The 126,065-nt window shown below is 45.1% G+C and overlaps 1 protein-coding gene across 1 annotated transcript; it reads right to left on the bottom strand.

Moving 5' to 3' along the window:
- Nucleotides 1–21,069: 21,069 nt before the first annotated feature.
- On the bottom strand, nt 21,070–124,115 carry LOC141098819 (vomeronasal type-2 receptor 26-like). The gene is made up of 3 exons (XM_073586792.1): nt 124,109–124,115; nt 122,620–123,531; nt 21,070–21,542 (listed from the first exon to the last, which is right to left on the bottom strand). The coding sequence occupies exons 1-3, from the start codon at nt 124,113–124,115 to the stop codon at nt 21,070–21,072; spliced, it is 1,392 nt and encodes a 463-aa protein (XP_073442893.1).
- Between the last annotated feature and the right edge of the window lie 1,950 nt (nt 124,116–126,065).

The raw sequence follows: 126,065 nt of genomic DNA, 5'->3' as shown, positions 1-126,065 counted from the left end.
ATGAAAAGCAAAAAATGCTGTGCACATGCTTCGGATTTTTCCTCGCGGATTTGCTGTGGATTACAATCCACAGCATGTCAATTGTTTGTGCGGAATCTGCAGCTGTTTCACACCTTCATCATTGTAGAGGTGTGAAACCGCAGGGCTAAACCGCAGGCTAATCCGCAGATATACCGCAGGTCTTTTGACTTGCGGATTTGCCTGCGGATGTTTCTAAATCCGCGTGGAAAAATCCACAGCCAAATCCGCAATATGTGCACATAGCCTAACAGAGTTTTCCCCAAGACAGCAGTGAGGCACACAGTGTGCATCGCAGCTCTAAACTTCTAACCTCTGGCACGTCAATTTGTCAATGCCAAAACAGTAGCCTAAGCAGCAGTAGTGTAAGTGGCAGAATCAATTTATGTGAGTCCTTTAGACAGAATTGTGCACCAGCACAACAGAGTTCATGTTTGACATGCCATGCCATGGAGATTTTATCATGCCCGGCAGCCAGCGTTCTCTCAGAACGTGTCTTCAGCGCAGCTGGTGATGTCCTGATGGATAAACACAACTGGCGGTCCTCTCAAAGTGTAGACCGCCTAAATTTCATCAAGATGAACAAGTCATGGATCGCCAAGAACTTTTGCACCCCAATCGCAGACTGTGCAGACTAGGGAATAGCTATTAGTGTGCTGCATTATTCTTGCGTAATTTCAGTCTCTGATATATTTACTGTGGCTTCTGTGCCTGCTGTTGCTGCTGCTGCAGATGTTAACACAAGTTTGTAGAAATGTGAACAGTCAAGGTTTGTCATCATTTGCTGGGTTGGCTTTAGTGGAAGACGTGTTGGTCCCTATTATACTATTTTTCCTCTCGTTAAATTGATGCCACTTCAGTGGACTCAGAACATCATTTTTTGAAATTTGAAATCTCATTGTTTGGTGTACATCTACTGAGTTGGCAATAGTGAAAGATGTGTTTTTTGGGAACGTTTGAAGATGTTCTGCATGCTGTTTTTCTTGCCTCCAATTGAATCAAATGGCGTTCGGCTGTGTTAGAAAAAATGTAAGGAAATGTGAACAGTCATCTGCTGGGTTGGGTGTAGTGGAAGATGTGTCGGTCCCTATAATACTATTTCTACTCTAATGAAATTCATGCCACTTTGGTGGTGTCTCCCACTAATTGTTTGATTTGTGAACAGTCCTTGTTTGTCTCCATCTGCTGGGTTGACAGTAGTGGAAGACGAGTCTTTTGGGAACATTTGAAGGTTTTGTGTAGGGGTTTTTTCTTGCCTCCTGTTGACTCAAATGGCGTTCAGCTGTGTTTGGCAAAATTTGTGGAAATGTGAACAGTCATCTGCTGGGTTGGCTGTAGTGGAAGATGTGTTGGTCCCTATTATACTTTTTCTTCTCTCATGAAATTTATACCACTTTGGTGGAGTCATGCCCTCATTTTTTGAAATTTGAAGACTCGCTGCATTGGCTGTAGTGGAAGATGTGTCGGTCACTATTATACTATTTCTACTCTTGTGAAATTGATGCCACTTCAGTGATGTCAGACCCTAATTTTTGGAAATGTAAACACTCCTGGTAGATTGTCCATGTGATGGGTTGGCTGTAGTGGAAGAGATGTCGATCCCCATTATACTATTTCTACTCTAGTGAAATTCATGCCACTTTGGTGGTGTCTGCCACTAATTGTTTGACTTGTGAACAGTCCTGGTTGGTCTCCATCTGCTGGATTGGATGTAGTGGAATACGTGTCTTTGGGGAACATTTGAAGGTGTTGTGTATGCATTTTTTCTTGCCTCCTATTGACTCAAATGGCATTCAGCTGTGTTTGGTGAATATTTGATGAATAAGTCAGTGTATATTCAACAAATATGGGGGGAAGGGTACAGACTGAAGGTGGATTCAGGAGCTAAGGCAAGGTACATGGCCCTGGCATCTTGGCCATCAGAAGTAATCCAGGGAAAAGAGCAAGCTAGGGTGTGCCTAGCGTTCGTGACACAGAAGGAGCCCCTAGTCCCGGGACACCTGACAACAAAGTTGTGAGAGTAAACCTGAGACTTCTGTAAACATTACATTGGATACACTAAGACTGCTCAATACATCACATGAGATACTCTGATAATGGACTATATGCATCATACAAGATACAGTGAGACTGTTGTTTACATCACATACAAGTAGCGTGGCTACCAGAGGGGCAGAGGGGGCCATCACCCCAGGCCCCATGCTCTGAGGGGGCCAACCAGGAGCTACGCTACTGTAACTGTATCAGCATGCTTTTCCACTGAAATCACACCAAGATAGTATGCCAAGCCTCAGGGTTTTCTATCTTGCCCCATTCAGATCTGCTCTTCTGTGCAGGGCTACACACAAGTCACCATCCTGAGATTTGCTATTAATAGCTGTTTGCTACACTTGCAAGCCACATATCATGGACCTGCATGCCACATGTGGCTCTCGAGCTACAGGTTGGGGACCCCTGCTTTAGAGTCTGCCTATGGGGGTGCATTATGTTAATAGCGGCATTATACTATAGAAGCTGCCTATGGGAAGTGCATTATAATATAGAGTCTGCCTATGGGGAGAGAATTATACTGTAGATTTTACCTTTTGGGGCTGCATTATACTATAGAGACTGCTTATGGGGCTGACTTATACTATAGAGTCTGCCTTTTGTGGCTGCATTGTACTATAGATCTGCCTATGGGGGTGCATTATACTATATAGAGTCTGCCTATGAAGAGTGCATTATACAATACAGAGGCCTATGGGGAGTGAAATATACTATATTGAGGACTATCTGGTGCATTATACTATATGGAGGCTATCTAGGGGGCCATCATGCAGTGTGGAGATTAGTGTTAGAGCTATCACTATCAATCAGTTTGGAGTTTGGGGCATATGAAGGGGTCAGTATATATACAGTGAGGGGGCATTAGATTGTGTATAAGAGAGCATCATATTGCATAGATGGGATCTATAAAGGGGAAGACTCGGGACATTATTATATGGAAAATGGGCACTATTGTTATAGGGGAGCTCACGTTACTGTGACTGTCAAAGGGGCACACAGAGGGCATTATTAATTTCTAGGGGACCAAATGTGGGCACTGTTTTCTAGGGCACTTGCACCCAGAATTACTATATTCTAGAGGGTTGCTTTATAATTTAGAGAGCAGAGTGAACCACATAGTAGGTGCAGTAATAGGGACACATACAGCAGCGGCTCAGTATTGGGGTATCAGCAGGATGAGGAGTTTGTGCAGGTTGAGAATAGTCCTATTGGGGACAGTGCAGGAAATGTGAGAAGTAAAATGTGTCTTTGTTGTTATATCTGCAGTCGAATCCTGGCTGGAGGAGTCGTCATGTTGGTCTGGGCCAGATGGAAAAAATGTAAAAAGTGAACGATTCCATCAGAAAGAACGTTAGCAGTAAGTCATTATATGTAACTGTACTGTGATCTCTTATATGTTCTGTAGGACTGAGATCTACCACTGACCATATGGCGGTAATATCAATGTTGGTCTTTATATAGAGATTATTTTCAGAAACAGCGCGGTCACCTGCTGAGGTTCTCCTCCACTATTAGTGTGCATCACTGAGTTGTAATCAAGGTCACCTGTTTAGGGGCTCACTGAGAAGTTTCGCCCCCCCTGAACCAAAACCCTAGCTACGCCTCTGTCACATACACTATACATAGGATAGGCTGCAAATAATTTGTACACCACATAGGATACACTTACTGCTTTATACATGACACAGGATGCACTGAGACTGATGTGTATACATCACATTCAAGACACTGAAACTGATATAGATACATCACGTAGGAAACGCTGAGACTGCTGTATAATTCACAGAGGATACCTGACCCTACTCTATATAAATACATAAAAACACAATGTGACTGCTGTGACGTTCATTTGCATTCAGCAGATAAAGTCTGATGCCACTAAATGAAATCCTTAGTGACCCATTGCCTCCAGAAGTAAACTATTTAGCAAATTGAGACCACCTGTGCATAATTTATTCTCAGTATAAAGGCTGCTGTTCCTCAAAGGTTTTTTTGATAACATTAGGGATCAAACAGTATCATGAAAACATAGGAATACACCAGACAAGTTAAGGGTAAAATTGTGGAGAAGAGTAAAAGAGTATTAAAAATAGCCCAAGCTTTTCAAATAACACTGTTCAATCTAGCATCCAAAAATAGAAGATGTACCGTATGTGACAAACTTAAACCTACCATGACATGGCCGTCCATCTAAACTGACATCCCATGCAAGGAGAGCAGAGAGGCAGCAAAGAAGCCCCTGGTCAACCTGGGGGAGCTGCAGAGATCCAAAGCTCAGGTGGGAGAATCTGTCCACAGGACAACTTTTAGTAATATACTTCCCAAATCTGGTCTTTACAGAAGAGTTGCAACAAGAAAGTCATTTTTAATAACATCCTGTTTGCAAAACACCATGTATGGGACACAAATGCCATGAGGAATAAGGTGCTCTGGTCAGATGAAACCAAAGTAGAACTTATTGCCCCAAATGCAAAATAGTATGTGTTTTGTAAAACTAACACTGCCCATCACCCTGAAAACACCATCCCCACCATCAAACATGCTGGTGGCAACATCATATTGTTGGAATGCTTTTCTTTAGTAAGTACTGGGAAGTTGGTCAGAGTTGATGATAAGACGGATGGTGCTAAATACAGGGCAATCCTTTAGGAAAACCTGTTAGAGACTGCTAAAGACTTGAGACTGAGGAATAAGTGCATCTTGCAGCATGTAAGATGGCCGCTGGCTGAATCCTGGAGGGGAGATATGTGTCATTGCAGTTATTAGCTACGGTTATGTGAGCTCGAAAGTATGCCCCAGCACACATAGTGCTGAGAAAGTTGTTTGGGCTGCTCCAGGTCCAGGTTTTACAATTGGTCATAAGAGATGGGTGGAAATGACCGCTCACATATTCCCACCCCAGAGGCATGGTTTGGATAATAAAATGGAGGCCAATTGCCTCATTCGGTGTCTGTGGCTGGAGGTGTGTAGACCTCCCGTGTGTTTGCTAAAGACACTGACCAGAGCGGGTGGACCAGCATTATTATATGGACTGTGTATTTGTTCCTGTTTGCTTTTCACCTTGTGCCAGAAAAGGCTGTTCATTTGTTTTGAGTATCATATGCAACAAGAATGATCTATTATTTCAGATTAGTTTTTTTTCCTCCACATCTAAATCAGTGTCAGGTAAGGTTTATAAGCTGCTGCTAGCTGTCATCTCTCCCCGGTGCTGGGGATCTGTGGAGAACAAACACAGTGAGAGATCTTCATATTTACAATGTCTGATTTACCAGGTGAATTTCTCTATGTAATATTTTATGTAAGTGCCGCAGCTCAGTACAGTCTAAGGTTGGGTTCACATTGCGCTAGGGCAGTCCGTCTAACGGACATGTTTTTAAGCAGTCAAACCGCAATGTAACGCATCCATAAACTTTCATTAATGTAACGCATCGTAACGCATGTCAAAATTGACATGGGTTTGCAACATTCCTTTTTTTGTGACGCACCTTCCAACGCAGCCTGCAGCATTTTTGGGTCTGGCACAGTGAACGCACGGGTAAGGCTACTTTCACACTTGCTTTTTTTTGCAGCGCGTTTTTCCCGCAAAAAACGCATTGAAAAAATGCATACAAACGCATACAAATGCTGCGTTTTTTTCAAGCATTTTTATGAGCATGCATGAAAAAAACGCAGTGTTTTTATACGTTTGTATGCGTTTTTAGTGCGTTTTTACCGCGTTTGCGGTTTTTTCCAACATTAGGTGGCCCCTCACACTAACCCAAACCATGACTTTACTAACCCTAACCCTGACCCTAACCCTAACCCTTAACCAAACCATACCCTGATCCTAACCCTAACCCTAACCCTGACCCTAACCCTAACCCTTAACCAAACCATACTAACCCTAACCCTTAACCAAACCCTACTAACCCTAACCCAAACCCTAACCCTAACCCTAAACCCTAGCTAACCCTAACCCAAACTCTGACCCTAACCCTGACCCTAACCCTAACCCTAAACCCCCTTAACTAGCCCTAACTCTAACCCAAACCCCTAAATTCCATTGTCTAATGGTAAAAAAAACACATGCGCAAAAAAACGCATACATAAGCATGCCAATGCGCACATATGCGCACCCATAGACTTATAATGGGTGTCTTGCTGTAAAAAAACGCATTGCGCGTGCATGCGTTTTTTTGAGGCAAGTCGAATGCCCAAAAAATGCAACAGGATGCATTTTGTGCACCCGAGCGCATACCGCAAAAAAACGCATGCGCGGAAAAACGCATACAAACGCATGTGTATGCGCACATAAGCGCATCCCATGCAAAATATAGGGGGAAAAACGCATGCGTTTTTTAGCGCTAAAATCCAGCGCAAAAAAACGCAAATGTGAAACCAGCCTAACGGAAGCGTTATTTCTGCCATTGAAGTCTATTGCAAACGCAGCCAGACGCAAATCAAGCAAAATGTCTAAATGAAACTATGCATTGGATTGCATTAATGAGGCTTTTCCATGTGGTCATGTGACAGGAAATTTTATTTAAGCCATTTTGGAGCATACTCTCTGCAGACACACTCTTCAGAGCGCCAACAGCACAGGGTGTCTAGTGTGTGAGCGACCTGAGGCAATGCAAGTACAATAGATACATCCTATGAATGTGTAGTCGCCGTCCGATGTATATGAACTAAATGTATGGTTTTGTATGTGCACAGATGACGGATAGCGAGGGATCGAGCCGCAGCATGTGTCTGCCATCTCCTCATCGGAATCAGTAAAGTCATCCCATTTATAAAAAGCCCTAAAAAATGTTGTGTGGCACTCTAGTGTATTGAGGGGAATCATATGTAATGTTTTTATTGCAAATTATAGGAATCTTCGGATCCGAATCCGACCAGGCCACCCTCCAAAAACAGTCTAAGGCCCTGTGCACACGGTGCGGATTCTGCAGCAGATCCGCAGCGGATTTGCCACTGCGGATCTGCAGCAGAACTGCAGGTGATGTACAGTACCATTAAAGCCTATGTAAAAAAAACCCGCTGTGCACATGCTGCGTTTTTTTGTGCGGAAATAAAAAGCTGCATGTAACTTCTTTTGTGTGGTTTCGCTGCAGCTTTCCACCTGCTCCATTCTACAAATCCACAGGTGGAAAACCGCAGTGGAAAACCACACAAAAACCACAGTAAAACCGCGAAAAAACAGGAAGAAATCCGCAGGAAAAATGCAGGTCATTTGACCTGCGGATTTAGTAAAAATCCGTGGGAGGATCCACACTGTGTGCACATAGCATAAAGCGGCCAAAAAGGTACATGCCAGAACAAATGTTCTTTTTTCAACATAAATTGCAACATGAATCGCAAAACTCCTTGTAGGTTATTTCGTGCTTCATCACCTCACCTTGAAGTGGTAATTATCACACAAAGTATGCATTTTTAACCAACCCAATTTAAAGGTTTTTTTTTGTTTCAACAAATCATTTTAGATACAATACTTACAAAACACATGAAACACCACAATTTAACTACGTTTAAAACGCTTTTTTAAAAAAAAAATGCAATCGTTTCATAACATTAACCAAAACAACCAAACATGGACACCCAACAAACATATTACTATAAACGAATAACATTACAATTTATATTTTTAGAAACTGAAAGTGTAAAAAATTTACAAATTGCTGAAAAGGAGGTTGAAAATTATTGTTATGTGGGGATGTGATAAACGTATTGTGAACAAATACACTTAAAAATGTTGATAAAAAACTTTGTGTTTACATAGTCCAAGCAGCCATAAAAAAAGGCACACTGAGGTTGATGAAGAGCCCTTGGACATCGAAAATGAGACACTGTGTCACAATTGGGCGGGCGAGTAAACTGGGACCAGGGGCACCTTTTCCAGGCCCTGACACTAGGGGGCACCCTAACTCACCCTGTTCCCCGGGATACCTCAGATGGTGAAGATGCCGGGGCCTCCGCCCTAGCCCTGTTTCCTAGCTTTAGCCCTGCATCTGTCCCCTTCCCCCCTCCTGAGGAAGAGAGGCGCTACGGTGTACAGAAGTACACCAACCCCACAGACAGGGGATGAGACAAGGGTAAAAGAAAATTCCACTCACAAATAATGCTCTCTCAAGCAACTGAGGTATACACCAGGGTGTGAAGGACTGGGGAAGAAAGCAAGGCAGGAATGGATGAGGAATCTCCAAGCGTACAAACCAAGCAACAGTCGCACAATAAACTCCTCCAGCACTCCAAACACCAACTGCTCTCTCTCTCTCCAGATCCTTGTAGCAAATGCTATCTCAGACAATGATCTGGCCTTCAGACCTAGTTTTTATAGGAAAGAGAAGTGGTTACCCAAGCACTGCAGAAAGCTGGGATTTCCACATGGCGGATTAACCCCTGTTCTGCTGAAAGAAAACAAACACCCTTAATACAGCGCAGAAGTGCTTCTTCTTAGTGACAAAGCAGGAGCCATCAGACAATGTGGTCTTCTGGCTCTGTTCTGTCGCTGCAACCCCGTGACACACTGATAACATTGGTGCAGGTGAATCCGTCCATATGGGACCAAAGAGACAGTTAGCACAATGATCTTATTAAAATCCGGAGGTTGTGGGAAAAGATAATTTGCGAGTTGGTCCCTCGGTATCTGATGAAGTCCCCCTCCTCTGGAAAAAAAAATTGGTAATTAACAGTCAACTTAAATTTTTTAAATGTTCTTTATGATTGTTAAGAAAAATAATTTTTTTGGGTTTTGTATTTTTCGTTTTAGCCGATGCAGTCCATACCCGGTGGAGATCAGTAAGATATAGATTTGTCCGTGACTACCGGAACAGTCAAATACCCCCAGTGGATCTTCAGAAAAAGGAGTCACCCCATATGTTCATTACGAGCAATTGATGTTTCTACGAAAAACGTTGTCCCAGCGATCGTAAGTAAACATTATGTTATTGTTTGTGTTGGTAAAATGTGTGAGAGCAACAAGTGTTTATGAAAATCAATATTTTTTTATTTTGGTAGAACGATCTGCAGTACAGCTGCGCCTCGAGAGGCAGAGGCATCAGACCCATCTCGACAGGAAACAAGCCAACAGACGAGCACTGAAGATGTGTCTGTCCTGAGCGAGCCACGATCAATGGACAGTGGTACCGTGGCTCCTGTTTTCAGTGCCCGTTTGCAAGCACAGCGTGGACACAAGCGATCATCTGCCAAAGATGAAGTCGATGCAATAATTGTCGATGGCCTGCAACGGTTAGAGGATCTGTGTTGCAGCGAACACAGAGTTATAAGGTGGGAAATTAAGGAATTGCAATCACGAGAATCAGTGAATGCAGCCAATGAGTGGAAGCTCCTGTTTCTATTGTATGTCCCCATAGCCCAAAAGGTACCACCGCACAGATATTTTCTGTTTAGACAAAGATTTCATGATCTATTCGATGAATTTTGGCCCCTCAGGAACCCACTTCCTCTAGACCAAAAACAAGTGCAGGCCATTGTACCATGGATAGTGTTGAGCTTTCCGATACCGCAAGTATCGGGTATCGGCCGATATTTGCCGTATCGGAATTCCGATACCGAGTACCGATACTTTTTTCGTATCGGATACCAGAATCGGAAGTCCAAAATGCAATGAGCCACTTTTGTGGCTCTGATTGGCTGCTGAAATGACGTCTTCATGATGCGCCATCAGTTCGGGCCTTCGGGGTGTCTGTGCCGACTGTCCGGGGGTCTGTACCGACTGCCGGTGGTCTGTGCAGGCTCCGGGGGTCTACCGGCCTGCCGGGGGGCTGTGCCGGCCTGCCGGTGGTCTGTGCAGGCTCCGGGGGTCTGTGCCGACTGCCCGGGGGTCTGTGCCGGCCTGCCGGGGGGCTGTGCCGGCCTGCCGGTGGTCTGTGCAGGCTCCGGGGTCTGTGCAGGCATCGTCCGATGGGACTACAAGTCCCATCGGGCGATGCCTGCTACCATGACAGTGATTGACACATTAGCCAATGATGGGACAGTAGTAGTCCCATCATCCGGCTAATGTGTTGAATGTAAAAAAAAAAAAAAAAAAATTACATGCTACATACATACAACATGCATACTACATATATACTACATGTAACATACATACCACATACATGCTACATACTACATACATGCTACATACTACATACATACTACATATATACTACATGCATGCAACATACATACAACATATATACTACATGCATGCAACATACATACTACATATATACTATATATACTACATGTAACATACATACTACATATATACTAAATGCTGCATACATGCAACATACATACTACATACATGCTACATACATACAACATATATACTACATGCATGAAACATGCATAATGCATATATACCACATATATGCTACATGCATGCAACATGCATACTACATATATACTATATATACTACATGTAACATACATACTACTTATATACTACATGCTACATACATGCAACATACACACTACATGCTACATACATGCAACATACATGCTACATACATACTACATACATACACTACATGCATGCAACATACATACTACATATATACCACATGCATGCAACATGCATACTACATATATACTACATGCATGCAACATACATATATACTACATACAATTAGTGTTGAGCGATACCATCCGATACCCTAAAATATCGGATCGGATGGTATTGGCCCAATACGAAAAAAGTATCGGGTATCGCCGATTCCGATACCGGAAGTCCCATCCAAGTCTATGGGACTTCCGGTATCGGAATAAGAAAAACCCTTTTCTCTCCTTGTACAGCCTCTCGGGGGGGTGTACGGACCTTCCGGAGGTCTGTGCCGACTACCCGGGGGTCTGTGCGGACTGCCGGGGCTCTGTACCGACTGCCCGGGTGTCTGTACCGGCCTGCCGGGGGGCTGTGCCGGCCTGCGGGTGGTCTGTACTGACTGCCGGGGGGCTGTGCCGGCCTGCGGGTGGTCTGTTCCGACTGCCCGGGTGTCTGTGCGGACTGCCGGGGGGCTGTGCCGGCCTGCCGGTCGTCTGTGCCGACTGTCCGGGGGTCTGAGCAGACTGCGGGGGTCTGTGCAGGATCGTCCGATGGGACTACAAGTCCCATCGGGCGATGCCTGCTACCATGACGGTGATTGACACATTAGCCAATGATGGGACAGTAGTACATGCTACATACATACATACTGCATATATACCACATGCGTGCAACATACATACATACTGCATATATACCACATGCATGCAACATGCATACTACATATATACCACATATATACTACATGCATGCAACATGCATACTACATATATACCGGGGGTCTGTGCCGACTGTCCGAGGGTCTGTACCGGCCTGCCGGGGGGGCTGTGCTGGCCTGCCGGTGGTCTGTACCGACTGTCCGGGAGTCTGTGCAGGCTGCGGGGGTCTGTACCGGCCTGCCGGGGGGCTGTGCCGGCCTGCCGGTGGTCTGTACCAACTGTCCGGGGGTCTGAGCGGCCTGCCGGGGGTCTGTACCGGCCTGCCGGGGGGCTGTGCCGGCCTGCCGGTGGTCTGTGCCGACTGTCTGGGGGTCTGAGCGGACTGCCGGGGGTCTGTACCAGCCTGCCGCGGGGCTGTGCCGACTGTCCGGGGGTCTGTGCCGACTGCCCGGGGGTCTGTGTGGACTGCTGGGGGTCTGTACCGGCCTGCCAGGGGGCTGCGCTGGCCTGCCGGAGGTCTGTGCCGACTGCCCGGGGGTCTGTGTCGACTGCCGGGAGGCTGTGCTGGCCTGCCAGGGGTCTGTGCCGACTGCCCGGGGGTCTGTGCGGACTGCCGTGGGTCTGCACCTGCCTGCGAGGGGGCTGTACCGGCCTGCCTGGGGGCTGTGCCGACTGCCCGGGGGTCTGTACCGGCCTTCCGGGGGGCTGTGTCGGCCTGCCGGTGGTCTGTGCCGACTGCCCGGGGGTCTGTGCGGACTGCCGTGGGTCTGTACCGGCCTGCCGGGGGTCTGTGCTGGCCTGCCGGGGGTCTGTGCCGACTGCCCGGGGGTCTGTGCCGACTGCCCGGGGGTCTGTGCCGACTGCCCGGGGGTCTGTGTCGACTGCCCGGGGGTCTTTGCGGACTGCCGTGGGTCTGTACCGGCCTGCCGGGGGGCTGTGCTGGCCTGCCGGTGGTCTGTACCGACTGTCCGGGGGTCTGAGCGGCCTGCGGTGGTCTGTACTGGCCTGCCGGGGGTCTGTACCAGCCTGCCGGGGGTGTGTGCAGGCTGCGGGGGTCTGTGCAGGATCGTCCGATGGGACTACAAGTCCCATCGGGCGATGCCTGCTACCGTGACTGTGATTGACACATTAGCCAATGATGGGACAGTAGTCCCATCATCCGGCCTATGTGTTGAATGTAAAAAAAAATAAAAATACATACTACATACATACTACATGCTACATACATACTACATACATGCAACATGCATACTACATGCATGCAACATACATATATACTGCATATATACTACATGCAAAATGCATACTACATATATACCACATATATACTACATGCATGCAACATACATACATACAACATATATACTGCATGCATGCAACATGCATACCACATATATACTACATGCATGCAACATACATATATACTACATGCAACATGCATACTACATGCATGCAACATACATACTACATATATACCACATGCATGCAACATGTATACTATATATACCACATATATACTACATGCATGCAACATACATATATACTACATATATACCACATATATACAACATGCATGCAACATATACAGTCATATGTAAAAGTTTGGGCACCCCTATTAATGTTAACCTTTTTTCTTAATAGCAATTTTGGTTTTTGCAACAGGTATTTCAGTTTCATATATCTAATAACTGATGGACTCCGTTATATTTCTGGATTCAAATGAGGTTTATTGTACTAACAGAAAATATGCAATCTGCATTTAAACAAAATTTGACCGGTGCAAAAGTATGGGCACACTTATCATTTTCTTGATTTGAACACTCCTAACTACTTTTTACTGACTTCCTGAAGCACTAAATTGGTTTTGTAACCTCATTGAGCTTTGAACTTCATAGCCAGGTGTATCAAATCATGAGAAAAGGTATTTAAAGTGGCCACTTGCAAGTAGTTCTCCTATTTGATTCTCCTATGAAGAGTGGCATCATGGGCTCCTCAAAACAACTCTCAAATGATCTGAAAACAAAGATTATTCAACATAGCTTTTCAGGGGAAGGATACAAAAAGTTGTCTCAGAGATTTAACCTGTCAGTTTCCACTGTGGGGAACATAGTAAGGAAATGGAAGAACACAGGTACAGTTCTTGTTAAGCCCAGAAGTGGCAGGCCAAGAAAAATATCAGAAAGGCAGAGAAGAAGAATGGTGAGAACAGTCAAGGACAATCCACAGACCACCTCCAAAGACCGGCAGCATCATCTTGCTGCAGATGGTGTCACTGTGCATCGGTCAACAATACAGCGCACTTTGCACAAGGAGAAGCTGTATGGGAGAGTGATGCGAAAGAAGCCGTTTCTGCAAGCACGCCACAAACAGAGTCGCCTGAGGTCTGCAAAAGCACATTTGGACAAGCCAGTTACATTTTGGAAGAAGGTCCTGTGGACTGATGAAACAAAGATTGAGTTGTTTGGTCATACAAAAAGGCGTTATGCATGCGCTGTATTGTTGACCGATGCACAGTGACACCATCTGCAGCAAGATGATGCTGCAGGTCTTTGGAGGTGGTCTGTGGATTGTCCTTGACTGTTCTCACCATTCTTCTTCTCTGTCTTTCTGATATTTTTCTCGGCCTGCCACTTCTGGGCTTAACAAGAACTGTACCTGTGTTCTTCCATTTCCTTACTATGTTCCTCACAGTGGAAACTGACAGGTTAAATCTCTGAGACAACTTTTTGTATCCTTCCCCTGAAAAGCTATGTTGAATAATCTTTGTTTTCAGATCATTTGAGAGTTGTTTTGAGGAGCCCATGATGCCACTCTTCATAGGAGAATCAAATAGGAGAACTACTTGCAAGTGGCCACTTTAAATACCTTTTCTCATGATTTGATACACCTGGCTATGAAGTTCAAAGCTCAATGAGGTTACAAAACCAATTTAGTGCTTCAGGAAGTCAGTAAAAAGTAGTTAGGAGTGTTCAAATCAAGAAAATGATAAGGGTGCCCATACTTTTGCACCGGTCAAATTTTGTTTAAATGCAGATTGCACATTTTCTGTTAGTACAATAAACCTCATTTGAATCCAGAAATATAACTGAGTCCATCAGTTATTAGATATATGAAACTGAAATAGCTGTTGCAAAAACCAAAATTGTTATAAAGAAAAATGGTTAACATTAATAGGGGTGCCCAAACTTTTACATATGACTGTATATAATACATATATACTACATGCAACATACATACTACAATCATACTACATATATACCACATGCATGCAACATGCATACTACATATATACTACATATATACTACATGCATGAAATATATATAATACATATATACTACATGCAACATACATACTACATATATACCACATGCATGCAACATGCATACTACATATATACTACATGCATGCAACATATGTATAATACATATATACTACATGCAACATACATACATACATACTACATATGTACCACATGCATGCAACATGCATACTATATATATATATACCACATATATACTACATGCATGCAACATACAAATATACTACATATATACCACATGCATACAACATGCATACTACATATATACTATATATATATACTGCATGCATGCAACATACATATATACTACATACAATACATTCATACAATACATACATATAGACATATAGTATATATAACATACAGTACATACTCATCATCACTTGTCACTTTGATCCCCGAAGCCATTGTCGTCTATGGAATAAAGATTAAAATAACAAAGCACAAATATACTCACCCCTGATCCGCAGAAGTCCACGGGTGTCCCACAATGATCTTGCGTGGAGAACAGCAGCATCAGCTGATGCTACCGTTCTCTACGGGGCCCAGGAAACCAGTGTCGGGAGGTAGGTATCCTTCCGCCCTGTATTCCTCCGCCAGTGTAAAAAAAAAAAAAAAGTCCCTAGTCTCACTTTATGGCAAAAGCTGCATGGGAAATTTTTCACACAGCAATGCCATGAAATGAGACTAGGGACTTTTTTTTTCTTTACAGTGGCGGAGGAATATAGGGCGGAAGGATACCTACCTCCCAACATTGGTTTCCTGGAGCCCATAGAGAACGGTAGCATCAGCTGATGCTGCTGTTCTCCACGCAAGATCGTTGTGGGACACCCGTGGACTTCTGCGGATCAGGGGTGAGTATATTTGTGCTTTGTTATTTTAATCTTTATTCCATAGACGACAATGGCTTCGGGGATCAAAGTGACAAGTGACGGTGAGTATGTACTCTATGTTATATGTACTGTATGTCTATGTGTATGTATTGTATGAATGTATTGTATGTAGTATATATGTATGTTGCATGCATGCAGTATATATGTAGTATGCACGTTGTATGCATGTGGTATATATGTAGTATATTTGTATGTTGCATGCATGTAGTATATATGTGGTATATATATATAGTATGCATGTTGCATGCATGTGGTACATATGTAGTATGTATGTATGTTGCATGTAGTATATATGTATTATATATATATATATATATATGTGTTGCATGCATGTAGTATATATGTAGTATGCATGTTGCATGCATGTGGTATATATGTAGTATGTATGTTGCATGTAGTATATATTAGAGTTGAGCGACTTTTGGTTTTTTAGGGTCGCGTTTCGTTTCGTGAAACCCGACTTTTCCAAAAGTCGGGTCGAGCAAGATCGTCCGATTATAGGGAAAAGTCGGGGTCGTCCCGAAACACGAAACCCAATGTAAGTCAATGGGGAATAAAAGTCGGCAGTGAGAGGAGGACAGGAAACACACCTACAGTGCCCATTTGAATGCAAAAAGCATCAATTCTTCTTACTTAAGCTTGTCAACCTTAATTAACTTCATAATACAAGTTACGCACTGAAAAATGGAGGTTATTTGGCTAAAGTTGTGGGGGGGAGGGCTGGCTGCAGGTTTTCATGTGCCCTGGGCGAAAGAGCGCCCCTTTAACACATACCACAACTCATCATGCTCCGATACGGCAGAGAAATAGCGGTATAGTACAATGAAAAATACCTCACTTTTTACATCTCATGACGAGGCCCATCTATTTCTCCATACAGAATCATTGGTCCCATATAATGTTTGAAACAGTATATGATGAGCTCCACATAATGCTACAGTATATGTTGGTCCCCATGGATGAAGCTCCACTGTCTTATGGGCCCAAATAATGCTCCAAACATAATGGGCCCCATTTCTAATGCTCTAGTGTATAATGGGCCCTGTAAATGCTGCTCCAGTGTCTGATGTCCACCTTTGGAATGTTCCAGTGTATGGTGGGCCCCATCTATCATTCTCCAGAGTATAGTGCTCCCCAAAAATTGCTGTCCCAACATTGAAAACAATCAAATAAGTCTCCTCGCTAGGGAATCCCTGTACTTGTCTGGACAGGTGCTGTAGCTTGCTTAACAGCTCGCCAGCCGTTCTCACGCCCAGTATGGATTGCACGTGATTGCACAAAGGTTAGAAAGGGTACCGTATCCCTGGATAACATGTATGGATAGTGTACACATTCAAAATATATGTCTCAGGAGGCAGGCTCAGACGGTGTCAGGCCCAGTATGGATTGCACGTGATTGCACAAAGGTTAGAAAGGGTACCGTATCCCTGGATAACATGTATGGATAGCGTACACATTCAAAATATATGTCTCAGGAGGCAGGCTCAGACGGTGTCAGGCACAGTATGGATTGCACGTGATTGCACAAAGGTTAGAAAGGGTACCGTATCCCCGGATAACATGTATGGATAGCGTACACATTCAAAATATATAGTACACACAGGGAAAAACGGAGCAGAGAACACCATCCAATAAAAAACAATAATTTATTGATTCAAGTAAATGACAATACAAAAGTATACATATCAATAATGACTTAATAATAAAAGGGAAAAGGAGGGATACAAAGGCCAAAAAACAAAGGTACACATGGTGGTCCTGTGACCAAGAGTTATAAGATGTATAAAGCGACAATATAATATAATAAATCCCGGGCAAAAACCCATACAGAGTATAATTAATATTGTCCAGAGCATTTAAACAAGTCAAATGCCCCTCAGTATTTAAATAGTGTCACTTACTCATGATCGCCAGTATGCCAAAGTGCGCCTCTGTGACCCCCTGACGCGCGTTTCGCGTTGAATGCTTTCTCAAAAGGGGTACATATAAATGCCATATCCTTGATGCTTATATAGTGTCATCAATCAGTGCCGGAGTATTTGGGCGCACGCGCCAATGACGTCACCCGCCAAGAACGTTACCTCCCACCCCCGTGGCCGTCACTAGACGGCGCGCATGTAGGTGGAACTCCACCTGCTGACGTCATACACATGCGCGCCAAGCTAATACAGATAGCCACGGGGGAAGGTGGGAGGGGCGTGAGGCAAAGCGCGCGTGCGCACCATAGCCGCCATTTTGCTGAAGACCAGGGCGGCAGCCATATTGGAGAGGGTGAGAATCAGCCCAAATACACAGAAAAAAAGAAAGAAAATTAGAATGATCCAATGCTGAAATAGACCGCAAGGGGGTAGTGCACGTATCAGCGCGACATTAGTGGTATTCAAGAGAATAATATAAAGTGCAAATGTGCATCTTCAGAATGACAAAGTGCAAATCTATATTTACATCATAAAATATTATGATACTAATATATACAAAAAATAGTGACAAAAAAATGATAAGGATGATACAAACACAAAAAATACACATATAATTTATATATACATAGAAAATAAACAATATGTGTGTATATAGGCAAAAAACTGAAATAACAAGAAACAAAAAAATCTTCTCATCCAATTAGACGGAATCCCTTGGTTTGTATTCGATATTCGATAGTGTCCCACATCCAGGAATTAACCCAAAATGGGATAATGGGGCATCATAACCAACATAGGTTCCGAAGAAATAAAATCCGGCAAGGCAAAAACTATAAAGGGAAAAACTAAAAGACAAAAAGACATGACAAAATTAAAATGCGATATTAAAACATGGGACGGTGGTGCAAATTCATTTTTAAGGGCATAAATTACATGCATACAAATGCACACACATGTATATATGTATAAGCATAGATACATGAACGGACGCTGCCGCAGAGACTAAGACAAAGATGGGTAGAAAGGCAAAAAAAGGGGGGGGGGGAGTTTATTTCTAAAGAAAAGGGACGAAGGTAAGTTTTTCATTAAGTCCCTTAGGTGTAATAGTGTCAAGAGTCACTATCCACCTACACTCACGTTGTGCCAGAAGGCGGACCAAATTGCCACCCCTGACCCCACCGTGAACCCTATCAATGCCTCTCACCCTAAGGCCACTGGGATCAGAACCATGGCATAACAAAAAATGTCTCGGTAGAGTCTTGAGTAAAGTGGGATCCACAGCGTCCCTTGCGGCAGCGATGTCACGGACATGCTCGCGCGTCCGTACTTTTAACTCCCTCGAAGTGAGACCTACATAAATCAGGGGGCAGGGGCATGTTGCGTAGTATATTACGTGAGTTGTGTTACATGAAATATATTCACGTATTCTGTACTCCCTGCTCCCATCAGATGTACTGAAGGTCCCACTACTAAGGATATTGGGGCACGCGACACACGTGCCGCAGGGGTAACATCCGACCCTAGGATTACTCATATTGAAAATGAATTGTGACTTAGTTGTGTAGTGACTTTTGACCAAATGGTCTTTCAGGTTCCTCCCCCTACGCTGGACCATCAAAGGACGCTGTGGTAAATTCCCAGCCAAGGTCTTGTCCGTATGTAGGACTGACCAGTGTTTAGTTAATACATCACGAATCAGATCCCAACGACAGTTAGAAGTTGAAATAAATCTCACCTCCTTAGAATCAGTCAAGAGCTTCCTAGGTGAAGATACAAGAAGTTCTTCCCTTTTAGTACGCTTAGCACGTCTGTAACCCTCTCTAATGCAGCGATTACTGTAACCTCTATCACAAAACCGTTCAGTGAGGCAAGCAGATTGCTGTTCAAAGCGGGCCATAGTCGAGCAGGTCCGCCTGTTTCTTAGAAATTGTCCAACTGGGATGGCTTTAATCACAGAAAAATTGTGTGCCGAAGAGGCATGTAAAAGAGAATTCACCGCCGTTTCCTTACGATGTAAATCGGTCTCAATAGACCCATTGTCTGGCACACACAATTTAATATCCAAAAAATCAATACATTTCGCATGATGAGTAAATGTAAATCTAAGGTTGAATGAATTCACACTAAGGGACTGCATAAATTTGGATAGGCTGGTCTCGTCACCCCTCCATATCATCAATACATCATCGATGTAACGAAACCAGCCCACCACCTGGTCCGCGGCGTGTGCCCCGTCCCCATAGAAAACCTGCCTCTCCCAAAAACCAAGAAACAGGTTTGCATAGGCCGGGGCACACGCCGCACCCATTGCAGTCCCCTGTAACTGTAAATAAAATTTGTCTTTGAAAACAAAAAAATTTTAGGTCAAAGCAAACTCCAATAAATCCAGAATAAAATCAGAAAAATGGCCATCCCAGTTGGCAGTCTCAAGAAAGAAGCGGACCGCCCGAAGGCCATCGCTATGTCTAATAGAGGTATAAAGTGACTCTATGTCAATAGTTACTAAGAGCATATCTACCTCTAAGAACAACCCATCGACTTTGGTTAGGACATCAGTGGTATCTCTGACATAGGAGGGGAGCGTCTCAACCAAAGGTTTCAGATGGTGGTCAATAAATTTACAGATGTTTTCGCTCAACCCCCCTATGCCAGAGACGATGGGTCTTCCGGGAGGATTTCGGATATCCTTGTGCACCTTTGGAAGTAAGTAAAAGGTAGGTACCTTTGGATATTTGGGCACAAGGGCATCCAAAATCCTCCTCGGTACAATACCTGACTCATCAGCATGATCTAAGATGGCCCTCAATTCCAAAGAGAAAAGTACAGTGGGGTTGCCAGGCAGAATGCGATAGGTTTGTTTGTCCCTAAGTTGGCGAAATGCCTCCCTTTCGTACTTTTCTGTCGGCCAGATCACCACGTTTCTCCCTTGTCAGCAGGTTTTATGACCACAGAATCAAGGGATTGCAGCTCTCTCAGAGCCTGTCTCTGCAACGCTGTAAGATTATCCCTACATACACTCCCTGATATCCTTCGCAGGTCCTCAGTGACCAATTTACAAAAGATATCCACCTGTGGGCATAATGACAAGGGAGGGAACGCGAGTGAACGTGGCATAATTGAACGTGGTACAATACCAATACCTACACTGTCAGATTGTTGTTCTTTCAAAAGATCCTCCAAATCAGCAACTGCTTGTTGTTCCACTGCATTAAAATCACCTTCCACACGGTGGTGTAATTTTCGTAGGATCAATTTGCGACAGAATAAGTGTAAGTCTTTCAAGACTGTAAAAAAGTCAAAGCCATTATTAGGGACAAAATTCAAGCCCAATTGTAACACCTCCAACTGTGTCTCAGAAAGGATATGTGAAGATAAATTTATTACCTGTAATCTAGAGTTTTTAACCCTACGTTCGTGAGTGGGCGATATGTATTGCCTCCGTTTATTGGCATGACGCCCTCTGGTAACTCTGGTGGATATTGTTGTCCTAGCATTATCAGTCCCAGAAGTCTTTGTCTGGTCAGATTTGACACTAGCTTCATCAGCGGAAGTAAAAGATGATAATGAACCAGAGCGTGATTGAGGAACAGATTTCGCCCTGGTTATCCTATTCTTCCATCTATATACTTTGTTTTCCATAGAGTCTGAATAATCTCTCTGTAATTTTTTGGACTTGACAGCACATATTTACTGTTCGCATTTTGTCAGGTCCTTCTCAAGGTCTCCATTTAGTTTGTCCAAAGCGTCAACAGTTAAAGTCTCTTTTAGAGAGATTTGAATCACATCAATCTCTTTTTCCAGTTCTCCCAGTTTTCTTTCATCCAACCTAACTAACAATTCCATAAAGCCCTGAGAGCACTTATTAGCAGTCTCCTCCCATTCTTTTTTAAAAGTAAGGTCCTCAACAGAAAATGCAGGAAAAATTTGCACCCGTAAACCTCTTGGAATTAAAGAGCGGGTGAGATATTGCCCCAAAGAAGCCTTGTTCCACCACAATCTCGTCCGTCTGTGCAACAGCGTCCTAAGTTTAGAAATTTGTTCCTTTGCACCACCACCATTCGTATTAAAAATACCAACAGTATCCTCCTTAAAAACCTCCTGAAGTTGAGACAACCACGTTTGGTCTCGAGCACGGTAATCCATTTGCTTATGACTAGTAGCTGTGAATACACAGAAATCACATATGAAAACAAGAAATAGTCAAAAATAAGCATATATAAATTATAATAAATACTGAAGAAAATAACTTCAATCCAAAAAAATAAGGCCAAAGCCTAAAGGTAATCAGAAGAGGAAATGGTCCCATTGAGAGTACACACAGGGAAAAACGGAGCAGAGAACACCATCCAATAAAAAACAATAATTTATTGATTCAAGTAAATGACAATACAAAAGTATACATATCAATAATGACTTAATAATAAAAGGGAAAAGGAGGGATACAAAGGCCAAAAAACAAAGGTACACATGGTGGTCCTGTGACCAAGAGTTATAAGATGTATAAAGCGACAATATAATATAATAAATCCCAGGCAAAAACCCATACAGAGTATAATTAATATTGTCCAGAGCATTTAAACAAGTCAAATGCCCCTCAGTATTTAAATAGTGTCACTTACTCATGATCGCGGGTGACGTCATTGGCGCGTGCGCCCAAATACTCCGGCACTGATTGATGACACTATATAAGCATCAAGGATATGGCATTTATATGTACCCCTTTTGAGAAAGCATTCAACGCGAAACGCGCGTCAGGGGGTCACAGAGGCGCACTTTGGCATACTGGCGATCATGTGTAAGTGACACTATTTAAATACTGAGGGGCATTTGACTTGTTTAAATGCTCTGGACAATATTAATTATACTCTGTATGGGTTTTTGCCCGGGATTTATTATATTATATTGTCGCTTTATACATCTTATAACTCTTGGTCACAGGACCACCATGTGTACCTTTGTTTTTTGGCCTTTGTATGCCTCCTTTTCCCTTTTATTATTAAGTCATTATTGATATGTTTACTTTTGTATTGTCATTTACTTGAATCAATAAATTATTGTTTTTTATTGGATGGCGTTCTCTGCTCCGTTTTTCCCTGTGTGTACTCTCAATGGGAGCATTTCCTCTTCTGATTACCTTTAGGCTTTGGCCTTATTTTTTTGGATTGAAGTTATTTTCTTCAGTATTTATTATAATTTATATATGCTTATTTTTGACTATTTCTTGTTTTCACATTCAAAATATATGTCTCAGGAGGCAGGCTCAGACGGTGTTAGGCCCAGTATGGATTGCACGTGATTGCACAAAGGTTAGAAAGAGTACCGTATCCCCGGATAACATGTATGGATAGCGTACACATTCAAAATATATGTCTCAGGAGGCAGGCTCAGACGGTGTTAGGCCCAGTATGGATTGCACGTGATTGCACAAAGGTTAGAAAGGGTACCGTATCCCTGGATAACATGTATGGATAGCGTACACATTCAAAATATATGTCTCAGGAGGCAGGCTCAGACGGTGTCAGGCACAGTATGGATTGCACGTGATTGCACAAAGGTTAGAAAGGGTACCGTATCCCTGGATAACATGTATGGATAGCGTACACATTCAAAATATGTCTCAGGAGGCAGGCTCAGATGGTGTCAGGCCCAGTATGGATTGCACGTGATTGCACAAAGGTTAGAAAGGGTACCGTATCCCTGGATAACATGTATGGATAGCGTACACATTCAAAATATATGTCTCAGGAGGCAGGCTCAGACGGTGTCAGGCACAGTATGGATTGCACGTGATTGCACAAAGGTTAGAAAGGGTACCGTATCCCCGGATAACATGTATGGATAGCGTACACATTCAAAATATATGTCTCAGGAGGCAGGCTCAGACGGTGTTAGGCCCAGTATGGATTGCACGTGATTGCACAAAGGTTAGAAAGGGTACCGTATCCCCGGATAACATGTATGGATAGCGTACACATTCAAAATATATGTCTCAGGAGGCAGGCTCAGACGGTGTCAGGCCCAGTAAGGATTGCACGTGATTGCACAAAGGTTAGAATGGGTACCGTATCCCTGGATAACATGTATGGATAGCGTACACATTCAAAATATATGTCTCAGGAGGCAGGATCAGACGGTGTCAGGCACAGTATGGATTGCATGTGATTGCACAAAGGTTAGAAAGGGTACCGTATTCCCGGATAACATGTATGGATAGCGTACACATTCAAAATATATGTCTCAGGAGGCAGGCTCAGACGGTGTCAGGCACAGTATGGATTTGACGGCCCAGATTACACAGCGGAGGAGCAGGGAGAGGTAAAGATTGCAAATGCTGGGGCCCTGCCCAAGCAAGGGGGGCCCACTCGTGGGCGTCGGTACTGGCACTGGGCCCCTCATAGTACAGCGGTGTGTCTGACGGCGGGTGTGCACCACCACCGTCAGAGACACTTGATTGCACTATGAGGGACCCTGTGCCAGTGCCCGTGCCCAAGAGTCGGCCTACCCACCTGTCCAGGGCAACGGCACTCGCACGGTGTCGTGCGGTAGGTGGTGACCCCGGCCATGGGGGGGAGGCAGCACAGTTAGGGAGTTTTAGAAAGTGGCATATGTTGATGTTGGACATTCAGCTGATGCAAAAGGCGAAATAGGTGAAGTACCAGGAAGAGGTGGACCAAAGCAAGCCATTTTTCTGTCACCCTATGTGTCATCAGGGGAAGGTGGGACAAAATCCTTGGAAACCCATGCGTGGTTCATTTTAATGAAGGTTAGATCATCCACATTTTGGGTTGACAGACGGGTCCTTTTTTCTGTCAGGATTGATCCAGCTGCACTGAAGACTCTTTCCGATAGCACACTTGCAGCTGGGCAAGCGAGCTCCTGTAAGGCATATTGGGCCAATTCAGGCCAGGTGTCCAGTTTAGCGGCCCAATAGTCAAAGGGGAATGACCTGTGTGGGAGAACATCGATATGGGAGGAAAAGTAGTTTGTAACCATAGTTGACAACTGCTGTCTCCTGTCACTTTCCATCGATGCAGTATTACCAGTTGTGTGAGCGGTATTTGAAAAATCAGTCCACAACATTGTCATGAAACCCCTGTCTCCAACGCCACTTCTGCTGTGTGCACCACGAACACCTCTGCCAAGCTGCCCCCGGCCCGTACGGCTCGTGTGAAAACCATCACCGCTGCTGTGTGCTGGGAATGCCTCAAGCAACCGATTTACCAGAGTTGCTTGTTTATTAGCCAATATTAGGTCAAGGTTCTCCTGTGGCATGATGTTTTGTAATTTGCCTTTATAGCGTGGATCCAGGATGCTGGCAAACCAGAAGTCGTCATCGTTCATCATTTTGGCAATGCGGGGGTCCCTTTTTAGGATCCGCAAGGCATAATCTGACATGTGGGCCAATGTTCCCGGTGTCAATGATGCACTGCGAGTGCTGGGTGGAGGAGCACTTTCTGGCAAATCCACATCCCTCCAGTCACGCACAAACCCTGTACCAGACCTTGCCACGCCAACATTTTCACTTGCCCCACGAGATGCAGCCTCCTCCCCTAAGTAATCATCCCCATCATCCTCCTCCTCCTCCTCTTCTTCCTCCACCTCGTCCAGGAGAGGTCCCTGAGCAGACAATGGCTGAATGTCATCAAGGATTCCCTCCTTCTCTTCCTCCTCATCAACATTGGCTGCAGACGCCTGCTCCTTAAGGTGCGTCAAAGTTTGCATGAGCAGACGCATAAGTGGGATGCTCATGCTTAGGATGGCGTCGTCTGCGCTTACCAGCCGTGTGCATTCCTCAAAACACTGAAGGACTTTACAAAGGTCTTTCAGCTTCGAACACTGCACGCCTGTCAACTCCATGTCTGCTCTCAAAGTGCCTGGCCGTGTATCCTCCCACAAATGCATTATGGCCTGCCTCTGCTCGCACAGCCGCTCCACCATGTGCAGGGTGGAGTTCCACCTTGTTGCAATGTCGATAATGAGGCGGTGGTTGGGAAGGTGGAGCAATCGCTGCAGCTTCTGCATACGAACGGAGTGTACAGGCGACCGGCGGATGTGCGCGCACAGTCTTCGCACCTTCTGGAGCAGGGCTGTTAACTCCGGATAATTTTTGAGGAAGCACTGCACCACCAGGTTCAAGGTGTGAGCCAAGCAAGGTATGTGGCTGAGTTTTGAAAGGGCTATGGCTGCCACAAAATTACGGCTGTTATCACTAACTACCTTGCCTGCCTCAAGATGTACACTGCCCAGCCATGACTCAGTTTGTCGCTTCAAGTACTCGGCCAGCACCTCGGCGGTGTGTCTGTCGCCCAAACACATCATCTGCAACACAGCCTGCTGACGCTTTCCACTAGCTGCTCGATAGGGGGACACATCGTGTGCAACAGTGGCAGCTGCAGATGGAGTGCTCGTACGACTACGCTCTGTGGACGAGCTTTCGCTTCTGGAGGAGGAGGAGGAGGAGGGTCGAACGCCTACAGCCAACTGTTTCCTATACCGTGGGCTAGGCAGCACTGTCCCACCACCGCTGTCCCCTGTGGACCCTGCATCCACCACAATAACCCAGTGCGCAGTGATGGACACGTAACGGCTCTGGCCATGCCGACTGGACCATGCATCAGTTGTGAGGTGCACCTTTCCGCTCACTGACTGCTTGAGTGCATGGACAATGCGGTCTTTCACATGATGGTGGAGGGCTGGGATGGCTTTGCGAGTGAAGTGGCGACTGGGTAGGTCATAGCGTGGTACTGCATAGGCCATGAGTTCGTGGAAAGCTGTGCTTTCCACCAACCGAAAGGGCATCATCTCAAACGAGATTAGTTTGGCAATGTGGGCGTTCAAACCCAGTGTATGCGGATGAGAGACTGAGTACTTTCTTGACCTACTCATAGTGTCTGGGAGGGTGAGCTGGACTTGAGAGCTGCATATGGTGGAAGTAGCGGTGGACAGGGCGGACTGAGAGAGGGTTGATGATGGTGATGGAGTTGGTGTTCTTTCTGATGGCCTAGAATCAGTCTTTCGTTGATATAACAGTGGGATTCCCTGACTGCTGTGGTCTTGCAACGACACCTCAACATTTGCTGCTGTGCTAACCGGTGGGCTTACAGTGGGGGAAACAATGTAGCATTGCTGACTACCTTCGTTTTGATCAGTTGCACATGTGGCACTTGAGGTTTGGTGTTGTGTCCACGCTTGCAAGTGCATGCTGGTTAAATGTCTAAGCATGCAACTGGTATTCAAATTTTTCAGATTTTTCCCTCGGCTAAAGGTCTTTGCGCACTTCTTACAGATAACCTTGGCCTGATCATGAGGATTTTGTTCAAAAAAGTGCCACACTGCACTCTTCCTACTTTGGCAGACATTTTGCGGCCTAGCACGCTTTGATCTTTTGACCCTCTGGACAAGCTGTCCAGCAACTCTTTTGATGTTTGGAACCTGTCTTTGGAGTGCTCCGGGCCTGCCAGATAACAGCTGTTGCGATGTCGATGTCTGCTGTGGATGCTCCTCATCTGAGCTATTGGAAGCAGCACCCTCTTCCCCCAATGGATGCCAATCTGGGTCAACAACTGGGTCATCCATCACCTCCTCTTCTATGTCATGTGCACCTTTCTCTGTGTCACCGTGTATGGTGGTATAGTGTGCGGGAAGGGGCACCTGAGTCTCATCAGGGTCAAAATCTGGCTCTGTACACTGCGAGGACAATGTAGTGCTCTGAGTGAATGTACCAGCAGAATCATCCATCAGCGGCTGAGCATCAGTGCACTCCATGTACAGATTCATCTTGGCCTGGGTAATTCACCATTTCACTTGATAATCCAGGCATGGTATGTGAAAACAGCTCCATGGAGTAATCAGTAGTATGGCCTGCGTCATCCTTCAATCTTGGTTGGGGTGAAGGACACAAGGAAAGGTGTGGTTCATGAACATGAGCCTCCAATGACGACTCAGTGCTTTTACTTTTTACAACTGAAGAAGAGGAGGCGATAGAGCTGGAGGCTGAGTCAGCAATGTAAGACAAAACTTTTTCCTGATGCTCTGCCTTTAAAAGCGGTTTGCCAACTCCTAGAAAACTAAGCGTTCGAGGCCTTATGTAGCCAGACGATGACGCAGGGTCAGCACCTCCTGCATTCGGTCCTATTTTGCTCTTGCCACTACCATCAGATCCACCACCAACACCATCATTACCAGCTGCCAACCCCCGCCCAATTCCACGGCCTCTTCCACCAGCCTTCCTCATTTTTGGTAGAAATGTAGACAAAATCCAACAAACTATATAGTAATGTAAAACAAGGTACAAGGTGTCTATAGGACAGGGGAGATTTAGAATTTCTGCACACACTTGTGGACAGTGGACACTTTTGGATTGTGTGAGGCCCACTGATATCTGAGCGCTATGTGACAGGCTCGATGGCACAGCTGCCTGTGACCAAAGTGACGAGAGGATAATGGAGATTTTGAATCTCTGCGCACACTTTTGGACACTGGACACTTGTGGATTGTGTGAGGCCCACTGATATCTGAGCGCTATGTGACAGGCTCGATGGCACAGCTGCCTGTGACCAAAGTGACGAGAGGATAATGGAGATTTTGAATCTCTGCGCACTTTTGGACACTGGACACTTGTGGATTGTGTGAGGCCCACTGATATCTGAGCGCTATGTGACAGGCTCGATGGCACAGCTGTGACCAAAGTGACGAGAGGATAATGGAGATTTTGAATCTCTGTGCACACTTTTGGACACTGGACCCTTGTGGATTGTGTGAGGCCCACTGATATCTGAGCGCTATGTGACAGGCTCGATGGCACAGCTGCCTGTGACAAAAGTGACGAGAGGATAATGGAGATTTTGAATCTCTGCGCACACTTTTGGACACTGGACACTTGTGGATTGTGTGAGGCCCACTGATATCTGAGCGCTATGTGACAGGCTCGATGGCACAGCTGTGACCAAAGTGACGAGAGGATAATGGAGATTTTGAATCTCTGCGCACACTTTTGGACACTGGACACTTGTGGATTGTGTGAGGCCCACTGATATCTGAGCGCTATGTGACACGCTCGATGGCACAGCTGCCTGTGACCAAAGTGACGAGAGGATAATGGAGATTTTGAATCTCTGCGCACACTTTTGGACACTGGACACTTGTGGATTGTGTGAGGCCCACTGATATCTGAGCGCTATGTGACACGCTTGATGGCACAGCTGCCTGTGACCAAAGTGACGAGAGGATAATGGAGATTTTGAATCTCTGCGCACACTTTTGGACACTGGACACTTGTGGATTGTATGAGGCCCACTGATGTCTGAGCGCTATGTGACAGGCTCGATGGCACAGCTGTGACAAAAGTGACTAGAGGATAAGGGAGATTGGATTGCTTTTAAAAAAGCAGTTTGCGGAGCAGTGGGTAAACAGCAATGCCAGCGTGTCAGGAAGCCTTAAAAGGCAGCCCAACAACCAACACCACTGATACACCACAATATAGCCTCCCCTTGCACTGCACACACAGTGACTTGTGTGTTGTGCAGGCCAAATCGCTAGCAGCAGAAGCAGTTTTTTTGTCTTCTTCCCTGCCTAACGCTCTCCCTACAGAATCAGCAGCAACCTCTCCCTATACTAAGATCGGCAGAAGTAAGATGGCGGTCGGCGTGCACGCCATTTTATACCCCCTGTGACGCCCACCAAAGCAAGCCAATCACTTGCATGCCTTTCTGAAAGATGGTGGTGACCCGTGCCTAGGTCATCACGTTGCCCACAGTGTCTGTGGATCCTGATTGGCTGAAAAAGAGCGCAAAACAAACTTTTGAAACGCGACTTTGGCGCGTAAGTCGCCGACCTCATCCTAGGGTCGGGTTTCGTTTCATGAAACCCGACTTTGCCAAAAGTCGGCGACTTTTGAATTTTTTCGACCCGTTTCGCTCAACTCTAGTATATATGTATTATATAAATGTTGCATGCATGTAGTATATATGTGGTATATATATAGTATGCATGTGGTATGCATATGGTATATATGTAGTATATATGTATGTTGCATGCATGTAGTATATATGTGGTGTATATATATAGTATGCATGTTGCATGCATGTGGTATATATGTAGTATGTATGTTGCATGTAGTATATATGTATTTTTTATATATATATATATATATATATATATATATATATATATATATATACATATATATATATGTTGCATGCATGTGGTATATATGTAATATGTTTGTTGCATGTAGTATATATGTATTATATATATATGTTGCATGCATGTAGTATATATGCAGTATGCATGTTGCATGCATGTTGTATATATGTAGTATGTATGTAGTATGAATGTTGCATGTAGTATATATCTATTATATATATATATATATATATATATATATATATATGTTGCATGCATGTAGTATATATGTGGTATATATATAGTATGCATGTTGCATGCATGTGGTATATATGTAGTATGTATGTTGCATGCATGTAGTATGCATGTTGCATGTAGTATATATGTATGTTGCATGCATGAAGTATATATGTAGTATGCATGTTGCATGCATGTAGTATATATGTAGTATGCATGTTGCATGTAATATATATGTTGCATGCATGTAGTATATATGTAGTATGCATGTTGCATGTAGTATATATGTATGTTGCATGCATGTAGTATATATGTGATATATATGTAGCATGCATGTTGCATGCATGTGGTAGACATGTTGCTTGTAGTATGTATGTATGTTGCATGCATGTGGTATATGTAGTATGTATGTTGCATGTAGTATATATGTGGTATATATATAGTATGCATGTTGCATGCATGTGGTATATATGTAGTATATGTGTATGTTGCATGCATGTAGTATATATGTGGTGTATATATATAGTATGTATGTTGCATGCATGAAGTATATATGTGGTATATATGTAGTATGCATGTTGCATGCATGTAGTGTATATATATGTAAGTTGCATGCATGTAGTATATATGTAGTATGCATGTTGCATGTTGTATATATGTATGTTGCATGCATGTAGTATATATGTGGTATATATGTAGTATGCATGTTGCATGCATGTAGTATATATATGTAAGTTGCATGCATGTAGTATATATGTAGTATGCATGTTGCATGTAGTATATATGTATGTTGCATGCATGTAGTATATATGTGGTATATATGTAGCATGCATGTTGCTTGTAGTATGCATGTATGTTGCATGCATGTGGTATATTTATTATTTATGTATGTTGCATGTAGTATATATGTAGTATGTATGTAGTATGTATGTTGCATGTAGTATATATGTATTATATATGTTGCATGCATGTAGTATATATGTAGTATGCATGTGGTATATATGTAGTATGTATGTAGTATGTATGTTGCATGTAGTATATATGTATATATATATGTTGCATGCATGTTGTATATATGTGGTATATATGTAGTAAATATGTATGTTGCATGCATGTAGTATATATGTGGTATATATATAGTATGCATGTTGCATGCATGTGGTATATGTAGTATGTATGTTGCATGCATGTAGTATGCATGGTGCATGTAGTATATATGTATGTTGCATGCATGTAGTATATATGTGGTATATATGTAATATGCATGTTGCATGCATGTGGTATATATGTAGTATGTATGTAGCATGTAGTATGTATGTAGTATGTATGTTGCATGTAGTATGTATGTATTATATATATGTTGCATGCATGTAGTATATATGCAGTATGCATGTTGCATGCATGTGGTATATATGTAGTATGTATGTAGTATGTATGTTGCATGTAGTATATATGTATTATATATATGTTGCATGCATGTAGTATATATATATATATATATAGAGAGAGAGAGAGAGAGAGAGAGTATGCATGTTGCATGCATGTGGTATAGATGTAGTATATATGTATGTTGCATGCATGTAGCATACATGTGGTATATATAGTATGCATGTTGCATGCATGTGGTATACATGTAGTATGTATGTTGCATGTAGTATATATGTATTATATATATGTTGCATGCATGTAGTATATATGTAGTATGCATGTTGCATGCATGTAGTATGTATCTTGCATGTAGTATATATGTATTATATATATGTTGCATGCATGTAGTATATATGTGGTATATATATTGTATGTATGTTGCATGCATGTAGTATATATCTAGTATATATGTAGTATGCATGTTGCATGCATGTGGTATATATGTATTATGTATGTTGCATGTAGTATATATGTATTATATATATGTTGCATGCATGTAGTATATATGTGGTATATATATATAGTATGCATGTGGTATGCATGTGGTATATATGTAGTATATATGTATGTTGCATGTAGTATATATGTATTATATATATGTTGCATGCATGTAGTATATATGTGGTATATATAGTATGCATGTTGCATGCATGTGGTATATATGTAGTATGTATGTTGCATGCATGTAGTATGCATGTTGCATGTAGTATATATGTATGTTGCATGCATGAAGTATATGTAGCATGCATGTTGCATGCATGTGGTATATATGTAGTATGTATGTTGCATGCATGTAGTATGCATGTTGCATGTAGTGTATATATATATATATATATATGTTGCATGCATGTAGTATATATGTAGTATGCATGTTGCATGTAGTATATATGTATGTTGCATGCATGTAGTATATATGTGATATATATGTAGCATGCATGTTGCATGCATGTGGTAGGCATGTTGCTTGTAGTATGTATGTTGCATGCATGTGGTATATATGTAGTATGTATGTTGCATGTAGTATATATGTGGTGTATATGTAGTATGCATGTTGCTTGCATGTAGTATATATGTGGTATATATGTAGTATGCAGGTTGCATGCATGTAGTATATATGTAGTATATATGTATGTTGCATGCATGTAGTATGCATGTTGCATGCAGTATGTATGTTGCATGCATGTAGTATGTATGTAGCATGTAGTATGTATGTAGTATGTATTTTTTTTTTTTACATTCAATACTACTGTCCCATCATTGGCTAATGTGTCAATCACCGTCATGGTAGCAGGCATCGCCCGATGGGACAATGCCTGCACAGACCCCCGCAACCTGTACAGCCCCCCAGCAGGCTGGTACAGACCACCAGCGGGCCGGTACAGACCCCCGGCAGGCCGCTCAGGCCCACGGACAGTCAGTACAGACCACCGGCAGGCCGGTACAGACCCATGGCAGTCGGCACAGCCCCCCGGGCAGTCGGCACAGCCCCCCGGCAGGCCAGCACAGCCCCCCGGCAGGCCGGTACAGACACCCGGCTGTCGGCTCAGACCCGCGGACAGTCGGTACAGACCACCGGCAGGCCGGCACAGCCCCCCGGCAGGCCGGTACAGACCCCCGCAGCCTGCACAGATCGCCGGACAGTCGGCACAGCCCCCCGGCAGGCCGGTACAGACCCACGGCAGTCCGCACAGACCCCCGTGCAGTCGGCACAGACCACCGGCAGGCCGGCACAGCCCCCCGGAAGGCCGGCACAGACCCCCGGGCAGTTGGCACAGCCCCCCGGCAGGCTGGTACAGCCCCCCGGCAGGCCGGTACAGACCCACGGCAGTCGGCACAGCCCCCGGCAGGCCGGTACAGACCCGGCAGCCTGCACAGACCCCCGGACAGTTGGTACAGACCACCGGCAGGCCGGCACAGCCCCCCGGCAGGCCGGTACAGACCCTCGGACAGTCGGCACAGACCCCAGGTATATATGTAGTATGCATGTTGCATGCATGTAGTATATATGTGGTATATATGTAGTATGCATGTTGCATGCATGTGGTATATATGCAGTATGTATGTATGTTGCATGTATGTAGCATGTATGTAGCATGTAGTATGTATGTAGCATGTATGTAGCATGTAGTATGTATGTAGCATGTATGTAGTAGGGATTTTTTTTTTTTTGTACATTCAACACATTAGCCGGATGATGGGACTACTACTGTCCCATCATTGGCTAATGTGTCAATCACCGTCATGGTAGCAGGCATCGCCCGATGGGACTTGTAGTCCCATCGGACGATCCTGCACAGACCCCTGTAGTCTGCTCAGACCCCCGGACAGTCGGTACAGACCACCGGCAGGCCGGCACAGCCCCCCGGCAGTCCGCACAGACACCCGGGCAGTCGGAACAGACCGCCCGCAGGCCGGCACAGCCCCCCGGCAGTCGGTACAGACCACCCGCAGGCCGGCACAGCCCCCGGCAGGCCGGTACAGACCCCCAGGCAGTCGGCACAGACCACCGGGAGGCCGGTACGGACCCCCGGCAGTCCGCTCAGACCCCCAGGCAGTCGGCACAGACCCTCGGCAGGCTGGTACAGAATCCCGGGCAGTCGGCATAAACCCCCCCTCCGGAAGGCCCGAACTGACGGCGCATCATGATGCGCACAGACTGCGCATCATGATGACGTCATTTCGGCAGCCAATCAGAGCCACAGCAGTGGCTCTTTGCGTTATGGGAACTTCCGATTCCGATATCCGATATTGTAAAAATATCGGTACTCGGTATCGGAATTCCGATACAGCGAATATCGGCCGATACCCGATATTTGCAGTATCGGAATGCTCAACACTACATACAATACATACATATAGACATACAGTACATATAACATAGAGTACATACTCACCGTCACTAGTCACTTTGATCCCCGAAGCCATTGTCGCCTGAGGAATAAATATCAAAATAAAAAAACACCAATATACTTACCCCAATCCACAGAAGTCCATGAGGGTCCCACGTCGATCTTGCGTGGAGAACAGCAGCATCAGCTGATGCTACCGTTCTCTACCAGCTCCAGGAATACAATGATGGAAGGAGGTATCTTTCTGCACTGTATTCCTCCACCACTGAAAAAAAAAGTCCTTAGTCTCACTTTATGGCAAAAGCTGCATGGGAACTTTCTCACACAGCAATGGCATAAAGTGAGACTAGGGACTTTTTTTTACAGTTGTGGAGGAATACAGTGCGGAAGGATACCTACCTTCCGTCATTGTATTCCTGGAGCTGGTAGAGAACGGTAGCATCAGCTGATACTGCTGTTCTCCACGCAAGATCGACGTGGGACCCTCGTGGACTTCTGCGGATCGGGGTAAGTATATTGGTGTTTTTTTATTTTGATATTTATTCCTCAGGCGACAATGGCTTCGGGGATCAAAGTGACAAGTGACGGTGAGTATGTACTCTATGTTATATGTACTGTATGTCTATGTATGTATTGTATGTAGTATATATGTATGTTGCATGCATGTAGTATATATGTTGTATGTATGTTGCATGCATGTAGTATATATGTAGTATGTATGTAGTATGCATGTAGTATGTAGCATGTATGTAGTATGTATGTTGCATGTATGTAGCATGTAGTATATATGTAGTATGTATGTTGCATGCATGTAGTATATATGTTGTATGTATGTTGCATGCATGTAGTATATGTATTATGTATGTAGCATGTATGTAGTATGTAGCATGTATGTAGCATGTATGTTGCATGTAGTATATATGTAGTATGTATGTTACATGTAGTATATATGTAGTATGCATGTTGCATGCATGTAGTATATATGTTGTATATCTGTTGCATGCATGTAGTATATGTATTATGTATTATGTATGTAGCATGTAGTATGCATGTAGCATGTATGTAGTATGTATGTTACATGTAGTATATATGTAGTATGCATGTTGCATGCATGTATTATATATGTTGTATGTATGTTGCATGCATGTAGTATATATGTAGTATGTATGTAGCATGTATGTAGCATGTAATTTTTTTTTTTTTTTTTACATTCAACACATTATCCGGATGATGGGACTACTACTGTCCCATCATTGGCTAATGTGTCAATCACTGTCATGGTAGCAGGCATCGCCCAATGGGACCTGTAGTCCCATCGGACGATGCCTGCACAGACCCCCGGAGCCTGCACAGACCACCGGCAGGCCGGCACAGCCCCCCAGGCAATCGGCACAGACCCCCCCGGCAGGCCGCACAGACCCCCGGAGCCTGCACAGACCACCGGCAAGCTGGCACAGCACCCCGAAAGGCCCGTACAGACCCCAGAGAGGCTGTACAAGGCAAAAATAGGGTTTTTCTTATTCCGATACCGGAAGTCCCATAGACTTGAATGGGACTTCCGATATCGGAATCGGCGATACCCGATATTTTTTTTAGATCGGCCGATCCATTCCGATCCGATACTTTTAAGTATCGGACGGTATCGCTCAACACTAACCATGGACATACCGCCATACCAAGCATCAACACAATTCAGAGGTCATGGTGAATATGGTATGGAAATGCACAGGCAATGTAGCAGTCCAGCATTCAGCTGTGACCCAACAATACGCCTGCGCAATACCACAATCTTTAATTATGTAAAAAAAATTACATAATTTGATAGCTTGGACAGGTTGTGTTGAACCCAAATTAAATTTGAATATTTTTGTACATCCCTATGGGACCGTTGTCTTCCAGATTTTGTATTAAACTTTTCTATTACTAAAAATGTAATAAGATTTTGTAAATTATAAATTTTATATATTTAATAAGGTATCACAAATGAAGAACCCCCAAAAAAATAATAGCCACACACATTTCACATATACCAATAAATAACAGAATAACAGCTTTTAAAAGTATCACACATGGATGTTTTGCCATGGAACCAGAACTTCATTGATGAAATAATTAGCAAATTGATCATGAATCTGCATAATCTCAGCTGGCGAACGAACAATAGTCAAATCAATGCTCATGAGGTTCGAATCACAGTCATCGGGGTCAACCAGCAGGGGTTCATGTCTGGACACAAAATTGTGCAGGCAGATGCAAGCTTTCACTACGCGGTCAACATTTTCAGGTTGTAGTTGCATGAAAGTTAGTAAGATCTGTAGTTTTGAGGTCAAAAGACCAAGTGTACATTCCACGTATCGTCTTGCTCGGCTCAAGCGATAATTGAAAATGCATCTTGTTTAGTTTAGACCACGGCATGAGTATGGCTTTAAGAGATTTCTTCCGAGTTGGAATGCCTCATCCCCAACTAAATCATAGGGCAAACTTGGGCCTTCGGTGCCCGGAAGAGGTCATGCTGAGGGTATGTTGAAGCAGTTGCTGTACAAACATTTCCCAGTGTTGGACTCTTTGAAGACTCTGGAATCGTTCGTCTATCCATATGCACCGATATCCACTGCAATAAACCAGTATCTAGCATCCGCAATAGCCATTAATACAATGGAAATGTATTTTTTGTAATTGTAGTACAGAGATCCACTATGCATGGGTTTCTGAATCCGAATGTGCTTCCTGCCCACGGCACCAATGCAATTTGGAAAATTAGCCACGACCTCAAAATTTTGGGAAATCGATAGCCACATTTCAGGTGTCGGGGTCGGTAGTACAAGTGGTTGTAAGTTGTTCCAGTTGGCATCACAAGTTTCACAAACTGGTTGGCAAATAGTCGATTTCCCCAGCCAAAATTTAAAGTGCAGTGACGCAAAAGTTTCTCCCGGTATCAATCGATAAAAAAAATTAGGACTCCGGACATATGGTACAGATTTCGTCAGACAACAAACAGGCACCTGAAAATGGTCTAGGACAATGGGCTACGTGCAAATAATAAAAAGACATGCACAATGATAAATTACATCCTGTCTTTGCCACTAGCACACTTTAAAGAAAAGGAAAATTACCTCAGAGTCACCACTAAACATTCTTTCACAGAAATACTTTCCCGGAAAGTGCTATGTTGATGATGTATCTCATCCTTCACATGCGAGAGCAGAATATCAAACGTTTCCATGGACATCCAAAGATAACACTGAAATTTAAAGGGATGATCCCGTCGCTAAACATACAGGGTGTGAAAGGCACCATATGCAGGGCCGCACCTATAATGAGGCGATTTGCTCCAGCTGCTCAAGCGGCAGGGAGCAGGGGGCAGCATTATGCGCTCCTCTATGCGCAGCACCTACAATTTAGCCTCTGCACACTGATGCTGCGGTTGTGCAAGAGGCTGTAATTGATGCAGTCACAGGAGGGAAGGTGTCAGGGCCCCCTGATAATGTGACCCATGACTTCTCCCCTCCTGTGACCTCATCACAGGTCCTGTGCGCATCATTCCTTGGTTTATGCAGAACTGCTGTCTGTTATCGTGAGTGAGCTATTTGCATGTGTGAGCTGTGTGTGATACATGTGTGTGATACTTGTGAGCTGTGTGATACATGTGTGTGTGATACTTGTGAGCTGTGTGATACATGTGTGTGTGATACTTGTGAGCTGTGTGTGAGTTGTGTGATACATGTGTGTGTGATACTTGTGATCTGCGTGTGAGCTGTGTGATACGTGTGTGTAAGTTACTTGTGTGAGCATGAGCTGTGTGAGCTACTTGTGTGTGAGCTGTGATAGAGTGTGTGATACATGTGAGCTGTGTGTGTGTGATATGTGTGAGCTGTGTGTGATACGCGTGAGCTTGGTGTGTGACACGTGTGAGCTGGGTGTGTGATATGTGTGAGCTGTGTGTGTGTGATACATGTGAGCTGTGTGTGTGATACGTGTGAGTTGGGTGTGTGTGTGTGATACGTGTGAGCTGGGTGTGTGATACATGTGAGCTGTGTGTGTGATACATGTGAGCTGTGTGTGTGTGATACGCGTGAGCTGAGTATGTGATACGTGTGAGCTGTGTGTGTGTGATATGTGTGAGCTGTGTGTGTGTGCGATACATGTGAGCTGTGTGTGTGTGATACGTGTGAGCTGGGTGTGTGTGTGATACATGTGAGCTGTGTGTGTGATACGTGTGAGCTGGGTGTGTGAGCTGTGTGTGTGATACGTGTGAGCTGTGCGTGTGTGTGCGATACGTGTGAGCTGTGTGTTTGCGATACGTGTGAGCTGTGTGTGTGCGATACATGTGAGCTGTGTGTGTGTGCGTGCGATATGTGTGAGCTGTGTGTGTGATATGTGTGAGCTGGATGTGTGATACGTGTGAGCTGTGTGTGATACGTGTGAGCTGGATGTGTGTGTGCGATACGTGTGAGCTGTGTGTGTGCGTTACGTATGAGCTGTGTGTGCGATATGTGTGAGCTTGTGTGTGCCTAATACGTGTGAGCTGTGTGTGTGATACGTGTGAGCTGTGTGTGTGTGATACGCGTGTGCTGTGTGTGCGTGATACATGTGAGCTGTGTGTGTGTGATACGTGTGAGCTGTGTGTGTGTGATACATGTGAGCTGTGTGTGTGATACGTGTGAGTTGTGTGTGCGTGATACGTGTGAGCTGTGTGTGTGTGATACGTGTGAGCTGTGTGTGTAATACCTGTGAGCTGTGTGTGTGATACGTGTGAGCTGTGTGTGTGCGCGATACGTGTAAGGTGTGGGCTGTGTGTGTGATATGTGTGAGCTGTTTGTGATACGTGTGAGCTGTGTGCGCAATATGTGTGAGCTGTGTGTGTGTGTGATACGTGTGAGTTGGGTGTGTGATACGTGCGAGCTGCGTGTGTGATACTTGTGAGCTGTGTGTGTGATACGTGTGAGCTGTGTGTGTGATCCATGTGAGCTGTGTGTGTGCGATACATGTGAGCTGTGAGCTGTGTGTGTGATACGTGTGAGCTGTGTGATACGTGTGAGCTTTGTGTGTTTGTGATACGTGTGAGCTGTGCGTGATACATGTGAGTTGTGTGCAATACGTGTGAGCTGTGTGTGTATGCGAGATACGTGTGAGCGGTGTGAGCTATGTGTGAGGTGTGTGTGATACATGTGAACTGTGTGTGAGCTACTTGTGTGAGCTGTGTGATACGTGTGTGTGTGTGAGCTAAAGCAAAAGTTGGCACAACCTGCCAGTGTTCTACGATTTGGGTGAAGACATTCATTGTATGTGGGCTGGTGAATTTTTTTTGTGTCAGGGCTGCTTTTTGGTCTCAGCCCGGCCCTGTGTAAGGAGCAGAGCCGCGTGTGTACGAGGTGTACGGAGCGGAGACGTGTGTGTGCGAGGTGTAAGGAGCAGAGCTGCGTGTGTACGAGGTGTACTGAGCGGAGCCATGCGTGTGTATGGAGCGGAGCCATGCGTGTGTACGAGGTGTACGGAGTGGAGCCGTGTGTACGGAGTGGAGCCATGCGTGTGTACGAGGTGTATGGAGCGGAGCCGTGTGTGTGTACGAGGTGTATGGAGCGGAGCCGTGCATGTGTATGAGGTGCACGGAGCGCAGCCCTGCGTGTGTACGAGGTGCAAGGAGTGGAGCTGCACGAGTACGAGGTGCATGGAGTGGAGCCGCACGTGTACAGAGCAGAGATGAGTACGGAGCTGAGCAGCGCGTGTGCGAGGTGTAAGGAGCAGAGCCGCACATGTACATGGTGTACCGAGCAGAGTCGCACATGTGTGAGGTGTATGGAGCCGTGTGTGTGCGAGGTGTGCGGAGCGGAACTGCGAGTGTACAAGGTCTATGTAGCAAAGCAGCATGTGTACAAGGTTTACGGAGTGGAGCCATTTGTGTAAAAGGTTTACAGAGTGTGGCCATGTGTGTACAAGGTGTATGGAGCAGAGCCGCATGTGTACGAGGTTTACGGAGTGGAGCCATGTGTGTACTGAGTGGAGCCATGTGTGTGCGAGGTGCACAGAGCAGAGGTGTGTGTGCGAGGCATAAAAAGCAGAACCGTGTGTTTATGATGTGTGCAGAGCCATACATGTACAAGGTGTATGGTGGGGAGCATTCATACTTCCCAGCGGGACAGTCCCGATTTTGAGAGAGATTCTGTCCCACTGCCCCGGCTGGGAGCTTTCTTTTCCCACGGATACAGGAGTACAGGGCGGACCCCCGCGGAGTACTTTAAAATTCACACGTGACGTTCTTCCGGAAGTGATGTGCTAGAAGCTGAACGGACATTAGGTAATTTCGGGAGGAGATTGTGACGGAACCATGGAAGCACTTCAGGGAATGTTTCAGATCCATCACCGTGTCCTCCTCGAACAGCGCAGAAAGCAGGATCGCCTTGGACATGGGGTTGCTAGCCATGTAAGCGGATCATGATATGTCCTGCATCGGGAGGCTCAGGTGGGCACTACAGTGGGAGCCGGGCTGCTATAGTATCTTTATAGAATCTTTCTCTCTCTGTTTCTTTATCTCTCTAATCTTTCTTTTTTTCTCTCTCCTGGTTCTTTCTTTCTCTCTCTGTTTCTTTCCTTCTTTCTTCCTTCTTTCTTTCTTTCTTTCTTTCCCTTCTTTCTCTCTCTCGTCTTTCTTTCTTTCCCCTTTTTCTTTCTCTCTTTGTTCTTTCTTTCTTTCTCTCTCTGTTCTTTCTTTCTTTTCCTCAGTACCAGTAGAATAAGAGGGGTAGGAAACTAGGTGGCACTGGTCATATTGAGCCTCTCATACTTTTTACTGGTGTATAATCATATGCCCTGCGCACCCCCATAAAGTGGGCCAGTCCCAGACAGCAGAGTACAAACAAATCACTATTACTATCAGTCCAAGTGGACAATTATATGCGTAAAGTTAATGATGTCCCTGTGCCAAGCAGTGCGGAGGATCAGAATAAACAGAGACCAGAGCAGCGGGGTTTGGGAAGAAGAATTATATGGGGCCCATTATACTGTATGAAGTAATATATGGTGCCCATTATACTGTATGAAGTTATATATGGTGCCCATTATATTGTAGGAAGAAATATATGGTGCCCATTGTACTGTATGAATATATGGTCCCATTATACTGTATGAAGTAATATATGGTGCCCATTATACTGTACGAAGTAATATATGGTGCCCATTATACTGTATGAAGTAATACATGGTGCCCATTATACTTTATGAAGTAATATATGGTGCCCATTATTCTGTATGCATTAATATATGGGGTCCAATATACTGTATGAAGTAATATATGGTGCCCATTATACTGTATGCAGTAACATATGGTGCCCATTATGCTGTATGAAGTAATATATGGGGCCCATTATACTGTATGAAGTAATGTATGGGGCCCATTATACTGCATGAAGTAATATATGGTGCCCATTATACTGTATGAAGTAATATATGGGACCCATTTTACTGTATGAAGTTATGTATGGTGCCCATTATATTGTAGGAAGTAATATATGGTGCCCATTATACTGTACGAAGTAATATATGGTGCCCATTATGCTGTACGAAGTAATATATGGTGCCCATAATACTGTAGGAAGTAATATATGGTGCCCATTATACTGTATGAAGTCATATATGGTGCCCATTATACTGTATGAAGTCATATATGGTGCCTATTATACTGTAGGAAGTAATATATGGTGCCTATTATACTGTAGGAAGTAATATATGGTGCCCATTATGCTGTACGAAGTAATATATGGTGCCTATTATGCTGTATGAAGTAATATATGGGGCCCATTATACTATATGAAGTAATATATGGTGCCCATTATACTGTATGAAGTAATATATGGTGCCCATTATACTGTATGAAGTAATATATGGTGCCCTTTATACTGTATGAAATAATATATGGGGCCCATTATACTGTAGGCAGTAATATATGGTGCCCATTATACTGTATGAAGTAATATATGGTGCCCATTATACTGTATTAAGTAATATATGGTGCCCATTATACTGTATGAAGTAATATATTTGGGCCCATTATGCTGTACGAAGTAATATATGGGGCACATAATACTCTATGGAGCATTATGTGAGGATAGGGGATGACTTTCTGTTTGTTGTGGATCTGACCGCTGGGACCTCCATGATCCTGGGAAACATAGCTTTGAAGATCACCATGTAAATGGAGCTGTGGTCAATCATACGCACTGTGGTGCAAATCACATGTGGCTCTTCAAATAACTCCTTAAAGAGAGTCATGAGGGGACAATAAAGTATAGCAAAAATTCACTGATCGGGGTGAGGAGTGTTATAGTTTGTGGGCTGGTGTGATTTGTGTGGCATGGCTGCTTTTTTGTCCTAGTCCGGCCCTGTGCCAGGCCTACCATTGCCATTAATGACACTTGTTCTGGATACTTCTGTGTTGTTCTTGTATGTGCGTGTGATGCTGCTGACATCCTTGTGTTTTTTTCTATTTATCTAAATCAAAATGTCCACTACTGTACTCAGTTTTACAGGATAGATATGAGAATTTACTTTGTGTGTGGGGGAGGGCGTCACTTTGCTGTTCGCCTCAGGCAGCAGAGAGGCTAGGTTCACCCCTGACCATATGTATTCCGGAAAAAATTCACTTCAGGAATCCAATATCTCCTTTGGGAAATGCGCCTTCTCTGATGACGTTGTAGCTGCATCAAGCGAAATCTAACAAGCTGAGACACAAACATCTTGCTTGCAGCAGAAGTTCACTCAATGCTTCCAAAATGGAGAATGTGTGTCCACCCACACACATCGCTGACAAAAGGCAAAAAAAGAACAACTTTATTGACAGTGCCTGAAAGCAGACAAACGGATGCTTCAGGTATGGGCACCAAAGCATAAAGCAGTCACATGCCTTAACGCGAGGGCAAATTTAGACCAAATTTGGCTCTTTTCAGCACATCCGTTTAACGGATCCGTTAAACGGATTCTGCAAAATTCAATGTGAACCTAGTCTAAGACCACAGACATGTCTGCTGGAATATGAATACTGGAGGGAGATATCATCATTGGAGGACTGATTGCTGCTCATGTCTCTCAATGCTAATGAAACTTTCTCAAATGTTTTTCTGCTTGGAGTAAGTCTGTATATTATCACGCTGAGTTGTAATTTTATTGCTGACTACACATATTTCAGGTGACATTTTTTGTACATAGTTTTAGTGTGAATTTGAGAAAAAACAACAACAAATCTAATCCTCCAGTCTGTTCTTTCTATATGATGTATTCCAGTGTATGATAAGATGTTTTTGTTCCCAGCGGAGAAGTGAATATTAGTCTAAACAATGCCATGTGGGCTGAACAGCCTGAACAACAGATGGTGCCATGATAAAATGCGACAGATTTACAGCTTTATTTGTAGAGAGAGTTCTTACGCCCTTCTTGTCCGACATGTCAATGTTTTTTAGAAAATGAGTAAAGCATGGATGGTAGAGGTTGAGGTCAATTCAAAAGCTGTGGCAGAAAATAAGGCTGAAATCTACTCTGGTTTTTAGCTGGAAATTATGTCTTGTGGTGGCATATGGCAGCTGAAAGTTGCAGGCAGTAAAGGGCCCCAGGCAGCACATGGGGCCACAGGCAGCACAACGGGCCACAGGCAGCACACAGGAGCCCCAGGCAGTGCACGGGCCCCAGGCAGCACGGAGGGGGCCGAGACAGCAAACATGTTCCCAGGCAGTCCAAAGGGTCGCAGGCAGCACACAGGAGCCCCAGGCAGAGCACATGGGCCCCAGGCAGCACATGGGGCCCCAGGAAGTGCACAGTGCCCCAAGCAGCACACGGGGGGCACAGGCAGCGCATGGGGCCCCAGGCAGTGCACGGGGCACCAGGAAGCACAGGGGGCCCCAGGCAGCGCACAGGGGGGCCCCAGGAAGCACACGGGTCCCAGGCAGCACACAGGAGCCCCTGGTAGCGCACGGGGCCCCAGGCAGCAGATGGGGCAGAGAGCGAACGGGGTCCCAGGCAGCATATGGGTGCCCCCAGCAGTGCACAGGGCCCCAGGCAGCACCCAGGAGCCCCAGGCAGTGCCCAGGAGCCTCAGGCAGCACACAGGGCCACAGGCAGTGCACAGGCACCCCAGGCAGCACACGTGCCCCAGGCAGCACACAGGGGCCCCTGACAATGCACAGGGCCCCCTGGCAGCACACGGTGCAGAGACAGCGAACTAGGTCCCAAGCAGCGCATAGGGCCCTAGGCAAAACACAGTGGCCAGAGACAGCACACAAGGGCCCCAGGCAGCACACGAGGGCCCCAGACATCACACGTGGGCCCCAGGCAGCGCACAGGGACCCAAGCAGTGCACAGGGGCCCCAGGCAGTGTACGGGGCCCCAGCCAGCACGTGGGGGACCCAGGCAGTGGACAGGGCCCCAGGCATCGCACAGAAGCCCCAGATATCGCACAGGATTGAGTGATATACTCAAGAACGGGGCCCCAGACATCACACAGGAGGTCCCAGACAGTGCACAGGGGTCCCAGACAGCACAGAGGGGGCAGAAGCAGGCCTCTTGCATGCTGTCTCTGCCCCCCTGTGCACTGTCTCTGCCCCCTGTGCATTGCCTGGGGCCCCTATGTTTTGTCAGTGGCCCCTGTATGCTGCCTTGGGCTCTGGGCACTGCCAGGGGCTGTGTGCACTGCTTGGGGCCCTGTGTACTTCCTGGAGACCCTGTGTGATGCCTGGGGCTCCTTTGTACTGCCTGGGGCTACTGTGCACTGCCTGGGTCCCTGTGTGCTGTCTGGGGACCCGTGTGCTGACTGGGGCCCTGTGCGCTGCCTGGGACCCCGATCCCTGTCTCTGCCTCTGTATGCTGCCAGGAGCCCCTGTGCTCTGCCTGGGGCCTTTGTGTGCTGCCTGGGGCCCCATGTGCTGCCTGGGCTCCCATGTGCTGCCTGGGGCCCCTATGCTCTGCCTGGGGCCCCGTGTGCTGCCTTGTACCCCGATTGCTGTCTCTGCCCCCAGAGTGCAGCATGGGGCCCCTGTGCACTGCCTGGGGCCCTGTGCTCTGCCTGGGGCCCTCATATACTGCCTGGGGCCCTGTGTGCTGCCTGGGAACCCGTTTGCTGTCTCTGGCCCCTGTGTGCTGCCTGGGGCCCCTGTGTGCTGCCTGGGCCCTATGCGCTTAAAAACCAAGAACATACAGGAAAGATGTTAAAGAGGTATTAACTGAGCATGCTCAACATCAGCAAAATATAAATACATGATCATAGAATTAAATGCTCAGAATAAAGTCATACATATCACAAAATCCTGAAAAAAGATAGAGGCTCATGATAATTTCAAAAATAATGCAAAATGTATTAGTATAAATATTGTGACAAACAGAGTGTCTGGGTATGCACACACAAAAGGCAGGGAAAAGGGGAAAGGGGAATGAGAAAATGTCCGGGATAAAGATGCAAGGTAACAAAATCACAGCGAAAGTATGGTATCCAGAATAATAAAGTTACATATAAGTTAATATTGTCATTTAAGCCAACAACCAGTGAGAAACACATTAACGGATATTCATGAAAGACAATAGAAACCTTCTCAACTTTTGAAAAAAACAAATTAAAGTCCAGGTTTTATGGTGATCATAAAAATTCCATCCGCAAAAAAGTGCATATAATGAGCAGACACAGAGTCTGAAAACTCAAATAAAGTGCATAGGAGATGTAATAAGATCATAAATACCCGTGATCAATGGCTCAATGCATCTCCAGCTCCCTCCAACGTACGATTCGCCTACCGTGGCTTTCTCAAGGAGTGAGGTAATGGTGCAACAGGGGAAGTATTTATGTGTAACCCAAACCAATAGAAACTCTTGGTTCCCATATACAAGTAATCAAAAGAATAAATAGAAATAATAGTGATAAAACCCCGTATTCAATGTAATATCTCCCAACCTAATCGCATATATCAGAGATCAAAAAGAAAAAATAACTACTTGGGATAATTGCCATGTGCGTTCCAACCTGGAACGCATGCCGCAGCCGCCATAAAATGGCCGGAAATGCAGCAAATAATGCGCCCAATAATGGAGTGTGTACTGCCGACAAGACGCCGGATCAGGAAGTGACGCATCCGGACCCGACCGCTCAGATAGATCAACAGAGCGGAGATAACTACACCCCTTCAGCAGGGAACAACGCGTCACTATCCACGTGCTACAGCACCAAATGTAAACAATGATAAGTCCTCCCCTACAAAGGGAGGGGGAGTGAGATGTCACAGAAGCACACTCCAGCATGGCAAATGCAGCATTACCTCACTCCTTGAGAAAGCCACGGAAGGCGAAACGTACGTTGGAGGGAGCTGGAGACGCATTGAGCCATTGATCACGGGTATTTATGATCTTATTACATCTCCTATGCACTTTATTTGAGTTTTCAGACTCTGTGTCTGCTCATTATATGCACTTTTTTGCGGATGGAATTTTTATGATCACCATATTTACTCATGGCTTATGTGTTCACTATGTAACTACCTTCTTACATTATGACACTTTATGGTATTGTATTATGTCCTATTTGTCTGGTTTTTCTTTTATTGTGTAATTAATAAAAACTTTTTAAGTCTTTATAACCTGGACTTTAATTTGGTTTATTCATAAGTTGAGAAGGTTTCTAATATAGTCATTTAGTTATACCTTCATGTGAACTGATAAATTATAAATATAAACCGGACATACAAAAATTAAAAGAAAGCAGTCATCTGAGCTCCAAAATAGAAACACACCACGACCATGCAGGATTTAGTAATAATACTGTTCTAATGAATCAGAATCCATTTCTATTAAGCCACCCATATCTCAATGAGGGCATATGTGGCTGCATACAGGTTCGCATAATAGGAGGCAAAGTACTAATATAAATATCACATTTTGTGTGTGAATGTATTACCTTCAGACATGGTATGACGTGAGCGTGGAGCGACAGGTAGGTGGCGCTTCCAAGTGCCTCGACGCACGTTTCACCACCCTTGTGGTTTCATCAGGAGTGATATTTATATTAGTACTTTGCCTCCTATTATGCGGACCTGTATGCAGCCACATATGCCCTCATTGAGATATGGGTGGCTTAATAGAAATGGATTCTGATTCATTAGATCAGTATTATTACTAAATCCTGCATGGTCGTGGTGTGTTTCTATTTAGGAGCTCAGATGACTGCTTTCTCTTAAATTATAAATATAAACCGGACATACAAAAATTAAGAGAAAGCAGTCATCTGAGCTCCTAAATAGAAACACACCACGACCATGCAGGATTTAGTAATAATACTGATCTAATGAATCAGAATCCATTTCTATTAAGCCACCCATATCTCAATGAGGGCATATGTGGCTGCATACAGGTTCGCATAATAGGAGGCAAAGTACTAATATAAATATCACATTTTGTGTGTGAATGTATTACCTTCAGACATGGTATGACGTGAGCGTGGAGCGACAGGTAGGTGGCGCTTCCAAGTGCCTCGACGCACGTTTCACCACCCTTGTGGTTTCATCAGGAGTGATATTTATATTAGTACTTTGCCTCCTATTATGCGGACCTGTATGCAGCCACATATGCCCTCATTGAGAATATGGGTGGCTTAATAGAAATGGATTCTGATTCATTAGATCAGTATTATTACTAAATCCTGCATGGTCGTGGTGTGTTTCTATTTAGGAGCTCAGATGACTGCTTTCTCTTAATTTTTGTATGTCCGGTTTATATTTATAATTTATCAGTTCACATGAAGGTATAACTAAATGACTATATTAACTTATATGTAACTTTATTATTCTGGATACCATACTTTCGCCGTGATTTTGTTACCTTGCATCTTTATGCCGGACATTTTCTCCTTCCCCCTTTCCCCTTTTCCCTGCCTTTTGTGTGTGCATACCCAGACACTCTGTTTGTCACAATATTTATACTAATAAATTTTGCATTATTTTTGAATTATCATGAGCCTCTATCTTTTTTCTGGATTTTGTGATATGTATGACTTTATTCTGAGCATTTAATTCTATGATCATATATTTAGATTTTGCTGATGTTGAGCATGCTCAGTTAATACCTCTTTAACATTTTTCCTGTATTTTCTTGTTTTTTTGGTTTAATTAATTGGTCTAGAGGGTTTTCCACCTGACTATGTGGAATAGTTTTTTTGTTTAATTGGGCCCTATGCGCTGCTTGGCTCCCTTTGCACTGCCTGGGGCTGTGTGCGCTGCCTGGGTACCCTGTGTGCTGCCTGGGGTTCCTGTGTGCTGCCTGGGGCCCCATTTGCTGCCTAGAGCCCCATGTGCTGCCTGGGGCCCAGTGTGCTGCCTGGGACCCTGTTCACTGTCTCTGCCCCCTGTGTGCTGCCTGGGGCACTGTGTGCTGCCTGGCACCTCGTTTGCTGTCTCTGCCCCCCCGTGTGCTGCCTGGGGCCCCATTTTTGATGGTTCTCAAAAGCGTGAAAAATCTGATCTACAGCAGCTGTGGTATATTCAGGCCCAGAGGGGTATAAACTGGCCTAGGCCAATTTATACCCTGGGGTATAATCTGGCATAGGCCATTTTACCCCAGGTCTATTCTGGGTGGGGGGTTAATCTGGCCTGTTACAACGGGAGTGCTTGTGCTGCAATAAATCGAAAACGACCAATGCTATCCAGAAATTTCTGGTGAAATTCTCTATACGATTGACATATCACACACATGGGGAAAGACGTTTTAAACCCCCCACCCCCAATGTCAAAATGGCTGATGTTTTCATCTTTTTGCTGGATAGCTCTGTAGCCTAAGCTCATAGCCGCAAGCCATTTTGGGGGGTGAAAACCCAGGGAATTCCCAAGATTTTAAAACCCGTTTTGACTGGCTGTGACTAACGGTTTTAGATAGATGAGGCCACAACCGTGAGCTCCCCTTCAATGCCAACAGTCATGTTGAGAGTTCTTCCTGCTGCTGACAACCTGCCCTGGGCTCTTCCAGCCTCTGACAGCCTGCCCCCAGGCTCTGTCAGCATCTTACAATCTGCCCCAGGCTCTGATGGGCTCCTATGGGCAGTTAGCCAGTTCTGGAGGAACCCTAAAGAGATTAGTCTGGAACTGGTTAACCACCTACCTAACTGTATGGGCCGTTAGCCAGTTATAGAGAAACACCTTTTTTGAGCAATATCGTTGCGCGGTGGTTATAAACGTGCGTGTAGATACAGTCCTGTTCGCTACAGTGTGCTCAGTTTTACGCTCAATGGGTGATTTGCGGTGTAAAACAAGTAAACTTTACTGTTGTGGTGCACTCTTTCTTTGCGCGGTTGACATACACTCACTGGCCACTTTATTAGGTACACCATGCTAGTAACGGGTTGGACCCCCTTTTGCCTTCAGAACTGCCTCAATTCTTCGTGGCAGAGATTCAACAAGGTGCTGGAAGCATTCCTCAGAGATTTTGGACCATATTGACATGATGGCATCACACAGTTGGCGCAGATTTGTCGGCTGCACATCCCTGATGCGAATCTCCCGTTCCACCACATCCCAAAGATGCTCTATTGGATTGAGATCTGGTGACTGAGGAGGCCATTTGAGTACAGTGAACTCATTGTCATGTTCAAGAAACCAATCTGAGATGATTCGAGCTTTATGACATGGCGCATTATCCTGCTGAAAGTAGCCATCAGATGTTGGGTACATTGTGGTCATAAAGGGATGGACATGGTCAGCAACAATACTCAGGTAGGCTGTGGCGTTGCAACGATGCTCAATTGGTACCAAGGGGCCCAAAGAGTGCCAAGAAAAAATTTCCCACACCATGACACCACCACCACCAGCCTGAACCGTTGATACAAGGCAGGATGGATCCATGCTTTCATGTTGTTTACGCCAAATTCTGACCCTACCATCCGAATGTCGCAGCAGAAATCGAGACTCATCAGACCAGGCAACGTTTTTCCAATCTTCTACTGTCCAATTTCGATGAGCTTGTGCAAATTGTAGCCTCAGTTTCCTGTTCTTAGCTGAGAGGAGTGGTACCCGGTGTGGTCTTCTGCTGCTGTAGCCCATCTGCCTCAAAGTTCGACGCACTGTGCGTTCAGAGATGCTCTTCTGCCTACCTTGGTTGTAACGGGTGGCAATTTGAGTCACTGTTGCCTTTCTATCAGCTCGAACCAGTCTGCCCATTTTCCTCTGACCTCTGGCATCAACAAGGCATTTCCGGCCACAGAACTGCCGCTCACTGGATTTTTTTTCTTTTTCGGACCATTCTCTGTAAACCCTAGAGATGGTTGTGCGTGAAAATCCCAGTAGATCAGCAGTTTCTGTAATACTCAGACCAGCCCTTCTGGCACCAACAATCATGCCACGTTCAAAGGCACTCAAATCACCTTTCTTCCCCATACTGATGCTCGGTTTGAACTGCAGGAGATTGTCTTGACCATGTCTACATGCCTAAATGCACTGAGTTGCCGCCATGTGATTGGCTGATTAGAAATTAAGTCTTAACACACAGTTGGACAGGTGTACCTAATAAAGTGGCCAGTGAGTGTATATATAACCATACACTTGCAGACGCAGTCCCGTCACCACAGCATCTGTATTCATGCTCGTTCATTACCGGGCCCTTGACCTTGCAATTTCCATGGAACCAGAGGTGCTTGTGCTGCAATAAATCGAAAAAGATTAATGCTATGCAGAAAAAAAGCATGCCATTGTTTTTCTGGTGAAATTCTCTATACGATTGACATATCACACACTTGGGGAAAGACCTTTTATACCCCACACACAATGTCAAAATGGCCGACATTTTCATATTGAGTGTCGGGAAAGAAATTGGCCCTCGACCCTGCAATTTGAATGGAACCAGGAGTGCTTGTGCTGCAATAAATCGAAAACGAGTAATGCTATGCAGAAAAAAAAGCCATTGTTTTACCGAAGAAATTCTCTATACGATTGACATATCACACACGTGGGGAAAGACATTTTATACACCCCACCCTCAATGTCAAAATGGCCGATATTTTCATCTTTTTGCTGGATAGTTCTGTAGCCTAAGCTAACAGCCGCAAGCCATTTTGTTGGGTGAAAACCCAGGGAATTCCCCAGATTTTAAGACCCGTTTTGCCTGGCTGCGACTTGCGGTTTCAGATAGATGAGGCCGTGACCATAAGCTCCCCTTCAATGCCAATTGTCATGTTGAGAGTTCTTCTAGCTGCTGACAACCTGCCCTGGGCTCTTCTAGCCTCTGACAGCCTGCCCTTAGTCTCTGACAGCATCTGACAACATGCCCCAGGCTCTGACAGCCTCTGACAATCTGCCTACAGGCTCCGACAGCCTCTGACAACCTTCCCTGGGCTCTTCCAGCCTCTGAAAACCGACCTCCAGGCTCTGAGAGCCTCTGTCAACCTGCCACCAGGCTTTTTTTCCCCACTAAACCGTACACTTAACCCAAAAGAAGGGAGTCTAGTATTGGCTAATGACCAACTATAAGTACACCGCATTAGCCAGTTCTGGATGAAACCTAAAGAGAGGTGTCTAGAACTGGTTAACCACCTACCTAACTGTGTGGGCCGTTAGCCAGTTATAGAGAAACACCTTTTTTGAGCAATATCGTTGCGTGGTGGTAATAACCGTGCGTGTAGATACAGTCCTGTTCGCTACAGTGTGCTCAGTTTTATGCTCAATGGGTGATTTGCGGTGTAAAAAATGTAAACTTTACTGTTGTGGTGCACTCTTTCTTTGCGCGGTTGACATATATATATAACCATACACTTGCAGACGCAGTCCCGTCACCGCAGCATCTGTATTCATGCTCATTCATTACCGGGCCCTTGACCTTGCAATTTCCATGGAACCAGAGGTGCTTGTGCTGCAATAAATCGAAAAAGATTAATGCTATGCTGAAAAAAGCATGCCATTGTTTTTCTGGTGAAATTCTCTATATGATTGACATATCACACACTTGGGAAAATACATTTTATACCCCACACACAATGTCAAAATGGCCGACATTTTCATATTGAGTGTCGGGAAAGAAATTGGCCCTCGACCCTGCAATTTGAATGGAACCGGGAGTGCTTGTGCTGCAATAAATCGAAAACGAGTAATGCTATGCAGAAAAAAAGCCATTGTTTTACTGAAGAAATTCTCTATACGATTGACATATCACACACGTGGGGAAAGACATTTTATACACCCCACCCTCAATGTCAAAATGGCCGATATTTTCATGTTTTTGCTGGATAGTTCTGTAGCCTAAGCTAACAGCCGCAAGCCATTTTGTTGGGTGAAAACCCAGGGAATTCCCCAGATTTTAAGACCCGTTTTGCCTGGCTGCGACTTGCGGTTTCAGATAGATGAGGCCGTGACCATAAGCTCCCCTTCAATGCCAATTGTCATGTTGAGAGTTCTTCCAGCTGCTGACAACCTGCCCTGGGCTCTTCTAGCCTCTGACAGCCTGCCCTTAGTCTCTGACAGCATCTGACAACATGCCCCAGGCTCTGACAGCCTCTGACAATCTGCCTACAGGCTCCGACAGCCTCTGACAACCTTCCCTGGGCTCTTCCAGCCTCTGAAAACTGACCTCCAGGCTCTGAGAGCCTCTGTCAACCTGCCACCAGGCTTTTTTTCCCCACTAAACTGTACACTTAACCCAAAAGAAGGGAGTCTAGAACTGGCTAATGACCAACTATAAGTATACTGCATTAGCCAGTTCTGGAGGAACCCTAGAGAGGGGAGACTAGAATTGGCTAACGACCCACCTATAATTATACCCTGTTAGCCATTTCTCTAGGAACCCTATAGAGGGGGAGTCTAGAACTAGCTAGCAACCAACCTAAATATATGGGGCGTTAGGCAGTTATAGAGAAACACCTTTTTTGAGCGATATCATTGCATGGTGGTAATAACCGTGCGTGCGGATACACTCCTGTTCCCTGCAGCACGCCCGATTTTGTGCTCACTGTGTGATTTACGGTGTAAAAAATGTAAACTTTACTTTTTGGGCGCAATCTTTCTTTGCACGGTCAATATACATACATATAATTGTACACTTGCGGACGCAATCTCGTCACCGCAGCATCCGTTTTCACGCTCCTTAGGTAATTTGCGTCGTCAAAATGTAAACTATTATACATATGTTCTGGAGAAATTAACGAAACTTTGTGCTGGTTCTGTGCCTGCTTCTCTTGAACCACATGTCCCAGTAACCGAGTTTTGGTGTCAGTTTGTAGAGGAGAATCTCAGCAGTCCGATAGCAGTTCAATTGCTTCAGTGTACTAGTGTGTATATATAGTGCATATAACACGGTGGTGAAAGCACTTGGGTATAGTGGATATGCAGTCTATTTATAGAGGTTATATACTATAAAGACATACTGATTGGGAGCCCTGATGGGGACAGTGTTGCTGATATACGTACAGCGCTGTGGAATTAATGGTGAAAAATAAATTTTATTTCACTTATAACACCATTAATCCGATAGCAATGTACATACATTAACACAGTGATGAGGGCCCAATGCCATTACATCGGGCAGGTTCTGTGGCGCTGGCCACCTCGACCCCCCCAAGGGCCATTTCTCTCTCCCTCCCTTCCTCCTTGTGGGTCATCTCTAACACCTCTATGGTATGCAAAGATAGCAGCAGAGTGAGTAAGTGTGCGTGCATACTTATAGATCAGCAGTGGGGGTGTAGCATTTGTTTGTGTCAATTTTGGCACCACTGTCAGTACTGCACAATGGGATAGTACTGAGAGCGAGCGCCATAGTTGTCCAGCTGAAACAAAGGAGGCGGCATACAGGAAACTTTGAGCTCCTGTTAGCAGGGCGGAGACAGCCACACAAGCATCGCTGCTTCCGGTGTGTGGTAAAGTGTATCCCAGATATCCCTTCAAAATCCTGGATGCTAAATTGCAGCATCAGCGTTCAGGATAGCGCATCTTCCTAGCAAGGCATCTTGGAGGCAGCTGCTGCCACATGCATTTATTATCAGTGATAACAGATATATTCAGATGCTGAATATGGCCAAATGCAATATATTCGATAAACACGACACCCCATTACTATACTAGAGAGGCAAACAAAATCAAACTTTTACAACATTTCATTTGTGGAAAAAGTGATGAGGCCTAGGCAAAATACATTTAAAATAAAAACAAAATAAAGGAAAAAAAACAGCAAAGATTGGCACTGGTTATATTTTGAAGCATTCAAACTGGAGAGAGAAAAAAAAACAAATTAAAAAAAATTGCACAATGCAGTATAATATAGAGGTAAATAGTGTGTGTTCAGGTATATAGCACAGAAAGGTGATTGCATCGGTGTGATAATGTGTATTTCTCGGCATGCTTAGCATGTTATTCTCCTCAAGGAGAAATTATACTTCTTGGCTATCGGTCAGACGCCTCACACAGCCAAACCAGATCTCACACTTTGCACTGAGGAGTGGCAGTAACCCGAAACACTGTGTCTGCAAATAGAGATTCTGGCTTGGCTTTTATCCTAAGTTATGTAACAAGGCTCTTTAAAGGGTCGACATTGACTTTTAGGATTGCTACTTCCAATAGGTGGCACTAGAGTTCTAGTCCTCTTCCTCTCTGAATAGACAGTTTGCATAATTAGCATATTTCCCAGAGAAGCATTGCAGCTTTAAGTCTCCTCATCTCAGCATGCTTAGGATGTCATTCTCCGCAAGGAGAAATTATATTTCTTCGATATCGGTCTGACGCCGCTCTCACAGCCAAACCAGATTTCACATTTTGCATTGACGAGGGGCAGTATCCCGAAAAACAGTGTCTGCAAAGTGAGATTCTGGCTTGGCTTTTATCCTAAGTCATGTAACAAGGCTCGTTAAAGGGTCGACATTGACTTTTAGGATTACTATTTCCAATAGGTGGCACTAGAGTTCTAGTCCTCTTCCTTTCTGAAGAGACAATTTGCATAATTTTCTAGTGTGCATTATGTATAGATAGTGTGTATAATACGGAGGGGTGAACGCACCGGTGCAATGGCGCATATGTAGTCTATATATTAATTGTTTATCTAATATATAAAGCTCAATGTTTGTGTGTATGTTTGCATGTACTGCATGTATGTGTGTATGTCCGGGATTGGCATCTGCACCATCGCAGCTACAGCCACAAAATTTTGCACAGTCACACGTCTGGACCCCGAGAGCTGTGAAAAATGAGGATGAATGAACTCATGGAGATCAACATTCATGAGTTCATTCATCCTCATTTTTTACAGTCTTTTACTAGGCATTGCTCCTACTAGCCAGTTTCCTACTCTACACTGATGAGGGGCAATACCTCGAAACAGCTGTCTGTGGATGGATACCATGTTTTGGCATAGGTGGTTTCCTTCATTGGAGACTGCCCTTCCCATGGTTGTTCCTTCCTGGGGAAAGACCTGGTTAGTCATTGCTTGCCTTGAGAAACATGTGATGGTGTCTCCGCAGCTTGTGTTTTGCATGGACCCCGAGAGCGTCATAGGCCTTGTTGTGAGGCGAAAATTTAACCCCGCGCATTCCAATTCACCAAATAATTTTGCCTATTATTCTTATCATTTCTATGGTATTATCGTCCTTCTGTAAAGCTGGAAATAACACAGTTTATTACCGTGCCAACACAGACCACCCTCTGACACAGACTGCAGGGGGAGCCCAGTATCACAAAGGATAGGATTAGAAACACGGCTCAGCAGTCAGTATCACACTGGATAGGATTAAATACACAGCTCAGCAGTCAGTATCACACAGGAGAGGATTAAATACACAGTTCAGCAGTCACTATCACACATGATAGGAATAGATACATTGCTCAGCAGACAGTATCACACAGGATAGGATTAGATACCCAGCTCAGCACACAGTATCACACAGAATAGGATTAGATAGATGGTTCAGCAGACAGTATCACACAAAATAGGATTAGATACACGGCTCAGCAGTCAGTATCACACAGGATAGTATGAGATGCATAGCTCAGCACACAGTATCACATAGGATAGTATTAGATAGATGGCTCAGCAGACAGTATCACACAGAATAGGATTAGATACACGGCTCCGCAGTCAGTATCACACAGGATAGGATTAGATACACGGCTGAACAGTCAGTAACACACATGATAGGATTAGGTGCACAGCTCAGCAGTCAGTATCACACAGGATAGGGTTAGACACACTGCTCAGCAGATAGTATCACACATGATAGGATTAGAAACACAGCTCAGAAACAGAATGTGCCAAAGGAGAGGACATTCCAAGAATTCCACTCATTCCTTCTGATTTGTTTTTTGATTTTAAACGCCTCCAGTTTCCAGTTCAACTGCTATTTGCAATGTCCATTAACAATGCTCAGGGACAGTCCATGAAAGTAGTAGGGATCGATTTGCAATCTTCATGCTTTTCTCATGATCAACTTTACGTGGTCTGTTCAAGAGTTGGAACTGCCAAAAATCCTGTTCATCTTTGCACCGCAAAGAAAAACCAAAAATGTTGTTTATCAAAAGGCTCTTGAATGAGTTGAAAATAAAATATTATCAATACTTGGGTAATCGTTTAGTTAATTTATGTTGCAAATCTGTAGTGTTGAATAGTTGAATATATGATTTGAAATGTTTTTATGTGCAATATAATCATTATAATTTGTTATAACTGACCACAGTTGGCTACTATGCCCAGGCAATGCCAGGCTCTTCAGCTAGTATATTATAAAGACACACTGATGGGGACCTTAGATTGTGAGTCCCAAGGGGGACAGTGTTGCAGATGTATGTAAAGCGCAATGGAATTAATGCGCTATACAAGTGAATAAATATTGTATTAACACACATTGTATTTTTTTTAAATCAGTGTACACTCATGGGAGCCTATGTCCTGTACATTTTAATCTAAGGAAAATATAGGCTGTGCAATATATTGTATGAAGGACTAAGGAGGACCATGGAGTGCATTACAATATATGGAGGACTATTGGGGTGCAGTATAATGTATGGAGGACTATGGGGAGCCATTTCTACAATATGGAAGGCTATGTAGAAAGCATGATAATGTTTGGATTCCTTTATACTTTATGGAGGGCTGTGTTGAGGGCGTTCATACAGTGCAAAGTGGTGTGGGGGCCTGTTAGGAATGGGTCACCGAGGAGGAAAACAAGACCAAGCTAAGCTACAGAAAACCAGAGAGGTTGGTAACTACGCGGATTGCAGACCCCTGATCCTAACCACACAACTAACAGCAGCCATGAAGCGTACCTATGATGATTCTAGACGCCTCGTCACAGCCGGAGGACTAAATAAGCCTAAAGCAAGGAAAGGGAAATCTAAACTGCTCCAGAGCAGACCCCAAAGCCCCACACATGTGTTGACGGTGAGACAAGATGAATGCACAAACACAGGTAGGAAAATAGGCTGAGCAAACGATGGGGCCCACACTGACTAGAAAGGACAGGAAAGGAAAGATACTGCCTGCAATCACGCCAAAAACCCCGCAAAAATGTCCATCACTTCTGATAGCAAAAAATACCCTGACTTCTCCCACTATATCAGCACTCTGGCATATTCTGAGAACAGAGCAAAAAGAGGCCAATCTAATAAGGGACAAAAAGCAAACTAGCACATAAAATGACATAAGAGTGGAAATTCAGCACAGCCCCAGCCGGGGCTGGCTGACCACACAAAAAACTGAATAGACCAAACCAAATCAAATGTGAACATTAGCACAGAACAACTTAGCTTGATAAGGCAGGAAGTGAGCTGGAAACAAAGTCCTCAGGAGGCAGGAAAAAATCACCAGCATGGGAATAGGGAGTCGGCTGTATTAAATTCTGTCTGAGACTCCAGATGTCCAATCCTCTTCCTCATTATCAGGTGGCAGATCTCTGTTAATTAGATCAGCTTCACTAACTCCTGCCACCACCAGAGGGAGCCCGGAAAGAGAACTCACAACTCCTCTGTCAGCACAACCAGCTCCCTCACCAGAAGCCAGAGGCAGACCAGAAAATGAGTTCACAACAGGGGCCATTATACTGCATGTGTCATGTCCGCCATGTTTGTCATGTCTGCCATGTCTGTTTTGTCTCGAGAACTCCTGGAGCGATGTGCATATCTTGTCTGCTGTCCTGCATGTTTGCTAGAGCAGTGTGCACACTCACCTCATGTCTGAGCTGCGGGATGCCTGCGTTTCTGCTCTGCCTTCTGTGATCTTCTCGTCTTGTCTAGAGTCCCTGATCATGTGTTCCTGCCTGGATCCTGCATTGTCTGGTGCTGCAATCATCTCGTTATGTCTGGAACGATGATCATGTGACGTTTCCTAAAGATCCTGCACTGTCTGGTTCAGTAATCATCTCATCATGTCTGGAACTCTGATCATGTGACCTGTCTAGGTTTCAGCACTGATTCTGCAGTCATGTCTAGAACTATGATCATGTGACCTGTCTAGGTTTCAGCACTGATTCTGCAGTCGTCTCGTCATGCCTGGATCTCCGATCATGTGACTACGCTCTGCTATCCTGTGGATCTGAACCCGGAAGTGCTCCCCTGATCCTGACCTGGAAGAGGAGGTGCTATGCCCTATATCAGGCCGCCCCTTCCTATGCTCTGGGCCTGAGTATTGTGTGGTGTCCCTGCATGGCTGCTTGGTCTGTGGGGCACTCCCTCTATTCTGTGCCCTTGCACTCTGCCCTGTCGTGCGTCTCTGCACACGCTCCGTGCTCGTACTCCATCTCTTGTCCCGTGCCTTGTCTTATGTTTGTCTGTTGTGCCATGTTCGTCTTTGTCCTGCTTGTACTTGTAGTCCTTCTGTTTCTCTGCCTTGCCTGTTTTCGCTATGCCTTGTTCCGTACCTTGCCTTGCTCTGCCTTGTTCCTCCCTATGGTCTTTGCTTGCTCTGCCTCGCTCTCTCCTATGGTGCTCTGTTGTGCTCCCTGGCACACGCACCCTTCCTCCTTTCATTTCCATGTCTAGTCCTAAGGTTCCAAGGTTCTCCCTTGGCCCGGCTCTGGGCTTCGCCTACGCTCCGCTGCTAGACTCTTTCCTATTATGCTCTCTTACACGTTTCTAGGCTAGTCCCAAGGTTCTCCCTTGGCCCGGCTCTGGGCTTCGGCCTACGCTCTGCTGCTAGCTCTGTTCTTGCTCTGATCTGCTTCCGTTCCTGGTTCTTTGCTCTGCCTAAGCTCTGCCTTGTTTCTCGTCTTGTCTTCCCTTGCTCTGTTTCTTTGTGTGCCCTTTGCATACGCCTGGCCTTCCTAGACTCCTGTTTGTGCCTCAGCCATGCCCGCCCTAGCCGAGCCCGCCTGCTTGTGCCTCAGCTGTGCTCGTCGGTCAGTGACAGCTGTGTCACCTGCCATGCCTCAGCCAGGTTCGCTGGAGTCTTGCCCGTCTGTCAGTGCCGCAGCCCGATCAGCTGGCCAGTGCCCCAGCCATGCCTTCCGTGCTCCCTTGCACTTCATGCTGTTTCCGCACTGTGCTCTGCGTGCTCTCTAAAGCATGCCCAGGCCCTCGCCTGCCCATGGCATACCTCCCCGTGCTTCTATAATAGTACGCGCAGGTTTGGCCATGTACCCTGTCGTGCCCTCATGCATGCACAGGTCCTAACCTGGTCCTTGAACCCTGTCCCTGGCGTGCCTCTCTGCACGCGCAGGACTCTGCCTCGCCTGATCCTGGTGTGCCTCTCTGCACGCGCAGGACTCTGCTTGTGACCTTGTGCCTTGGCGTGTCTCTACACGCACCCTGTCTTGTACCGTGTGCCTTGGTGTGTCTCTACACGCACTCTGTCTCGTACCTTGTGCCTTGGCGTGTCTCCACACACGCACCCTGTCTTGTTTTGTGAACCCTGGCGTGTCCCCTACACACGCACCTAGTCTTGAACTCTGGTGTGTCCCCTACACACGCACTTTGCCTTGCACCTAGCCTTGAACCCTGGCGTGTCCCCTACACACGCACCTAGCCTCGGACCTCGGCGTATTCCCTAACACGCACCATGCCCGGATATCTGTCGTGCCTCCTTGCCTGTAACCTGGTTTGCCTGCCGGATGTCCGGAACCTGCCGATCGCTGCCAGAGATCATGAGCTGGATGACTGCGGCCTGACGTCCGGAGCTGAAGTCCGCAGCCTGATGCCTTGATGATGTCGATCATTGCCAGCAGTCCGGAGTCCGATGCCATCGTGCCGTTACCTGTACCTAGGCATGCCACCTGGCATGTACCATGCTATGGACCTTGGCGTGCCCACGCATGCACCTTTCCGTGTTTGCTTTCTCACGTTTTTGCACTGTATGAATCATAGAATCATAGAATCATAGAATCGTAGAGTTGGAAGTGACCTCCTGGGCCATCTGGTCCAACCCCCTGCTCAAAGCAGGATTCGCTAAATCATCCCAGTCAGATGTCTGTCCAGCCTCTGTTTGAAGACTTCCATTGAAGGAGAACTCACCACTTCTCGTGGCAGCCTGTTCCACTCATTGATCACTCTAACTGTCAAAAAGTTTTTTCTAATATCTAATCTGTGTCTCCTCCCATTCAGTTTCATCCCATTGCTTCTAGTCTTTCCTTGTGCAAATGAGAATAAAGTTGATCCTTCTGCAATGTGACAGCCCTTTAGATATTTGTAGACAGCTATTAAGTATGTGATCCTGAGTTATCCTAATGAAGATACCTTGCACCTACGTCTTGTCTTGTCTTGCTTCCTGCTCATCTTTGTAGTCAGACACTTGCACTTAGTGTCCCCCTGAGCCGGCTGTCTGGTTCCAGCAGTCGTGGTGGCTCACCCCCTTGGTCTTGCCCCTGACACTCCCTGTATAGGGGGTGGATTCTCACAAGGTAAGCTCGTCCTCGGTGGGTGGGTGCCATGACCCAGAGGGTCCACTCTAAAAAGGAAAATGGGCTCAGCAGGAGCTGAGTCCGTCACAGCATGAATGACTGTGTGTGTGTCCCAGGTGTACTGGGGTCACCATACAATGCCAAAGTAGTTGAGGCTGGTACAGTGGGGTCACAGTGTGTGGAGGGTACTGTGGAGGTATTAATTATGGCGGATCATAGTGTATGAGGGGCACTTTTGTTGGCTTCATGCTTTATGGGTGCAAAGAAAGGGGAAGCTAGGGATCAATAGGAGGAAAATTACTTTGCAACGGTAGCATTTCAGTATATATTAATTTAGTATTAAATGGGTTGTCCACTACTTTAAATTAACCCCCCCAATGTATCCCCCCGGGGCCCCTAAGGAATTTTTTAAATACCTTATGTTGCCTATACTGCCAGCGGCTGAGTCCGGGTCACGTGACGTTCAGGCTGCCGCCGCCATTAATATCCGCTGATGTCACAAGTTCCTGACTCTGGAAGTTGACGTGACATCAGCCAGGCATGACCCAGCCTCTGCACACTGCTGTCAGTCATTAAGAGTGACTGGGCAGTGCTGCGTCAGCACATCACAGCCTTGTTGCTCTGCAGGGTTTGTCTCCTCTCCCCAGCTCTGCATCCATTGGCAGAGCCCTGCAATCAGAGGAGGGAGGGGTTTGGGTGTGTTTTGGAGTAGGTGTGCTAGGTGCTGGCTTACAGGCTAGTGCAATGCATCATGGAACTTGTGGTAATAGAGCACAGGAAGTCAGGAGAAAGGAAGTGTCGATTAACCCCATGAGGCCTGGAGCCGTCACTGAAGATGTGCTGCTACAGCATGATAAAAGGGAAAATTGCTAAAATAAACACAGTGGATGTTTTGAGTGGCATATAATGAAAAAAAAGTTATAGTCCTTGACAACTTCTTTAATGAAATGTATGTATCCTTCATACTATTAGACAATGTCTATTTCTAAATGTGCAATACTTAGTGTCACACCCAGACTCCTAGAGTTTGTTTGGACAAAGCTAATCCCCTTAATGTGTGAAGTGCCAACCTCCTTATAAATTACAAGTGGTGACAACTCTTAGTAGATAAAGATAAAAGAAAACACAACACAACAAGGCATCTGCATTATAAATTTCAGTGCAGATCAGAGCAAGTGACCTGTGTGCATCTACTCTTAGGAACTGATCTTTTTAGCATTCTCCTAATATCAAGAATGACTTCTGCAAAGCAATTCAAACACCATTTTTGCGTAACACTTTACAGCACCAATTACATATGCATCTATGCAAGTCCTGGATGAAAATGGCTTCCGAAGAGGAGAGCAACAATGTTTTGGAGAAAGCAAAGAGCAAACAGAACAACATAATTAAATATTTATTTGCAGTTCCATACGACTCCCTCGATTTGAAGAAGAGAAACTTTGAAGATCCCAAGGAATTTTTGGCTGATTTTTTGGAGACACGCGGGTGCAAGTCTTACATAAGCGCTCAATAAGGTAAACACTTATCTCCTACCCTTATGGAAAGCTGAGTGGCAGAATGAAGGTGAAGATCTGGATAGCAGCTATAGGTGCATGATACATGGGGTATGTTATATTGCCCATGATTAAAGATGACTATTTTTTTTCCAGTGCTGCAAATCTGTTTGTGTTCTACTGAGTAAGATGCAGTTTTAGCATTATTACGCACAGATTACGGCACTATAAAGCAGTGTTAACATACCTTTAGTTTTAAAAAAAATAATTAAAAGGGTATACTGTACTGAATTTGTTAGGGTATGTTCACATTGCATTTTTTTACTCCATCTTTGCCAGGAAACTTTCAAAAGTTGCATCGAATTTATTTGAATAAAGACATGGATTTGTGCACCCAGCTATGGGTGACACAACCGCTTTCATAAAATAAACCTGTCAAGAGAAAAGCCAATAATGTATTAGTGCGCCATGACAGGTAACCTGTCCTATAGCACTATATTAATGTAATACTAGGACACTGTAAAGCTGGATGGCATCTACAGATGTGAGATGCTGGGTGGGAAGCTAAGTGGCAGATATGAATTTCTTTACAAAGAATCAATGCAGATTTAAATTCATCTTCTTAGGACACCTGATATTGAAGTTGGTGGCATCACCGGTCCAACAGCTCCTTAACTTCCATTTACTATTAGGCTTATGTACTGTATCTTGCTTTTCAAGAAAAAAAAGTTTTCCTTTACATTTTAGTGAAAATTGCAATTTAAGGGTTTGTCATATGCCGGTGGAAGAAGTACACCCCAATAATCTGTAGAATTGTGGCAGAGGTGAGGGATACAGAGAGTGGTGTGAGAGCATGCAGGCGACTATGGTGAGCAGATTGGATTCCTTAGTGAAGAAGATTGGGCTCTCCTCAAACCAGCTCCTAAAGTGTGTCCTATTGAACACTGCAATTAAAGGGAACCTGTCACCCCCCCAGGGCGTTTTTAAGTAAAAGAGCTACCTTCAGCAGGACAAAGGCTTCATTCTGTGAAGGTGGCTCTTCCATCTCTGAACCCCAGTAACGTCGAAATACAGACTTTTATAAATAGGTCCTCATACCTTTAATGCATCCCATAGGTATGGTGTGTCCCCCTGAAGCAGCTGCCTGCTGGCCTTCAATCAGATCTCTGCAGCGTCTGTGCCCCGCCTCCTATAGCCATCCATCATGTCCCTGCTCTGCTGTGTGTGCCCCGCCTCCCATAGACGTCCATCATGCCCCTGTGCTGCCATCTGGGCCCCGCCTCCTATAGCCATCCATCGTGCCCTTGTGCTGCCGTCTACATCTATATATATAATCGTCTTATCATGTCTGTCTGTATGTAACAAAAATCCCATGCCGACAGGCGCAGCTGTGTGTAACGGTAAGCTACGCCTGCCACTGGCGGCCGCGACCAATCAGCAGCAGGCACAGTCGGGCGCAGCACTCAATCGGGCACAGGGCTCTGTAAAAAAAAGAGAATTAAAATAAAAAAAGCTATGCTTACCTTCCGACGGCCCGCGATCTCCACTCTATGTGTCCGGCCTCGCTGTCCCAGTAATGCTTTGTGCCTTAGACCGGAGATTAAGTCACTCTCGCGAGAGTGCGACGTCATCAGCGGTGTTTTGCGCAAAGAATTACTGGGACTGCGAGGCCGGGCCGTCAGAAGGTGAGTATATAACTATTTTTTATTTTAACAGAGACCATGCATACCAGGAAAGGGGGGTGAGGGGACCATGCATACCAGGAAAGGCGGGTGAGGGGACCACGCATACCAGAAAAGGGGGGTGAGGGTGTCCATACATACCAGCAAAGGGGGGTGAGGGGACCATGCATACCAGGAAAGGGGAGAGAGGGGGACCATGCATACCAGCAAAGGGGAGGGGGGACCATGCATACCAGCAAAGGGGGTGAGGGAACCATGCATACCAGCAAAGGGGGGTGTGGGTGACCATGCATACCAAGAAAGGGGGGTGAGGAGACCATGCATACCAGGAAAGGGGGTGAGAGTGACCATGCATGCCAGGATAAGGGGTGAGGGTGACCATGCATATCAGGATAGGGGGGTGAGGGTGACCATGTTTTCCAGGAAAGGGGGTGAGAGGGACCATGTATACCAGGAAACGGAGGTGAGGGGACCATGCATACCAGAAAAGGGGGTGACGGCACCATGCATACCAGGAAAAGGGGGGTGAGAGGACCATGCATACCAGGAATGGGGGGTGAGGGGACCATGCTTACAAGGAAAAAGAGGTGAGAGGACCATGTATTGCAGGATTGGAGGGTGAGGAGACCATGCATACCAGCTCAGAGTTACATGATCAGAGTTACAAGTTAGAAACTGATTTATTTTATAAATTTTAGAAGTTTCAGGATGTTGAAAAGTGGAACCCTTTAACATTAGTGGACAATTCACACATGACAGACATGGGTAGCAACCTGTTCTTTTGTTACCCGTCAGTGTAACCTGTAGGTTTCTTTCTAAATATCCAATATCAGATTTAACTAGAAAATCTCCAATGTTCTTATTCCTTTTATATGCAAACAATGGTGGTACAGTTAGTTCCTCAACATGTGGTAAACATTTACCCAACATACCCCAATGTTTTTCATTGTAATTGATATATCTTTGCTTTCCTCATTATATGTACCGCATATACTCGCATATAAGCCAAGATATTCAGCTCATTTTTAGGGCTGAAAGTTTCCCTCTCAGCTTATATGCAAGTCATATACCGGGGGTCGGCCGGGTGGAGGTGTAGGAGATCATACTCACCTCTCCTAGCATGTCTCTTGCAGCCCCCCGTGCTTATTCCATCTTCTCGGCGCTGTTCTTCCTGCTTTCAGCGGTCACGTGGTGCCGCTCATTTCACTGGCTCATTACATATGCGCATATGTAATGCAAGGCTCATTACATAAGCACATATGTAAGGAGCGGCACTATGTGACTGCTGAAAGCAGGATGAACAGCGCTGAGAAGATGGAATAAGCACGGGGCTGCAAGAGACATGCTAGGAGAGGTGAGTATAGCAGAGCGAGCCATATTCACCTGTCCCCCATTCCACCGCTGCGCGTCGCTCTGCTGTCTTGCTTCCTCTGGCAGGGACGTTCAGGTCAGTGGGCACCATGACATAGTTAGCAGGTGCCCTCTGCCTGAACAGTCACTGTGCAGAGCCGGTAACGCTGAGGAGCAGCAGCTGGAGCAGCAGGGACGAGGTGAGTAGATAGTTTTTTTAATTGAAACAGTGGCAGCAGCAGCATTATAAGGGGCCACTAATAACTGTGCATCATTGTAAGGGACCGCTCACTGTGCAGCATTATAAGGGGCCACTAATAAATGTGCACCATTGTAAGGGGCCACTGTTATGATTGAGTCACCGTAGGAGGCAAAAACAGAAATGCTAGCTAAGTCCAGAAAACCAGAGAGGTTGGCAGCTATCGGATTGCAGACCCCTGATACTATCCACAACAACTAACAGTATCCGTGGGGGGTTCCTATGATGCCCTAGACCCCTCGATCACAGCCGGAGAATTAAATAAGCCTAAAGAAAGAAAGGGGAAATCTAAACTACCCCAGAGCAGACCCCAAAGCAATAGGCAGCCCCCAACATATAATGACGGTGAAGCAAGATGAAAACACTAACACAGACAGAGAGATAGACTGAGCAAAGACGGGGCCCAAGCTAACTAGATAGGAAAGGACAAGAAGGCTGCTGTCTGCAATCCGTGAAAAACCCTATGAAAATAAGAGCCAACAGACTGACAGTGAAAAAGGCCCTGAAGACGCTAGGCTTTAAAAAAGCTATGTCAGTACTCAGGAATATTCTGAAGACAGAGCAACCGGCAAAAGGAGATTCAGCTCACCCCAGCAGGGAATGGCAGAATCCAGAAAAGCAAGGAAAACAAAAACAAAACACAAATGCTAACAGGCAAAGCAGAAAACTTAGCTTTAGAAGAGCAGGAATCAGACTGGTGTCCAAGAAGTCCACAAAGAAATCACCCGCAGGGCAGAAGGGCGTCGGCAGCCTTATATCCAGTCCGTGACTCCACTCAGCCGGTCATCCTCATTAGGCTCAGGTGCCTGATAATCAGGCTCATTACCTTCCTTTACCAGAATAGGGAGTTCACCAGACCTCAGTGACGAAGGGGAAAATGAACTCACAACAGTACCTCCCCCTTGAGGAGGGGTCACCGAGCCCTCAACCACGCCACCAGGGCGATCAGGGAGAGCCCGATGAAAGGCACGCACCAATCTTTTGGCATGAATATCAGAGGCAGAGACCCAGGAATTATTCTCCTGACCATAACCCTTCCACTTAACCAAATACTGGAGTCTCCGTCTAGCCAGACGGGAATCCAGTATTTTCTCTACCTCATATACCATGTTACCATCAACCAATACAGAGTCATGTTACCATCAACCAATACAGAGTCTGGAGGTGCCACCCAAGGAACAACAGGTTCAACAAACCTCTTCAACAAGGACTTATGGAACACATTATGGATTTTAAATGTGACAGGAAGAGCCAAACGAAAAGAGACAGGATTAATAATCTCCAAAATCTTGTAAGGTCTAATAAATCTAGGCTTAAACTTAGGAGAAGCCACCTTCATAGCAATATTTTTTGATGATAACCACACCATATCACCAATCTTAAACTGGGGACCAATGATCCTATGTCGATTGGAAAACCGCTGGGCCTTTTCCTGGGAGAGAGATAACTTATCCACCACTTGGTCCCAGATCTGGTGCATTCTCTCCACCACAGTGTCAACACCTGGGCAGGCAGAAGGCCCCGCCTGCCCTGAAGAAAATCGAGGATGAAACCCAAAGTTGCAAAAAAAGGTGACATCAAAGTGGCAGAACTAGCTCTATTATTTAAAGCAAATTCGGCCAAGGGCAAAAATGAAACCCAATCATCCTGATCAGCGGAAATAAAACATCTCAAATACGACTCCAAGGTCTGGTTTGTTCTCTCTGTCTGCCCATTGGTCTGAGGGAGAAAAGCAGAGGAGAAGGACAACTGAATTCCCAGCTTGGAACAGAAAGTCCTCCAAAATCTAGACACAGACTGAACTCCTCTGTCAGATACAATGTTCTCAGGAATCCCGAGTAAGCGAACCACCTGTTGCAAAAACAGGGGCACCAACTCAGAGGAAGATGGCAACTTAGGGAGTGGTACAAGATGAACCATCTTAGAGAACCTATCACAAATCACCCAAATAACAGTCATTCTTTGAGAGACCAGCATATCATGAAATGAAATATGGGTCCATGGCCTCCTGGGGACCTGCAAAGACATCAACAACCCACTAGAGCGAGAACAAGATTTAGACCGGGACCAAGTCCCACAGGACTGCACAAAATTCCTGACATCATGAGACAAGGTGGGCCACCAAAAAGAGCGACTCATCAGATCTCTAGTACCAAAAATACCTGGATGACCAGCCAATGCACAGCAATGAACTTCAGACATCACTCTCTTCTTCCACTGGTCAGGAACATACAACTTTCCACTGGGACAACGCTCAGGTTTGTCCTCCTGGAACTCTTGCAGAGCAAGTCTCAAATCGGGCGAGATGGCAGAAAGAACTACCCCTTCGCCTAAGATGGTAGCAGGCTTGGTCACCACAGGAGAATCAGCAAAGAAACTCCTAGAGAGGGCGTCTGCCTTGACTTTCTTAGTTCCAGGAAGAAAAGAGACCACAAAATCAAAACGTGTAAAAAACAAGGCCCACCTAGCCTGTCTAGGGTTCAAGCGTTTAGCCGACTCTAGGTAAATCAAATTTTTGTGGTCAGTGAGGACCACAACTTGATGTTTAGCTCCCTCCAACCAATGTCTCCACTCCTCAAATGCCCATTTCATGGCCAACAGTTCCCGATTCCCCACATCATAGTTACGTTCAGATGGAGAGAACTTTCGGGAAAAGAAAGCACAGGGATTCTTTTTAGATGTTACAGGATCCTTCTGGGACAAAACAGTTCCACCTCTACCTGGAACGGGAGTGAGACATCAGGTTGCCGCAAAACCGGGGCAGAGGTAAATCTTCGCTTCAGCTTCTGAAAGGAAGCAACAGCCTCCGGAGACCAATTCAACACATCAGCACCCTTCTTAGTCAGATCAGTCAATGGCTTGGCAATACTAGAAAATTTTGCTATAAATTTCCGATAAAAATTAGCAAAACCCAAAAACTTCTGGAGGGCTTTCAAAGAAGTGGGCTGAGCCCAATCATAAATGGCCTGTACCTTGGCCGGGTCCATTTCAATAGTTGACGGAGACAAAATAAATCCCAAAAATGAAATCCTCTGGACTCCAAAAAGGCATTTCGATCCTTTGACATACAGGGAATTCTCCCTCAAGATCCGGAACACAGTCCGAATATGTTCCACATGAGAATCCCAAACCTTGGAGAAGATCAAAATATCATCCAGATAGATAATCAAAAATTTATCGATAAAGTTTCGGAAAATATCGTTCATGAAGCACTGGAAGACAGAAGGGGCATTAGTGAGCCCAAAAGGCATCACCAGGTACTCAAAATGTCCCTCCGGAGTATTAAATGCCGTCTTCCATTCATCCTCCTGCTTAATGTGGATAAGATTATACGCCCCCTGAGGTCAAGCTTGGTAAACCAGCAAGCACCTCTAACTCTATAGAATAGATCCGAAATCAGGGGTAACGGATTCTGATATTTAATAGTAATTTTATTGAGGGCACGATAATCAATACAAGGCCTTAAAGAACCATCCTTTTTGGCCACAAAAAAAAACCCGGCACCTAAGGGTGAAGAGGATGGTCTAATATGACCCTTCTCCAACGCCTCCTTAATATAGGACCGCATAGCCTCGTGCTCGGGTACAGATAAATTGAAGAGCCGACCCTTGGGAAATTTACACCCCGGGCTTAGTTCAATTGCACAGTCATAACTCCTATGAGGAGGCAAGGACGCAGACTCATTCTCACTAAATACATAATAAAAGTCCGCCAAATAGTCAGGAACATCATGCGACTGAGGAGAGGTGGAAAAAACCGGAGCCTCACTAAAGGCACACAGACACAGATTTCCAATCCAAAACTGGATTATGAATTTGCAACCAGGGAAACCCCAGAACAACGGCATCATGCAGACCATGCAACACCAAAAATCTGCAATTTTCTTGATGGTCTGGGGCGACCCGCATGACGACCTGGGTCCAAAACTGAGGTTTATTTTTAGCCAAAGGAGTAGTATCAATCCCCCTCAAAGGCATAGGCGTCTGCAGAGGTGTCATCGGAAATCCACAATGTTTAGCAAAATCCAAGTCCATTAGGTTTAGCACTGCTCCTGAATCCACAAAAGCCTTGGCGGAAACTGTGGACAGGGAGCAGATCAGAGTAATTGCCAGAAGAAACTTAGGTTGAACACCACCAACAGAAAACGTGTGTGCAAAGCGTTTCTCTTGTTTAGGACAAACAGAAATAATATGCGAGGCATCTCCACATGAAAAACACAGCTTATTACGCCTTCTGAACTCCTGATGTTGCGCCTTAGACAAAACTCTATCACATTGCATTGGTTCAGACGTCTGTTCAACCAGTGGCAACACCTCTCGTGCAATCCTGCGTTCACGTAAACGCCGATCAACCTGAATGGCTAATGACATAAAATCGTCCAGACCAGAGGGAACAGGAAATCCCACCATAGTATCTTTTACGGCTTCTGACAAACCCTTCCAAAAGAGAGCAGCCAAGGCATTATCATTCCAGGTAGTAAGGACCGCCCACTTTCGGAACTTTTGACAGTACAACTCTGCAGAATCTCGACCCTGGTTCAATGCCAACAGGGTCTTTTCAGCCTGATCAATAGCATTAGGTTCGTCATACAACAACCCCAAAGCTTGAAAGAATGCGTTCACATTAGTCAGAATAGGATCATCTGGTTTCAAAGAAAACGCCCAATCCTGGGGATCGCCATGCAGCAAAGAGATGACAAATTTAACCTGCTGCGTGGAGCTCCCTGACGAGTTAGGCTTCAAGGCAAAAAATAATTTACAATTATTTTTTGAAACTCAAAAATTTAGACCGATCCCCAAAAAATACATCAGGTGTAGGGATCTTTGGTTCAACAGCATGCGAACGAGCAAGGTAGGCAGAAATTCCCCGCACTTCCGCAGCGAGCTGCTCCACACGATCAGACAATTGCTTTATCTCCATTGAGAGAAGAAAAAAAATTCCCCCTACGGCCTCAGAGATGTAGAGGAAAGAATATACACACACTTTTTTTTTTTTTTTTTTAAACACAATTCTTTCCTGCTATTGATTACCCTAGGATCTGCGGTATGGCGGGTGATACTGCTATGATTGAGTCACCGTAGGAGGCAAAAACAGAAATGCTAGCTTAGTCCAGAAAACCAGAGAGGTTGGCAGCTATCGGATTGCAGACCCCTGATCCTATCCACAACAACTAACAGTAGCCGTGGGGGGTTCCTACGATGCCCTAGACCCCTCGATCACAGCCGGAGAAGTAAATAGGCCTAAAGAAAGAAAGGGGAAATCTAAACTGCCCCAGAGCAGACCCCAAAGCAATAGGCAGCCCCCAACATATAATGACGGTGAAGCAAGATGAAAACACTAACACAGACAGAAAGATAGACTGAGCAAAGACGGGGCGCAAGCTAACTAGATAGGAAAGGACAGGAAGGCTGCTGTCTGCAATCCGTGAAAAACCCTATGAAAATAAGAGCCAACAGACTGACAGTGAAAAAGGCCCTGAAGATGCTAGGCTTCAAAAAAGCTATGTCAGTACTCAGGAATATTCTGAAGACAGAGCAACCGGCAAAAGAAGATTCAGCTCACCCCAGCAGGGAATGGCAGAATCCAGAAAAGCAAGGAAAACAAAAACAAAACACAAATGCTAACAGGCAAAGCAGAAAACTTAGCTTTAGAAGAGCAGGAATCAGACTGGTGTCCTAGAAGTCCACAGAGAAATCACCCGCAGGGCAGAAGGGCGTCAGCAGCCTTCTATCCAGTCCGTGACTCCACTCAGCCAGTCATCCTCATTAGGCTCAGGTGCCTGATAATCAGGCTCATTACCTTCCTTTACCAGAATAGGGAGTTCACCAGACCTCAGTGACGAAGGGGAAAATGAACTCACAACAGGCCGCTCACTGTGCAGCATTATAAGGGGCCACTAATAACTGTGCATCATTGTAAGGGGGTGCTCACTGTGCAGCATTATAAGGGCAGTAGCTTCGGCATTTTCCACCCTAGGCTTATACGCGAGTCAATAAGTTTTCCCAGTTTTTGTGACAAAATTAGGGGGGTCGGCTTATACACGGATCGGCTTATACACGAGTATACGCGGTAGTTAAAATTGGAATTCTTTTTAAATCTTTTCTCTTGCTGATATCTGACTTACCACCAATTAATTCTTTCCTACCCTTTTCCAAAGTTTTCCTTTTTATATTCTCCAACATATATTGAGGATAACCCCTATTCATAAATTTTTTGATCATAGTGTCCATAACTATATCCACCTCACTATCCATTTTAACAATCCTCCTCACTCTCAATAGTTGACTGAGTGGTATTGGTCTTATTATACTGCGTGGGTGTTGGCTGTCATATACCAATAAATTATTTTTGTCAGTCTCTTTAACAAACAATATAGCAAACAATTAACCTTCTATTTGTTTTATTAACACATCCAAAAACTGTAACTGTGTTTTTGAAGAAACCAAAGTGAATTTGATTGTTTCATTAATTGTGTTCAAAAACTGATGAAACTTATCCAATGCATCCTCTGTGCCGGTCCAGAGGAGAAAATGTCTTCTATGTACCTCCACCACACCAACGTATATTGAAAGTGGGGAGACACATAGACGAAGTTCTCCTCTAGGACCCCATAACAATATTTGCTTAAGCAGGGGCCATATTGGCCCCCATTGCTGTGCCACGTCTTTGAGTATAAGGCTACTTTCACACATCAGGTTTTCGGCGTCAGGCGCGATGCGGCGTCGTGCCGGAATGCCGGATCCGGCAAATGTTTTGTAAAACCTGATGTCCGTCTCATCCAGTTCATCCGTTTTTCTATCCGTTTTTCGACGGATTACGCCGGATCTGGTTTTTAAAATTGACCCTTGTGGCCTTCCGAACGGGATTGGCTACTGGAAAACTATATATAGCATGTTCCTACAGCCCTTCTTTGACAGGTTGTAGAGGAGAAAGTGCAGGTTGGAGAGAAGAGCAAGTTACTGGCGAAGATGGATGTTGTCATTGGAAATATTACCACTAGAAGTTCTGTGACGGTTTCAGTAATGAGGGACAATTTTGCACTATACTTTATGTCACCTCAAGGCAGAGTACACTGGCAGGATGACAGAGTGTGAAAGATTTGTGCCCTAACCAAACTTGTGTACCTTCTGGACCAACAGTATATACCTTTGCCAACCAAAGTTGGCTATCTTGTCATGGTCTTACTATTTTTAGCTTTAGGCCACAGGTGTGTACCTGGTTGTGTTTTATGCAAAGTATTTCACCTTTTAACAAATGTTGTGTACATTGTTAGGAAATCACCAACAATAAACACAACTTTTCAGGTGAAATACTTTGCTTCAAACACAACCAGGAACACAACTGTGGCAAAAAGCTAAAATTTACCCACAGTTATATACCTGGTTTTGAATACCTTTTTACCTTTTAAATACCCTGTATTTAACCTTTTTTTTAAACATATTTCGCCGCAGAAAGAAATGACAGACAACCTGTGTAAACAATAATTTAACTTTTATTTAAAATATTTTTTTTTGTGTAAACTGTTTTTAAAGTTAAAAAAACTTTTTTAATAAAGGTTTGAAACCAACCAAATGGGCATTTTTATTACAAAAAAAACATTATAACTCGGTGTAGTGTGGGGTGGAAATACTGCTGGAGGGGCTGCGGGACACTTCGACACTGGGAGTGTGGAGAGAGGACTGGGATCGTGGTGGGGAAGGAACAGTTAGAGGTGATGGTGTGGAAAAAGCTACAGAATGGGTGGACATGTGGGAGGCAGAAGAGGTGGTGGGCGGTGGAGTGGAGGGTTGGGCAGGGACTGTAGGAGCAGATAATGTTGATGGAAAGTTGTATGGGGAAGGAGTTTGGTACGGGGAAGGAGTTTGGTACGGGGAAGGAGTTTGGTACGGGGCAGGTTGCTGGAAGTGGGGAGATGTCTGGTACTGGGGAGGTTGCTGGTACTGGGAAGGTTGCTGGTACTGGTGACGTTGCTGGTATGTAATAGGAGGGGGAGGATGGAAAGTGGCTGGAGGGGGTGCAGATGTAATAGGAGGGGGAGGATGGAAAGTGGCTGGAGGGGGTGCAGATGTAATAGGAGGGGGAGGATGGAAAGTGGCTGGAGGGGGTGCAGATGTAATAGGAGGGGAGGATGGAAAGTGGCTGGAGGGGGTGCAGGTGGAGGAACTACAGTGGTGGGAGGTGGAGGTTGGGAGGTAACCTGCTGTAGAGCACCGTGGCACGAATGCATTACATGCATCTGCTGGGTAGGAGATAGTGTTGCCATGCGCTCCACAACAGACCTGAAAAAGGTGTGGTTTGGCGAAGATCTTGCTTCTGAATGCATGGTTTGCAGAAGTGTCTTCACCTCCAGAATGCTGGAGTTGATCTGCTGAAAGCCTGCGGAGATTTGCTCTGACAAGACTTTTAGACAGTTCTGGAAAGATGCATTCAGATGCAAGAACTCTGGCGCATAAGTCTTTTCCTGACCCCTCTGCCGCTGCCGCCCAGTACCCGCAGGTGTACTAGAGGTGGCAGGGGCAGAAGGGTGGGGTAAAGGGAAAGCGATCTCCTCACCAGCAGCTTCATGTAATGTAGGCGGCCACGATGCTCCTGTGCTGGTGGATGGGACAGATGGGTCGAATGTGTGGGAAGGCTGGGAAGGTGCAGATGTACCGGGGCGGTCAAAGTGTCCCTCGGTGCCGGTCTCCTCAGGGATCGCCTCAGAAGGGTCCAATCGTGCAGGCTCCCGAGTGCTGCTCACCGTGCTGTGGAATAAAGAGAAAAAAAAACAATTAAAATACTGACATGGTATGGCCCTGGCTGAAAAAAAAAATTTACATCTAACATTTTTTTTCACATGTGGTGTGTAATATTTACCTTCTAGTGACCATTGTTTCCCGGAGGAACGACAGGGCTTGTGCGTACTTGTACTTGCTCCTGCGTCCTCCAGATCCACTCGGGGCCCGCATCTCTTTATTGAACTCCTTCTTGAAACGATCCCTCACAGACCGCCACCGATTCACAATTCTGTTCCCTGAAACGAGAAAGGAGTGGTTAGTATACAACATCAGTGTTTCACAAACTCCAGTCCTCATGGTCCCCAGGGGTCATGTTTTCAGGATTTCCATAGTAAATAGAAATCCTGAACACATGATCCGTGGGGACCACGAGGACTGGAGTTCGGGAAACACTGGTTTACATCAAGCAACCGGTACTGTATACACTTATGCTCTTTAATCTGGGCCCGAACATCGAGGTCCTCCCAGCGGCCCACAAGGAGCGAACAGATTTCCTCCCAGAGTCGTCGGGTAACGATAAGGTCAGCGTGGCGGCGGTCAGCCATATTCCAGAGCGGCTCCCTTTCTCTGACGAGATCGATGAGGTGGTCCACATCGAGTCCTCCATCCTCACTGTCAGAGTCGGGAGCACGCTGTGAAGGCTGTTAACGAAAAAGACAAAAATAACATAATTAGCCTCCACAAAAGAAATGAAATAAAAAGTGCAAAAAAACAAAGCAAAAATATTTATACTTACACGCTGGTGACCGCCGCGTTGCTGTCGCCGACGACCCTGGGAGGCACTGCGAGGACCTCTTGGCCGAGCACCAGATTGGGAAGACTAGAGAAGAAAACAAAAAATGTTATGTCTTTGGATGTAGGCATTTGTTTGCTGTGTGTGGTCTGCAGAACATTGTTTTCTATGTGTTGTGTGTAGTGTGATGTTGTGTTTCTGCGTTTGATGCAAAAAACTTACCAATTGTGAGCCCACTCCAGGTGTCTGTCCACCCCTTCCTTCTTCTTCTGGGAGCTCCTCTTCATCTTGTGAATCCTGTTTTGAAATAAAAGGCAATGAATAGACATATATTACAGAGATGATGGATTTTGGAAATAAAAACTTACCGTCAAAACGCTGACGATGCGAGGGAGGGCTCCCAGAAGATGATGTGCTGTTTTCCTGGTGGCCACACTCCATGCCTGTGGGTGGTGTTCCAGCTGCTGCCATTGCTGCTGCTGCTGCTGCATCTATTGGGCGGCTGTTAAATAAAGAGAGACAAAGGGCCAATGAATATCTTGATATTCAATAGCCCTAGTTTGGAGGAATGGGGGATTTGATAATTACCGTCTCTCATCTGCTGCTGGCCTCCCCTCCTCAGCATGTTCCATTTGCTGCTCCATTTGGGGTGGTGGTGGTGCTGATGGTGCTGCAGTGGTCTCCTGCCTTCTCCTGCTGCGCTTGGTTGCTTTCTTGGGTGGCATGTTGGGTGTGGCTGTGGGTCCCACTGTCTTGCTTTTATATATGTCTTGTGGGCAGAGCTACTGAGCATGCTCAGACCAAAAAAACCGGATCCGGCCACCGGATCCAGCTTTCGCCGGATCAGGCGCATTGCGGCGCTCATAGGCTTTCATTGTGTGAAAAAGACGGACGCGCCGGATCCGGCGTGTCCGGCTTTTTCGCCGGAGACAAAAAACGTTACAGTAGCCGTTTTTTCCAGACGCCGGATCGCGACACATTGCCGGATCCGGCGAAAACCGGATGAAACGCATGGCCATCCGGCGCGATCCGGCGCAAATGCAAGTCAATGGGGGGGAAACCGGATCCGGCATTGCATTTCGCCGGATCCGGTTTCTGTCAAAAGCTCCGGATCGCGCCTGACGGCGAAAACCTGATGTGTGAAAGAGGCCTAAAAAACATCACCAAATAAAAAATAATTTTGGGTCAAAATTATTTCCAACATTTTTAATAAGAAATTCTTCCCCTCTTCAGTATATCCGGCCTGTTTCAACAGCTCATCAACTGAACTAAGACCATGCTTATGGTCTATTGAAGTATAAAGTGACACGACATCAAAAGACGCCAATATGACTTCACCCTGTAGTTCAATTGTCTCCAAATATTTTTAAAAATCTGTTGTATCTAATATATACGATCTACAACTCCTTGCAATTGGATTTAATATTTTATCCAAAAATATCTCCATTTTGCTGAACAATGAGTCGACCCCTGATACTATTGGTCGACCTGGGGGATTTATATAATTTATATAGGTTTATATAGGTTTAGAAGGGAAGTGCCACACACGCTCTCCTATTGGCTGGCTGAACATGACAGAGCTGATGACTCATAGCACATGCGCAGTAGAGCTACAGGAACGCCAGATACAGCGTTTTCAGCGCTCATGGCGTCCTCCATGTGGTGGTATGTTAACCAAAGGGATTATATGAGACACTGTAGTACTGTATAATTATTATGACTAATGAGCAATCATATAAACACTATTGAGATGGAGTTTAATATAAAGTATAAAGATTGTAACAAGCACATAGCACTTTTTGCACTATTTGCACATGCTGACTCTATTGACTATAATGAAAGAAATTGAATGCACTTAAATGTATTTTTTGTAATATAAAATGATTGACACAATTAAGAGATTGTTATATGGTCTATAAATAGACACTTTTCTGTAACACCCACTGCTTGAGAAAGCCTCAGTTGAGCCGAAACGTTGCCTTGATATGTGGGCTGAATAAAACTCACCACCACTTGAAAAGAGCTAATATGGAGTGCTGCCTTTATTTGGAGTGAATATTGGATATTGTGGCTGAAAATGGGACTTTCTGTCAGGGGCCGGGCACCCGAAGCTAAGTACTGTGCTGTTTCCTTTTTTTCAATATATATATATATACATATTTGTATACTGTATTTATATATACACACACATACACATATATACACACACACATTCATATATATATATATATATATATATATATATATATATACACACACACACATATATATATATATATATATATACATGCCTACAAGAATGGCAGACCATTCGGTAAAGAACTAAGAATTAAAAAAAATTATAAAAAAATATAAAAACAAATAGTGCAAATGGCACATCTTTAGTGCATGTAATCACACAAGACAAAAAGACCATATTAGGAAAAAGGTAACAAATGGACAATACACTGAGCACAAAAAAAGTGACAACAATAATGAAAAAATAATCAAAAACATCAATAAAAAAATAAAAATCGATATAAATGAGTGGTACTCACATAATAAATCAAATGGTACATAAAGTGCAAGGGTGCAATGTAATAACGTAGTGCCAATTTAGATTAAATTTCATGTATGGGAAATGCTTAGCTGCTTACCTGCGGCCATGTTTTTCAGGAGCCCATGACAGCACCACGAGAGAGGGGATCCACCATTCAGGGACAGGAAACCTACAGACTTTAAAAGGGAGGCCCTCTCTCCCGCTTCAGTTGGATTACAGAATATGAGAAAACCTCCCTGGTTAGTAGCAATTAATATATACATCCAAACTAATTATTCTTCACACACGTGACTAAAACCTAACCCTCAATAAAGCTGCTGACCCATACGTGAAAAAAAGGGAGGGAATGCAAAGATGCTGTCATGGGCTTCTGAAAAACACCGCTACCGGTAAGTAGCTAAGCATTCAGTCGCCATGACAGCACCACGAGAGAGAATTACAGAGATGTAAAGAACTTAGGGAGGGACAGCTGCCTTAAGCACCTTTCTCCCAAAATATGAGAATGGAGGAGTCACCCAAATCCAATCTATAGCGTTTAAAGAACGTAGATGGAGAGGACCACGTAGCTGCCTTACATATGTCCTCAGTGGATTCTTCTGACCTTTCTGCCCAGGATGTCGCCACGGCTCGAGTCCTTAGCTCTTCTGAGTAACTGACCGAGACTGTAATAGGGGATCTAGGCTCTTTCCACTTAAACCCTATCTCCTGTAATAGGGATCTAACTGAGCCCCTGACCTCCTGTCTGACTATCTCTCTCAAACTGGAGGTAAAATCAAGGGTCTCCTCCGCAACTAGATGTTGTATGCAGGGTCTACACAATTTCCTTGCATGGCCATCTGGAAGTGGAAACCCGCACTCGGCACATTCCCTGTGCTTGCTTTTGGTGAAACAGTTTTCCCCTGATAGGTATGGAGAGAGGGAACATAAGGCTAACAGAATATCAGCAAGTGAACTTTCTCACAGAACACTTACCCCTGGCATGTAACGGAATGGTACCAAAATCTGCTGGGGGTCCATCTTAGCCGCTGACACATCTTTATGGCTTGAGGACTTTCCTGGCTTTGCCTTCTGGCTGGCTTTATATCCACCAGCTCGACCACTGCTACTAGACAGCCACTGGGAGGCTTCTACATGGGGCCTTTCAGTAAGTTGCGGCTGCTCCTCCGGAGACCGCTCTCTGTGCTCCGGTGACTCCATTTTAGACAACAAATGGGCCTAGAAGCATCTGGCAGCTGGCCCAGTCATCTTAAATAGCTGGCCATTCCCCAGGTACCGCCATGTACAGCAGCCGCCATGTTCCTCCTGAGGTGCCCCCACTGATGATGTCACCGACGCAGCCTGGACCGCGCATGCCCGGCCACGTCATCGGGCACGTCACTGGGACACGCCCCTTCCAGTGGAAATGCCCACACCATGGCCAGCGCTGCACACTGCTGCCCCAGGCCCGGAGCAATCTCGTTCCCCTCTGCAGGCACAGACCCAGGAGACGTGGCCAGCAAAGTCTATATTTACCGGGTACCTGCGGCGACAGGCTTCCAGAAGCAGGCACTCCCCCTGAAAGTCTATTCCTCCTACTGATGCCTGCACCAGCAGTTCCCCTGCCATGAGGCGCTTCCAGAACACCGGACAGACCGATACAGGGGACCCCCACTACCTGACCCAGCCTGCCGGGCCCGGGCAAGTCTTCTTATCATCAGCATCAAACAGTATGTCTGAAGGTGGGAGAGAGGGCTGCCCATTTTATGTCTGTAGGTTTCATGTCCCTGAAGGGCGGATCCCCTCTCTTGTGGTGTTGTCATGGCGACTGAATAAACACACAGGAACGCCCATAAGGATTAATATGCCTAAGGCAAATAAAGTGCAAATAGTGTGAATAAAATATCCAGATGTGAAAATAAAGTGCTATATATTGTGCTTTAATTGCCCAAAGTAGCCAAGGATATTCACAAGTGTGAAGGGATCATCTATATCTAGATCATAAATCCAACATGGCTTTATGGTGAAATCGTGAAATCACTGCATAAAAAGATAACATGTAAAGAGCAGCGCTAACCAATGCGTGCAAAAGACACCTGGTAAGGATCCAAGAATATTGGATGTCCTATGCATTTGCATTTCACCCCTCTGCACTTTCCTACCAAATAAAATGGATAATTTTCACTTTTATGGCTGTATGATTAATGATTTCTAGTAGCCGTTAGTGGGGCTCACAGCAGAGTTGAGCCCCTTGTTCCCCTTAAGAATTGCAGTGCAGGGGAGATGGTCATTCACCCTGCTGCCCCATAGACATGTCGTAGACGTATGTTAAGTCACCTGAAAATGGAGTGTGGGGCGCATCTAAATGCAGAACTGTATGAAGTAGAAACTGGGCTTAGTGCCACAATTCTACAGATTATTGGGGTGGACTTCTTCCACTGGCATATGACAAACCATTAAATTGAAAATCCAATAAAATGTAACGGAAAACTTTTTTTTCTTGAAAAGCAACATTTCTTCTACCCCATTTGTGGAGAAAATAAGAAGCATTATGTACTGTATTTATAACAGATGAATTATTATAAGTAGCCATGTGCATATGCATCTTTGTGTATATCAGTTATTTCATCGGATAACGGGGTACACAGACACTGTCTGGATCATTTCAGTAACTGGTGAATATATACATGCCAACTCAATGTACAGTTGTGGCCAAATGTATTGACACCCCTGCAATTTTGTCAGATAATACTCAGTTTCTTCCTGAAAATTATTGCAAACACAAATTCTTTGTTATTATTATCTTCATTTAATTTGTCTTAAATGAAAAAACACAAAAACAATTGTCCTAAAGCCAAATTGGATATAATTCCACACCAAACATAAAAAAGAGGGTGGACAAAAGTATTGGCACTGTTCAAAAAATCATGTGATGCTTCTCTAATTTGTGTAATTAACAGCACCTGTAACTTACCTGTGGCACCTAACAGGTGTTGGCAATAACTAAATCACACTTGCAGCCAGTTGACATGGATTAAAGTTGACTCAACCTCTGTCCTGTGTCCTTGTGTGTACCACTGTTAGGAATCTGATTTCTCCCTTCTCTATGGTGAAATCTAGATCCTTACAAGCTGCAGTCTCCTGCGGTTCATCTGCAGTAAAGGAGTTTGCAGAGGAGAGTGCTTTGTGGCAACTCTCTCCAGAGGCTAAGTCCTCTGTTCCCTCCACTGAGCATGCTCATGGGACGAGCTCCCATTGGAGTTCGGGAGTCATATGCTCAGGTCCTGTGTCTAATCCTATTGGCTCCTCCTGGAGTTTGGGAGATCTCCGGAAGGTCCCGTTTGGTATAAAAAGCACGCATAACTGTTCTGCCATGCGCTAGTATTTCATACTGCTGCTGTATGCATGGTGACGGATGCTTGGACTGGTGGCTGACTTATTATGAAACCCCTTTCCTCGGATAATACGAATGTGTGAGTGATTGGGCAGCCGCCAGTAGAAGCGCTTGCGACACCATGCTCCAGCTATATCTGTCTCAGCAGCTAGCGTCCTCCATTGCGCCAGCGATATTGCGGAGTCTCTTCTTTGGCTTCGTTCACACAGCGCTGCGATTGCAGTTCTCCGAGGGTTCACAGTTGCGACGCCACGCACCTCTTTTTTCACGGTAGGTCCTTTTGGGAGTAGTCCTGACGTTTAAGGCTACTCCTGTGACTTTTTAATACCGTGTTTATATCGCTGTTGTTCTGTGAGTTAAACAGATACAATGTTTTTGTGTGCTTTAAGTTTTCAGCTCGGTGTCCTCAACAGAGCTTGCTTTGGTGCACTCTGGGTGCAGGTAACCCCGTGCACATTAACGCCACAGTGCTCTGCCTCTCTAGCAGCGGTCATATCACCTGCCGCGCAGTGGACCCCGAGTGGCGAAGGCACTTTAATTAATTATTTTTTTAGTGCCTTCCGCCACTCCTAACATAATACTAGCGCCAGGGTCTGGCTAGAGATGGCAGAACAGCAGCAGCTGTTTCAGCTTGTGCGTCAGCTCGAGGCTCGTCTTGTCACCCTCAAGAGGTCTCTCGCAGCTGCGCAGGCCACAGATGCTGCTGGTCAGGCACTCACAGATGCCGTAGGGCGTATGTCCGTGTCCTCCCTTGTGCCGACAGTTACCCGCCTTCCGTTGCCCGAAAAATTTTCTGGGGATGGCGCCTTGTGCAGGGGTTTCATCAGCCAGTGCTCTATACACCTGCCGCTGCTGGCTGCACAGTTTCCTACAGAACGGGCTAAGGTGGCCTTCATTGTCTCCCTACTCTCAGGCAAGGCTCTGGAATGGGCTACGCCTCTATGCGAACATGGTGACCTCGAGATTCGGACTGCGGCCAACTTGCTAACAGCCGTCAAGCAAGTATTTCTCGCTCCTCGGGTCACGCACGATACGTCTCTTCAGTTGCTCGCCCTTACTTAGGGGTCGCTCTCGGTTAGCCAGTATGCCGTCCGTTTTCGGACACTGGCATCCGAGTTGGAATGGTCCGACAGAGCGCTTATCCCCATTTTTTGGCGAGGTTTAGCAGATCACGTGAAGGATGCTCTCTCCACTAGAGAGATCCCCACCAGCTTGGAGGAGCTAATCTCCGTCTCCTCACGTATTGGCCTCCATTTTTTGGAGCACGGTATGGAGCGGGCTCACTCCAAGCGAAGAGCTGTTTCAGCTCCTAAATTTCTTGTACCTCCTGAGCTGTATGAGCCAGAGGTTACACCTCCTGAGCCCATGGAGGTGTCTCGTACCGATCTCACTACAGACTCTGACCAGGAATCTATTTGCGGTTGTCACCATCTATGTGCGGTTTCTCCGGAGACCAGCTCCCCGCAATGGTCAGAGTCTGAACCGGTCACTGAGACTTTTGTCCCTCCTCATCTTAGGGCTCAAGTTCTCGCATGGGTGCATGCCTCCCATGCGCCTCAACATCAAGGTTACATGCAAATCTCAAAGCTCTTGGCTGGAGCATATTGGTGGCCTCATAAAGCTCGGGATATTAAAAAAATTATCCAGGCTTGCACTTTATGTGCCCAGGGTAGCTCTCCTAAGCGGAGAGTGGTGACGGCCACTGATTCACGGCGGCATTAAGTTGCTTCGCCAGCTCCTGCCATCTCCCAGGTGTCTCTGTTGAAACCTGATGACCTTGCTCCCACTGATGCCTTCCAGGTGTCCCGGTTTAAGGTAACACCTACCAGGACATCAAGCTCGCCTTCGGATGAGTTTGAGTCCAGGTTGATGGTTCGGAAGGCTCAGGGAGGAGGGGCCCTAGGAGGGGGGGTAATGTTAGGAGTCTGATTTCTCCCTTCTCTATGGTGAAATCTAGACCCTTACATGCTGCAGTCTCCTGCGGTTCATCTGCAGTAAAGGAGATTGCAGAGGAGAGTGCTTTGTGGCAACTCTCTCCAGAGGCTAAGTCCTCTGTTCCCTCCACTGAGCATGCTCATGGGACGAGCTCCCATTGGAGCTCGGGAGTCACATGCTCAGGTCCTGTGTCTAATCCTATTGGCTCCTCCTGGAGTTTGGGAGATCTCCGGAAGGTCCCGTTTGGTATAAAAAGCGTGCATGACTGTTCTGCCATGTGCTAGTATTTCATACTGCTGCTGTCTGCATGTTGACGGATGCTTGGACTGGTGGCTGACTTATTATGAAACCCCTTTCCTCGGATAATACGAATGTGTGAGTGATTGGGCAGCCGCCAGTAGCAGCGCTTGCGCCAGCGTGCTCCAGCTATATCTGTCTCAGCAGCTAGCGTCCTGCATCGCGCCAGCGATATTGCGGAGTCTCTTCTTTGGCTTTGTTCACACAGCGCTGCGATTGCAGTTCTCCGAGCGTTCGCAGTTGCGATGCCACGCACCTCTTTTTCACGGTAGGTCCTTTTGGGAGTACTCCTGACATTTAAGGCTACTCCTGTGACTTTTTAATACCGTGTCTATATCGCTGTTGTTCTGTGAGTTAAACAGATACAGCGTTTTTGTGTGTTTTAAGTTTGCAGCTCTGTGTCCTCAACAGAGCTTGCTTTGGTGCACTCTGGGTGCAGTTAACCCCATGCACATTAACGCCACAGTGCTCTGCCTCTCTAGCAGTGGTCATATCACCTGCCGCATGGTGGACCCCGAGTGGTGAAGGCACTTTAATTATTTTTTTTTAGTGCCTTCCGCCACTCCTAACAACCACATTGAGCATGGAGAAAAGAAAGAAGACCAAAGAACTGTCTGAGGACTTGAGAAACCAAATTGTGGGGAAGCATGAGCAATCTCAAGACTACAAGTCCATCTCCAAAGACCTGAATGTTCCTGTGTCTAACGTGCGCAGTGTCATCAAGAAGTTTAAAGCCCATTGCACTGTGGCTAACCTCCCTATATGTGGATGAAAATAAAAATTGACAAGAGATTTCAATGCAAGATTGTGCGGATGTTGGATAAAGAACCTCGACTAACATCCAAACAAGTTCAAGCTGCCCTGCAGTCCAAGGGTACAACAGTGTCAACCCATACTATCTGTCGGCATCTGAATGAAAAGGGACTGTATGGTAGGAGACCCAGGAAGACCCCACTTCTTACCCCGAGACATAAAAATGCCAGGCTGGAGTTTGCCCAAACTTACCTGAAGAAGCCTAAAACGTTTTGGAAGAATGTTCTCTGGTCAGATGAGACAAAAGTAGAGCTTTTTGGGCAAAGGCATCAACATAGAGTTTACAGGAGAAAAAAGAGGCATTCAAAGAAAAAAACACCGTCCCTACTGTCAAATACGGCAGAGGTTCCCTGATGTTTTGGGGTTGCTTTGCTGCCTCTGGCACTGGACTGCTTGACCGTGTGCATGGCATTATGAAGTCTGAAGACTGCCAACAAATTTTGCAGCATAATGTAGGGCCCAGTGTGAGAAAGCTGCGTCTCCCTCAGAGGTCATGGGTCTTCCAGCAGGACAATGATGCAAAACACACTTCAAAAAGCACTAGAAAATGGTTTGAGAGAAAGCACTGGAGACTTCTAAGGTGGCCAGCAATGAGTCCAGACCTGAATCCCATAGAACACCTGTGGAGAGATCTAAAAATGGCAGTTTGGAGAAGGCACCCTTCTAATATCAGGGACCTGGAGCAGTTTGCCAAAGAAGAATGGTCAAAAATTCCAGCAGAATATTGTAAGAAACTCATTGATGGTTACCGGAAGCGGTTGGTCGCAGTTATTTTGGCTAAAGGTTGTGCAAACAAGTATTAGGCTGAGGTGCCAATACTTTTGTCTGGCCCATTTTTGGAGTTTTGTGTGAAATGATCAATGTTTTGCTTTTTGCTTCATTCTCTTTTGTGCTTTTTCATTTAAGACAAATTAAATGAAGATAATAATACCAAAGAATTTGTGTTTGCAATCATTTTCAGGAAGAAACTGAGTATTATCTGACAAAATTGCAGGGGTGTCAATACTTTTGGCCACAACTGTATGTTGAATGCATTATTGGGCAATAAAAAAATGAGGACACGCAGATGTGTTTTGGATGGTCTGGCCAAACAAGATGGATGCCTTCGGTGAGTGGGAAGTCCTCACCTTGTCTGCTGTGATGCAGCATGGATGTCCCTGAGTAGTCAGATAGTTCTTGATCAGTGGCATAGCTTGAAGCTCATGGGCCCTGATTAAAAAAAAAAGTTTGACACAATTACTGTATTTTTCGCTTTAAAAGACTCACCTTATTATAAGAAGTACCCCCAAATTTGGTGAAGATAAAGAGAATTTTTTTACGTTAAATGGAGGTGTGTCTTAGTGTCCGTCTTTCAAATCATATACCGCATATGTCCCTCATCCTGATATCTATATAACCTCCATCCTGGCACATGGCTCCCTTGTGCTGGCACATGGCCCCCCCTGTGCTGCTGGTACATTGGCACATTGCCCCTTTGTGCTGGCACATATCCCCATCCCATCTTGGATATGGCCCCCCAGTTACTATATGCCCCCCTGGCTGGCACGCACATGGCCCTCCTCTCTCTATATGCCCCCCTGCTGGAAAGCACATGGCCCCCCTCTCTCTATTTTTCCCCTACTGGCAAGCACATAGCCCCGTCACTATATTCCCCTGCTGGCACGCACATGGCCCCAGTCACTATATTCCCCCCTGCTGGCACACTTGGCCCCCATCACTATATTCCCCTATGCTGGCACACATGGCCCCCATCACTATATTTCTCCCTGCTGGCAAGCACATGATAATTTAACAAACACTTAACTCACATTCCAATGATGGCTCCGTGCTCCCATCTTCCCCATGACTCTTCCTGTGTCTGTGCCGACATCCTCACCAGACCACATTCATCCTTTCACTATTGCCATTTTTCCTGGGCACACGACAGGAACTGCTCATGCAGGCACTTCATCGTAGCTTCAGGACCTTCCATCACATGACCGCAGTGCACACTGGGAGTCACGTGACCGCAGGTCCTAGTTGTCACGTGATGGAAGGTCCTGAAGACATGATGAAGTGCCTGTATGAGCAGCTCCTGCCATGCGCCCTTGCAGAGGGGAAATGGCGATAGTGAAAGGATGAATGTGCTCTGGTTAGGATGTCAGCACAGACACAGAAAGAGCCACAGGGGAGCTGGGAGTACGGAGCCATCATCGGAAGGCGAATATAGTGACTATAGTGAATATAGTGATGGGGCAGGGGGAGTGCAGACACATGCAATATGCACCTTTCCCCTGTCTACTAACTTGGCGCCACTTCAGCACCAAGGTGATGGACAGCGGGAGCAGTGAATATTACATGAGGCTAAAGAGCGGGAGCATGTGACCTCCCGCTGTCTCTGCAGCCTGCAGCCAGCCCATCCCAGCCCCCTGACACCACTCCAGAGCTGCCCCCTCCTCTACAGCACACAGATTTGGATTATAAGACGCACCCCTCACTTTTCCCCAAAAATTGAGGGAACAAAAGTGCGTCTTATAATCTGAAAAATACAGTATAAGCAAAGAAAACCTCTACTATGTGCCCTAATGTGTCCACATCTGTTTCTGGTTACATCTGTGAACAAATCTGTCAAAGGCTGGGTTGCAACAGAAGCACGATTTAACAGATCCTATGTTGACAAGTTTTAAAGAATATTTGCAGAAGACCCATTCAGAGCTTTCTGTGGAGCGAATGGCAAGTTTGATGTGCTGTTAGGTTGCATGCAGTTGATTAATACACCTTAAAATACTCAAATCCTAATGTATCACAGAGAAGAAACAGGAATCTGGCACAGCTGAATAACCTCGGGATAATAAAGCTGGACACACACCAGGGATTACAGGTGCCACTTCCAATGAAACAAGTTCTGTATATCCGTAGTGAAGAAAGTGGTTAGGTACTGATCGTACCGTGCAAAAAAATCCTTTATTGTGGCATCATCATACCAACAGCAGGCAGATAAAACAATGGAGCAGAGAAGAGACGACAATCGTTTCGCGCTTACATTGCGCTTCAACAGATCATATGTAGGACAAAGCTCACAAAGTATATATAAGCAATCATTGCCCTTGTGCCTCCCACCTCAAAACAGGTGAAAACATCTAATTAATTATGAGCAAGTGAACAGCAAATACATACACTACACATGTGTCTCACATGAAAAGAAATGCCGGGAAAAACGGAACAAACAGGAAAAAATATTTATTTTTAAAAGTGAATCTAACAATTGGTTGCAAAAAAATATGCCTGTAGGTAATCATAAGTGCGGTAATTGTTCTTTCTGCTCCTTCCATCTCACTACTAAATATTTACAGACGGGAGGTATTCTAGACAAAGTTCAGGATTTTATAACATGCCGCACAAATTGCGTTGTATACGTTTTTTTGTCCTTGCAGTTTTCACTATATCGGAAAGACTATTCGTCCCTTATTTGTACGTTTCTGTGAGCACTTTAGTTCCATCACCTCGGGCAAAGGGGTCCCGAGACTAATTGAACATATTAGGAAAATACATGCAGGCAATCCTGAAGTATTGCGGTTTGCAGGTATTGAAACCGAGAAAATACCTGCACAGGGAGGTGACCTAAATAAATTATTATTAAGAAAGGAGGCTAGATGGATTATTCGTACTTGTGCTCAAGGTCCATCAGGTGTCAATGACAAAATCGACATGGCTGTGATTTTGGGATTTTATGCATTGTTTTTAGCAGTTTTTTTGTATTGCATGTATTTGCTGGGAGAGATCAGAGCAGCGAGGAAAGTGAGGGTCCACGCAATTTCTTGCACCAGAGGCTGATGGACACGTACCCTGTAGGGATCGATGATTCACCACCATCAATAAATCTATGTAAACAGTTAAACCTGAAACATGCAAAGTTTTGGCGAAATAAATGGGTCGGTATTGAGAAAAGATTAAAAGTAGAAGATGCTGCTAGTAAGTTTAAGGTTTTTACTCCCTTTCATTTCCAATCTATGTGCAGTAGATGGCACTGTGTTGCAGGCCTATGCTAACAGAAATTACCAGTTTTTTCAGATTTTAAGACTCACTTTTGTTTCCCTCAAATTGGTGGGGAAAACATGGATGAGTCTTAACCCCTTTACCCCAAAGGCTGGTTTGCACGTTCATGACCGGGCCAATTTTTACATTTCTGACTACTGTCCCTTTATGAGGTAATAACTCTGGAAGAAAGCTTTCATATATCCTGGTGATTCTGACACTGTTTTCTCGTGACATATTGTACTTCATGTTAGTGGTAAAATTTCATTGCTATTACTTGCGTTTATTTGTGAAAAAAGTGGACATTTGGCAAAAATTTTAACAATTTCACAATTTTCCAACTTTAATTTTTTATGCCCTTAAATCACAGTGCTATGGCACACAAAAAACTTAATAAACAACATTTCCCACATGTTTACTTTACATCAGCAAAATTTTGGAACCAAAACTTTTTTTGTTAGGAAGTTATAAGGGTTAAAAGTTGACCAGCGATTTCTCATTTTTACAACACCATTTTATTTTTAGGGACCACATCACATTTGAAGTCACTTTAAGGGGTCTATATGATAGAAAATACCCAAAAGTGACACCATTCTAAAAAGTGAACCCCTCAAGGTGCTGAAAACCAGATTCAAGAAGTTTATTAACCCTTCAGGTGCTTCACAGGAATTTTTTGAATGTTTAAAAAAATGAACATTTAACTTTTTTTACTAAAAAAATTATTCAGGTCCAATTTTTTTATTTTACCAAGGGTAACAGGAGGAATTGGACTGCAAAAGTCATTGTGCAATTTGTCCTGAGCAAGATAAAGGGATAAACCCCTATTTGGGCGCATGGCAGAGCTCAGAAGGGAAGCAGAGCCATTTTACTTTTTTGGCTGGAATTGAGATCGGTCGCCATGACGCATTTGGAAAGCCCCTGATGTGCCAAAAGTGTGGAAGCCCCCCACAAATGACACCATTTTGGAAACTAGACCCCCCAGGGAACTTATCTAGATGTGTGGGGAAACTTTGAACCACCAAGGGCTTCACAGAAGTTTATAACATACAGCCATACAATTAAAAAATCATATTTTTTCCATAAAAATGATCTTTTCACCCCAGTTTTATTTTCACAAGGGTAACAGGACCACAAAAGTTATTGTGCAATTTGTCCTGAGTACGCTGATACCCCTTCTGTTGGGGTAAACAACTATTTGGGATCATGGCAGAGCTCGGAAGGGAAGCAGCGCCATTTGACTTTTTTGGCTGGAATAGAGATCGGGCGCCATGTCGCGTTTGGAAAGCCCCTGATGTGCCAAAACAGTGGAAACCCTCCACAAATGACACCATTTTGGAAACTAGACCCCCCATGGAACTTATCTAGATGTGTGGTGACTGTGAGAGCTTTGAACCCCCAATTGCTTCACAGAAGTTTATCACGTCCCGGGCGTGAAAATAAAAAAATCATATTTTTTCCACAAGCATGATCATTTAGTTCCCAATCTTTTTATTTTCCCAAGGGTAACAGGAGAAATTGGATGCCAGAAGTTGTTGTCCAATTTGTCCTGAGTACGCTGATATCCCATATGTGGGAGAAAACTACTGTATGGGCACACGACGGGGCTCGGAATGTAAGCAGTGACGTTTTGGAATGCAGACTTTGATGGAATGGTCTGCGGGTGTCATGCTGTTTTTGGAGAGCCCCTGATGTACCCAAACTGTGGAAACCCCCCACAAGTGACCCCATTTTGGAAACTGGACACTCCAAGGAACTTATCTAGATGTATAGTGAGCACTTTGAACCCCAAGTGCTTCACAGAAGTTTATAACGCACAGGCATGAAAAGAACAAAATCATATTTTTTCCACAAACATGATCTTTTAGTCCCCAATTTTTTTTATTTTCCCAAGTGTAACAGGAGCAAATGGACCCCAAATGTTGTTGGACAGTTTGTCCTGAGTACACTGATACCCCATATGAGGGAGAAAACTATTGTATGGGCACACGTCGGGGCTTGGATGGGAAGTAGTGATGTTTTGGAATGCAGATTTTGATGGAATGGTCTGCGAGTGTCCTGTCGCATTTGTAGAGCCTCTGATGTGCCTAAACTATTGAAATAATTCACAAGTGACCCCATTTTGGAAACTAGACCCCCCCAAGGAACTTATCTAGATGTGTGGTGAGCACTTTGAACTCCCAAGTGCTTCAAAGAAGTTTATAATACCCGGGCGTGAAAATAAAAAATGATATTTTTTTCCACAAAAATGATATTTTTGGCCCCAATTTTTTATTTTCGTAAGGGTAACAGGAGAAATTGGACCCCAAAAGTTGTTTTGCAATTTGTTCTGAGTAGGCTGATGCCCCATATGTGGTAGTAAACTACTGTTTGAGCACATGGCAGAGCTTGAAAGGGAAGGAGCACCGTTTGACTTTTTCAACGCAGAATTGGCTGGAATTGAGATCAGACGCCATGTTGCATTTGGAGAGCACCTTATGTGCCTAAACAGTGGAAACCCCCCAATTCTAACTCCAACCCTAACCCCAACACACTCATAACTAGAGTTGAGCGACTTGGTTTTTTAGGGTCGAGTTTTGTTTCGTGAAACCCGACTTTTCCAAAAGTCGGGTCGAGCAAGATCGGCCGATTATAGGGAAAAGTTGGGGTCGTCCCGAAACACGAAACCCAATGTAAGTCAATGGGGAATAAAAGTCGGCAGTGAGAGGAGGACAGGAAACACACCTACAGTGCCCATTTGAATGCCAAAAGCATCAATTATTCTTACTTAAGCTTGTCAACCTTAATTAACTTCATAATACAAGTTACGCACTGAAAAATGGGGGTTGTTTGGCTAAAGTTGTGGGGGGGTAGGGCTGGCTCCACATTTTCATGTGCCCTGGGCGAAAGAGCGCCCCTTTAACACATACCACAACTCATCATGCTCCGATACGGCAGAGAAATAGCGGTATAGTACAATGAAAAATACTTCACTTTTTACATCTCATGACGAGGCCCATCTATTTCTCCATACAGAATCATTGGTCCCATATAATGTTTGAAACAGTATATGATGAGCTCCACATAATGCTACAGTAAATGTTGGTCCCCATGGATGAAGCTCCACTGTCTTATGGGCCCAAATAATGCTCCAAACATAATGGGCCCCCTTTCTAATGCTCTAGTGTATAATGGGCCCTGTAAATGCTGCTCCATTGTCTGATGTCCACCTTTGGAATGTTCCAGTGTATGGTGGGCCCCATCTAGAGATACAGCACCAAGTGGATTGAATATCCACAAATTCTCACGATACAAAGTAGCAAATCAGCAATAGAGAAAAATCATAAAACATAACCTTTAATGGATAGGATAAAAGGTACCAAAGATTATAGTGCAAGTAAAAATACACTAGATCAAGTGCCACAGACCATAATGGAAGGTATCTGTATAAATCTCTGCAACAGATCACCACCAATATATACATGTGGCTATTCCATGTCCAAAAAATTGAAAAGATTGGACCAACAAATACTTGGTCTAAATCGTTCAGAAGACCAAGTAAAAAAAATGAACAGTTTCCTTATCAGAGGAACAGAAAAAACCCTCTACCCTGTACAGGTTATCAAGGAATATGCCTATTCATGTATATAATAAAGACATCAAAATAATAAATCCATCAGCATAATGTGAAAAGGAAAGATCTCACCACATGAAAATGGAGGATGTCCACTGTCAGATGTCCCATCAGAGTCATGTCAGGTCAGGAAAAACGGTATTCACCCTATTCAAGCCCTAAAAGAGCTACCATTTCTGACACCCATGACTCCCGCCCTGACAAGGGCAGTCCACATCTGACCCCTACAAAAAATGGCCCTACAAAGTCCCTGTGCATCCCGACGCGTTTCGTCACTTATTGACTCTTCAGGGGACCTATTAGCACATATTGGGCATCATCACAGAGTATACAGGCTGCCTCCTAAGATGACAATGGAGTGAGGCAGACTGATAAGGAGGGCGCTTAAATAAACTGCCAATCAAATAGAATACATCCACCTGAGGTTTCTTGGGACGCACTCCGTCCAACATTACCCCTTATGGAACGCAGGCACGTGATGAGTGTATTGGTAAGAAACGCCCACCTCCTTTACCTCATTCAGTTCCAGGCAATAGTGTACATTGGCCGGCGTGTCCCGCGGCAAGAGCCGCCTTATTTCCGGTTGAGTCATACTGCCCAAAAGTAAAATGGCCTCCACACTTCCGGTCATGCGCACTCATATTCCATCAGTGCCAACAGGGCGGAAGTAAAACATGCGACAAAGGTCGCAATACTTCCGATTAACAATACTGCCAGTAGGCAATATGGCCCCCAAACTTCCGGTCATGCGCGCATTAATCAGTCCGTGTGCCGATATTTACAAGCGGACGGACAGGCCATACAGCTCTAATAGGCCTCCCCCCACAACAACGATTGTGACAAGTAGTGCCAAACAACCAAAGTCATGGGAACATAATGAAGGGAATACAGCAAAATGTCTCAATCAAGAAGCCTCAAAAGAGCAATAACAAAATCAAAATAAATAAAAGGGCAGAAAAACCATATAATAAACAAAACAAAAAGTGGAAAAAATAACAAAAATTCAAACTCAGAATATAAAGGTAGCAAACAAAATATATAAAGAAGGGTATTTTACAGTATATACAAAGGAAATAAAAGCATAAAGTTCACACATATATCCAATCCCTAAATATAGCAGCTATAATTGAGTTGGTAATTAAGCCCTACTGGGGTCATGGTATTCAGACAAAAAATCCACTTAGTCTCTTTTTGTAGAATGGTGCGATCCCAATTGCCACCTCTTGGTGGTTTTTTTACCCTTTCAATCCCCAGAAATTGGATAGAATTGACATTCCCTCCTTGACACTGATTAATGTGGCGTGAAATGGGGGTATCTCTCTTATGGGTGATGTCTCCAATATGTTCCCCCACCCTGCGCTTGAATTCCCTAATAGTTTTGCCCACATATTCCTTACCAAATAAACACGTGGCCTTGTAAATCACTCCCTTTGCTACTACAGCTGATGAATTCTCTAATTTGATATACTTGTCCTGTGACATTACTAACGAAGCCAATGCCAGGAGAAATGTGGGGACAAACGACGCAGTGGCCACATCTAAAACAACCCTTCACGTTAGTGGGCAACCAAGTAGTGTAGGAGGGTCTGGTGAAATGGCTGTTGACCAACCGATCCTTCAATGAACGGCCTTTCTTGTACGTGATCAGAGGTCGTATCGGTAGTTCTCCTCCAATATCTTTATCCATTAACAAAACAGGCCAATGTTTGGCCAAGATAGCATGTACATCACTTGCTCTATTATCAAAAGTGGTAATTAATCTCATATCACCTTTATTCTCGATTCTGAGTTTGGGTTTAAGGAGTTCCATTCTATTTTTACCCTTAGCATGTTTATAAGCACGTTTCAAGACATCATGAGGATAACCCCTGTCCAAAAATCTGTCTCTAAGTTCCTTAGCCTGTCTTTCAAAAGATTCCTCTGTAGAACAATTTCTGTGTATCCTAAGGTATTGACCCTTAGGTACTCCACGTTTTAAATGTACAGGATGACTGCTGTCCCATCTCAACAAGGAGTTAGTAGCCGTGGGTTTCCTGTAAGTACAAGTGGTGATAGTACCATCATTGTTCCTCTCAATCAAAATGTCAAGAAAGGACAATGAAGACGGGTCAATCACGGAGGTAAAGAATAGGCCACACTCATTATGATTCAGTGTATCTACAAATTCAGAAAAACTGTCCATAGAGCCCTTCCACAGTATCAGGATGTCGTCTATATAACGAACCCACAGTTCAATTCGTCCCATAGCGTCCATACCACTCCTGAAGACCTGGGTCTCCTCCCACCAGCCCAGGAACAAATTAGCATATGCCGGGGCACATGGACTCCCCATAGCGGTGCCCCTGAGCTGGTGGTAGATCTTATGGTCAAACAAAAAGAAGTTCTTAGTAAGACAGAACCAAAGTAGTTTGATAACAAACTCGCTGTGGGCCCGGTATTGACATCCTCTGGTGTTCAGAAAATATAACACTGCTTCTAGCCCCTTGTCATGAGGTATAGAAGTGTAAAGAGCCTCCACATCAATACTGCCCAAATTAACCTCAGGATCAACACTTAATCCCTCTATTCTCCGAAGAAGATCAGGGGTGTCCTGTACAAAGGATTGTAGAGAGGCAACAAAGGGTTTTAAGACACGATCTAGTTAAATGCCAATATTGTGGCTAACACTGCCCATACCTGACACAATTGGTCTCCCCTTTAAGGGGGAGAGACCTTTGTGTAATTTCGGCAGGCAGTAAAAGGTAGCCACTGTTGAATCTTTTGGCATTAAGAAATCAAATTCAGATTTATCAATGACCCTCATGAATAAACCTTCATCCAAAATGTTTTTGAGTTCAATCAAATAATCAGAAGTAGGGTTATGAGCCAAAACCTCATAGCTCACTCTATCCTCGAGGAGGGTCTCACACATTTTAGAATATTGTATGGAGTCAAGGATGACCACATTGCCACCCTTATCTGAGGGCTTGATGACAATGTGGTCATCCTGCTCAAGCCTATTGATAACTGCCATTTCTGTTTTAGTACAATTGTACCTGGAAAAGATCTTTTTTCCTTGTAAGGATTTCAAATCTTGTGTAACCAAGTTTTCAAAGATATCTATTGCAGAAACATCTCCAGTGGGAGGGGGCATTTTAATACTCCTGTTTTTTAAATCAGTAAAAGGACCTCCTCCAAGATCATTGGGATTCACTTCTCCAATACTTGTCAACAGGCGTACATCTGGTAACAAATCAACAGGAATCCCCATATCCATACAGGTACGATTATCCTGTTGAAGAAAAAACTTTCTCCAACGTACCTTACGTAAAAACAGACTTAGATCTTTTATAGACCGAAACAGATCAAAGTCTGTACTGGGGACAAATGTAAGACCCTTTTTCAAAACCTGTAGTTCTTCTCGGTTAAGAACCCTAGAGGACAGGTTCACTACTTGTATATCGTTAGAAACAGATAAAGATACTGAACTAGAGACACAACTAAGAGGTACAATAGTATTGGGGTTGTTATCCTCAGGAACGATTCCTATTTCCGTACCGGATGTTGACGGTTCCTTAAAGGATAACTCTGATCTAAAAAATGCGACCCCACAGTAGTATCGGATCTATCAAGAGGACCACGATTACCACGGCCTTTGCTTCTACCTCTGTTTCTCCCCCTATTGCTTCTACCCCTTACCTCAGTATCAGAGAAGTCTGTATCAGTAGAAGACAAATCAGTTTCAAGATCAATATTATTGATACGAGTACTTATAACCAAATACGCCTTATTATCTTTGAAATCTTGTGCATCCCTCAAGTATTGGCGATGTTAACGCTCCTTGAGATGATATTGAAAGCGCTCAAGATTAGTTTCTAACTTACTTTCCTTTAGGGAAAAATCAGTCTCTGTAGAGAATTTTTTAGTGACTTCAATTTGATCTTTCAAACGGTCATTCAAAAGACTCAAAGTTTTCTTTTCTTCCTCTAAAAGAAGTTGCATAAGGCGAAGGGAACTACTTGTAGCCTCTTTTTCCCATTTGGCAATAAAACTGGGGTTCTTATGTCGTGCTCCTGCAGAGATATTAATTCTTAATCCTCGTTGGACGATACCAGCCTTCAGATAATTTTCGAGGCTCTGTACCTCCCACCAGGATGTAATCTGATCACGATATATCTTAGTGAGTTCTTTGAAGGCAACACTATATGTAGGGAGATACTTTTTCTGTGTGAACGTGTGTTCCGAAAATACCTCCTTTGCTTCAGCTAGCCATTGGTCCGTATTTAGTCCAGTTGACAGAAAACCTGCCAAACCCAGAGACAAAATAGAGATACAGCACCAAGTGGATTGAATATCCACAAATTCTCACGATACAAAGTAGCAAATCAGCAATAGAGAAAAATCATAAAACATAACCTTTAATGGATAGGATAAAAGCTACCAAAGATTATAATGCAAGTAAAAATACACTAGATCAAGTGCCACAGACCATAATGGAAGGTATCTGTATAAATCTCTGCAACAGATCACCACCAATATATACATGTGGCTATTCCATGTCCAAAAATTTGAAAAGATTGGACCAACAAATACTTGGTCTAAATCGTTCAGAAGACCAAGTAAAAAAAATGAACAGTTTCCTTATCAGAGGAACAGAAAAAACCCTCTACCCTGCACAGGTTATCAAGGAATATGCCTATTCATGTATATAATAAAGACATCAAAATAATAAATCCATCAGCATAATGTGAAAAGGAAAGATCTCACCACATGAAAATGGAGGATGTCCACGGTCAGATGTCCCATCAGAGTCATGTCAGGTCAGGAAAAAAGGTATTCACCCTATTCAAGCCATAAAAGAGCTACCATTTCTGACACCCATGACTCCCGCCCTGACAAGGGCAGTCCACATCTGACCCCTACAAAAAATGGCACTACAAAGTCCCTGTGCATCCCGACGCGTTTCATCACTTATTGACTCTTCAGGGGACCTATTGGCACATATTGGGCATCATCACAGAGTATACAGGCTGCCTCCTAAGATGACAATGGAGTGAGGCAGACTGATAAGGAGGGCGCTTAAATAAACTGCCAATCAAATAGAATACATCCACCTGAGGTTTCTTGGGACGCACGCAGTCCACCATTACCCCTTATGGAATGCAGGCACGTGATGAGTGTATTGGTAAGAAACGCCCACCTCTTTTACCCCATCTATCATTCGCCAGAGTATAGTGCTCCCCAAAAATTGCTGTCCCAACATTGAAAACAATCAAATAAGTCTCTTCGCTAGGGAATCCCTGTACTAGTCTGGACTCCTCGTCGTCCCCATCTTCCATCTCACTGCACAGTATTTCAACCTTGCAAGTGCTGTGATCCTGAGCAAGCAGGTGGGTCCCACTCATTGGTGACGGCACTGGCACAGGGCCCCTGATAGTATGGTGGTGTGTCTGATGGCGAGTGGGCAGAACCTGCACTTTCATCTGCAGCTTCCTCTTTGTCACCGTGTAAGATGGAACTGTATATGGGAAGGGTAACCTGAGTTTCATCGGGGTCAGATTCAGGCCGTGTAGCGTGCGAGGGGAATGTAGTGGTCTAGGTCAATGTACCAGAAGATTCATCGAGCAGTGGCTGGGCATCAGTGCACTTGTGTCGCCCCCAGGAGTATGGTCGCCACAGTGGCATTACCTTCCTCCTAGGGAGTGTGATGTCATGCTTGGGAGCAATGAAGGATCTCTCTAGCAGGTTAACTGATTGGGCGGCGTTATTCCCACGAGTCATGACCCTCCAAACAGCGTTCATGAAGGCAAAGTGTTTGTTTTACGTGGGCAGTATGGTTGCAAAGCTGAACCTTAAAAGGAATGTCCAGGAGGGCACCACCAGGAGTAGAGCCTACGGTTAAATTCGACTCCACCTGGGAAACCTCAACCATGCCAGCTACAGAAAAGATGCACACATTGCAAGCTTAATTCCATTAACGAACGAGACTCCGTCATGCCCCGCGGTCCGAGTCCGGCTTACTAGAGGGACACGTGAGGCTCTGGCACATGAGATTGGCCAATAACTGGTGTGTCATGCCCTTACATGTCCGTGGCTGCATGTGCCGAAAAGGCCAGCGTTTGTCGCTTACAGGTGCAGATATCCCGCTGAACAACGTTAGTAATGGGGATCACTGATTACAATTATTACCCGCGAACGATGATTTCCCAGTAAGTGCAGGTCAACCGCAGTTCCGGAATTAGGCCTAACCGTCATTCCTGAAAAAATGAAAAACTTACGTGTGCAAACCACAGGTGCTGTAGCTTGCTTAATAGCTCGTCAGCCGTTCTCTCGCCCAGTATGGATTACACGTGATTGCACAAAGGTGAGAAAGGGTACCATATCCCCGGATAACATGTATGGATAGCGTACACATTCAAAACATATGTCATTGTCAATACATCAGGAGGCAGGCTCAGATGGTGTTAGGCCCAGTATGGCTTGCACGTGATTGCACAAAGGTGAGAAAGGGTACCGTATCCCCGGATAACATGTATGGATAGCGTACACATTCAAAATATATGTCTATACATCAGGAGGCAGGCTCAGATGGTGTTAGGCCCAGTATGGCTTGCACGTGATTGCACAAAGGTGAGAAAGGGTACCGTATCCCCGGATAACATGTATGGATAGCGTACACATTCAAAATATATGTCTATACATCAGTAGGCAGGCTCAGACGGTGTTAGGCCCAGTATGGATTGCACGTGATTGCACAAAGGTGAGAAAGGGTACTGTATCCCCGGATAACATGTATGGATAGCGTACACATTCAAAAGATATGTCTATACATCAGGAGGCAGGCTCAGACGGTGTCAGGCACAGTATGGATTTGACGGCCCAGACTACACAGCGGAGGAGCAGGAAAAGGTAAAGATTGCAAATGCTGGGGCCCTGCCCAAGCAAGGGGGGCCCACTCGTGGGCTTCGGTACTGGCACTGGGCTCCTCATAGTACGGCGGTTTGTCTGACGGCGGGTGTGCACCACCACCGTCAGAGACACTTGATTGCACTATGAGGGACCCTGTGCCAGTGCCCGCACCCAAGAGTCGGCCTACCCACCTGTCCAGGGCAACGGCACTCGCAGGGTGTCGTGCGCTAGGTGGTGACCCCGGCCATAGGGGGGGAGCACAGTTAGGGAGTTTTAGAAAGTGGCATATGTTGATGTTGGACATTCAGCTGATGCAAAAGGCGAAATAGGTCAAGTCCCAGGAAGAGGTGGACCAAAGCAAGCCATTTTTCTGTCACCCTATATGTCATCAGGGGAAGGTGGGACAAAATCCTTGGAAACCCATGCATGGTTCATTTTAATGAAGGTTAGATCATCCACATTTTGGGTTGACAGAAGGGTCCTTTTTTCTGTCAGGATTGATCCAGCTGCACTGAAGACTCTTTCCGATAGCACACTTGCAACTGGGCAAGCGAGCTCCTATAAGGCATATTGTGCCAATTCAGGCCAGGTGTCCAGTTTAGCGGCCCAATACTCAAAGGGGAATGACCTGTGTGGGAGATCATCGATATGGGAGGAAAAGTAGTTTGTAACCATAGTTGACAACTGCTGTCTCCTGTCACTTTCCATCGATGCAGTATTACCAGTTGTGTGAGCGGTACTTGAAAAATCAGTCCACAACATTGTCACGAAACCCCTGTCTCCAACGCCACTTCTGCTGTGTGCACCATGAACACCTCTGCCAAGCTGCCCCCGGCCCGTACGGCTCGTGTGAGAACCATCACCGCTGCTGTGTGCTCTGAATGCCTCAAGCAACCAATTTACCAGAGTTGCTTGTTTATTAGCCAATATTAGGTCATGGTTCTCCTGTGGCATGATGTTTTGTAATTTGCTTTTATAGCGTGGATCCAGGATGCTGGCCAACCAGAAGTCGTCATCATTCATCATTTTGGCAATGCGGGGGTCCCTTTTTAGGATCTGCAAGGCATAATCTGACATGTGGGCCAATGTTCCCGGTGTCAATGATGCACTGCGAGTGCTGGTTGGAGGAGCACATTCTGGCAAATCCACATCCCTCCAGTCACGCACAAACCCTGTACCAGACCTTGCCACACCAACATTTTCACTTGCCCCACGAGATGCATCCTCCTCTTCTAAGTAATCATCCCCATCATCATCCTCCTCCTCCTCTTCTTCCTCCATCTCGTCCAGGAGAGGTCCCTGAGCAGACAATGGCTGAATGTCATCAAAGATTCCCTCCTCTTCCTCCTCATCAACATTGGCTGCAGACGCCTGCTCCTTAAGGTGCATCAAAGTTTGCATGAGCAGACGCATAAGTGGGATGCTCATGCTTAGGATGGCGTCATCTGCGCTTACCAGCCGTGTGCATTCCTCAAAACACTGAAGGACTTTACAGAGGTCTTTCAGCTTCGACCACTGCACACCTGTCAACTCCATGTCTGCTCTCAAAGTGCCTGGCCGTGTATCCTCCCACAAATGCATTATGGCCTGCCTCTGCTCGCACAGCCGCTCCACCATGTGCAGGGTGGAGTTCCACCTTGTTGCAATGTCGATAATGAGGCGGTGGTTGGGAAGGTGGAGCAATCGCTGCAGCTTCTGCATACGAGCGGAGTGTACAGGCGACCAGCGGATGTGCGCGCACAGTCTTCGCACCTTCTGGAGCAGGGCTGTTAACTCCAGATAATTTTTGAGGAAGCACTGCACCACCAGGTTCAAGGTGTGAGCCAAGCAAGGTATGTGGCTGAGTTTTGAAAGGGCTATGGCTGCCACAAAATTATGGCCGTTATCACTAACTACCTTGCCTGCATCAAGATGTACACTGCCCAGCCATGACTCAGTTTGTCGCTTCAAGTACTCGGCCAGCACCTTGGCGGTGTGTCTGTCGCCCAAACACATCATCTGCAACACAGCCTGCTGACGCTTTCCACTAGCTGCTCGATAGGGGGACACCTCGTGTGCAACAGTGGCAGCTGCAGATGGTGTGCTCGTACGACTGCGCTCTGTGGACGAGCTTTCGCTTCTGGAGGAGGAGGAGGAGGGTCGAACGCCTACAGCCAACTGTTTCCTATACCGTGGGCTAGGCAGCACTGTCCCACAACCGCTGTCCCCTGTGGACCCTGCATCCACCACATTAACCCAGTGCGCAGTGATGGACACGTAACGGCCCTGGCCATGCCGACTGGACCATGCATCAGTTGTGAGGTGCACCTTTCCACTCACTGACTGCTTGAGTGCATGGACAATGCGGTCTTTTACATGATCGTGGAGGGCTGGGATGGCTTTGCGAGAGAAGAAGTGGCGACTGGGTAGTTCATAGCGTGGTACTGCATAGGCCATGAGTTCGCGGAAAGCTGCGCTTTCCACCAACCGATAGGGCATCATCTCAAACGAGATTAGTTTGGCAATGTGGGCGTTCAAACCCAGTGTACGCGGATGAGAGACTGAGTACTTTCTTGACCTACTCATAGTGTCTGGGAGGGTGAGCTGGACTTGAGAGCTGCATATGGTGGAAGTAGTGCTGGACAGGGCGGACTGAGAGAGGGTTGATGATGGTGATGGAGTTGGTGTTCTTTCTGATGGCCTAGATTCAGTATTTCGTTGATATAACAGTGGGATTCCCTGACTGCTGTGGCCTTGCAACGACACCTCAACATTTGCTGCTGTGCTAACCGGTGGGCTTACAGTGGGGGAAACAATGTAGAGTTGCTGACTACCTTCTTTGTGATCAGTTGCACATGTGGCACTTGAGGTTTGGTGTTGTGTCCACGCTTGCAAGTGCATGCTGGTTAAATGTCTAAACATGCAACTGGTATTCAAATTTTTCAGATTTTTCCCTCGGCTAAAGGTCTTTGCGCACTTCTTACAGATAACCTTGGCCTGATCATGAGGATTTTGTTCAAAAAAGTGACACACTGCACTCTTCCTACTTTGACAGACATTTTGCGGCCTAGCACGCTGTGATGTTTTGACCCTCTGGACAAGCTGTCCAGCAACTCTTTTGATTTTTGGAACCTGTCTTTGGAGTTCTCTGGGCCTGCCAGATAACAGCTGTTGCGATGTCGATGTCTGCTGTGGATGCTCCTCATCTGAGCTATTGGAAGCAGCACCCTCTTCCCCCAATGGATGCAAATCTGGGTCAACAACTGGGTCATCCATCACCTCCTCTTCAATGTTATGTGCACCTTCCTCTGTGTCACCGTGTATGGTGGTATAGTGTGCGGGAAGGGGTATCTGAGTCTCATCAGGGTCAGAATCTGGCTCTGTACACTGCGAGGACAATGTAGTGCTCTGAGTGAATGTACCAGCAGAATCATCTATCAGCGGCTGTGCATCAGTGCACTCCATGTCAGTTTCATCTTGGCCTGGGTAATTCACCATTTCACTTATTAATCCAGGCATGGTATGTGAAAACAGCTCCATGGAGTAATCAGTAGTATGGCCTGCGTCATCCTTCAATCTTGGTTGGGGTGAAGGACACAAGGAAAGGTGTGGTTCATGAGCATGAGCCTCCAATGACGACTCAGTGCTTTTACTTTTTGCAATTTCAGAAGAGGAGGCGATAGAGCTGGAGGTTGAGTCAGCAATGTAAGACAAATCTTTTTCCTGATGCTCTGGCTTTAAAAGCGGTTTGCCAACTCCTGGAAAACTAAGCCTTCGAAGCCTTATGGAGCCAGACGATGACGCAGGCTCAACACCTCCTGCATTCGGTCCTATTTTGCTCTTGCCACTACCATCAGATCCACCACCAACACCATCATTACCAGCTGCCAACCCCCGCCCAATTCCACTGCCTCTTCCACCAGCCTTCCTCATTTTTGGTAGAAATGTAGACAAAATCCAACAAACTATATAGTAATGTAAAACAAGGTACAAGGTGTCTATAGGACAGGGGAGATTTTGAATTTCTGCACACATTTGTGGACACTGGACACTTATGGATTGTGTGAGGCCCACTGAATATCACAGCGCTATGTCACAGGCTCGATGGCACAGGTGTGAAAAAAGTGACTACAGGATAAGGGATATTTTGAATTTCTGCACACACTAGTGGACACTGGACACTTTTGGATTGTGTGAGGCCCACTGAATATCAGAGCGCTATGTCACAGGCTCGATGGCATAGGTGTGAAAAAAGTGACTACAGGATCACAGAGATTTTGAATTTCTACACACACTAGTGGACACTGGACACTTATGGATTGTGTGAGGCCCACTGAATATCACAGCGCTATGTCACAGGCTCGATGGCACAGGTGTGAAAAAAGTGACTACAGGATAAGGGAGATTTTGAATTTCTGCACACACTAGTGGACACTGGACACTTTTGGATTGTGTGAGGCCCACTGAATATCAGAGCGCTATGTCACAGGCTCGATGGCACAGGTGTGAAAAAAGTGACTACAGGATAAGGGAGATTTTGAATTTCTGCACACACTAGTGGACACTGGACACTTTTGGATTGTGGGAGGCCCACTGAATATCAGAGCACTATGTCACAGGCTCGATGGCACAGGTGTGAAAAAAGTGACTATAGGATAAGGGAGATTTTGAATTTCTGCACACACTAGTGGATACTGGACACTTTTGGAATGTGTGAGGCCCACTGAATATCAGAGCGCTATGTCACAGGCTCGATGGCACAGGTGTGAAAAAAGTGACTACAGGATAAGGGAGATTTTGAATTTCTGCACACACTAGTGGACACTGGACACTTTTGGATTGTGTGAGGCCCACTGAATATCAGAGCGCTCTGTCACAGGCTCGATGGCACAGGTGTGAAAAAAGTGACTACAGGATAAGAGAGATTTTGAATTTCTGCACACTCTAGTGGACACTGGACACTTTTGGATTGTGTGAGGCCCACTGAATATCAGAGCTAGGGATGGGCAAATCCTGAAATACTCAGAATCGCTAGACTCTAACGAGTCCGACTCGGAAACTCGCTACTCGTTGCGAGTCTAGCGAGTCCAATGTTAATGAATGGGGATGCGAGTATTGCAGCGATTCCTGTGCTGCCATTTTTTTTGTTCCGCTTACTTCCCGCATGTTGCTGTGCCCACCATGCGGAAAGTAAGCAGAACAATTGCGGATGGTACCCACGGTCCGGAGGAGAGGAGACTGTCCTCCGGGCTTTGGGCACCATATCCCTGTAAAAAATAGAATTTAAAAATAAAAAATATTGTTATTCTCACCCTCCGACGTCCCGCGCAGCCTTCCCGCCTCTCCATGTATCCGTTCCCAGTAGTCCTTTGCGAAAATGCCCGCGATGGCGTCCGTTCTCGTGGGATCGCGAAGTCTCGCGGTCATTCGCGCGACGTCATCGTGAATTACCGCGAGACATCGCGATCCCGTGAGAACGGACGTCATCGCGGGCATTTTCGCAAAGGATTACTGGGAACGGATGCGTGGAGAGGCGGGAAGGCTGCGAGGGACGTCGGAGGGTAAGAATAACAATATTTTTTCTTTTTTTTTACATTTTATCTTTTACTACTGATGCTGCATAGGCAGCCTCAGTAGTAAAAAGTTGGTCACACTTGTCAAACACTATGTTTGACGAGTGTGACCAACCTGTCAATCAGTTCTCCAAGCGATGCTACAGATCGCTTGGAAAACGCTAGCATTTGCATTGGACTCGTTACTGTGCGAGTAATCGCTTGGAAACTCGCAGAGTACCGACTCCTGCGAGTCCCCTACTACTCGCAGAGTAACGAGTCCTAACGAGTAGATTCGCCCATCCCTAATCAGAGCGCTATGTGACAGGCTCGATGGCACAGGTGTGAAAAAAGTGACTACAGGATAAGGGAGATTTTGAATTTCTGCACACTCTAGTGGACACTGGACACTTTTGGATTGTGTGAGGCCCACTGAATATCAGAGCGCTATTTCACAGGCTCGATGGCACAGGTGTGAAAAAAGTGACTACAGGATCACAGAGATTTTGAATTTCTGCACACACTTGTGGACACTGGACACTTATGGATTGTGTGAGGCCCACTGAATATCAGAGCGCTATGTCACATGCAGAAATTGGCTAGTGTATTACAAGCTACAAGGTGTATGTAGAATTGGGCAGAATAGGAATCTCCCTAGAGTGTAGGTCTGTAAGAACGGAACAAGTCCTCCACTTATCCTTCCACAGTGACACACAGATAGCTTCACTGTGGCCGTGATAACAGCCGTTACACGGTACTGAGAGGAGCGTGCACGTACACGGCTGTCCGGTGTACGTAAAATTGTCAAGCTCCGTGTTTTTTAAGTATACGGACTGACACACGCTGTCTCTCTTTAGTTTTGAATGTGATCAAACAGCAAATATATTTAACTGTTTGAAAGCTAGACAAAACTAGTAGGTGCAGGTCTGTAAGAACGGAACATGTCTTTGACTTATTCTCACAGAGTGACACACAGATAGCTTCACTGTGGCTGTGATAACAGCCGTTACACGGTACTGTGTGAGGAGCGGTGTACGCTGTATGGTGTGAAAAAATGCACGCTCAGTACCTCAGCAGGACAAAAAAAAAATTGGGATTGCTTTTAAAAAAGCAGTTTGCAGAGCAGTGGGTAAACAGCAATGCAGCTGTCAGTAAGCCTTAGGCCTCTTTCACACATCAGGTTTTCGCCGTCAGGCGCGATCCGGCGCTTTTGACAGAAACCGGATCCGGCGAAATGCAATGCCGGATCCGGTTCCCCCCCATTGACTTGCATTTGCGCCGGATCGCGCCGGATGGCCATGCGTTTCATCCGGTTTTCGCCGGATCCGGCAATGTGTCGCGATCCGGCGTCTGGAAAAAACGGCTTCTGTAACGTTTTTTGTCTCCGGCGTAAAAGCCGGACACGCCGGATCCGGCGCGTCCTGCTTTTTCACACAATGAAAGCCTATGAGCGCCGCAATGCGCCTGATCCGGCGAAAGCCGGATCCGGTGGCCGGATCCGTTTTTTTGGGTCTGAGCATGCTCAGTAGCTCTGCCCACAAGACATATATAAAAGCAAGACAGTGGGACCCACAGCCACACCCAACATGCCACCCAAGAAAGCAACCAAGCGCAGCAGGAGAAGGCAGGAGACCACTGCAGCACCATCAGCACCACCACCACCCCAAATGGAGCAGCAAATGGAACATGCTGAGGAGGGGAGGCCAGCAGCAGATGAGAGACGGTAATTATCAAATCCCCCATTCCTCCAAACTAGGGCTATTGAATATCAAGATATTCATTGGCCCTTTGTTTCTCTTTATTCAACAGCCGCCCAATAGATGCAGCAGCAGCAGCAGCAATGGCAGCAATGGCAGCAGCTGGAACACCACCCACAGGCATGGAGTGTGGCCACCAGGAAGACAGCACATCATCTTCTGGTAGCCCTCCCTCGCATCGTCAGCGTTTGACGGTAAGTTTTTATTTCCAAAATCCATCATCTCTGTAATATATGTCTATTCATTGCCTTTTATTTCAAAACAGGATTCACAAGATGAAGAGGAGCTCCCAGAAGAAGAAGGAAGGGGTGGACAGACACTTGGAGTGGGCTCACAATTGGTAAGTTTTTTGCATCAAACGCAGAAACACAACATCACACTACACACAGCACATAGAAAACAATGTTCTGCAGACCACACACAGCAAACAAATGCCTACATCCAAAGACATAACTTTTTTTGTTTTCTTCTCTAGTCTTCCCAATCTGGTGCTCGGCCAAGAGGTCCTCGCAGTGCCTCCCAGGGTCGTCGGCGACAGCAACGCGGCGGTCACCAGCGTGTAAGTATAAATATTTTTGCTTTGTTTTTTTGCACTTTTTATTTCATTTCTTTTGTGGAGGCTAATTATGTTATTTTTGTCTTTTTCTTTAACAGCCTTCACAGCGTGCTCCCGACTCTGACGGTGAGGATGGAGGACTCGATGTGGACCACCTCATCGATCTCGTCAGAGAAAGGGAGCCGCTCTGGAATATGGCTGACCGCCGCCACGCTGACCTTATCGTTACCCGACGACTCTGGGAGGAAATCTGTTCGCTCCTTGTGGGCCGCTGGGAGGACCTTGATGTTCGGGCCCAGATTAAAGAGCGTAAGTATATACAGTACCGGTTGCTTGATGTAAACCAGTGTTTCCCGAACTCCAGTCCTCGTGGTCCCCACGGATCATGTGTTCAGGATTTCTATTTACTATGGAAATCCTGAAAACATGACCCCTGGGGACCATGAGGACTGGAGTTTGGGAAACACTGATGTTGTATACTGACCACTTTGTCCTTTCTCGTTTCAGGGAACAGAATTGTGAATCGGTGGCGGTCTGTGAGGGATCGTTTCAAGAAGGAGTTCAATAAAGAGATGCGGGCCCCGAGTGGATCTGGAGGACGCAGGAGCAAGTACAAGTACGCAGAAGCCCTGTCGTTCCTCTGGGAAACAATGGTCACCAGAAGGTAAATATTACACACCACATGTGAAAAAAAATGTTAGATGTAAATTTTTTTTTTCAGCCAGGGCCATACCATGTCAGTATTTTAATTGTTTTTTTTTCTCTTTATTCCACAGCACGGTGAGCAGCACTCGGGAGCCTGCACGATTGGACCCTTCTGAGGCGATCCCTGAGGAGACCAGCACCGAGGGACACTTCGACCGCCCCGGTACATCTGCACCTTCCCAGCCTTCCCACACATTCGACCCATCTGTCCCATCCACAGCACAGGAGCATCGTGGCCGCCTACATTACATGAAGCTGCTGGTGAGGAGATCGCTTTCCCTTTACCCCACCCTTCTGCCCCTGCCACCTCTAGTACACCTGCGGGTACTGGGCGGCAGCGGCAGAGGGGTCAGGAAAAGAGTTATGCGCCAGAGTTCTTGCATCTGAATGCATCTTTCCAGAACTGTCTAAAAGTCTTGTCAGAGCAAATCTCCGCAGGCTATCAGCAGATCAACTCCAGCATTCTGGAGGTGAAGACACTTCTGCAAACCATGCATTCAGAAGCAAGATCTTCGCCAAGCCACACCTTTTTCAGGTCTGTTGTGGAGCGCATGGAAACGCTCTCTCCTGCCCAGCAGATGCATGTAATGCATTCATTCCATGCTGCTCTCCAGCAAGTTACCTCCCAACCTCCTCCTCCCACCACAGTAGTTCCTCCACCTGCACCCCCTCCAGCCACTTTCCATCCTCCCCCTCCTATTACATCTACACCCCCTCCAGCCACTTTCCATCCTCCCCCTCCTATTACATCTACACCCCCTCCAGCCACTTTCCATCCTCCCCCTCCTATTACATACCATCCACCTCCCCAGCACCATCCACCTCCCCAGCACCAGCAACCTCCCCAGCACCAGCAACCTCCCCAGCACCAGCAACCTCCCCAGTACCAGCAACCTCCCCAGTACCAGCAACCTCCCCAGTACCAGCAACCTCCCCAGTACCTGCAAACTCCCCAGTACCAGCAACCTCCCCAGTACCAGACATCTCCCCACTTCCAGCAACCTGCCCCGTACCAGACATCTCCCCACTTCCATCAACCTGCCCCGTACCAGACATCTCCCCACTTCCAGCAACCTGCCCGTACCAAACTCCTTCCCCATACAACTTGCCATCAACATCATCTGCTCCTACAGTCCCTGCCCAACCCTCCACTCCACCACCCACCACCTCTTCTGCTTCCCACATGTCCACCCATTCTGTAGTTTTTTCCACACCTTCACCTCTAACTGTTCCTTCCCCACCACGATCCCAGTCCTCTCTCCACACTCCCAGTGTCGAAGTGTCCCGCAGCCCCTCCAGCAGTATTTCCACCACACACTACACAGATTTATAATGTGTGTATTTAAATAAAAATGACCAGTTTTATGGTTTCAAAGCTTTATTAAACAAGTTTATTAAAATTTTAAAAAAGTTTACTAAAAAAAACATTTTTCAATAAAAGTTAAATTATTTTACACTGGTTGTCTGTCATTTCTTTCTGCGGCGAAAAAGGTTAAATACAGGGTATTTAAAAGGTGAAATGGTATTCAAAACTAGGTATATAACTGTGGGTAAATTTTAGCTTTTTGCCACAGTTGTGTTCCTGGTTGTGTTTGAAGCAAAGTATTTCACCTAAAAAGTTGTGTTTATTGTTGGTGATTTCCTAACAATGTACACAACTTTTGTTAAAAGGTGAAATACTTTGCATAAAACACAACCAGGTACACACCTGTGGCCTAAAGCTAAAAATAGTAAGACCATGACAAGATAGCCAACTTTGGTTGGCAAAGGTATATACTGTTGGTCCAGAAGGTACACAAGTTTGGTTAGGGCACAAATCTTTCACACTCTGTCATCCTGCCAGTGTACTCTGCCTTGAGGTGACATAAAGTATCTTGCAAAATTGTCCCTCATTACTGAAACCGTCACAGAACTTCTAGTGGTAATGTCATGGTAATCTTGCAAGGTGGTTTCTTCAGAGGTGTCCTCAATGGAAATTGGTTCCTTGCAGATAACAAAATTGTGGAGTACCACGCACGCTTTGATCACCTCATCCACAGTTTCTGTCTTGAGGTTGATCGCAGTCAATAGGACCCACCATTTGGCTGTCAGAATACCAAAGGTACATTCAACCATTCTTCTTGCTCTTGTGAGGCGGTAATTAAAAATGCGTTTTGGTCTTGTCAATCCTCTGCTAGAGTACGGTTTCAAAAGGTGTTCTGAAAGCTGGAAGGCTTCATCCCCTACACAGACAAATGGCATAGGTGGACCAGATGTTTGCGGCAGCGGTCTAGGTGGTGGGAACTGGAAGGTGTTTCCATACAGTTTACGCCCCATGGCAGACAGTTTGAAAACTTGAGAGTCATTGGAGCGGCCATAGGCCCCAATATCAACCGCAATAAATTTGTATTCCGCGTCAGCGATGGCCATGAGGACAATTGAAAAATATTTCTTGTAAATGAAATATTCCGATCCAGCTGGCTTTACAATGCGGATATGTTTCCCGTCCACAGCGCCCAAGCAGTTTGGAAACTGACATATCTGTTGAAACTTGTCAGCAATTTCAATCCACCTCTCTGTTGTGGGCTCTGGTAAAAACTCTTCAGCTAAGGAGTCCCACAGTGCACGGCATGTGTACTTCACAATTCCAGATATGGTGGAAATCCCGAGTCTGTACTGGAAATGCAGTGACGAAAGGGATTCTCCAGTTGCAAGAAATCTGTGGGGAATTAAAAAACAATAAATTAGTTTTAAATCACAGCATTACATACCAAAACTGAGCTATAACACTTGGAGATACAAACTACCACCAACAAGATTGCAGTGAAAGTGTGCTCTGATGCGAGCATATCCAATAAATGTGGCTTACCTTAAAGTCACCATCAGACGCTCTGCGGGTGAAACAGAGAAGCGGCAATAGGTGTCTGCTTTTCTTATGAGGTGTGCAATGCGCTCCACCAAGTAATCAAAATTCTCCATTTTCATCCAAACATATCCAAAAAATTTATCCGGGTTTCGTCGAAGGTCCATGCAGAGTGTAGAATAGACCCCACGCGTCATTCTCTTGGCTGTGATGGGGTGGATCCACAAACGTCGTCTACGATGCCTGATGCGCTGCTGTCTCGCTCTCTCCTTCTCCAGAACAATCACCCTCAAACGATTCGCCTCCGCTATAAAATCCGCCAAATTCTTCAAAATATTTCCAATGACAACATCCATCTTCGCCAGTAACTTGCTCTTCTCTCCAACCTGCACTTTCTCCTCTACAACCTGTCAAAGAAGGGCTGTAGGAACATGCTATATATAGTTTTCCAGTAGCCAATTCCGTTCGGAAGGCCACAAGGGTCAATTTTAAAAACCGGATCCGGCGTAATCCGTTGAAAAACGGATAGAAAAACGGATGAACCAGATGAGACGGATCCGGTTTTGTCTGTCAAGAAAAAGACGGATCCGGCAGAAAACCGGATCCGTCACATCCGGTTTTACGAAACATTTGCCGGATCCGGCGTTCCGGCACGACGCCGGATCGCGCCTGACGCCGAAAACCTGATGTGTGAAAGTAGCCTTAGAAGGCAGCCTAACAACCAACACCGCTGATCCACCACAATATAGCCTCCCCTTGCACTGCACACACAGTGACTGGTGTGTTGTACAGGGAAAATCGCTAGCAGCAGAAGCAGTTTTTTTTCTTCTTCCCTGCCTAACGCTCTCCCTACAGAATCAGCAGCAGCAACCTCTCGTTATATTAAGATCGGCAGAAGTAAGATGGCGGTCGGCGTGCACGCCCTTTTATAACCCCTGTGACGCCCACCAAAGCAAGCCAATCACTTGCATGCCCTTCTGAAAGATGGTGGTGACCCCTGCCTATGTCATCACGTTGCCCACAGTGTCTGTGGATCCTGATTGGCTGAAAAAGAGCGCAAAACAAACTTTTGAAACGCGACTTTGGCGTGTAGGTCGCCGACCTCGTGGCCGACCTCATCCTAGGGTCGGGTTTCGTTTCATGAAACCCGACTTTGCCAAAAGTCAGCGACTTTTGAAATTTTTCGACCCGTTTTGCTCAACTCTACTCCTAACCCTAATCTCAGCCCTAACCCTAGCCCTAACCCTAGCCTTAACCCTAGCCTTAACTCTAGCCCTAACTCAAACCCAGCCCTAACCCTATCGCTTTTTAATGTAAAAATAGTTTTTGCATCACCTCATTTTGAGAGCTATAATTTTTCCATATTTTGGCCCACAGAGTCATGTGAGGTCTTATTTTTTGCAGGACGAGTTGACGTTTTATTGGTACCATGTTAGGGGACGTGTCATTTTTTGATCGCTTTTTATTCCAATTTTTGGGACGCCGAATGAACAAAAACCAGCATTTCACCAATTTCTTTTGGGGGGTGCGTTTATACCATTCCACGTGTGGTAAAATTGATAAAGCGGTTTTATTCTTAGGGTAAGTACGATTACAGCGATACCTCATTTATGTCTTTTTTATACTTTGGTGCTTTTATGCAATAAAAACAATTTTATATAAAAAATAATTATTTTTGCATCGCTTTATTCTGCGAGCCATAACTTTTTTATTTTTTCACTGATGACGCTGTATTGCAGCTCATTTTTTGCAGAACAAGATGCCGTTTTCAGTGGTACCATGCCTTTTTATATCCGTCTTTTTGATCATGTGTTATTGCACTTTTCGTTCGGCGATATGATGATAAAGCATTGTTTTCTGCTTTGTTTTTTATATTTATTTTTTAAGGGGTTTGCTAAAGGGGTTAACTAATGGGAAAGTTTTATAGGGCGCATCGTTATGGATGTGGTGATACTATACTAAATTTGTGTACTTTTATTGTGTTTTTTTCTATATCCAAAAAATGAATTTATTCGGGAATATTTTTTTTTATTTATTTAGCGATTTTTTTATAAATTATTTTTGATCTGATATAATTTGGAGCATTAAACATATTTATACGTTCCTAAACTTGGATTTGAAAACAAATCTAATCCTGTTATAAAGTGGGAAATGGATTTAAATAAATAATTCTCATCTTTTAATTGGCAGCAAGCAATAAGTAATACATATAAATCTAACATAAATATCCATGAGAATTACTTTAAGGTCCTCACACATTGGCATCTTACAGCTGTGAGACTTAAGAGAGCTTTACCAGACAATTCCGAATCATGCAAGAGGGAATGTGGGCAGATAGGTGGCATTTTCCACATCTATTGGTCTAGCCCAAAATTAAGTGACAGCACATGTGAAAAAGACTTGGGTATACTAATAGATCACAGACTGAATATGAGTCAACAGTGTGATGCAGCAGCAAAAAAGGCAAATGCAATTCTAGGATGTATTAACAGAAGCATACAGTCTAGATCACGTGAAGTCATTATTTCCCTCTACTCCTCTTTGGTCAGACCTCATCTGGAATATTGTGTCCAGTTTTGGGCACCACATTTTAAAAAAGACATCAACAAACTGGAGCAAGTTCAGAAAAGAGCGACCAGAATGGTGACCGGTCTGCAAACCCTGTCTTATGAGGAAAGGTTGCTGGATTTGGGAATGTTTAGTTTGTAAAAGAGAAGACTGAGAGGAGACTTAATAGCTGTCTACAAATATCTAAAGGGCTGTCACATTGTAGAAGGATCAACTTTATTCTCATTTGCACAAGGAAAGACTAGAAGCAATGGGATGAAACTGAATGGGAAGAGACACAGATTAGATATTAGAAAAAACTTTTTGACAGTTAGAGTGATCAATGAGTGGAACAGGCTGCCACGAGAAGTGGTGAGATCTCCTTCAATGGAAGTCTTCAAACAGAGGCTGGACAGACATCTGACTGGGATGATTTAGCGAATCCTGCTTTGAGCAGGGGGTTGGACCAGATGGCCCAGGAGGTCCCTTCCAACTCTACGATTCTATGATTCTATGATTCTATAAGACCTCTTTGGAACTATGCCAATTTTACAAATCATTAGATTAAAAAGATAATATATCACACATATCACCTCAATTGGCTCTACTTTAAATTCCATCCCAAAGGAAATTAGAGTTTTATCATTACACATTTTCAGAATAATTAAGCTCCTCATTGGAGTCAATTGGAAAACATCTACTATGCCATCTATTAATAATATTATTGGTAAAGTCTCAGAATACAGTTCCTTTGAACTCGTGTTCGCTTTACAAAATAACTCTCTCCCTAAATAGGATACGAGATGGTCTATATGGCTCTCCATTTTCCCTTCTTGTGCAGACAACCCTTTACATATTAAAACTTGAAATTTAGCCAGTATATGTCATTCTTTTTGTATTTGCATAGTGACAATTTTTACTATATCACATGTTTTATCAGATTTCAGATTATCTTTTTGTTTTATTCTTTATGCCTTTAATTCCTTTCCTTATTCCTTTCATTTTCCCTTTTCATTTACCTTTCCTCTCCCATTTCTATCTTTAGTTCAAGTTTTCCTTCCCTTCCCTTCTTTAAATTAGCTGGATTGACAATACATGTTTTTATGTTGATGCTACTATTTTGAAATGCTTTCTAATATTTAATATATCTTCCACTTCCGTTTTATGTAAAAAAAAACTCTTCAGTAAAAATTAGTTTAGCAAAAATCAAAATAGCAAAGACATGTCCAATATTGATCCTAGTAATATCCAACTCTACCAAGAAACTTTATGGGTAAGGCTACATTCGCACATTCAGTATTTGGTCAGTATCATTTGTAAATGAATAAAAGGAGTGAAACAATCAGAGGAAACGTGTTTTAGAAACACGTCACAACTAGTGTTGAGCATTCCGATACTGCAATATCGGGTATCGGCCGATATTCGTGGTATCGGAATTCCGATACTGAGTTCGGATACTTTTAGTATATCGAATACCGGAATCGGAAGTTCCCATAACGCAATGAGCCAGTTTGATTTTATTCAGCCAATGAGGATCCTAAGAAGTGTGGGCACATCCTGTTAGAGCATGTTAGGCATGTAACTACTGGCATGGCTGTGATTGGCTGCTCAAATGATGTCATGATGCACTGTAAAAGCTGCTGCCGCCATTTTGGGTTAACTCTGTGGTGAATTCAGTTAGGGATAGGACGCTGCTGTTTAGAGGGACAGTGTGACCTAGCGATTTGCTATACTGTATTGTGCTTTACCCAGGCTACTTTATCAACCGCTGTAGCTTTCTTTTGCCTTGCAGCGCTGTTCACAGCTGTCTGCGAGGTCTCTGTGTGTGAGTGCAGATCACGCTGTAGTGTGTTCTGCAGCCACCTCCGGTTATAGTCCACTCAGCGTGCGTCACTGCCTCATACATTGTCCTTTTTTGCATTAGTGCTGCTCACTTTTCCAGATTTCACCTATTAGTGTGGTTCCATCCGTATCCAGCTAGAATATTTGCAAACACTATATAGCAGTAGATAGAGGAGCCTTTCTGCTGGCTTGTGCCCTGCAGCCCCAGCCAGATTAGTATAAGCCTATTTTTTGGAGCCTCATCTATTGCATAGTAGGTTACCTTCCTGCATTGTATTAGCTACAAAAAGTTTGTGATACTATCGGTTTTACATCTTTGGGCACATCCAGTGTCTTTTTGTGAAAAAAAGTTAAAAAAGTTCACCAAACACTACACTTTACAGTTGTGTAGGCCACATTAGCTCATATTAAAGTCTAGTCCACACTTTATAAAATTAGTGTTTCTTATACCTGTTAGCAGCTGTTCAGGAATAAGCACACTAAGCCCTTAGTACTTTTCTGCCTATCTTTATCAGTCTACCAAGATGAAGAAGGGAGGGAGTAAGGCACGTGGTCGTGGGTGTGGAGTTTCTGCAGGAAGAGGATGTGGGGATTCTGTGCCTGCTGGGGGCACCAGTGACTCATCATCCCCCAGTTTTACCAGTGAATAGTCCTTTATGCGCAGCTTTGTAGGAGCTCGCCGTACGCCACTGCTGCGGGATGAACAAATTGAAGCCATTGTCGGATGGATGGCAGCTAACGCATTGACTTCAATTAGTTCCAGATCCTCTCAGGTCCAGAGCACTGAAGAGCACCCATCTGTCTCTTCACCTGCCAAATTACCCAGGCAGTCAGAGAGCCCTGGACAGGAGCCATCTCTACTTCTGTTCTCTGAATCTGTTGGCTGGAAAGAGGGGGCCAGCCAAGCAGCATTTGAGAATTTGAAGAAGAGGTATTATGCAGTCATGCGCAACAGCTTTGTCTCTCTGAATCTGAAGAGGCGGGTGGGCCAGTGCCTATGGTCAGCACACCTCAGTACGCATCTGATGATGAGACTCAGGTGCCACTTTCTGGTGCGTACTGTGCTGTCGAGACGACCCAGGAGAAGCAGTTGTTTGAAGAGGGTAGTTTAGATGATGAGGTCCTTGACCCATCATGGCGCGAGGTACAGGAAGGTGGTGGGAGCAGCTCTGAGGAAGAGATTCCCCGAACGTCCAAAAAAGGAGGGAGAGGGCAAACTCGGTTGCCTGTAGCCTCCACTTTGGCACCCATTAGGAGCATGCCTCTTCCAAAACCCAAAACGGGCGCTCCCAAGACTTGCAGTGCCTGGTCCTTTTTTGACACAGTTGCAGATGACATTTGCTTTGTCAAATGCAAGCTGTGTAATCAGAAAGTGAAAAGAGGGAAAAGTGTCAGCAACCTCAATACCACAAATATGTGGAAACATGTGCGGACCGAGCACGTGGTGGAGTTACAAAGACACACTGAAGACCTAGACCAACCTAGAGCGCCACCTACCACCTCTTCAGCTCATGTTGTAGCCTCTTCCTTCAGCTCACACACAACTGGTTCGGCTTCCTCACAGGATCGCCATGGAAGAACCTCTGGCACTGTTGTACAGAGACACAGCGTCATTCCACGCACAGCACCACGTTCCCTGTCATCCTCACACTCTCAGGCCAGTCTACAGCAACCAGTAGCACAGGCATGGGAGAAAAGGCGCCCATACTCAGCAAACCACCCCCGAGCACAGGTTCTGAATGCTGGCATTGCAAATCTACTGTCCCTTGAAATGCTCTCATTCAGGCTGGTGGAGACAGACACCTTCCGTAGCTTCATGGCATTGGCAGTCCCACAATACAACGTGCCCAGCCACTTTTATTTCAGCAGGCAAGCCGTCCCTGCCCTGCAAAAGCATGTGGAGGGAAAAATTAAACATGTGCTACTAAACGCCGTCAGTAGGAAGGTCCACCAGACCACCGATGCGTGGACCAGTAACCATGGACACAGACGATATCTTTCCCTCACTGCCCATTGGGTAAATGTTGTGGAGCCGGGTACAGATCTTGAGAGTGGCACTGTACGTGTTCTGCTAACTACAAGGATTGCTAGGAATCCAGTCTGTACACATTGACTCCTCCTCATACTCCAGTTCCTCTGAATCAGCGCTGCAGGAGCCGTCACAGTCTACCTCCACATGGACCCGTGAACGCTTACCTGTTACGACCGATATGAGTACAGCCGTGGCCAAACGTCAACAGGCCGTATTGAAATTAATTTCTTTGGGGAACCGAAGCCACAACAGCGCAGGAGCTCTGGAATGCCATCAAGCAGGAGAGCGACGTGTGGTTTGTGACAGCGAATCTCCAGCCAGGCATGGTAGTGTGTGACAATGGCCGAAATCTGGTGGCAGCTCTGGGCCTAAGCAACCTCACTCACATCCCATGTCTGGCACATGTGCTCAACTTGGTCATGCAGAGTTTTTTGAGGGACTATCCGGATCTTGATGCACTGCTGCACAAGGTCCGCATAGAGTGCGCTCACTTGCGGCGTTCCAGCATGGCAAGATCGCGCATTGCAGCTCTGCAGCGCCGATTCCACCTTCTGGAACATCGCTTCATATGTGACCTACCCTCCAGGTGGAATTCAACGTTACATATGTTGGAGAGGTTTTGTGAGCAGCAGGCAGCAGTAATGGAGTACCAGCTGCATCAGGCGCAAACAAGTCGCACTGCGCGCCGTTCACACTTCACCACCACTGAATGGTCCTCTATGAAGGACATCTGCCGCGTTTTGTGTGCCTTCGATGATTCCATGCAGATGGCGAGTGCAGATTATGCACTAGTCAGCATGATTATCCCCCTTATCTGCCTGCTTGAAAAAACACTGCAAGCACTAAGGGAGGAGGTTGTGGAAGAGGTGGAGGATGAGGAGTCACAAATGCCATCTGCTTCTGGACAGTCTGCGCAACGTGGTTCCTCACAAAGGCCTAGGCAGGGGACACTTTGTGAGGAGGAGGATGAGGATGAGTCAATGGAGGAGGAAGACATCTGTCAAGAGGAGGGAGGTACACAATTCTCTAGTAGTCAGCATGTAGAGCGAGGGTGGGGTGATGCAGAGCAGGCAGAGATGACGCCTCAAGCAGGGGTCAGCGTTTCTTGGCCAGTTGGCAGTCTGCAGCACATGGTTGATTTCATGCTGCAGTGCCTGAGGAATGACCGCCGCATCGCCGACATTCTCAACACGGCTGATTATTGGGTGTACACCCTCCTAGAACCTCGCTATTGGGACAACTTGCAAAGTCTCCTAAAACCGTTGAACCGGGAGCGTAAAATGCGGGAGTACCAAGACACACTGGTGCATTCCATCATGTTCTCCATTCCACCTGAGAGCAGTGCTGCTAGTGCTTTACAAAGCAGCTCAGTGCGTCGAGGCAGTGGAGGAAGCTCTGCACAAAGAGGGAGCAGAAGCAACGCCTCAGCACAAGGCAAGACCACTATGGCCCAAATGTGGCAAAGTTTTGTGTCCCCGCCACAATTGTCTACACCATCACAGACGGCTCCAGTCAGCAGGAGGCAACGTTTCCGTCAGATGGTGACAGACTACATGTCTTGCCCTGTCAGTGTTCTCCCACACGGCTCTTCCCCCTTCAAGTTTTGGGTCTCTAAGCTGGATACATGGCCAGAGCTTAGCCAGTATGCATTGGAGGTGCTGGCTTGCCCTACTGCAAGTGTATTATCGGAACGCGTCTTTAGTGCCACAGGTGGTGTACTTACAGACCGTCGCATGTGACTATCCTCCGATAACGTTGACCGGCTTACTTTTCCGAACATGAACAAGGCCTGGATCTCGTAGGAATTTGCCAGTCCTCTTCCAGATTAAATAATTGGTTGGCAACAGTATCCTGGTCTCCTGTTGTGTTCATGTTTCTACCACCTGAACTGTAATCCCTGGGCTCCAACACCGCCAGTTGCTGCTCATAAGTGCCGTCTGCACAGTCAACACATGCTCCAGTGTAATTGGAGTTCAGTAACTTCAGCTAATCCCCTGCTGTGTGTCTGGCAATTTCTCCTGCTCTGTCCACATTCACACTACTACAGATATTAAACTTGCTCCAATCAGGCCTTTGCCTCCACTCTGTTTCAATTATTTTTCCTGGGCTCCAGCACCACCAGTTGCTGCTCATAAGTGTCTTTGGCACGGGTACTCCCTCCTGCCTGGTTCCAACACGCCAGCTGTTTCTGGGTAGTGTCAACGTCACTTTGCCTCCAATAAGTTGTACTGTCGTGTTGCGGTCGGGTTAGCTGACTCTATGGTGCCTGCAGTTTAGGTGCTTCCTATGTGGGCTGCGTGATCTGGCTATGATGGCTGGTTCTGTAGTGCCAATAGGACAAGCTCCCCCTGTAGGACAGTGGGTTTCGGTAACTCCGGCCGGCTCGCAGCCTTGCAACTTGTTTTTTTTCATGTGTACCTTCTGCTGCCTATCTGAGTTCCAGTACCATTATCTGGTTCTTTGGAAGTCAATCTTGAATATGTCCCCCTGGGTTCCAGTTATGTCAGCTGGTTCCAGGCAGAGCCTTTGGCTTATGTGCCTCCTTCTCGGTATCCGAGTTCCACCAATGTCTGCTGGTCCTTGGTAGTGCTTTCTGGCACAGGTACCTCCTGCTTAGTAAACGGGTTCCAGTACCATCAGCTGGTCCTCGGTAGTTCCATTGGCTCTTATACCTTCGGCTACCCATCCAGGTTCCAGTACCGTCAGCTGGTTCTCAGCAGTTCCTCAGCCTTCTTGTACTTTCTGCTACATTTCCAAGTTCAAGCTTTTTGAAATGGTTTTTGGTTATCACTCTGGAGCTCCCTGACGACGACCCTAAAGATGACGACCCTGAAGACCACCCCGAAGAAGACGACGACCCCGAAAACGACGACCCTAGAGACGACCACCCCGAAGACTACCCCGAAGAAGATCAAGAAGATGATCCTGAAGAGGATGATGAAGGAGAAAGCATGGGAGAAGTAAAAAAGAAGGTGAAGAGCAAGGAAGTAGTGAAACATAAATATCTGACAAAATATAAAAAAGCTTAACATAGTCAATATCTTTGTAACTCCGAACGTCTTAAAAAAAAATTAATTCCTGCTATTCCATTTGATTGGGCTAAACATCTATGTCTCCTCCACCTCCCCCAATACATTCTACATTATTCTTAGTTGTTTTCCATCATGTATAATTAACCTACAAGGAAAGAAAGGGTTTATTTTCATTCCGATATTTGTGTCCCATTGACTTGCATTGGTTTCCGGTATCGGAATCGGCGATATCTGATATTTTTGGAGTATCGGTCCGATCCAATCCGATCCGATATTTCCCGATATCAGAAGGTATCGCTCAACACTAGTCATGACTTCTGTATTTATCACCCACTCCTGGCTTTAGCTGAAAAATACTGATATAATACTAATATAAGAAAACTGACCAAATTTTAGATGTATGAACGAGGTCTAAGTGAAAAAAATTGCTCTATGTTTCAATCAGTGTGTTATCTATTTCTCACTGACTCAGAGGAAGGTGGGATTCTTTTCTCATTAGTAGGGAAGAGCAGACCCTTGGAGTTTCAGGGTTTGGTACCCAACTTGAACTTTAGTCCAAAGCTCGGTATGGGTACAAGAATTGACCCAAACTTGAACCAGAACACATTGAAAACAATGGGGACCCAAACTTTGGAGTTGGAAAACATTCTGTCTCTCTCCTCCAAGACTTTTCCCAGAACTCCAAGCGTTAAAATGCACTACTGGGAGAAATCCATGTTTGTAGTTCTGCACCGGACACTAACTGTATGGTTCGAACTCCAAACTCTTAAGTTTGGATTCTCTCATCTCTACTCATTAGTGAAATAAAATGATGAAACTCTGACCAAATACTAATAAATCTCTGATGACACTGACGAAGGTCTGATAAAACTATGAAAATAACAGATAACTCGGACAGTTTTTCTCAAACATCATAAAAACTGATGTATGAATGAGGTCTTCATGTGGTAAACTATGAAATTCCCCTTGCAATTAATTACAGTCCTCACTTCACTCACTGAGGATAACAGATAATGTCATGCATGTGTGCTGATAACTGGGCTATCTGATGGAATGGCATCTACCTTTACCTCTTGTCCGTCATCTCCACTTACTAAGTACTGGGCAGAATCTTCCTAAATTTTGTAATTTCCTACCTTTTACTACCCTTATTTTAATATACATTTAAGAGAAGTAATAAGAACACCCACATGGACTGAGGCATCCAGGTATTATATTTTCCATAGACAAAGATAAATATACAGATCTCTTAATTTCTAAACATTCCATTGCCTTATGCTAATTCAAGGCCCATAAATGATGACAAGTTGTCTGCTCAGACACATATTATACATGAGACCATTCAATAGAAATAAAAGGACATATGCCTATGTACAATAATGTCAAGAGTTAGACTGGGTGCAAAATAGAAATATACAACTGCTTGCAAAAATATCCACCCCATTGGCTTTTTCTTGTTTTGCAACCTCACAACCTGGAATTTCACTGCTTTTTTGACGGTTTGCATCACTCCATGTAAAAGTACAAAAGTACACGAGTACAACTGTGAACATTTGGTTTTCTTTTATTGTGAAACAAACAACAAATATGACAAAATAACTGAATACTTAAGTGTGCATAGCTATTCATCCCCTAATAAGTCTGTAGAGCCTCCATTTGTGGCAATTACAGCTGCCAATCCCTTTGGATAAGTCTCTAGGAGCTTTCCACATCCTTCACTTTTGATTATTGCCCATTCTTCAAGGTAAAACTGCTTCAGCTCCTTCAGGTTAGATGGTTTACTCTAGTGAACAGCAATCTCCAAGTTTGACCACACATTCTCCATTTGATTAAGGTCTGGGCTTTGACTAGGCCATTTCAAAACATATACACATTTCCCCGTTAAACCACTCGAATATTGCTTTAGCACTTTGAGTCTTTGTCTTCTTGGAAGGTAAATCTCCATGCGAGTCTCAAATCACTGAGGTTTTGCACAAAATAATCCCTTTATTTCACGCCATCCACCTTCTCCTTGGCTCGGACCATTTTCTCTGTCCCTGCAGCTTTAAAACGTCCCCACAGCATGATGCTACCATAACCATGTTTCACTGTGGGGATGGTGTTCTTGGAGTGATGAGGTGTGTCAGTTTGGTGGCAGATATAATGTTTCCCTTGGTGGCAAAAAAAGTTCCATTTTGGTCTCATTTGACCCCATCACCTTCCTCCATATATTTGGGGTGTTCCCCACATGTTTTTTGGCAAACTCAAAATGAAACTTACAATTTTGCGTGTATGCAAAACCTTTTTTCTGCCCACTCTTCCATAAAGGCCATCTCTATGGAGTGCACAGCTTATTGTGGTTGTATGGACAGATACTCCAGTCTCTGCTTGGGAACTCTGCTGCTCCTCCTCTGATTAATTAAGGGTTTTGCCCTGGCTGAGAGTTTTGATGGGCACCCTCTCTTGGCAGGTTTGTTATGTTACCATGCTCTTTCCATTTAATGAAAATGGATTTTATGGTGCTCCAGGGATCATCACAAATTGAGATTTTTTTTATAACCAACCCTGACTTGTACTTCTCAACAACTTTGTCCCTAACTGGTTTAAAAATCCCCTTGTCTTCATGGTGTTGTTTGGAGATCTCCTTCGTCTTCATGGTGTTTGGCTATTGATGCCTCTTATTAATGGTGCTGCAGCCTCTGTAGCCTTTCAGAAAAGGTAAAATGTATGTACAGAAAGACTTGTGACACAGATTGCACACAGGTGGACGTCCTGTCCCTAAGGATATGACTTTCTAAGGTAATTGTTTGCACCGGAAAATTTTTGGGGCTTCAATGCAAATAGTGGTGAATACATATGCATATGCCAATTATTAATTATTTGATCCAATAATTTAATTTATCCCGATATATTTCTCACTTCATCAATTAATATTTAGTGCATCACATACAAATCGGATTACAAAATATTTAAACACAGGTTGTAAAAAGCCAAGGGAGGTGAATACTTTCACAAACCACAGCATATCTATTACGTATATCTATTATCTATCTCTTTAGCATTCACTGCTGTCCAAAAATGATGGACAAAAGCAAGTGGAAAACATATGCAAACCTGCATCTCAAATACATAGGAAATGCTGCATTTTTCCTGCCAAGAGATGAAGAAATGGTGCAGAAATTTTTGCATACGATTACTCAAATTGTGCACATACCCTTGGTGTTTGTTTTTATTTGACTGGATAAACTGCACTTTGAGTTTAACTCTGGTCTCACCAGTATGATATAACATTTAGGGAAGAATATGCAGCCTAAAACTCCAACACTTGAAGATATTACAGCAAATATTTCTACAAGAACAGTATTTTTCCCAGTGACACTCATGTAGGATGGGATGAAAGCCACCCAGACACTGCAGACCACCAGCATGCTGAATGTGATGTTCTTAGCTTCATTAAAATGATCAGGTAAATTTCTGGCCAAGAACGCAACAATGAAACTAATGGCAGCAAGTAGTCCCATATAACCTAGAAGTATGGAAAAGGCCAACATGGACCCCTCATTACACTGAAATATGATCTTGTCCTGATAAAAGTGAGTGTTCATCTCTGGGAATGGAGGAGAAGTAGATAACCAAATGATACTGAGTAACACTTGGATAAATGAGCAGAAGAAGACCACACAGTTTGTAATCTTCACACCAATCAATCTTCTCCAGGAACTTCCAGGTTTGGTGGCTTTGAAGGCCATGTAGACCATGATGGTTTTAGCCAGAATAGAAGAAATGGCTACAGAGAAGATGATCCCAAATGAAGTCTGACGAAGCATGCAGGTGACATGTGTAGGACGACCCAAAAACAAAAATACACAGAGGAAACTCAACATGATGGAAGCCAGGAGAATGAAACTCATGGTTTTATTATTTGCTTGAACAACTGGAGTGTCTTGAAATAGAATAAAGATCCCCAAAATTACAGATGATTTAAAAAAACATAAGACGGAAATTACAGAAATTACAAGAACTGTAGGGTCATTTGTGTAGGACAAAAATTCAATAGATTTCGGTACACATTGATTGATGTCATTTGTCCACTGATCTTCTGGGCATTTTTGGCATGACACACTGTCTAAAAAAAGAAGAAAGAAAACAGTAAACGATAACCAACCCCTATATGACTATTCTATTGAAGAGTTTTAGGACAGAGACATAGTTTAGAACTCTGGTATTTATGTGTTCATCAAAACACAACTCAGTAACGGCTTCAGGTATCCAAGTAATTCTGACATTGTCTTTTTCTTCATACATTTATCTCTATTAGTGATAATTTATGGTCAAAAGAGTTTGTATTATTGTATTAAAATAATATAATAAAGTTTTTAGCATTTTAACCCATCTATAACACATATCCAGTATTTTGTATAAATATGATATTAACTCCTTAACGACCAGGGGCATTTTTGGTTTTGCATTTTCATTTTTTGCTCTCCTTCTTCCCAGAGCTATAACTTTTTTATTTTTTGGTCAAAATGTCTTGTTTTTTGCAGGATGAGTTCTACTACATTGATCACATTAGTTTTATCTTGTGTAATAGAAAATGGTAAAAAAATTAAAGTGCAGTTAAATTGCAAAAAAAAGTGCAAGTGCAATCCCAAGCTTGTTTTTGTTTTGGAATTTTTATTAGGTTCATAAATGCTAAAACTGACCTTCCATTATGACTCTCCAGGTCACTACAAGTTCATAGACACAAAACATGTCTAGGTTATCTTATATCCAAGTGGTGAAAAAAATTCCAAATTTTGTAAAAATTAAAAAAGTTGCAGTTTTCCGAGACCCGTAGCGTCTCCATGAGTGATGAGCGAACATGCTCGCCACTACTCGGTACTTGACTGAATATCGCTGTACTCGCGGTACTCAGTGAGCACCAAGCATTTCTGGGATTATTCGATGGGAGCTCAAGTACCACCCCTGCATCTTTGGTGCTCTTTAGAGTGCCAACCAACAAGCAGGAATTGTCTGCCATGCACTGTAATGCCACAGCCATCTTTGTTGTTGTATTACAGTGATTGGCTGGCTGTACAATGTCATAAGGTCTATAAGACACATGGCGCTTCCCTGATGGGCTCAGTCATCTCCAGAATCAGACAGTGTAGGGAGAGTTGCTGCTGAGATAGTGTCAGATTTGTGCTTTTATTAGTTAGTGTGGGTATACCTTTGTTGAATCCATATAGCCAGATTACCCATCAGTCCTTCTAAGTACTAATTATGGGATATATAGATTGCAGTGCTAGGTAGGCAGGTAGTGTATATGCGTATATACATATCAGTGCAAGGCATGCAGGCACTGTATGTGGGCATATAGATATCAGCAGCAGGCAGGCATTGTATGTGGCATATTTCATTGCATGCATCAAGAGGGTCCATTCCATTACTGTCTGCTGCTGTTGCTGCTGCCTGTTACATACTGTATATAGTTGAGTATAAGCCAACCCAAGTATAAACCGAGGACCCTAATTTTGCCACGGAAAACTGGGTAAGCTTACTGACATGACTATAAGCCGGATATGCATTATCCTCTCATCCCTGCCCTGCTCTGTGTGGCCCTCCCCCTCCCAGTATGCATGGCTTGGCTCCCTTGTCCCATCCTTCTATGAATGGATCAGCTACCTGTCCTCCCCCATGCTCTCCTGTTCTCTTCACTGCTCCCCTGTCCTCCTCCATGCTCCTCATTGCATCCCCGTCCTCAGTGCTCCCCCATCCTGCTCCATACTCCTCTGTGCTCCTCCGTGCTCCCCCTTCCTGCTTCGTCCTCCCCTGTCCTCCTCCATGCTCCTCAGTGCTTCCCCCCTCCTCCACAGCACTTCCCCCATCCTCCACAGTGCTTCCTCATCCACCTCTGTGCTTCCCCCATCCTCCTCCGTGCTTCCCCCATCCTTCTCAGTGCTCCCCATCCTCCTCTGTCCTCCTCCATCATACTCACTCTCCTGTGCCATCGCTGAACGTCCCTGCATCCTACGTTGTCCTAGGGCTGTATTCTTCTTCCTGTGTTGAGTGGTCACATGGTACCGCTCATTAAGGTAATGAATATTCTGCCACGCCTATGGGAGTGGAGTTGCATCCATATTCATTACCTTACTGAGTGGTACCATGTGACCGCTCAACACAGGAAGAAGCTGCCAGCCCTGGAACAATGGAGGATGCAGGGATATTCAGCAATGGCACAGGAGGGTGAGTATGATGCCCCAGCCACCGGCTCCTACCGCCGCTCCCCCTCCCCCACTGGTTTCTGCACAGTGACTCATGTATAAGCAAAGGGTGCATTTTCAGCACAACAAAAATGTGCTGAAAATCTTGGCTTAGGCTGGTTTCACATTTGCGTTTTTTTGCGCTGTAAAAAAACGCATACGTGCGGATGCGTTTTTTCCCCTATATTTAACATGGGTGCACATACCTGCGCGCTGGCATGCGCATGTATGCGATTTTCATGCGCTGCGTTTTTTTGGGGTGTGCGTTTGTATTTTCCAGACGCAGCATGTTGCATTTTTTGGCCCTGCAAAAAAGCGCATGCGCACGTATGCGCACGTTTTGCGCTAAAAATGGCCATTATAGCCTATGGATGCGCATACGTGCGCACTGGCATGCGCATGTAAGCGTTTTTTTAGC

Source organism: Dendrobates tinctorius, unplaced genomic scaffold (genome assembly GCF_039654945.1).
Source record: "Dendrobates tinctorius isolate UK_male_01 unplaced genomic scaffold, ASM3965494v1 ptg000095l, whole genome shotgun sequence".
Taxonomy (NCBI): domain Eukaryota; kingdom Metazoa; phylum Chordata; class Amphibia; order Anura; family Dendrobatidae; genus Dendrobates; species Dendrobates tinctorius.
The sequence above is the reverse complement of the archived record's forward strand: the minus strand, read 5'-3'. Positions and strand labels throughout refer to the sequence as shown.

Coding starts and splice junctions, on each gene's coding strand:
- LOC141098819 (XM_073586792.1), bottom strand. Junction 21,543..122,619: donor AATAAAAACAAACACCAAGG/GTATGTGCACAA, acceptor GTGTATTCACAG/CTACTAGTCATAAGCAAATG.